The sequence below is a fragment of the Cydia pomonella genome, chromosome 12 (genome assembly GCF_033807575.1).
Source record: "Cydia pomonella isolate Wapato2018A chromosome 12, ilCydPomo1, whole genome shotgun sequence".
NCBI classification, from domain to species: Eukaryota; Metazoa; Arthropoda; class Insecta; order Lepidoptera; family Tortricidae; genus Cydia; species Cydia pomonella.
The window spans coordinates 18297217-18404603 of record NC_084714.1 but is presented as its reverse complement, the minus strand read 5'-3'; the positions used below and the strand labels follow the sequence as shown (position 1 = coordinate 18404603).

At 38.5% G+C, this 107387-nt stretch overlaps 3 protein-coding genes across 7 annotated transcripts; 2 read left to right on the top strand and 1 right to left on the bottom strand.

The window, feature by feature from the left end:
* The first annotated feature begins 5888 nt into the window (after positions 1–5888).
* Positions 5889–74015, top strand: LOC133523764 (facilitated trehalose transporter Tret1). 5 transcript variants are annotated; one of them, XM_061859490.1, is made up of 3 exons: positions 5889–6395; positions 69677–69776; positions 70844–74015. In XM_061859490.1, the coding sequence occupies exons 1-3, from the start codon at positions 6333–6335 to the stop codon at positions 72196–72198; spliced, it is 1518 nt and encodes a 505-aa protein (XP_061715474.1). In that variant the 5' UTR covers positions 5889–6332; the 3' UTR covers positions 72199–74015. The 5 variants fall into 5 exon arrangements, with proteins under 5 accessions (XP_061715474.1, XP_061715471.1, XP_061715473.1 ...); XM_061859487.1 differs by lacking the exon at positions 5889–6395 and adding an exon at positions 16564–16967; XM_061859489.1 differs by lacking the exon at positions 5889–6395 and adding an exon at positions 37269–37597.
* A 5619-nt stretch (positions 74016–79634) lies between these two features.
* On the bottom strand, positions 79635–83157 carry LOC133523763 (mucolipin-3-like). Its single transcript, XM_061859486.1, has one exon. It carries the CDS (start codon positions 82927–82929, stop codon positions 81130–81132), a length of 1800 nt encoding a protein of 599 aa, XP_061715470.1. The 5' UTR covers positions 82930–83157; the 3' UTR covers positions 79635–81129.
* Positions 83158–83379: 222 nt separating this feature from the next.
* On the top strand, positions 83380–105289 carry LOC133523765 (lipid droplet-regulating VLDL assembly factor AUP1-like). The gene is made up of 9 exons (XM_061859492.1): positions 83380–83554; positions 83694–83860; positions 87320–87432; positions 87903–87976; positions 89134–89267; positions 91193–91365; positions 91665–91821; positions 98625–98797; positions 100215–105289. Exons 1-9 carry the CDS (start codon positions 83517–83519, stop codon positions 100338–100340), a joined length of 1155 nt encoding a protein of 384 aa, XP_061715476.1. The 5' UTR covers positions 83380–83516; the 3' UTR covers positions 100341–105289.
* The last annotated feature ends 2098 nt before the right edge of the window (positions 105290–107387 follow it).

Here is a 107387-nt window from a genome sequence, read left to right as displayed (position 1 = left end):
CCAAACTATTATCTAATATATGTATGTTTTGTGGTAATTCATTTGTCAAATGTAAATTTTCCCAAACGGCGCCATCTATGTATGTTAGCTGTCAAATTCGAAGCACTAATTTGTCTGGCGTTATTCATAAACGCCTGTCAAATCTAATAAGCCCTTGATCATCATCATTCATCATCATTCTTATCTGCCATTTTGACATTTGTGTTTGTTAGAATGACAAAATTATACAGAAGTTTGTAAGAGCTTGCTAAGTTTTATGAATATTGGAGTAATCACTACACCTTATACAGTAGAATCCGGATATAACGACCTTCAAGGGACCGGCGATATTATGTCGTACTAACCGGATGACGTATAAAACGGATACTATTTACATATATTATGTATGTAATTATGTGTTAAACCGAACTTGAGTAAATAATATCGACGCTAAAAACGGTTAGTCGTTATAAGCGACGTCGTTATAAATGAATTCTACTGTAAAAACAAAGTCCCCCGCCGCGTCTGTCTGTTTTTATGAATGTTCGCGATAAACTCAAAAACTACTGGACGAATTTTCATGCGGTTTTCGCCTATCACTAGAGTGATTCTTGAAGAAAGTGTGTGTAATTTGGTAAGGTTTTATGTAACACGTGCGAAGACAGGACGGGTCGCTAGTAGTAGTACTTTACACATGTAAATAATCAACACTAATCAATTTATGGGCAGGGGCATCCCAGTACCAGCTTCTTCCTCTGGACCGCTTGACTCCTTGGCTTGCGTAGAGATGTGGCCTCGCTCTGCATTGTCTATCGTATGTATAACGGGGAGTGCTCCGAGGATTCTCTGCCGTTTTTTTCGCCATCGCCCTACGCCACAACATTTCCATCCTCACCACTTAGATGGTTGGCAGTTCTCAACTGTGCATTTCTCCAGAAACTTCCTGCCTCGCACAGCTAAACTGTGGAATGAACTGTCACCTGCGGTATTTCCGGACCGATACGACCTTTAAGAAAAGAGCGTACTCCCATCTCAAAGGCCGGCGCACATATAACCCCTCTGGTGTTGGGAGGCGGTAATCGCTTATCATCAGGTGATCTCACTGCTCGGCAAACGAGCATAATCCTTTATGATAATTATAATAAAAAAAACAATGAATCTTTGTCATTAGTCAGGTACCTACTTTTTAGGGTTCCGTAGCCAAATGGCAAAAAACGGAACCCTTATAGATTCGTCATGTCCGTCTGTCTGTCCGATTATGACACAGCCACTTTTTTCCGAAACTATAAGAGCTATACTGTTCATACTTGGTAAGTAGATGTATTCTATGAACCGCATTAAGATTTTTACACAAAAATAGAAAAAAAAAACAAGAATATACTTAGAACTGAAACTCAACATTTCTTTTTCATCAAACCCGTACGTGTACCCTATCTATGGATAGGTCTTCAAAAATGATATTGAGGTTTTTAATATCATTTTTTTCTAAACTGAATAGTTTGCGCGAGAGACACTTCCAAAGTGGTAAAATGTGTGTCCCCCCTCCCGTAACTTCTAAAATAACAGAATGAAAAATCTAAAAAAAATATATGATATACATTGCCATGCAAACTTCCACCGAAAATTGGTTTGAACGAGATCTAGTAAGTAGTTTTTTTTAATACGTCATAAAAAAAAAAAATTTTTTTTCTTCAAACCCATACGTGTGGGGTATCTATGGATAGGTCTTCAAAAATGATATTTAGGTTTCTAATATCATTTTTTTCTAAACTGAATAGTTAGCGCGAGAGACACTTCCAAAGTAAAAAAATGTCCACCCCCCCCCCCCCCCCCTGTAACTTCTAAAATAACAGAATGAAAAATCTAAAAAAAATATATGATATACATTGCCATGCAAACTTCCACCGAAAATTGGTTTGAACGAGATCTAGTAAGTAGTTTTTTTAATACGTCATAAATGGTACGGAACCCTTCATGGGCGAGTCCGACTCGCACTTGGCCGCTTTTTTGAATTCTCTCCATCCCCCACATCACATAGCAACAGATTGTAAAAATTCCATGTTAAATCGTGGGTTATCTCTTGTTACCATTAACCAAAGTGTGCTAAAGTTAATTAATTGTTTAATTTAAGAGAGATATGATCTCTTCGAGAATGTTGGGACAGTGTTAAATGAATTATATAACGATGGGTACAAAGTTCGAATAATATTAAAAAATACTATAAATAATACTTTTTTGTCACTTGTTGCCAAGGTTATCTATGTGTCCTGGGTCACCTTTTAACCCCTCGAACCTTATCGTCCACGGACATAGATGGTAGGATCCTATAGATGTGCTATAAACATACGCAATACGACAAAATTAAAAACACGTTTTAATATTCCTGAAAACATACCGAAAACCACCTACGTAATTTGGTTGGGTTATTTGTTGCTCACTATAAACCATACAAAATTTACGGTAGGGAATAAAAGAATGCGAGACTGTGATAAGGACAAACAATAATAGTGCTGTCTCTGCTACTCCTACTGAAAGATACGAAAATCAAAGTTCGTCAATTACGGGCATTTTTCTCCGTTAAAAGAGAAAGATATTGATGATATGATAATTATTAATACTGTAAATAGCTTGGTAAATGCCACATATTATGTGATCTTTTTCTAGAAGTTAAGAATGGGTATAGTAAGTTGTCTTTAAAAAATAGACATTCAACATCGCGGACTTTTTTGTAGACCAATGAAAGAGAGACAACACCACCATACATTGTGTTGTTATAGCTCAAACGTATAAGGCATCGTATTCGATAAAAGCTCCTAGCTAGCGTGACTTTTTCCGACAACATCGTCATATTTCAACCAATTTACACAAAACCTTAACAAGTTATATAGGTAAGTACTTAAATCTTCCTCAAGTATCATTCTATTGATAGATGAAAGTCGTATGAAAATCCGTTCAGTAGTTTTTAGATTTGGAGTAGTTTTATATATAAGATGTAGTGAATTTACGTTTTACCCCACATTGCGGATGCTACGTTGCGTTGCGTGACAGTCGTGCAACATAGCGAATAGAACATAGAACTTATTATCCGTTTTAGTATGTTCATATCAATTTACACGTTGTATTATAAGCGGCGTTAATATCGACTTTATATTACTTCTGTTAAGGTAGAAAATCTTATACATAGATTAGTATTTCATTTAAACTTACCTCTAGGGTAACGGCACCAGTCATGGAACATTTAAGAGCAAATTTGTAACATTTGTGACATTTCCCTGATACATGTAAAAATTCTACTGCTTAGCGTGTTAAAAATTTAATGTCCTATCTGTCTTTTATGTTTCAGGCGTATTGTACAAAAGATACTGCAATTCCTTTCCACATAATCAACAAATTAAAACTATGTTTTTTTATCTCCAGTCATGGACCACAAAGCTCCAGTGATGGAACCCCGGTAATGGAAAGGAACCAGTGATAGGTCCCCTATAATGGGACATGAGTACATGACCCTAGCGATCTGAAATATTAGAATGAGAACAGGGACAACGATTTTAATTTAAAATAAATATATTTAATTCCACAATTCAATATATTAGGGCTAATTTAGACTAAGAGAGAATTCGCATACAAGATTCATTACATTGCGGTATTTTATCGGTCGGCAGAATTCAATGTGCTATATCCTCAATAGTCCGTAATGTAACTAAAATCCCATGCGGGTTTGCGCGCCGTCTAAACAAGACCTTAAGGTACCGTTCGTATTCAGACGGTACCAGCCAGCGCGACATGACTACCGACTGCATTGCTACCTCAGAAATGCGACCAGCAGTAATGTCGTGTTGCAATACTGCTGCTGACTATCATACCACACTGCCACAAACGTGAAATTTTAAAATAGTTGACACTTTTGTTAAATACATTTTACTTATGTATTCTTAAAACATGAAATTACGGCATAGCAAGCATCATTGTATAAGATTGTCCCATCATTGGAGGTATGAAGTTTTACAGCTCCTATAATGGGATTGGGCAAAATATCATTTTTTTTACATCTCTGGAGTAACAACATAATGTGTTGCATACCTAATCTCATGGTAAATGCAATTAACTAAACTCATTCTAATTTACACGAAGTAAATATATTATTATAATTTAAAATACGTACTCACCTCTCTAAGTGGAGATGTTAAGAATTCTTACTGATTATTTTTTCAGTTCCACGACAACTTTTACCTTGGCGCCAATTTCTTAAGAAAAAAGCAAATTTAATGAAACAACAAACTTAAGAAGCTCTATGACTCTTGTTTATGGTAAAATGTTGCCAGTGCTTATAAACTAGTGTTAGTTACTTATTTTACAAAATCTGTGGTTTTATGTCCCATTACCGGTTCCTGTTCCATTATAGGGGTATCTACTATACTTTTCGCTCTACAACTACATATTATGTCTAGGAGGGTAGGAGAGTGGTAAATTTCTGAGCACACTTAAAATAGTACATTACGATACAAGTGCGAAAAATAGGAAATTCGAAACGAGTGGCGATAAATTAAAACACGACCGAAGGGAGTGTTTTAAATCGACACGAGTTGCGAATTACCTATTCGCACATGTATCGTACAACGTTTTACAGTACATATGGCTCTTTAAAGTTTCGACATAGTTACATAATGTGCTACTTTACGCACTAGTGCGGAAAAGTAGCACCATATGTACTGTAAATTACTTTTACAGTACATATGGGGCTACTTTATAGCACTAGTGCGAGAAGTAGCATATTACGTTACTGTGTCGAACATTTAAAGGGCCATATGTACTGTAAAACGTTGTACGATACATGTGCGAATAGGTAATTCGCAACTCGTGTCGATTTAAAACACTCCCTTCGGTCGTGTTTTAATTTATCGCCACTCGTTTCGAATTTCCTATTTTTCGCACTTGTATCGTAATGTACTATATTATTGATCAGCTCTAATCACTATAATGTCATAGGTACATCCATATGAGCAAGGTGCACTACATTTGTACCATAATATAATATTCACCGAATCTGTCTCAATGTCATTGATGACGCAACGTCTAGAGGGATGCGTTTGTAGTGACGTCAGGACGGCTTCCCATTTCTTATCAAGAGGGCAGAAGAGTCGCGTAGTTCGCCCAATGTAAGAAAAACTGTACATATTTAACTATATGCAAGATGCGTAATCGAAAAACGAACATGGAAATTCAAAGTTCGTATAATATATATCCGGCCCCTATCGGTCTTGACGACCTTGACGTGATACATTGGAGTAACGAGGATGAAAGAAAATCGAATATCGTGATGGTGATGACGTCATGAAATCGATGTCGTGAAGCGATGACGTCGAGCAAGCTTAAGGAATACAAGAGAGCCTACTCTCTGGTCATCGCATATCATTAATTATCTGCGAGGTTCTTCAACTTATCAAAGTTAATTGTTGACACTTCTATGCGTGGGGTGTGTCCGGGTCAAATTTGAATTAAAACGTAGTGATAGGTAGAATCGATTACCGATACGTACAAATGAATGATGTAATGTCACTGTAATAAATGTATAACTTGTAGATTTTCACCATAGTTTGAAAGTTGAACGCATTTTGATTTCAACCAACCGTAACTAAACGAACTCATAAACGTCATAACCATTTACGTACAATAAATACATAATAGGCATACATTATTTACTTGAGCTTCTTATACCTATATTAATCTTTTGTTTTCGCCAGTAGAAGTTGTTAAACTGTTGTTTCTACATTTAAAGTTAGGTTATACTTTTCATAACATAACAAGTTACAGTTTTGCGTTAGTTTTGATGTCAATATTTATCGTAACTTAGCAACTATGTTAACTGGACATCAACTTAGCACCAAGTAGATGTCTCGATAATTAAATTACACTCAGCCCGTCTGTGGTGCAACTTCACATCTTATTGTTAGTATTGGTTCCCGAAAACACGAAAGTGACGCAACTATTTCACCAATTTCATCCTTACAAATCCTGTGCAACAAACACCTATCCTGTGGCAACATTATTGACCATGTTGCGCAACACCCACTACCAATGTCTAAACAGTGGCATAAACATAGTTATCAAATCAAAGCTGACATACCGACACTAGTGCAAAGGTTATCGAGGTACGATTGATAATAAGACGCAAGTGGACTCCGCCATTACTGTTCGAACTAGGGGTCCGGGACGCGCGCATGCGTACAATAACCGCAAGGCGAATATATACCGACCCGAACTCGGCGCGCCGGCTGTTGGAAATAGTCCTTCGAGCAATTTTTAACTAACCATAAATTAAAATCTGTTTATTCTTAAAAAGTTTCGAGTGAAAAATGCCCGGGAAAGCTAATGGACCTGCGGAGCCAGGCGAGACCATAGAGCTATTGGACAAAAAGGTAAGTTTTTGATTAAGTGATGTAATGTCATGGAAAGGTCATGTGATTTTGAGATGATGAACCTTATGTTAAGTGGGTAAGGGTGGTTTTCGCTGGTTCTGATTTCGACTTTTTTTGTGTATACACTGTATACGGTTGAAGGTCATTATTTTTTAAACAAAATTATTTATATTATGCACGCTGGAGTGTATTGTAATGGATATGTATATGTATATTTTTCTGTAATATTACCATCAGCCCTTTACTTCATTGGCGTCTCCAGGCCACGTGTTAACAAGCATATTTACGACGGGCATTTTTTTTTGGACATTTTAGGCCTATACAAACAAAAGGTTGAACTTTACAGCTACTGACAATTATGAAAGTATAAGTAATCATAATTACCTACATGCCTATTTGTTTATCTACCGTGCTGTCATCAAAAAAACGTTGAAAGTTTTAATTGGCATTTTGCCTTCAGTAACATAAAACATGCAATACCTACTTTGTTCCTAACTATAATTTAATTTTTATAATTGTGGTCAATCAATAATCAATTAGGTATAGAAAATAAAATAAGTAATGACATTATTTCTGTAGCGCTCAAGTGCACATAGATACAGCAATAGTTTAATATATGTATATCATGAGAAGTAAAATACGTGTGCATTTAACGATTACATGATTAAGTATATTTACTTCAGTAGTATTTCTTGAGGTTACTTTCAATTAACAGTAGGTATAGGTAGAAATATCGTTATGTATGGAATGAAGAGTTAATTATCAGAATGGAAATTGTACAACACATCCATATAAAAGAAAAAATTAATTGCTTACCGTAAAAACAGGAAAAAACGTACTTAGGAAGTAGAGTGCTCTAGAGCAGAAACGTATAATTTGCTGCATATTTTTTAGAACAATATCGACCCACTTTCAGAGCAAGAGAAATGAAAACATCTTTACAAGCCTACGCTCTAAAAATATATGTAGAGTCAGACCAAGCTAAGTTGGCAACGATTTTGATAACGTCATAATTTCATAGAAATTTGAAGTTTTTATATTAAATTGTCTGACTCCACACCTATAAATATAAATAATAATAATAAATAAATAAATATTATAGGACATTATTGCACAAATTGACTAAGTCCCACAGTAAGCTCAATAAGGCTTGTGTTGAGGGGACTTAGACAACGATATATATAATATGTTAATATTTATAAATACTTAAATACATAGAAAACACCCATGACTCAGTAACAAATATCCATGCTCATCACATGAATAAATGCCCTTACCAGGATTTGAACCCGGGACCATCAGATTCATAGGCAGGGTCACTACCCACTAGGCCAGGCCGGTCGTCAAAATAAACCGATAGAACACTGACAATAAAGTCGAGTAAATATATTTTTAAACTTTACCCCTTCAAATGTGTAGGCGGAATGCTTCGGCGACTCAAACGCAGGCCTACATTGCCAAGGTCGCGCTAATTGCATCTGAAACCTATATAACCTATTAATGGCTTGTAATTTGAATTGTTTATAGGCGGTGTTTATAAATAAATTGTTACATAGATGTCAGTAAGTTAAGTAAACAGACTTTTATCAATTTGTGGTGCAAATACTTTGAAATAGACTAGCTTTCTATTTTTTTTTTACGTACACCAACACGATTTTTCTAATAGAAAGCCGAAAGAAACCGACCGATATAACACTCACTGAGAGATAATATAATTATAATAAACATACTAAACTGGATACTTAAAAGATATTTTTGTTATGCTGGCTCAAAAAGGCTACGGCGTAGCGCTACGAACATATTTTTTAGGGTTCCGTACCTATAGGGTAAAACGGGACCCAATTACTCCGCTGTCCGTCCGTCCGTCCGTCCGTCCGTCTGTCACCAGGCTGTATCTCATGAACCGTGATGTATTTCTTTTGCCGCTATAACAACAAATACTAAAAAGTACGGAACCCTCGGTGGGCGAGTCCGACTCGCACTTGCCCTTTTTTTTTAGCACTATTATCCTTCATGTTTTAGAATGGTGCCGAAATATCCTTTATAATTTTGTACCCCATAAAAAAGTAACACTGCACAAGCAAACATTAAATGATGGTTAGGCAACATGCGCTCATATTGCTAGTAACCCAGATCTTACTCGTATTACCAATCATTAAAACACCACAGCGTGTGTAGCCAACATGCCAATGCGTGTAGATAGAAAGAGATGACTACGCAACGCTACGGATACGGAGCGTTAACGATTGCCATGTTGGCTAAGCGCCCTGTCCTTTTTTAGGGAGCCAAAGGGTCAAACGGGACCCTATTACTAAGACTTCGCTGTCCGTCCGTCCGTCTGTCACCAGGCTGTATCTCATGAACCGTGATAGCTAGACAGTTGAAATTTTCACAGATGATGTATTTCTGTTGCAGCTATAACAACAAATACTAAAAACAGAATAAAATAAATATTTAAGGGGGGCTCCCATCAAACAATTTTTTTTGCCGTTTTTATAAATAATGGTACGGAACCCTTCGTGCGCGAGTCCGACTCGCACTTGCCCGGTTTTTTAAGGTAATATAAGTAGTACATGGATTAATTAAAAACTATCAGTAACATAGTTAATTATAGTTATAGGGCAAAGATAACGTTTAGTTAAAAGAGTTGGGTTAATTATTAGTGACGTCTTCCAGTGAGTAGATATATTTAGTACGTATGTTCTTAGATGATTGACGTTATCTTTAATTTAAAGATATAAAACGTTAATACAAATTGAATTACTCGGGGCCTTTTTTGTCTGATCCTTTAAAAATTCGGAGGACGCTCCGGTCATAGGTGTAGTTGAAGGTATCGTATATATAGATATATACCTTAAGGTTGTCTGGAAGAGATCGCTTTTTAGCGATAAGACCGCTTGTTGTTTACCTCTTCTTTATGTGTATTTGTACTGTTTCTGTATTGAGGTGTGCAATAAAGTGTATTTGTATTGTATTGTATATTACTGTAGGTAAAGGCAGCATCAAAAATATCAACCAATATCCTAATAATTTAACAGAATTATTAAAATAGTATAACTGAGTGCGGCTGATATTTTTTTTTTCTTTGCGGCAGTTTTTAATTCTTTGATATTTTTTCTGTAAAAAATCGTGTTATGGAAATTTGAAAATTGTAGACGCGGGTCAAATACAATTTTTGACGATTTAATAGTGACGAAATGGTTTGCCAGATATTGTCATGCAAAGTTTTCTGCAATCGGCCTTGTTTTAAAGTAAACTCGAAAATGTTATCTGTATATTAAAAAAAATAAGTAAAGATTTTTTGTAATGATATTTTTTCATCAAGGTGTATAAATAAATAACGTGTCGTGTGCAGGCGAATTTGGCCAAACTCATAAAACTTTTTTGCTCCTTCTGACCTAAGGAATGCGTGGCTTAAATCGTTCGGGTTATTAACGCCCACGGTGTATATAGTAAACACCCCTATAATGGAACAGGCACCAGTAATGGGATGGTATAGAGTGTATAGACAAATCCTGTAAAACAAGTATTTACCATCAGTTTTTAATCGCTGGCAACATTTTACCATAAACAAGAGCCAAACAGCTGCTTAAGTTTAATTTTTCATTGATATTTGTTAGTTTGAAAATGAATGGCGCCATACATCCCATGACTGGAGCGAAAAATCACAGTTTTAATTTGTTAAAAATATTGAAACCAACTGCAGTAGCTTTCATTAAATAAATAGAAAATATAAAGGACGAATTCAACGTGCAACTTCTAAAGCGTAAAGCGGTAGAAATTTTACAGTTGGCGGTGAAATACTCGTATCAAAGATACTCCAAATTTTCTCTTAAATGTCCCATGATTGGTGCCGTTAACATAGTTATCTATTTGTAAAACTACTAGGAGGTGGCAGCAATGCCGGATTAAGAGGTCTGGAGGCCTCGGGCAATAAAGGAGTGGAGGCCCCCTGGTCCCAAATAATTTTCCAATTAAAATGGTAAATTTTCCGAAGTCTCTATTGTGGGGGCCCCTATTTTGTGAAGGCCCCAGGGCTGTAGCCCCGGTTGCCCTCCCCTAAATCTGGCCCTGGGTGGCAGATACTTTCAGGTCTATCCGCTACTATGGACACAGACTGTATCAACCTATTTATTTATTTAAACTTTATTGCACACATAAAGAGAAATGTACTGTTGAGGATTGTAGAAGGACCAGGCAGAATAAAAAAATGTTAAAAATAGAAATGTACTGTATTCTGCCACACGAGTACATATAAAAAATAGGAAAGATCAGTTGCTTGTTTCAAGTTCAAAATTGCAGTGTCATAGCGTTAACTAAAAGTGAATATCATAGACAGAGGTCGCCCCCGTCTCCCGCAGTCCCCGCTGAAGCCTTGCGTTTCGTTCCAACATGTACAAATGGCGAACTTAATGCCAAAAGGCATTCTCTACCAGTCAACCATTGGGTCAAACAGAGACATTTGTGTATGTTGGTGCAGGAAAAAATAATAACAAATTATAAGGAAAAAATTAAACGTGAAGTGAAATAATATTAAAAATATATAAATAGTTAAATACTACTACTTATATAATGTATAAAAGATAGACTAATACATATAATTATGTACATATACATGACGGTGAACCTTATTTAAGTTACTACAACCAACCTACTAGTAATGAACAAAGAAATAAAGACACAAAGGGTCCCCCACAACTTAAAGGACCTTATAAGTTATAAGACGATCGATCCCTGTCTTCTTATCTATATGTAGTCAAGTACATAATGGATGTTGTAACCGGCGGGATGAGAGACATCCGGCGGCGGCCGCAGACACGTGGGTGTGACCAATGACACAAAATGAATAGTTAACTGTTCGTAAAATTACTTACCTACCGAATTTGAGCACTGCGAGAGAGGCGAGTTATGTAGACGTAAATAAATAGTGTACCAAATCCACAGAAAATAATAGTACTATCGTACAGAAATGACACTTCGTACAAAACCGAAGTTTGACAGCGATTCAGGGACGAATTATGCTGTCCCTTGCGGCCATTTAGGGTTGTCAAAATTCAAGTCATCTTATCTGTACAGGGACGTCAAGTTGTGCGAACCTCTGATCAGTGCCAACCCTAATAATTACTCGGAGCAATGCTGAGCCGAACGGAGCCGGAAAAAGCCGAAAGGAGGTGTGTCGCTGTCGCCCCACTGCCAAAACATAATATGTACCTATTAAGAGTCCGCAGCCGCAGCAAGCTCGGCTGAATTTCATCTTCCCATACAAACTGAGTTTCATCTAATTTTTAAAATTACGTGTTGAATTGCAATAAAACTTTGCACATAGAATGACATGAGTGCCTTGTCAAACAAACGAAATAGAGCAAAAATATGTTTTGTATGAAAAAAATAAAATTCGCTGTATTTTTTTAATTATTGTATCTGAAGCTACACAAACTAATTACAAGAATAGATATACCGTATCCTATTGTAAGTACAAAGTTTCAGAGCAATTTAGTTAGTCGTTACAAATGAGAGAGTAATGTTTGTATCGAGAAGCGCTAGTGGCCTAGTGGTAAGAGCGTGCGACTTGCAATCCTCAGGTCGCGGGTTCAAACCCCGGCTCGTACCAATAAATTTTTCGGAACTTATGTACGAAATATCATTTATTCGAAATATATTTACCAGTCGCTTTTCGTTGAAGGAAAACATCGTGAGGAAACCGGACTAATCCCAACAAGGCCTAGTTTACCCTCTGGGTTGGAAGGTCAGATGGCAGACGCTCTCGTAAAAACTAGTGCCTACGCCAAATCTTGGGATTAGTTGTCAAGCGGACCCCAGCCTCCCATGAGCCGTGGCAAAAATGCCGGGACAACGCGAGGAAGAAGAGAGAAGAACGTTGTATCGGAAACAGAGTTTGCTTGGGGCTCAGAAGTGCCTACCCAACACGAACCTAGACGTCGCCATACTAACGAAGTTACGATCTCATTTTAAGAGGGAAAAGGACTACCACTTCTCCATACAAACGTAGACCCCATTTTCCTCTCTGGATATTGACATGGATATGGAAAATATTTTTACACAATTTGATATACAGCGTGTATTTTTGATACGACCGCATAATCAAAGGGTAGTTTTTATTTAGGCTGTAATTAACACACTTTTATAGGTTTAATAAAAAATGGACGACTTTTATTTTTCCATATAAAATAATTCAGCAAGCAATGTATCACTACTTTGGTTTAATTCAAAACGTCTCATTAATGACGCGACGTCACAACTGTCACAAGTGATCATGATGTACGAAATACAATACATTGCCGCTCGAAAAAAAAACAAAAATGAATTATGCTCTGGTAGTGAAGACAATCAAAAATCTTTTAGTGTTGTTCTATAGCACAAAAACCTACGTCTAGTTTAAGTTTGAGGTTATATCAAAAACACACACTGTATATTAACCACAGATTTCATAAAAAAATGCTCCTAACTCTTTTAAACCTTTTCCAGGCTTAGTACGATTCATCGACCACATACACGCCATTAGGATTTCAACTTTAGCATTCCGATTTAAGGTTCAAATTAGATTACAATTTCAGGAAATGTTACTTGTCTTCAAATGAATCATCAAAGCTGGAGTAATTGGAATATATTTGGATTTTTTGGGAAAACCTTATAGATTGGTGCGGCCTCGAAAAGGGATAATAAATAGAAATACGAAAAAATCCAACGTAAGGGCATAGCTGTTTGATAACAAATGGTGTCAAAATATTTTCAATAATGTGAACATCCAGAGAGGAAAATGAGGACTACTTTGTATGAAAGGGCGATTTTACGCGGGTCCTCCACTATCGTCTTAAAGCGACATTATAAAAAAACATGAATATTCAAGTAAGATTAATGTGTCTGGTGCAGTCACGTCTGAAAATATCGATACGACAAAAGTGCCAAAAATATCTATACACTACCTTAATGTATTGGCAATAAGGTCGTGAATACATATGTTTGGCACTTTTTTTCATTTATTAAGCGTTACTTACATGAACCCCCACCTAAAAGCCGCTCCCATACAATTAAAGTTACAAACTTAAATCATAATTATGAAAATTGGCATGACGACGACGACGACGACGAATGTCTACTTCCACGATTTTTTGGACCTATGATTCAGAAGTTAGAGGGAGGGACCCATTTTTTTTTCTTTCGGAGCGATTATCTCCGAATATATTCACTTTATCAAAAAATGTTTGTTGAAGACCCCTATTAGTTTTGAAAGACCTTTCCAACGATATCCCACACTGTAGGGTTGAAGCAAAAATAAAAAAAAAACACCCCCACTTTACGTGTAGGGGAGGTACCCTCAAAAAAATTAAATTTTTAGATGTTTATTGTACGACTTTGTCGGCTTTATTGATTTATTTATCCATGCCGAATTTCAGCTTTCTAGCACTAACGACCACGGAGCAAAGCCTCGGACAGATAGACAGACAGACAGATGGACATGGCGAAACTATAAGGGTTCCTAGTTGACTACGGAACCCTAAAAAGACATAAACGCGTGTAAAAGTATTAGGAAAATAAATGCCCACATTTTATCATACAAGCCAAAACTACATCACACCCGATGTTATGCTGACAGATATAAATATGACAAACTGTAATTAAGCTATCCAGCCTATTCTTAACTTTCAGGATCCGATAAAACAATAACCCCCTTATTCATAAACGTCTACTAAAGTTACGAAGCCGCTAATAATCATTTGTCCCTTTCCGACTTATTGGTATGATAGAAAGGGACAAACGATTATTAGCGGCTTCGTAACTTTAGTAGACGTTTATGAATAAGGGGGTAAGTGTTTTTCTGTTGTCTCAGCCCCGTAAAATCAACACAACGTCAGCTGCGGTATCGGGGCGATTCAACTATGCAAGATACTGCGGTGTGGGGTCGAAAGACGCCATGCTAAGTATGCGTGATTAGTTACACTAGTTGCCGCGGTGAAGGTGTTATTTACGATTGCCGTCAATGTTATGGAACATTATACATAGTTGTCAGCAATAAGGAAATAAATGTAAGACAACGCAAATATAACATAATATTGAATGTTCGTGCGCGTAATCAATTACCATCGGATTTCCGACACGCGACGTTGACCCTATCTCATTAGCAGAAAAATATTTTGAAATCGTAGAACATCAGTACAATTCTGAGAATTAATAGGAAGTATATTTTCGCAATATGATTGACGATGGAATATTTTAATTGCAGTACGTCGATATATACGAGTTGCTTAACGTTTATATACTTAAGAAGAACCATTCCACTGGTTGTCCCGTACAAAGATTTTAGGGTCATTCTCCAGGTTTGTGTCTTGCATCTAAACTCCGTCAAACTCTTTTGAATCATATTAAATGTATGAAAAGTTTGACGGACTTGAGCCTAACCGCAGTCATGAGTTGAGAATGACCCTTTAATTAGTGTACATATTAGAGTTTAATTTTAGGTAGTTTTTTGATCACTTTTTGATCATTAGTCACAAAAATAGAAACTCCTACCTTACTTTCTCGTTATCTACCTCTCTATCGCTCGAATATGCAATGGTAGAGAGGCAGATATTTTCGCGGTAGACTTCCCTTAGTGAGTAGCAAAAAGCCGGAACAAAGAAATTTGATAACAAATGACCACTTTTACGGCATAGTCATACCTAAATATCGTAGTTTACTAACTCAATTAATCCTTCAAGCAATTAACTAAAGGAAATTTTATAAAAAATGATATAATTCCTTCCATCCTTGTCACAACGCCGCTGCTGTTATCTTAAAACATATTATTACTTGATCCATATAGTTTTTCTCATTAATCGATATTTAATAATAAGATGGCCTATTGGCACAGTGGTTCCGTGGATGGGGCCACTGGTTCATAGTTAGGTCGTGGTAAGTCTGCGTTCCACTTCTGAAAGTTGATTAATTATTTAAACGTAACGATATGTAATTGCCGGGTGACGATTTATGACGCTGGGTCGTGACGTGACCTACGATTACAATATTATGTACTAGCTTTTTCCCGCGACTTAGTCTGCGTGGAGCTAGTAATTTGGGTAGCATATTTTTTTAACTAAATCGGTTTAGCGGTATACCAAATTTCAACTAAATCTGTTCAGTGGTTTAAACGTGAAGAGGCAACAGATAGACAGACACACTTTTATAATATTAGTATGGACTAATCAACAAGCGTCAGTCATCCTGGGGTTAATATTATAAGTATTGCGGTAAAGCTAAACTGCTAAATATGTCCTCCCAAGTTTTGAATGCTTAGCATATTAATATTGAAAACCGGTCAAGTGCGAGTCCGTTTAACTCGCGAACCGAGGGTTCCGTAAAAACTTTCAATTATTTCATCTATAGTAAACACCCCTATAATGGAACAGGCACCAGTAATGGAATTGTATAGACAAATCCTGTAAAACAAGTATTTACCATCAGTTTTTAATCGCTGGCAATTTTTAATGAATGGTGCCATACATTCCATGACTGGAGCAAAAAAACACAATTTTGATTGGTTAATAATATTGAAACCAATTGCAGTAGCTTTCATTAAATACATAGGAAACATAATAATCAGCGCTGGTGGCCTAGCGGTAAGAGCGTGCGACTTGCTATCCGGAGGTCGCGGGTTCAAACCCCGGCTCGTACCAATGAGTTTTTCCGAACTTACCTATGTACGAAATATCATTTGTTATTTACCAGTCGCTTTTCGGTGAAGAAAAACATCGTGAGGAAACCGGACTAATCCCAACAAGGCCTAGTTTACCCTCTGGGTTGGAAGGTCAGATGGCAGTCGCTTTCGTAAAAACTAGTGCGTACGCCAAATCTTGGGATTAGTTGTCAAGCGGACCCCAGGCTCCTATGAGCCGTGGCAAAATGCCGGGACAACGCGAGGAAGAAGGAAGAAGGACATAGGAAACATAATAAATCAAAAAATGAACGAACAAATTTCGTTTTATGTGTAAATAAGTACTAACGTTTTCCAAGTTTTCCAACTGAAAAACCAACCAACTGAAATAACTGCAACAAATATTGAATTCACAACGAATTTCAACATGCGAATCGAACATGCGTGACCGTAGCAATGTAAACAATTGCACAATATCCAAGTCACTACACTGCCTACTACACCTAGCCGGTCAGTGAGCTGCAGCTAGCAGTGAGAAAACCAATGATTAAATGCATTGAGCGCGTTAAACCAATCTCTCCGCTTTAATGGAAGTTTTACTGTTTATTTGGGTTAACCTTTTCTAAGACCGCGCGCCAGTCTTCGCGCGGGCTACACGGCGAACGGGTTTCCCGCTCTTGATTTTGACACTTCGTTTGGCGGGAAAACTACCATAGACAACACGGCGCCCAGTGAAATTTAGTTTTAATTTCCGGTCTAAGCACAGGGAAGTGTAGCTACAGCCGTTTTTTTTCTTTCGGTGATTTTTTTAAAACATGATCAGTGATAAGATTGGATTTATTGTTGAGAGAAAGGAGAAAGAAAAGTGCGGCTACGATAATGCAGGGTTCGTGTATACGGAGAAGGAAAAAGTGCCCAATAAGGTGAGTTATTTTACCACAAATTTCGTTCTGTATTCAGTGGCGAGTACTATTTCTTCAATAATTGACGCAAGGATCGTAAAATGCTAAATTAGTGTTGACCTCGCCGCTTACCGCGCCCCCTGGTGCATGACGATTTAATCAGATCACTTACCTACTTAGTAGATTTAACAAAACATTATTCTATAAGAATAAAACTTATTAATAAAACTTTACATTCTGACTGCAGCTGCTTATATTCTACATTTCTGCCTTGGGAATATACACAGCAAAAAAGAATAAAATATAGAGCAATAAACCGATTAAACTATGTAGTATATAATATACTTGTAAACACAATAAACTTATGGCACTCGGTAAAAATACGACCTGTAACTTGTATATACATATACAACAGAGCCTAAGTCTGGGACTGTTTTTCGTCAAATTCACAATTTTATTAAACAACCAATTGACTAGCGTTTTAATCTCTCAAACAAAAACATTCAAAACAGCAAAGAAGACATACACCTTTTAGATGATATTGATTTAACATCGTTCTAGGGTCAAAACTCATAGAGGATGTGGTCTTCTTGACTAAGTTTGGATAAAAAATAACTGCTAATATTTATTCTATTGTTGCGTGCCAGCATACTTAGTTCATTAAAAATATTTACATCTATTAAATACATTAATTAAGGCAATATAATATTGGAATTAAAATATAATGTACGCAATAGCAAATTTAGCTAGACCTACTTAAGTGCACATTATTTTAATGAATAACTTATGACTTATGAGAAATCATAACGAATGGTTCCCTCGTTCTTTCGTTTCGAGGTTGGTTTATGAAACTAGACCGCCGGTTAGAGAATAAACTAATAACTCTTAATAGCGCTTTCGGTGATTATTCTTTTATGTTAAGATATTTTAACAATAACATAGACACTCAAATTGTCTTCCCATTTAAAACAACATTTAATAACAAGAGTTACGGCCTCTCCATATTGCAAAGCGTACCAATAATATGGCAGCAAATGATCAATCAATTAATTTCGTTGATCATTACTTAACCAGCAATTATCTAAAATCGTATGCCATTTGTTGCAAGGTCTGTAGAAGCCTTTAAATGTAGTAAAATAAGCGTTTTTTTTTTAAACTAGAACGCGAATCCGTAGTTTGCGGAATCCTGCTTTAATAGCCGTGATGAAGCAACACGTGCACACAAACACGTGCCGCAGTGCTAATTGCACTGTTTGTGTTTACGAATGCAATCTGGTCAAAAACATTACCTCATTACAAACTAATGACTGCGGAGGATCTTCCTACATAACCCGGTAATTTTAAATACACACCCGTACAATTTAGATTACTCTGGCGACCAGAGGGCTGGCAGCTACTTCGGCCAAAGACTAAGTCTAGCCATCCAAAGGGTACAAAGGGATAACGCTGCCAGTCTTCTGGGCACCATACTCGTAACACATAGTGACGACCTGTGGGGCTAAGATGGTCGGCTCTTTATCATTTGTCACCACGCCTGTCACGTTCTATCAAGTATGTAAGTGCGAAAGTGACGCATGACATGACAGGTGATAAAAATGCGACCATGATACCGCTGGGAGCATTTTTTACTTATAAGTTTATTTTAAGTTATATATAATAAAATAGGTTAGTTTATTTATTTGTTATTTAAGTTTACTGTATTTTATAATTTTGTGCTGTCCCAATAAAGTACATTTTAAATTTAGATTACTTAATTAAGAATGAGATACTCAAAGTAAACTGTAATCAGTTTTTTTGCAACTTTACGACTACGATTGAATGAGAAGAGAGCACGCAAGCCCTTAAAAAAAGTAACTTTAGTTAAAAATACTAATATTTAATTTTATACCATTATTTTATACCATGCCCGCAAACGTCATTATACTTTCTGGATTCTAGATAAAAAATCGTGGCTATAAAAAGTGTCTGAAAATTCGAACTCTGGCGGGTCACAGATTAATTAAAACTCCTTTCCATGTGTTCTTATAGTAAAGAATTAGGGGGTAACATTTCTCAATAAAAAATAAAAACTTCAAAAATATTCTACAAGGTGTAATTAAAAGAGTGGGGATCCTTTTAAGGGCATAATCGGTCGTATGATATGTTCTGATTAGAAAAAAATTCAAGAAACTTTTTATTATATAACACCAATCTTGGACTTAGACGACCTGCCCCATAGATTTTTATTTTGCGTCAAACAATTTTTTTTCTCCTTTTTTCTAATTACATCACGATACCGAATATGTTTAAACGGATCCCCGCTATATTTGTTAGGTATACCTTCTATTTTATACTACGTCGGTTGCAAAGAAGCGTACGACCCGCCTGATGGTAAGCAGTCTCCGTAGCCGTTGTACGCCTGCAACTCCAGAGAAGTTACATGCGCGTTGCCGACCCTAACACTCCGCACCCTCGTTGAGCTCTGGCAACCTTACTCAACGGCGGGAACACAATCTTGTGTGTATGCTCTTTAAAATAGACATTGGGATTTTTAGTTGCTTCTCGAAGACCGGAAAGTTTCCGTAACATCTGACGTAGGCCTAGTGCTAATGGGTCGTAATGAACAAACGAGCTGTTATGTCAACAGCGATTACCCACTTTTGACTATCGGGCATTATTTTGCAATTTATTCTGTATCGGTTTCGATTCTAATTGTTTAGACACTTTAGAGCGTGAAGTAACCTTGTAATGTTTAAAATTAATTCGTTACTATTAGGTCATTGAGTTTACTCGTTTGCTCAAGTTTTAGTAGGTTGGATTATGTAGGCAAGTACTTATCCTATCTGCATAGTTTGAACAACGAACTAGAATAACTAGAAGTCTGACTAGAGCTCAAAAATGAACCCACGGGAATTGTGCCGCGAGCGACCACAACTGTACCATCGCCCACACTGTTAACTGTCCATCGGTGGACCTTATTTCAAAAGGCATAACCACCGATGGACAGTTAAAGTGTTTTTGTATTTGTAGCTACTGCGCGCATACCGACAACGTTAAATATTTAATTTATTTTAGCCAATCAAAACTTATTGACCAATCTTAAACTTTTTTCATAGTGGGAAATGGTGTATATGTACCTGTGTATTCAAAGCTACGGGCGGGGTATACATATTTATGGAGAAGGGATAACTTTCAGTGTTGTGTATATTCCGTGTATTTCATCGCTGATTTGAAGCGTGTGGGGTAGTCAACGCACTGCGCAATTGCGCATAGCTTTTTTAATACACGGCTTTTTTTCGTGACGAACTGGGAATTAACAAAACAGCTCACAAATAAAATGAGAGTATTATGGCGAATAACCATCTTTTATTTTTTGCACAAGCTTGAAGCTGATTAATGGCCTCATTAAAGCTCGTATTAAGGAGTCATATAATAAGGCAAAAAACTGCAAAACTCAAAAGTTATTATTTGGGTACTTAAGCAGGTACCGATTATGTCTTTTGGTCAACACATTGTAATGACTAGTAGTTTTTTACACTCTTATTCAAAATAAAAAGAATGAAATCAGTGCGAATGCGGCCCCAAATATGCGGGCCTTATTGAAAATAAAATTATTTTCATTTTAATACATATTCATTCATTTTAATCATCATAATACTTCAGGCGCACGAAACGACAGGCTGTGAGTGCCAAGGCAAGAGCGGTATTCAGATTTTCCAATTTGTCTAAGTTTGGATATTGTTATACGACCTGGGTGCCTAGCCAAGATGCCAATCGTTTGCGCTACGACACCGAATACGTTAACGTATTGAACTTGTCGTCATTTTATTATAAACAGAAAAAAAACAACACAGTTTATCGCCATAGCGATCTGTCGCGCAAACGTTCATCGTACGTTTGTGATTCGAAGTTCAAAGTCGCACAGCATTGTAGCGATTAATGATCATACTCGTACATCGTTATCACGGGAGCAACAGGGATTTGAAAGTACTGAAAGATTATGACAAATATCCAATAATAGAAGTGACACTCCTATCGAGAAACGTTTATATGTATCTGTGAGTTCAAAATATAGCAGTAGAAAATTTAGAAAATCTTTTGGTCATCTATTACGAAAATCAAAACAAAATACTTTAAGAAGTAAATACTGATATAAAAATGATGGGCGGACAGTAGCTGTTTTATGTAGTCGCTGTCGCCGGGAGAGAATGATGACTTTGATGATGACGTGTGGTAGTAGGGAAGAATTAACAGCAACAGCAATACTTTTTATGCGATCTGTCATCGCGTGATTCGCGTCCTATTTCTCTCATTTCATAACGAGCAAAAAGTCGCGTGTCCCACTTGTATGTGCTATCAATATAAAAATACCGCGCTCAATCATTTCTTGACGGATATTGTGCCTCGATTTAATGATGCGTCGATTGTCGGTGACAGGTTTTGCACGTCTTTGTGTATTTGTGTGAACATGTTTGCGTGAACGTCAAGTTCTCAAGAGGATAAGTATAATAAAATAACAACGAAATTTGAAGGTTGCTTAAATCCATCTCTATCGATCTTTCAATAGGTAAATATGAATGCTATAAAAGGCAGATAGATGATCGTCGGTAGCCTCACGACACACGGTAAGCGATCGGAATCACAAGAAAAGAACCCCCTCATCAGAAAATTAAAACGAGAGTTTTAATTTAAAACGAGAGTTTTAATTTTCTGATGGTTCAAAACCGAGGTAATCTACGAATTTACTACGAATTCCAGAGCTTGCCTGCGCCCCTTGTCATCTCGCTCGCCCCATGTTGGGGGCGATAGTGCAAAGGGAAAAATATATCTTTACAAAGCTGACAATATACAATAGTTTTATTCATTTTGACAACAAAGTCGAAAAATATAACTAAACCTAAAACGAAAAAGGAGACAACCATAAAGAAATAATATTTTTCTATGATATAAGTAAGTTAAAAAATGCTCCATGAGGTACTGTACCAAAGATGCTGGCATTGCTGGCAGCATTTCCTCGCTGGAATGTTAAGCTGAAACGTTGAACTAGGAAGCTGCGAGCTCTTTGGTCTCCTGTACAGTATTTACACCTTAGACAGCTCTTTGACAGCTGGTTGAGCCAAAAGTGATTGACTGAATCAAATAGAACCGCCAAAGTTCAAATAAATTGCGTGCATCTACAATTCGTGATTATTGATTAATTATCGGTTCACGACTATATAGATTATAGAGACCGACATGGAATCAAATGTGTGTTGTGAATAAAAGGCGGTCAATAAAGTAGGTTTACAGTTAAATCGGGAGTAGGTTAGATTTGAATCTGAACCCAGTTAGCGTTTAAACTTATAGCACGACACCTTCCAAGTATCATGGACGTTATTGAATTCTTACTTATAATCAAAATATTACCTAGTGGCTTAATGAACTGTGTCGTGTATCGCGCACAACCGTTAGCTAATTAAAAATTCTCTAAAACCCAAATGGACAACATAATTCCATATAATTGATATCCATAGCCTTTTATTACAATCAGAATACGCCTCTAGTGCAAGAGCACTAAGCTATAAGAATAGCTTAACGAATCGCTTTTGCACAAACACGTTTTTTGCTACACATTTAAGCAAGCCATCGATACAATTTTTAATTAGATTTAGAAACTCGTTTAATGTTTAACCTACGCAACTAATGTACCAGATTTTAACACTAAATATCTGTTTGAGGCTGTTTGCACTTCAGACCACGTCACAGTAGAAAACACCTATAAATTAATTGTGTTCATTGGTTTGTTTGTCCTCGCCAGTTACTAGAAGTGTAATTTTATATCGTAAAGTTAACTTAGATAAACCGAATTGAATTGTAGATTGACTATTTATTGATTATAACTCAGTAGGTACTCTTTATTAATTCAATTTGGTATCAATGGCAGAGTGTTTTTATGCTATAGGATGTTTTAAGTACGGCCTGTGGTACGGCGTAAAATTTTGACAGTGCATGCATTTGAATACATTATGTGGCTTAATGTTGTTCACAGAACAGGTTAGCATTAAAAATTAATTAAAATGTACCTGGTATTTTCTTCTGAATAGGTTAGGTTTAGGTTATTTTGTGGACATGGTACAAATCGTAAAACAAAAGTGATCAAAATTGTTGTTGAACGAATCTCGCAAAAATGTGATTTGATGACTTTAAATTGCCGAATTTGATATGTGACTTATGAATATTAAGATCAAAAATATTCGAAACTTAGTAAAAAACGATAACAGTTTAGGCACCAGTGAGACTTTTGATCTCGCGGCAATTGAAATCCTTTACATAACATTAGAACCCGATTCCCGAACTCCAGGCGCGGGATCATTTCATTTTGAATGGAGCTACGCAGGACTTCAAACTAATCTCTATATATAGTCTGTATAAAATAGTAAATAAAATAAACGACAGGTGCAGGGTATCGCAAGGCTCTCTATTCGCCGACACACTAATTAAACTACCGGAGGCTTACAAACCAGTTTTCCACGTTTCACGCCGGATTCAATGACGTTCGATTTAATTACCGAGCGTATCATTGTTAGATAATGAAAGTGAATTTACGCGGAATTATTGCTTCAGGATTTCCGTGAATTTCTAAGAAACTTACGTTAAGTATGTACATTAAAAATAGTTTTTAAGAAAAATAAACGATGTTACAGTTAGGTTAGGTACCTAGTATTAAACTAATATTACGATTGTTCATTGTATGTAAAGTAATTGAATTTCGAAACAATGGAATTCGAGGCAGGAATCCTTTATAAGGGATATTTATATACTACTGATTACTCTAATTGAAGGTTGTATATAATTAAATGAACATCCGGTACGTCTATACCTACAAGCACTATCACGTTATCAGGTACCTAGTTCACAAGCAACTTGTCTGAACTCTCATCTCCATTCTATAACTTGACATTGATTTTCATACAACATTAATTAATATTGGAGATCACACTTTGGTAGATTCGGCCGGTAATCATTGGTATATTACTTATTCCGTGGCATTAGTAAGCTTATTAGGCACGTGTCAAGCCGTGTTTAGTACCAATTGATAGATATTTTCCACTTAAAGTTTGCTCTGCACATTAGTTGGGGTGTGTCTAACAAGATCCTTGTTATGTGTCACGGTGCTAATTCCATTAGTATATGCGAATATGTGAATAAGATTTGTAAACTTGGTGACTCTGATGGATGATGAAGAAGCTAAGAATATGTGTCGGTCTTTGTCGTGCCACGCAATTTAAAGCAAGGTGATTGAGGCCGGATACCTTTGTTTGACATAATTATTGAAAGTCATAATGTAATGATAGTCATATTATTCCCTTTATTTATTTTTGGTCTTAGGCTAGGTCATTAATAATATGAATATAAAAGTAAAATATAAAAACACTTACAAAACAATACAAAATATATATAAACACATTATAAAAAACCTAACCTAGGGTGCCGCCAGCAGCGGGGCAGGGCCCAAGCTGCCGGTGGTCAGGGCCGCAGAGAGAGGAACCGGCGGACTATCCGCGCCGTGTCCAAGATCACCGCCTTCTGCATCTGACCCTTGATCCAACCACCTAGCGAGAGTCTCTCAAGGTGTTGGTCGAGACTCTTCGCTATGAGACCATTCGTTGAAACGACTATCGGGACAATGATCGTCCAATCAACATCCCACAAGGCGGTTATCTCGTGAGCCAAGTCTAGGTACTTACTGGATATAGTCATATTATCATTAGTCATATCATAACTCTGAAACCGTTAACTTTTCAGGAATTTCCTTAGGTTATCCTATAGATAGGTTAGGTTAGGTTTGTTTTATGGCAATCCTGAAAAGTTACGCGTTTCTGAGAAAAACCAAATTGTGGCTAACGAAAATGCGGACAAACAATACACTATGACTTAAAACTTTATGGGAAACAATAGAGACCCGATTAAGGCTTTAAATCTATTTATAAATTCTTAAATCTTGACTCTGACTGCGTTAGGAAAAAACATAACTTTATATTCTTTTAAGAAATTGTAAATATTCAAGATTTTATTATGAACATTTAAATTTCCAAATTAAAAATCAAAGCAATTACAAAAATATATCCGATCGAAATTCGGTAACAGTTCTGAATAGCACACTTTATAAGTACTTTGCCCTCGTGTTGTAAATCTGTCGTAGATATTTTCATCATAATTATTGTCTTTCGATCGCCATACCCAAGGACGATTCGAAGTGTCCCAATTGTAAGAGAAAACGAGAACGTGGAAGGTTCCCTTGACCTGTTGCTATCAATCGAATGTTTGTTTGCCCATGGTTGTGGTTGGCTAGGATGGAAATTAAAACATGTTAATAGGGGAGATCTTATATGCTTGAGATTCTGTGAGGCGATGGATGCTAGGTGCTCAACTGTTCCAATTTAATTTGTTAATGTGCCATTATTGTTTTATATTGTTTTATAATTGTTAATACTTATAATTATTATTGCTGTTAGTCTAAGTTTCGTGACGCATTGGTTCAACTGTAATGTCATTTTTATCAATAAAATAAAATAAAAATATACCACGCACTCGTCCATACAAAAAGAGAAAATCTTTTTCCACTTCTAAATATTTTCCATTCTCTATGATTTTTGGTATGTTATTGATACAATGAGTACAACGAAATAAAGAGAAAAAAAAAATGAGAAACTACTTAGGTTTATAGGTTTCAAAACTTGCAATACAAAAAAAAAACAGATATGCTGAGTGTGTGTCCTATAATTATATATGTATTGTCCTATATATTATATATGTACTTACTACCTGAACATATATGCGAGAACTACTTTTATATGAGTATAAGAGTTTTAAAAACTATTTTTAGGGCATGTTGTCCCAATACTTCTCGAAATTACCCGGGTAGTGTCCAATAACTAATATTTATGAACGTACGTATTTGTACGTATAACAAATATTTAAAAGTTTAGTTAAGAACAATATCAAAATAAAAATCTCGGCCTATCTTAATGAAAAAATATGCTTTTCTACTGCCAATTTGATTTCCATAGAAATGAAAATTAAATAATATTCTTCAAATGTCATCACATTAATATACAAATATTATGTAAATATGCTATTCATAGAATGGTTTATGCTATAATTTACATAAGTGACGTACATCTTGCTATGTGCCGACCTTGACATTGACACTGCACTGCAACTGGTTCGCGACGGCCGGCGGAACGGACATGACAGACGCGCCCTGCATAATGTTTAGTATCCAAAGAAACCAATGCAAACTTATATTTATTTACTTATTTAGACATAAAAATGATATCTAAATTATATATTTTTGTTCGCTAATACATGCCCGGACAAGTTCGAGCGAAATGCACGCGTGAATGATAACAAAATAACATCATTGTGATATAAATTGTACGTCCGAATTAGCCTCTTTATGGAGTTAACCTAAAAAAGTTTAGGTTTTATAGTTTTATTCTGTCCATATTTCAGGGCGCCTGTTCGCGGGTGTTATTTTTACGATTGAGGTTAATTTGATTTTTGTATTGTTATATTTTAGGATTGTTTTTCTTATTATAGAAATATTTCTTCGCATCATAAACTGCTGCTACACTCTGGCTGCACTATATTCATAAAATGCTTTAGCATAATTCAATCTACTAGTTGTATGACGTCACAGCCTGCCTGCTGTGTGTCATCAACGTCGTTATGCGTTGGCCTCGACATTGACACTGCAACGTTCGCGGCCACCGGTGGAACGGACAGACGCAAGCTACCACTGTCTCGCGGACCTATTCTAGATACCTAGAACATAAAAGAAGCAAAAACTGCCGATACCGAAATTATACAATTTAAAATAATAGAATAATAAGACCGCTGGGTATTGGGACCCAAAAAAAATCTGGTTAAGACTTGTTAAACTCAATAATGATTAAATCTTTTCGCCAGACGAACCAAAAAAAATTAATCTTTTCGTCTACCAAATGTCCAGCGTAGGTAAACAAAAATAACATTGAAAGCGTCTCGGGACTCAATGAAAAAAGCCCTCCCTTTACTTTTTCTCGTGGTATCGAAACAAAAATTGTATTGGTTTCCTTTACTTGTCTCCCTTGCCATCTTGCGTCCGATGACATCTCGCTATGGCCAATGTTTTGCCTCACCCGTTGGGTACGTACTCCTGACGTATTAAACTATCTAAATTGAAGGCATGTTTACAAAAACAGCATAACTACACTAGACATGATTTTATAGGAAACGAAAAAACTAAATTTCTTCTTTTATATTAGTTAGTAAGTGGCTAATCTGATCTTTAACGCTCAGATCGGAGCTCCTAACAAATATGAACGAGTTACTGGTAATTATGGCTACGGCAAAAGAAGTACACGAGGCGAGAGGCTTATTCAATACGCCCACGAATATGACCTGAAATTTATAAATACAATGTTCAAGCTAAAACCTAAGGACAGATGGACATGGATTTCCCCGGATAAAAACACAAGGAACGAGATTGACTACGTAATGTCTACAAAGCCACATCTTTTCAATAAATACGAAGTAATATCATCTCTACCTTTTGGATCTGATCACAGACTGGTACGAACCACATTATACTTGAATGCAACGAAAAAGAGCAGACGCAACTTTTCTAACAACTCAATGTCACTGAAAACACTGAATGAACAGGAGTTATATCGCGAAAACTTAAATAGGTATATACCAGCGCTTTTGTTTAGTCAAGAAACCTATAATAACGATGATTACTGTATGAAAATCACGCACTCCATATTGGAAAGCTTAAAAAGCTCTCAAAAAAATAAAAGGCATACAATCTTATCTGAGAAAGCACTAAAACTTATGAAAGAAAGAAGCCAGTTACAAAGAAAATCAAAACTCACTGAAACTGAAAAGATAGAGCTAAAGGAACTCTACAAATCAGCAAACAAAGAAATAAAAAGATGCTATGACTTACACAGAACTACAACCATTCAAAGACACTTGGACAAATCCAGATCTATGAAAAAAGCCTATAAAGAATTAAATAAATCTAAGAAATGGATTCCATCACTCCAGCTGGGCTCTACGAGCACTAGTTCCAGAACAAGTATTATAAACACAGCAACAGACTTTTATGCAAAGCTCTATAGCCAACCGGAGTCATCATCGCCTCATACTGTTAATATTCAATGCGAGGATTCCTCCGCAACTCAGGAGTTCTCTGAAGCTGAAATCCTGAAGCAAATAAATAAACTAAAGTCAGAAAAAAGCTCAGGGCCCGATGGTATCAATAATGAATGTATTAAATTTGCAAAAACACTACTATTAACACCTATCACGATCCTTTTTAATAAAATACTAGCTGAAGAAACGGTGCCACACTTATGGACAAAATCAGAAATTATTTTACTGTACAAAAAAGGTGATCCAGCAGACATAGGGAATTACCGACCGATAAGCCTCATGCCATGCCTTTACAAGTTATTCGCATCCTGCCTACTTGCACGAATATGCCCAGACATTGACGCACACCAACCCATCGAACAAGCCGGCTTCAGAAGCGGATACAACACAGCAGATCATATCCAAGTAGTTAACCTGATAATAGAGAAGTACCAAGAGTTCCGAAGACCGCTATATTTAGCCTTAATAGACTATAAAAAAGCTTTTGACTCTATATCTCACAACAGTATCTGGGAAGCATTAAGGACGCAAAATATAAACAAAAAGTACATAAATATTCTAAAAAACATATATACCAACAGCACAAGTAGAGTCAAGCTTGACAGAACAGGCGAAACAATTAACATAAATAGAGGCGTCAGACAAGGGGACCCAATTTCACCGAAACTATTTATCGCAGTCCTTCAATATATTATGAAAGACCTACCATGGTCTAACCTGGGTATCAACATGAAAGGCCAGTATCTAAATCATCTCAGGTTTGCCGATGATTTAATCCTTTTCTCAGAGAGTTCGTGTCAGTTACAACTTATGATGAATGACTTATACCAAGCTAGTACAAAAATAGGGCTAGAAATTAACCTCGATAAGACAAAAATCATGACTAACCATTATAAAAACCCTATCTTGATATACAACACGTCTGTCGAATATGTAGAAAGCTATGTCTACCTAGGCAAACAAATATCCTTTAAAAAAGAGATGAATATAGAAGAAGTAGACAGAAGAATAGCCATAACGTGGAAGAAATATTGGTCCCATAAAGAAGTACTCAAATCGAATAGTATCCCGCTATCATCGAAAAAAATTGTTATGGACTCGGACATTTTGCCATGCCTTACCTATGGCTGCCAAACTTGGACCTACGATCGCAAGACTCAAAATAAAATCCAGACCACCCAGAGACGAATGGAAAGAAGCTACCTTAATATAAAGTTAAAGGACAGAGTCAAGAACACAGACATACGTAACAAAACCAAACTTCATGACGCCTTAACATTTTGCCTGCAAAGAAAATGGAAGTGGGCTGGCCACGTAGCTAGATACAGCGACGATAGGTGGACAAAAAGAGCAGTAGAGTGGACCGGTCCTAGAGGCACCAGAGCAAAAGCCCGACCACGCGCTAGGTGGGCCGACGAAATAGAGAAGGTAGCTGGAAAAGGGTGGATACAAGTAGCGAGAAATAGAACAACCTGGATTTCTTTGGAGGAGGCTTTTACCCGAAGGGGGTCCACACAGATTTAAAATAATATAAATAAATAAAAATAATAATGTAATACACAATAATAATAATAGGATTCTTAAAATATTAATTTTATTCACAAATAATTAAATTATTGCATGTTATTGATATTTTTCCTTTAAATTTTGTTTAAATGTATTATTAATTATTGTACTTAGCATGAAGGAATCAATTATCAATGGTAATATTTATGTGTAATTTAATTTAAGTCAATCTGTATGGAATTAATAAAGCTCTATTCATTCATTCATTCATTCAAGTGGCTAATAGTTCAGAAATATACGATTACACATTTTAAAGACCAGTATTTTTGGATAAAAATTGAAAAATAGGTTCACTTATGCTGTTTATGTTAAATTTTGTTAGTTATGTTCTTTTTGCAAGAAAATAAAACAACTTTCTATAGAAATTATCTTCTTATTCTATGAGAGAGGTACAGGCTTATTTTACTTAACTACGAGTATGTGGATTTATTTTAATCCTCACGTCCGCTGATGTTGTCATCGCTATCTAACTCCAGAGACGATGATTCTTGTTTCTTGACACGTTGGATACAAAATGGTTTGGTAGAATTGATGGCTCGACGGTTTGACCAAAAACTGCATCAATTTCCTCAAGTCGCGTACTTTGTGAGGATATCTGGATCTATCGAGAATGAAGGTAGGGGAAGTGAATACTTATAAGCACGTTTTAAATTCAAGTATATTATATTTAAAATTAAGTTTTTTTAACGTGAAGAGTGCATGCTTTTTCTTATGACTCAAGTGAGTCAGTAGCAATATTGGTTCACCTGAGTCTAAAGAAAACACTGTATTTTTCCGTGTTTCCCATAGTTTTTAAGTGAGTGACTAGTGTAATGTTGTTAATACCTAAACTGGTACAGATGTAGAAACCATTTGAATTTAAATATGTACATAATAACAGGATGTAGGTGTTTCAGACGCTCTTTGTCTAGTTGTTAAATAACACCCTTGTTAAATAAAAAAATGTACTGACAATCGTGAGATTCACAGTTTTTTTGCCTACCAGGGGTCATTCACATATTACGTCACAACTCACATCAACAGGGGGGGGGGGGGGCGTCATACCAAATGTGACAGTACATGTTAAAGACGGAAAAGCGTGACAAGGGGTTAGAAGGGGGGGTCCAAAAACTCTACATTTTGTGTGACGTAATTATTGGATGACGCCTCAGAAAGAATTGAATCGGTAAACTAGATTCGCATGTAGACATAATTTTGCAATCAGCCGTAAAAATAGATTTTATTTATAATAACGCGCAAATGTAAACCTGTTGTATTTGATTTCTTTTCTTTTTTTAATTACACTATCTGAATATAAAGTACTCTAATTAAGTACGGATTTGATCGAACTGAAATAAAGATCACCTAAGACAAAATATAAACTTTATTGCATGATATAAAATTGTACAAATGGCGGAATTGATGCCTTAAGGCATTTTCTACCGTCAACCATTTGGTCAAACAAAAACTTGTAGTTAGTGCGAGATTGTAGATGACGAGAAGAAATATGAAACACAAATCAAGTTATTCTAAACAATATAACAATATTCTACTTATAGACTTACACATATACCACGGCAGACCAAAAAAGCGATGGCTCGATGTCGTAAAAGCGGATATGAGCGTAAACGGGAGTCCGTGAGCACACGAGAGGACGCCCAGGATCGTGCAAAGAGGAGGATGGCAAGTAGGAAAGCGGACCCTGGCATAGGCCGGGATAACGCTAGGGAGAAGAAGAAGATAGACTTACATATATGTATAAACATAACAGCAATATATACCTACATATATATATAAAGAAAGAAAAAAGCAGTGGTCCAGACGGCATACCGAACAAAGTCATTTTTACCTACAATATTTTACAGGGGTTCAATAAAATTTTAGACGACAGGAAAACCTCTACTGAATGGGCTAAAATCTAAAACAAATATTGTGCTGTTGTCAAAAAAAGCGAACCCTATTGACATAAGCAACTATCGATCAATCAGCTTACAATCGAATCTCTACAAGTTATTTGCTTCTTGCGTCGATAAACGCCTTGCAAATTACATCGAAGAGCACCAGCCAGTAGAGCAAGCGGGATTTAGAAGCACATACTCAACTATAAACCACCTCTACTCGTTAGAGCTGATCATGGAAAAATACCATGAAATGAAACGCCCGATCTACTTGGCGTTCATCGACTACGCCAAGCCATTTGACTCCATATCCCATATCAGCATGTGGAGAGCCTTAAAGGATTGTTATATTCCATTTCCGACATAACCTATAGAGACATACAAGACATTTATAAGAAAGAGAGGCGTTTCTTAAGGTGACACCCTCTCTCCCAGAATTTAAATACTATACTACATAACATCATGAAATATTAAAATGGACAAGCAAAGGTATAAAACATCAGAGGTCGATTCCTAAGTAATCCAAGAATCGCCGATGACATATTCTTTTCAGAAAATTCAACGCAATTAGAGTCAATGATAAAAGAAAATTAATTATATCAGCAATGCAATTAGCCAAGAACTAAGTACAACAAAACTAAAATTATGGCAAACAGAAGAAAGTCACCAGCACACATTAACAGTGTCTTATTAGAATATGTCCAAGAGTCATTTAAAAGATCAAGACACCACGATGAGTCAGTGAGACGTGTAAACTTGGCTGGGAATAAATTATGGAGCTTTAAAGAAATTCTAAAGTCACCTACCTACTTCAGGTAAATTAAAGAAAATGATATTAGTTTCCTGCCTCGTACCTTCGCTTATCTATCCATTCCCATGCATGCCAAACCTCGATTTTTACCAACAAACCAGAAACAAAATATTAACAACCCAAAAAGCCATGGAACGGAGCATTCTGAATCTAAAATTGAGACATAGAAAGGAGGCACAGACATAAGAAAAACAACAAAGCTGATTGATGCTCTAGAGCACAGCAAAACCACTAGTGGGTCACTAGTTGCCAAATAAAGATATAAATAAATATATATATATATATATATTTTAAATAAATACTCAAAAATGATAAATGTATTTGGTAAATATACTAAAAACTAAACTACAAAATTTAAAACCTAGATCTAAGTAAGTTTTTTAAGTCTAGTTTTATTTATTTTTAGATCTAGGTTTTAAGTTTTGTAGTTTAGTTTTTAGTATATTTACCAAATAAATAAATAAATAAAACATTAATGGAAGTGAGCCTGGGAATGTTGTTCCATGTTTACTTCATTTCCTCTGCCCTTTTTCCTTCGACTTTACTTTCTATTATCATTTTAACAATACTATTACACAAGCAAATTGTTTATTTATTATTTTATAAGATGAGTCTAAATTAGGTTTAGAAAGTAAATCTAAATTCATATATGTCCTTGAGACTTGAGGACCCCCATCGAGTTGGCAAACCGAACAAGGCCATATACCTAATTCTGTTTCTTATTTTATAGATTTTGCCATTTTTATTTACCTACAGAACAATGAAAAAGCTGTAGAATGAAACGAATTCGAACTGGGTACAAACTATTACACGCTTTGAATTGGATGACGCCATGTTACTTTAAAGACCAAATACAACTCTAAAGAACACTAATTTAAATCTAAGAAGCCTAAATAAATCTAAAATTAAATAAACACACAATACAAATTAGTGGAAACGCCCCGCACAATCCCCGGTACAAATATGCCCATCACGCTCGCTGCATTGCCGGGTTGAATCGCAATAGACAGCCTTTGCACCAGAAATGACACATTAATTACACAATCACTGCTTGTACTTGCAATCCTTTTTAATTAGGTAAACATTGCCAAAGAGATCATCACAAATGACATGTAATTAAAATACGATACCCATTATTATAACAGGTAATGAAGGGGTAACAATCAATTGAGCAAAGTGCTGGTTGTACAATGGTTCATTTTTTTTCTTATTCTATAAACAGTGTGATCATCGTGCCTTAAATAGTAATTAAGCTATCAGTGACACTTAACTGACCATTGACCTCTCTGTATTTCTAATAACCTATATATGTATTTGTATCTGTAGCTAATTGTCTGTTAATAATGTGGATAGTAGTTTAGTTACTTACGAATTACGATACGCCAGAGCTTATGCGCATTAATGTGAATGACATAATCAGTACCCCTAGTGTAAATAAATTCGATTTTGAAACGTGACGTACTCGTTTGCGTTTAGTCTCATTTTATATTGGATTTAGAAAGAGCGCGCCAAGCGGGACGTTTTGGAAACTCAAAATCCTATACAAAATGAGACTTTCGCAAACGCGTTCGTCACGTTATGATGTCGATAAAATTTACACTAGGGGTACAGATATCACAACATACTTAACTATGTCCGAAGCAAGCTCGGCCGAATTTCACTTTTCCATGCAAACGGAGTTTTGTACTCATTTTAAAACTACGTGCTGGATTGTAATGAAACTTTTCACATAAAACGACATGAGATATCTATGCCTATAATTAGTTTATACGGCTCCAGCTTACGAAACAAACGAAATAAAGCAAAAAAAGTTATGTATGATAAAATTTTACCTATGCTATGTGAAGCTACATAAACTAATTACAGGCATAGATATACCTTATCCTATTGTAAGTACAAAGTTTCAGAGCAATCTAGCTAGTCGTTTTAAAATGAGAGCGTAACTACATACGTTTATATGGAGAACCGTGCCCCTAGTGTAAATTTAGTCGATAGCGAAACGTGACGTACGCGTTTGCGTTAAGTCTCATTTTGTATAGGTTTTTGAACAGCGCGCCAAGCGGGTCGTTTTGGAAAGTCAAAAATCTCATACAAAATGACACTTAACGCAAACGCGTATGTAACGTTTCGCTGTCGAAAATATTTACACTAGGGCTACAGAGCTTGCTGCGGACTTTTAACTTTTAAAAAGGACAGCACAGACATATAGGTGTCATGAATCTCGATTAAATATGTTTTGGGTGACGGTGGACTTTAAAAATATCTTGATCCTGGAAGCCTGCTCTTGCAGAACTGCAAGCAAGACATGCCTTTGCCTACTAGGAGTAACCGACATCGGTTTCGTAAAACAAAACAAAACAAAACTATAGGACAACGAATTCCAAAGGTGAATTGTGGTATTTTCAGCGCATTAAAAGCCGTGAACATAAGAGTCTGACGAAAAACCATTTATGATCTACTAGGAAAATCATTTTAAATTACAGGCGTATTTTTTTCTTTCTGAATCTGATTGAACTTTTCTTATAGATTGACATAATGTTATGCAAATTTGCACGGATACATTATAAGTAAAATTCATTCATGTACTTTTGCAGCTGGACGTGACTGACGCCCGGCAGGCGTATTCTGATCTTAATAACATGTTATTAACATAACTAATCCAGATCTAATCCATAACCTGTTATAAGAATACGCCTGCGGGAGTCGCGGTTGGCTTGCGGTACGCAAAGAAATCAGGGGTCCTACCGCGTAAACCGAAATTTGCAAATTGCGGTGAACTTTCTCTTTTACTCCCACTGAGACGTAATTAGAGTGAAAGAGAAAAATGTCTGCTATTGACGAACTTCGATTTTCGTGGTAAGCCCCCAGGATCAAGACATCTTTTACGTACAGTTTACAAAGACGCATTAAAAATATTATATTTGACAATAATTATTGATCTTGAATTTTCATGAATAATTCCTACATTATTATTAAGGCAGAGAATGAAGACATAATGCAGGTGGAATTTATATTTTAACTGAAAATGACAGCGTGGAGAGAAATTCTTAAAATAAATATTCATTCAATATTTTATAGGGACCGGACGGTGTATGTCGTAGAGCTTAATTCACTAGTAACAAGAGATGAAAATAATCCTAAATATTTGGAAAGTACTTAAAATATAACAATAACGCAAATATAGTCAACCGAGGGTGTGTACGTGACTGAAATCCAGTCATAGCACGCCCAGTCTGCGGTTTGTATGACGTCGGGCTCCGGAGGCTCGTTGCGTTTCGCCCGCGGTACATACAGGAAATCAGAAACAAGAGGAAAACGACCCGGGCCATAGGTCATGTATTTACCTAACAGTCTTAATACAGTTACATCGTGATTGTTCGTGATTTACTTAATCACATTTGTTCGCGCATCTACTAGCGACATCTAGCGGCGTTGCGACATCACCTCCTATATCGCCCCTCTCCGCGTTTATCTTATTACGTTTCACTCGACTCGATATACGGCACGAAAAACACCTTGTTACATATAACATTTAAGCTTATGTAAAGCCATTTTCGGATTAAAACTATTTTTCCACAACTATCTCGTCTTCACCACGTCTTGTACAAATTTTCTTCATTGAATGAACCCTAGAAAACCACCGCATCCTGCACAACATTTCATACAATTTTCTGCATAAGAAATCATTTTATACTGGTCCCTGCAATTTGTTTCTTTCCCGCCTTGGGCGCATTTTTAGTGTGGTCTCTTCAGAATTTTCTAAGGCAGATTTTACTGTAATATGCAATAAACAGGAGATATAGTGCCTAGATTATTAAAACAGATCGTGTGTTAAGGGATATCGGCTATATTTATGTAATGATTATAATAATTATTTTATGGAAATATTATTAAGGTGGAGGCGTTGATTTGTGTATATGTAATATTTCTATTTTCATTATGTAGGTAGTTATGAGACTGTGCAAACTGCGAATAAGGAAAATGTCCGGGTTATACCGAATAATTATCGAATGTATAAATATAAAAAGAAGTGTGAAAAGTAAATTGGAAATACCGAACTTGCTCGCAGTCTTGTGATTTATTTCTGGACATGTTCACTAACTTTAATAATATTAAAATATATATATTAAAAGTAATATATAAATATATGATAAGAAATCCAGAGCTTTCAAGACAATATTTTTTTAAGATACATATGCCCATTGCTCCGTGGCGTCAACTTGTCAAGATACATAGCATGCGTAAAATTAACGAAACGACGAGACGGAAGTAGGTAGTTCGGACGAAAATCCAGACACAGACAAACAAGCATTTTATTTTGTCTTGGTGTCTTGGGCTAGGTAAAATAGGTTCTAAAAGAAGCGTTTCTGACCCTTTTATAAATATATAAATAATAATTCAGCCTATATACGTCCCACTGCTGGCCACAGACCTCCTCTCATGCGCGAGAGGGCTCGGGCTATAGTCCCCACGCTGGCTCAATGTGGATTGGGAACTTCACATACACTTTTGAATTTCTTCGCAGATGTATGCAAGTTTCGTCACGATGTTTTCCTTCACCGAAAAGCTAGTGGTAAATATCAAATGATATTTCGTACATAAGTTCCGAAAAACTCATTGGTACGAGCCAGGATTTGAACCCCGCGACCTCCGGATTGAAAGTCGGACGTCATATCCACTCGGCCACCACCGCTCCCTATCCCTATTCCGCTTTTATAAATAGCACCTAAATAATAGTATGCTATTACTAATCTTTAGCAGAAAAGTAGCTAACATATTAAGTTTGTGTAGATATGTGGGTATGACAAACATATTGTCTAAATTTAAATTCGCTAGTCCGCAAATAACATAACTGGACATATGTCATTCATGGATTTGATATTTCCAATTCTATTTTTGCCTCGAATACTCGTCTGTAGGCAGCTTTAATAACAATTTGTTGAAGTGTTAAAGGAATGTGTAAATATTTAGACAGGTAAGGTGATCACAACCGGTGACTGTATTCCGTCGCGCGCACTCGCGGTTGAAGACTCAGGGGGATTTTCGAAAAGTGCCACAAGATCCATAACGTGTTTATAAGGAAAACGAACAACATATAAGCTTATGCGCAGCCCGCTCGGGCCCATTTGATTCTGTTCCCTATTCTAGTGTATTTGAGTGATTTGTGAATCATGGAGTTTGACAATTACGGGTTGAATTTGAAGACGTACAAGATATATGAAGATCCCGAAAAGGAGGTAGGTTTTTAAAAGTTTCCTTTAGGATACTCGCGGTATTAATAGAACCTATATAAAATAAAAGTTTAAAATTTGAAAACTAAACATGCGACAGTAAATAAAAAATAGACTGGCTCATACATTTCTGTACTAATTTAACAAAACGAATATCTATTAGATTTTAACGATACAGGAAAGCTGTCATTAACTTTTTTTCGATTTACATAATCTTGTAACTGTAATTAGTATTTAATTACTTTCCTCAGGCAATTTTTATTTTACTCATTTTCCTTCCTTTCAGTTTGTACGTAACAAATTAGTTTTTGTTTAAGTTACTAATTAAGTTTAGTAATTATTAATATCAAATAATTGAATCGGCCGATTTTTGTTTTGTCATTTTAGGTACCCAGGAAGTTCCGAGATCGAGTAAGTCAGGATTAAAAAAACACGATACAAACTGTGTAAGAATGTGTATGTGTCCCAGAGCACGAATACTAATATAGATCGTGTCATTCACAACGACGCGTGCCTTAGCTCGTATTATCAATATTATCATGTTATTAACGGTTACATTTGACTAATCTGCGCGTCATCGTGGATGACACGAACTATCCTAACAGTGTAGCCTCGAGTTAGTCGTAGATCGTCTTCCATAGAAGTTGTGTTCTAGGAGTTGGTATTTTGATATAGTTTTAATGTTAGTTTTTTTAACTTTCTTTCATTTCGGAATATGCAGTGTCTATGGCTCGTTTAAAATGTGTAGGAACGATTTTGTAGGATTTTTTATGAATCGAATCTCGAAATGCTTGCTAATTTCGTGAACGAAATTTTTGTGTAAGAGCGTACTCCCATCTTAACACGCAATTACAACCCCTCTGGTGTTGCGGGTGTCCATGGGCGGCGGTAATCGCTTATTATCAGGCGGTTCTCCTGCTTGTTTACCTCCTAATCATATTTAAAAAAAACACAAAATTGAAACAGGTAGAATTCTCTACCGACTTTCATTTAATTTCATGTCACTTATGTTTTTAAAGGGAATACATAATAATTATTTTTCCCACGACAGACATTATTCTGATCATTTCTGATCATTTCTGATCACTGTAGTTAAAAAGGATCATTGTCCGATCATCAACGAAACACGTGCTGCGCAAGCTGGCCACTCAATTCAATTGCTCAATTAATTTAAATTTTCACGAGTCAATCGAACAATCACACGGATTTGAAGCTTGTCTAAACTAGGATGACGTGTTATACCGAGAACACATCGTAGGCTGATTAATTACCTACCAACAGTAGGTACCTATTCTTTGAAAAAAAACGAGATTTTTTGCAAGTATCTGATGATTGGATGATGGATCCTATAAAAGTGGAAGGAACTCTTCATATGCTAAAAGAACACCAAGCACATGTTATATCTTTCAGTATTTTTTTAAAGTAACGAGTGTACTTATTTGCTGTGGGGAAGCACAGGGCCGGATTTAGGGGAGGGCAACCGGGGCTACTGCCCCGGGCCTCCACAAAAGAGGGGCCCCCCCACAATAGAGAATTCGGTATATTTACCATTTTATTTGGAAAAAAATTGGGGCCAGGGGGCCTTCACTCCTTTATTGCCCGAGGCCTCCAGACCTCTAAATCCGGCATTGGGGAAGCATTTCATGAAGTAGAACTGCTGAAAAAAGTTATCCAATTTTAATTTGGACCTTTTTGTAAAGTAAATTGGGGTCAATTTGGGTCAATTTTGATTGTTTGAGAAAGCAATGAAACAACAGAAAAGCTAACTTTTGGGTTATATGAAAGGTACTAATGTGTAGATTGGAAATCACATTGGGCTTTACGAGTTACAGGAATAATGATTTTTTTTTTGTCAAAGATTATTTTTAGTAAACGGTGAACGAATTAGAATTAAGTAGGTATTGAATTAAGATGTACAAATCACAGTATACAGTATACATCCACTCTCTGGGAATCCCATGGCACAAAATATCTATCAGCATCTGATTAAGATGCGCAGAGCGCAGCAAAATTGTGGTAAGTAGATATGTTAAACACCCGGAAAACACAACTTTGCAAACACATGCTCCGTGTATACAACTTTAAACACATGCTCTATTGATCAATTCTATGTTACCTTCTATTAGGTACCTATAATAGGTACATATGTACTTCAAATAAATTTAGGCATGGGGCGAGGCTTGTATGATCTATCCTGAATATTTCCGGTGCATTTCACTAAACTTTAAAAAAATCTGTAGTACCCCTTTGCCTAAATCAACCTTCACTTTTTAAACAATATTAGTATTATTTAGAAAACTCGAAAAACGAAGAGCACAGTGATATCCAGAATTAGAATATGTGCAATATATCAATTGACAGTCGTTTGAAATAACATTTAGAAAATATTTCGGCATTGTTTCATAAAAAGAAGATAAATTAATATTACCTAATTCATAATACTTCCACAATGTTTACCATAACGCTGTCATCTCCTAAAAAGGCAACTTTAAACGAATGTTTTATTTTATACCTATTTATTTATTCATGATAAAGTAAAGTACATTTTATAAATTTCATAAAACTCGCCAAACTGACGTTTGATGGCGAGGTGCGGTCATTTTTTTTATTTATTATGTATTTAAGGTGACATTGGATTAAGTATCAGTCAATTTTTATATATTATTTTGTTCTTTCAACTCTGCTTGTTGATTTTGCGTTATGCTCATTTTTCATCGTGTTGACGTTCTAGCGTCATTTGTGTATTGTGTGTGGACTCGCCCTACCACTTTACCTGCGTTAGGCCGGTGTAGACAATGTAGTGACCTCATCACTCATTGTGCATACGGATCATTACCGAGCACGTGGCCACGTGGCCACCGGCTGCTGTGGCAAAGTCAGGGTCAGTACAGTCAACGAACGAGATCTTACGATATGTCCAAGAAAGATAAACATATCGTAAAGGCTGAATTTCTTAATTATGTATGGTTCTCTATTTGGAATTTCCATAGGAGGAACTAGAAATATTGGAAAAATAAAATGTGTGTTTTTTCAACTTTCCGATTCTAAATGACAGAATAACCGTAAATTCCATATCTATCATATCTTGATCGACATCATCTTCTCCACATTCTTCTAAGATGCTACTAATTGGGACAGTTTTGCATCTCAGCGCCACTTACACCGTCCCACGAACCCGAGATTAACCAGTGTCAAATAAAACTGGTGGTAGATGTAACCGGTTAACCCCGGGTTAGTGGGATGGTGCAAGTGACCCTATGTGTATTATTGTACCAAAATTAAACCTACTTAAAAATGTTACCAACAAGTCACGAAATGCAGAAACGTTTCTTGTTGCAAAAAAGGTTAAGAATTTTCTTTACTTTATTCTTAAACGTAAGGTATTCAGCTTAGGCTATATACACGATGAAATTTAATCGGTGATCAGGAACCAATTTTTAATAGGTATTCAGTCATCGACGGCGTTCACCTTTAACTATGGGACCGACCCTGAAAACGCGAAAAAAAATTGTCTCTCTCATAGAAAATATCAACATCGGACCAGCCGAAATGTATAAAACAGTATTTTTTTGTGATTTCGGAGTTGCTCCCATAACACTCATAGTTAAAGGTAATCGCCATTGATGACTGAACTAGAAAAATTGGTTCCCGGTCACCGATTAAATTTCATCGTGTAGATTCAATTGTTGAGTTATGTATGGGTCTTAAATTATTAATGTAACACAATTTACTAAGGTTTATGATTACATAATAAGGATTAAACAATGGAAAAATCTGTAGGTATAATATTGTGGCAGACATACTCGTAGACCATCTACCGGTTTTATATTAAAGGAAAATCAACTAAGGAAATGCTCCATTTACGTACGTTTACGACATAATATAATATATATGTAGTATGTCTACATTAATATCATGTTCATTCTAGTTTTTAAAGTAGGATCGTGATTTGATAGTACGAGAACTGAAACACGGACACGGAAACTAATGTCAACTCAGTATCAATAATAATAAATAATAATTCAGCCTATATACGTCCCACTGCTGGGCACAGGCCTAACAGACCAATATCTGGTATCATCAAATCATATTCTTAAAATTCGAATGTGTCTCATAAGGCCTATTTTTTTGTACTACGTCGGTGGCAAACAAGCATACGGCCCGCCTGATGGTAAGCAGTCATAACCTAACCATCATCATCATCATGTGCTTTATAACCTGAAGGCTATAATTATTTTGCCCTAATTGCTTCCTACTATCCCCTTAAAGGCATTAAAATTAGGAAGATTTCTAGACTAAGATATTCAGACTATAGTACAAGATTAGTGAAACATTAAGTAGAACAGTACCCCTAGTGTAAATAAATTCGATTTCGAAACGTGACGTACGCGTTTGCGTTTAGTCTCATTTTGTATTGGATTTAGAAAGAGCGCGCCAAGCGGGACGTTTTGGAAACTCAAAATCCTATACAAAATGAGACTTAACGCAAACGCGTTCGTCACGTTATGATGTCGATCAAATTTACACTAGGGGTACTGATAACATTTATCTTCACTGCTAGCTTGTAAGGCGATTGCGTGGTTCGACAAACAAGTAATAAAGATTACTTCGACACGTCTGGGGAATACTAACTGTTGCATTATAGTAATAGGCAATGTACTAAGTTTTACATTTGTTGTTGTTATTTTCCGCACGGTAACGCTCATTATACAGCCTTGCAAACCTTTTTTGATACCACATCGGACTTTATGACTGCTAATCCGAGCGACAATTATATAATTGTAGGAGATTTTAATATTAGTCATGCCGTCTGGACTCAAACTAACGGGAATTTAAAACTTGACGCTAATAACAATACAACCTCAACTTTACTTTCCGATTTCCTAAATTTCTCTGACTTAAAACAGTTAAATGGATGCTTTAATGTTAACAACCGAATTTTGGACCTTGTGTTGAGTGACTTGTGTGGTACAGTCACTCACTGTAAGTCACCTCTTACTACCGAGGACTCCCATCATAGGTCACTGGACATATGTTTTAATTTTCCTTTTCCTTCGGTCGTACACGATCGCCCCAGAGAGAAATTACTCTTTTATGCTGCTAATTACGAAAAAATCAGAAACGATCTATGTTCAACAGACTGGACCCAAATGAATGGCATGAATACTGAACAAGCAGTGTCTTATTTTTATTCAATCTTAAACTCGCTAATTAAACAGTATGTCCCTCTTAGCCGAACACAGTCATCTGGAAATCGTCCTCCGTGGTTCACTCGGGCGTTAATTAAAGTAAGTCGCGAAAAACGTAACATGCATACTAGATGGAAAACTTATAAAAATCCTTTGGACTACCTTTCTTTTAAGCTACTGAGAACAAGAGAGCGTAAGATGGAAATAGATTGCTATAACTCATACATATCTTTTGCCGAGAGAAATATACGACAATGTCCGAAATATTTTTGGTCTTTCATTAAGTCTAAATTTGCTGCAAATAAAACTCCAGACTGTATGACTTACGGGAATAAAACATCGGCTGACTCTGAAACGGTAGCAAATTACTTCAACGATTACTTTCATTCTGTTTTTGTAAAAAACAACATGTACTCATTTTCCCCTAATATCCGTACGATTAACACCCCGATTGACATCTCCTCCATTAATTTAAGTAATGCCCTAGTCCAAAAATATCTACAAAACACTAATGTTAACAAAGGTGCTGGGGCTGACAAGATTCATCCTATCTTAATATCCCGTTGTAGTAAAGAACTGTCTATACCTCTTACTATTATCTTTCATAAATCGCTGACCGAGGGTTGTTTTCCATCTGTTTGGAAAACTGCTCTAATAACACCAATACACAAAAGTGGGGATAAACACGACGTGACACAGTACAGACCTATATCCAAATTATGCATTTTTGGCAAAATATTTGAAAAAATTGTGACCTCGGAACTAACTAATTGTGTTGTTCGCATTATTTCTCCAAATCAACACGGATTTCTTCGTGGTCGAGGTGTCGACACCAACCTTATTACTTTTACAGATTTTATTTTGAATGCTCTAGACAATGGTTATCAGGTTGACGCCGTGTATACCGATTTCTCAAAAGCATTTGATAAAATTAATCATGCCCACCTACTTCAAAAATTATATGATCTTGGTATACACGGTGATCTTCATAGATGGCTTGAATCTTACATACAAAATCGTAGCCAAGCAGTATCTCTAAGAGGCTTTACTTCAAGATACTTGACCATTGATTCAGGTGTACCCCAAGGTTCGCATTTAGGACCACTTTTATTTATCCTATATATTAACGACATAGGTTTATCACTTAATAGTTCAAGGCATCTTGTTTACGCTGATGATACAAAAATATTTAAAATTATAAAAACAAACAACGACTGCCTTGAACTACAACGTGATCTTGACAGTTTTGCTACCTACTGCAACTCCAACCAACTACTACTCAACCCTGATAAATGCAAGTGTATCACTTTCACCCATAAGCGTGTACCCCTTTTATTTAACTATAACTTTTTAGGCAAGCAACTAAATAGAGTTTCCTTAGTTCGAGACCTAGGTATCACTTTAGACTCAAAGCTCAATTTTATTTCACATATAGATCTTATTACTGCAAAAGCTTATAAGCAGTTGGGTTTGATACTTCGGCTCTCTAAACCCTTTAAAGACCCTAATACTCTAAAGATATTATATTCCTCTTACGTCCGTAGTGTTTTAGAATTCGATTGCATCGTTTGGACTCCCCAATATACAGTTCATAAAACGCGAATTGAAAGAATTCAAAATAAATTATTAAAGTCACTTAACTTCCGCCATGGTTTGAATCTGTCTGAAAGTACCAGCATACGGCACGGTCTCACGCCATTAGTCGGACGCCGCGTATATATAGACCAAATGTTTTTATATAAGCTTTTAAATAACTATATTGACTCTCCTGATCTTCTTGAAAAAAATATTTTTAAATTGCCTCGTCGTATTCCCACTCGCCACACCCAAACATTCCATATTAGCTTTTGTGGTTCTAATTTTGCCAAGCATACTTTTTTTAGACGAACCTGTCGTGATTACAATGATAAATTTTCAAATTTAGATATTTTTTCATTATCATTTTGTAAATACAGTAGCATTCTGCGAAGTTCAATCTTTTCTTTATAAATATTGTACGTTTTCTTTTAAGTACCTAGTAACTATATATTATTTGCACGCATAACAACTATAGCGATACATGTATTTTTAATTATTTTGTATACCACTTTAAACTCTGTACTATGTCATGCATTTATTAATTACCTACCGATGTTTTGAAGTCCCTGTACGCGTGACAGACAAGAAGATGCCTAACACCTTCCCTGTTTCGATCTGTAATTTACTATGTATACTTTTATTTTCAATGGAACTAAAGGTCTGTTTGTTATCACTTAAGCTTATATATATTAATATGTGACTGTTTGTTTCCTAAATAAATTAAAAAAAAAAAAAAAATTATAAGTATTAACTAACTATTAAATGTAATGACTGTGACAGATACACTAACTATTTGTTTGTGAGTACAAAGGTATAACTGGTATAAGTACAGTAAGCGATTATTATATGCGCTCATACAGGGACTTATAAAATGGTCCGTGAACCCTTCCTTCGAGTCCGCAGTAAGGACTAGGGAGAGCAAAAAGCATTAATAGAGTTTTTTTTCACGGCTCCCGGGCTGTTTGTTGTTGGGCTTCACTGCCAATTCTGACTCGATTGCTATTTATGCACGACCGAATTCATAAACATAAGTAAAACCACCGCACTACAATGCAAAAGCCGCCAACTATGATCCAAAACTAACTCGAATATTTTCGTCCGGGCCCATTTCTCGAACGGTAGGAATTAGTGTAAGGCCTAAGATACACTTGTAAGTTTTACTTACGTAAGTAAGAACAAAGCTATATGTTAGAATGAGATAATGATATTCATCTTTCCTTCTGTAGTATAGCTGATGTGTCCCTACTTATTTATTACGTAAGTAAAACTTACAAATCTGTGGCCCTATTGAAAAAGGGTACAAGTCTCTGGCAGTTTAGGTGTATAAAGGCATAAGTGTTACGTGGAACTTACACCCCTTTACACCTGCGCTGCCAGAGACTTGTACCCTTTTTCACTAGGGCCACAGAAATGTATCTTAGGCCTAATATTATTAGTCCACAAACTGTCAAGTCGTATGGGTTACCATGGCAATACATTAATAATATTAGACTAATGCTGTCCGAGAAATGGGCCCATATAGTAACAACAACAACACAATGAAGGCTTGACTTTGCCAGTACGATATAACGGAAAATAACGTTTGTTTATTTTATTTTTCCAAAAGGACATGGAAATCTTATTTATCGTCCGTGTGCTCTTAAGATGTAATCTTAACCTAAGTATGTTTTTTGTGGTCATGTATGCCCTTTATTTGCCAAGTATGAAGTGTACGCAATAGTCATTGACTTAATAAACTATTATCTTGTAAGCTTTAATAATTTTTCCTGTTATGAATCTTCAATCAATGCAGTAAATATACGCGTCTTAATAAGTAATTTAATTATGATTCGGATGTAATTTTCGGATTGATTTACCTTGCATTAAATCAGCATTACAGCGTTTTCCCCTAGTGTAAATAAATTCGATTTCGAAACGTGACGTACGCGTTTGCGTTTAGTCTCATTTTGTATTGGATTTAGAAAGAGCGCGCCAAGCGGGACGTTTTGGAAACTCAAAATCCTATACAAAATGAGACTTAACGCAAACGCGTTCGTCACGTTATGATGCCCATTAAATTTACACTAGGGGTACAGATATCGGATGTCGGATACGATTACAAAGGAGCAAAAAGTAAAAACCGGGCAAGTGCGAGGACTCGCCCACCGAGGGTTCCGCACTTTTTAGTATTTGCTATAGCGGCAACAGAAATACATCACTGTGAAAATTTTAACTGTCTAGCTATCACGGTTCGTGAGATACAGCCTGGTGACGGACGGACGGACAGACAGCGGAGTCTTAGTAATAGGGCCCTGTTTTACCTTTTAGGTACGGAACTCAAAAATGTGTGTGTGTGAATGTGTTTTTAAGAACCAATAGAATGCAAATAAGTTTCTCGAAAAAAAATCATTTTTGGTACAAGCTTTTATCGCTGACTGTACTTTTCTTTCCACAGGCAACTAATACTCATCGAGCCAATTCTAAAAACCCCAAACACAATTAGGTTGCGTTGTTTTATCACAGAGATCCTATGTCCACCTCTTGTCTCCATCATCATATCAGCTCGATGGTACCATAATATTGCATTGTCACCCGACATATGTATTGATTTTCAGCTCAATCGGAAACCGGGAAGTGGATCAAATTTAACTTGCAAGATTTGATTACAGACAGGAAACGGGACAGGTGAAACTAAATAAAAGCTTGCAAATAATAAATAAAATAAAAGGATGATGCCATAGGGCATTTTCTAGCTGCTGTTTTTCTCCAAAGGTCATCATCATGGCGAAACTATACGGAATCGAAATTCAAACTATGTGAAAATGCTCTTACTTGTGTTGCATTTTCATCAATATTTTTATCATAAAAACGTCATATTGCATTAAAAACATTTTTATGGTGATGAGATGGCGTGACCACTTGAGAATGTTGTTAGTTTCGAACAAGGCCAGCTCATAAGAATGTGGCTAGTTGCGAAAATGCACCATATACAAACAACACTAGTTTTGTTAGCAAAACTGATTGGACAAATAAATAATTAGTCATATGTACCAACCTACATACAAAAATAATGTTTTTTGTTTAACAAGGGGATAAAGTAATTGTATAACGTCTTGTCCTAATAATGATACCCGAGCAAGCGAAAAATTTCAATATTTAATCACGAGCGTAGCGAATGATTCGAAAAATGAGATCTTGAGCGTTGTGAGGGTTTCAAGGCACGAGGGTTAAATAAACTTTGTTCCCAAGTGAAACAACTTTTTTCACCACACCAACGCGAGTAAATTACTAACTGTATAACTTTACAAACCAAATTCAAATGAACGTTATTAAATATTTATCATTCAAAATCACCACTTACTTTAAAGTAAATTCTACCTTTAGTCTAAAGAGAGCCTTTACGATAAAGTATATAATTTTCCACTGGTTCAGTAAATAATATATATCAATTTCAATGTTTTTGGAAAATTACCAACATTGTTGATAAGAGTGCATAGCATGAGCATAGTTTATCTTCGCGTAGATCGATAAAGCGCGTTTTCGGAATAGTCGACACGTGCGTAGCGGCGCACACGCAGACTCGCTTCCACACGCGCCAAAACCACATATTAAAAACCGGCCAAGAGCATGTCGGGCCATGCTCAGAGTAGGGTTCCGTAGTAACTCCTTCGTCACAATAAGCTAAACTGGAACTTAAAGTATAGTAGATTGAACAACCAAGGGATGAACTGTGGATGTACGTCTTTTTACTATGAAGGGGAAACTTTTTGCGATAACTCAAAAACAGCTAAACTGATCATATCCGCTATAGTTTTCGTTTAATGTCTTTTTTAAGCTCTACTTCCAAGATTTTTTTCATATTTTTTGGACCTATGGTTCAAAAGTTAGAGGGGGGGGGGGCACATTTTTTTTTCTTTCGGAGTGTTTATCTCCGAATATATTCACTTTATCAAAAAATGTTTGTGGATGACCCCTATTAGTTTTGAGAGACCTTTCCAACGATATCCCACACAGTAGGGTTGAAGAAAAAAAAATTTACCCTAAAAAAAATTTTTTTTAGATTTTATTGTACGACTTTCTCGGCTTTATTGATTTATATATCCATGCCAAATTTCAGCTTTCTAGCACTAACGACCACTGAGCAAAGCCTCGGACAGACAGACCAGACGGACATGGCGAAACTATAATGGTTCCTAGTTGACTACGGAAAACTAAAAAAAAGCATTAAAGGCAAGTACATTTAGGTGTTGAAGTCCCGGTCTTCTGTACCCCTAGTGTAAATAAATTCGATTTCCAAACGTGACGTACGCGTTTGCGTTTAGTCTCATTTTGTATTGGATTTCGAAAGAGCGCGCCAAGCGGGACGTTTTGGAACCTCAAAATCCTATACAAAATGAGACTTAACGCAAACGCGTTCGTCACGTTATGATGTCGATCAAAGTTACACTAGGGGTACTGAGCTAGGTAAAAACCTGTGTTACAGAAGTTAGTGTATAATATAATAGAAACGATTATGACTTAACTATATTTACCATTTACATATTAACAGCGTAGATCAACTGCCTTAGTCATAATTTTGTTAAATAGTTATAAAACGAAAAAATAACACGGCAAATTAAAAATAAACATTTTCTAAATATGATAAAAACATAAAACACCTTATAAAGCTAAGAAATTGTAAGATCTGTTTTACAATCAGAAGTAATATTTTAAGAATACCTTTTCACTATTTCCATTTTAATGAAAAATAAACAGCATCTAGGTATAAACACCGCGAAAATATCTTGAAATTATTTTGCATATTAATATAATAACAGTTTTCAGAAACTAAATTTTTCTCGCTACCATATTTGTCAGTCTTGCATTTTCTCCGCTTTAGACACACCTCTCCATTTCTGACAAATTCTCACAATTGACGGCTTGCGCACGACAGACGTCCATTGTGATACAATTTGGAAACCATTGGAGTTGTGTTACATACATGAATCATAACAACATTAATATTTAAAAATATGAGGGCGTAAAAGTTAACTTACCTACTGATATTTATTGAGGAAGCCTTTGGTTTAAAATGCTAGAATCATTAGGATCAACTCTGCTCTACAAACTCTTACTGGAAACGAATCGTAATGAGGCAAGTAGCCGAGGGCCTACCGCGAATACCGAACTTCCGAAGACTCTTGAAGACTTCTTGAACGGTAACCGAAGTTCGTAAATTGTGGACATCTTTCTCTTTTACTCCAATTAAGGCATAATTCGAAAGAGTGATAGAGAAAGATGCGAATTTCAGTGTTCACGGTAGGCCCTCTGGTCCCTGTAACTGGCATGCACAAGTACAGTGAGCTGCAAAATTGCATGGTTATTGAATGAATTTTATTAATAAAGACGCCACTTTTGCAGCTACAGAAATAACTGACCCTCCTGCATAGAAATTAGTTTGCAGGGGGGGTCAGCTTCTCTGTAGCTTACTGTACATTAAGTACTCTTGAGCTGAGATGCCAGTAAGACTGGTGCCAGCCACTGGCATCGTTTAAACTACCTTTCAGTATGCGCACTTGCGCAGGCCCACCCTTATGTGTTCAAGCGCTATTTGCATGTTTGCGTCCGCGAGCATAACAAGGCGGGTAGCAGGATTCTGAGCCCAAGCCTTAGTATATCAGGGACATGCCAGTTTACATAAACTTCAGTAGGTAGCTGGACTAGCTGGATGAGTCATACAGCTATTTTTCCCACAAAAAAACTTAAACAAGAGTCAAAAGTCATTTTTGAAGTTATGAATTTGGAACCGTCTTATTCCATTACAGTTCAAAATTCGCTTTGATTTTGTCCTCCTAACAGGAAGTCGGGAGTTAGGATGATATATACTGGAGCTTAATTTCAGGTTGTGACTTATCACTGAAAAATATAGTTGGGTCAAAATTGTTTTCGTTGACTTGTTTGTGACCACTCTGTCACACGTGTATTTTTGTCTTCTATTAAATAAAAAAAAAGTAAAGTGCTATTGCATAGGTATATGTCTTTTTCGCTGTAGATCATATTTTACATGAGAAAAATTAAAAACTAAATTTCATCCGATACAAAAAGCTCAACTCCACAAGTCACATTTTTGGGCACAAAAACAAGACAACGAAAAGAATTTTGTTTTTACTCAGTTTTGTTATATATTGTACCTATGTATCAGAATAGTGGACATTTGTTTCACTAATTTTCTTTACCATCAAGTTGGGTTCGAACCTAAATTTGTGTAGTCAAACCTACGAAACTTCTCTGCTACACGTCGAAGCTACCACCACCCATACTCAATAAGTGCTATAAAAACACTCAATAGTGTTATTATAGCAGGTGTGGTAGTACCAACGAGTAGTATAATATTAACAGGCATGCTGAATGATTACTAACCTAGGTACCGAAAGACTAAAGTTTTAGTCATAGTGGTACCTATTAGCATAGTGGGTTGTTCTACATTTTAGTCAAGTTGAAATGGGTAATTAATTTTTATTTAAATGCAATAATCTTGTCATCGATATTTTTACATGTCCTCGACCTTTCTTGCTACGATCGATACTGCATAACATTCAGCATGTTGTCCTTGACTCTGAACTATTGCTTTAAGCCGCTGCGGAATCAATACTAGCCATATTTTTAAATTATAACCAATTATCGCGATCGTTTCAATAAATCGATTTAGAAAGAAACGCTCGATACCGATATACTTAATGCATTTCCAATAATAAAATTAAAACCTATGAAAAAATTCCGGTTAAATAACGTAATTTATTGAAGATAACTATTTCTACACTGACGCCTTGTTTATCAATATCCATATCTACTCGACTGCTCATCGTGAACTGAGAACTGTTAACATGCATTCTTGTACGGTCGATGCCAGAAATATGTATACAATATTTGCCTTATTATAATGGAATAAGGTTCAAAAATGTAACATATCTTTGACATCAGGTGTACGTGTGTGCACTGAAGTATATCGTATCTGCAAATATTTTTCTAATCGGTACGATGTTTGATTTCACATTTATACAATATGTATGAAAATATATAAGAGTAGGTAATTATTTCCACAGTATATATAAAAAAAAAACGGCTGGATCTTATCAGGTCAAAACAAATATCTTTAGCCGCATACAACGCTGCTGGCATATTTGGAACGTTTGGGCCAGGTAGGGAACAGTTCGGGACATAAAAGTTGATTTTTGTCGCGACTAGTTCGTGGGGTATTTTTATTTTATTTCTGCATGAATATACACCGTGGTTTTTTTTTCCGTTAATTTCAAGGGTGCATCCCTAAGCTTAAATTAAGTAACTTTCTCAAAGAAACCGGTATTCTAATTAACTCTATTTCGTAGATAATCAATAAATAATTTTTATCTTATAAGGCCCTTACGAGCGTGTACACTTGCCTTAGGGCCTGTTTACAAATTGATTTGTGTTTAGTACGAGTTCATACATTTGCTACTAAACGTAAGTACTATCTCGGATGATCGATGTTCGAAATGATATTGATATGTCACAGTTTTCAATTATTTAGTTGAGTTAAATGTAATGTCCGTGTTATAACAACGCTATATGCAACATTTAATTACTTTTTGTAAAAATAAAAACAATTAAACTAACAAAAAAAATTGTTTTTCGGAAATTTAACTATGCCATTTAGTTACTTTAAGTCGATAGTTACTTTTTTATATATAAAATCCTATACTTATTAGTGATATGTATAAACCTCTTCAGGAAAAGAGTTCTAAGCCTAGGAAATGAATTATAAGAGAATAATTAATTGATTAATCAACCAGTATTGACCAGTAGTACTATAATATCTCCCGAGTAAATAGGTAAGCCCTCACATAAACCACACGATATGTCATGAGATAAATACTCCATATATGACATGACTGCACTGTATAGCTTCAATTGAGGCATGCCCCGTACAACGGTCAGTGTTGTCGCGATCTTCAGGAAAATAGGCCGCCGACTGGCAGCCTTTGCCTGAGAAAAAAATCGAAAGTTTACTTTTTAAATAGTTCGAGTGTATTCGTTTTTTTAATTGTAAACTGCGGTTTTTTTATTTGGCCAGATATTTATTTGTACCGGTATTTTTTGACTGTGATTATTGAATCGGTGAGTACGTTTACACATTTTTGTTAGTTATTGGTCTTTTATTTTTAATTTAGTATTTTATCATACATAGTATTCATATTTAGTTATTTAAAAATAACAGATTTTAGTTGCAGTATTTCGTATAGCATTTGTAATAAATTAGACCTTGATGCGCTGCTATAATTTGTCGGTAGTTTTATTATAAATTTTGAATTTGGTAGGTAGTAATATATGCCTATAAATTAAATAAATATGTACCATCAGCCGTAAAAAAGCATGGCAACTTTATCAATTAATTTATTCTTAATTTCTCCATGTAATTTCGCAGCATACTGCACTATATTTCACTAACACACAAAAAATATTAATTTAATTAAAGTACAGCACCTGCCATGGCTGATAGTACTAGCATGCGCAAACATATTTAAAAAAAACTGTACCACTAGGTGTATTAGATATTATTGCTCTTTAAGTCGTGCATGTAACATATCTAGGTTTTATTGACTGAAGAGTAATAAAAGAAAAAAGTATTACCTGTAAGGAAATATTGACTGCAATTGTGATGGAAATGAAAGGATTAAAAACGTAATCCATTTTAATACCTGTATTCCTTAATCTTAATAACTCATTAGCAAAAAAACAAGATAAAACTGAATACCTTTAAGAAACAAAACATGATCATGTTTAGTAGGTAGGTAACGGTTAAGATAAAATATTTCAACCTACCTACATGCCTGGCATAAAATAGTGCAATTAACGTAATAAATACTTTCACGCAGGCCGCAGGCCTGACTTAAATCTTCTATATTATATAAATGCGTTTTTGTCCTCACTGACTGATTCATGAACGCAGATCCGAAATTACTGGAGCTAGAAAGTTGAAATTTGCACATTAGGTTGCATTTATAAGCTTCACAAGATATAACAATCGATTTTGAAAAATTCAATCTCTAAGGAGTCTAAGGGTATTAAAATGGGGTTCAACGTTTGTATGGCGTTCAAGTTATATTTCAAGTTAAGTTTCAAGACAATTCGTAAATAAGACATTTTCATAATATACGTAAAAGTAATTTCAGCGTTTTTAAAAATTCATCCCCTATTACGGTACAAAAGGGGTTGAAAATGTGTCTCGGAAATAAATCCACGCGGACAAAGTGGCCCTACTTAAACCGATCTTTTATTGATATTCTGATTTTTTTGTGTCCGTAGATCGTAAAAGAATATATAATAACATTCAACAACTATGTATGTATATGTATTCAAATGTACCTCCAAACAAGTTGGATTAAATAACAGCCGTGTAGCAAAGCAAAGTCAAGGAAGGTGAAATAAAATCATTTCACAAGTACTTGGTATTTGTTATTAGTAAATAGAAGTAAGGATTAAAGTACCATCTATACCAATAACCAATGGCCATAAAATATACGACTTGCAAATGACTTCACTGAGCCAATCAACAAGCAGTTAAGTGATGTTAGGATATACGTTATATTACGAGATAAATTGTGGATGCCTGTCATAACGGGCATATGCTAAACAAGTGTCTGTTTTGATTTCGCGTGCACAACAAGAAATAATGAATAAAGTTCACTCCACACTCACGTCATCATTATTTTTCTCACGTTGTCCCGGCATTTTGCCACGGTTCATAGGAGCCTGGGGTCCGCTTGGCAACTAATCCCTAGAATAGGTATAGGCACTAGATTTTACGAAAGCGACTACCATCTGACCTTCCGACCCAGAGGGTAAACTAGGCCTTGTTGGGATTAGTCCGATGTTTTCCTTCACCAAAAAGCGACAGGTAAATATCAAATGATATTTCGTACATAAGTTCCGAAAAACTCATTGGTACGAGCCGGGGTTTGAACCCGCGACCCCGGAGTTTGACGATTGCACGTTGCACGCTCTTACCGCTAGGCCACCAGCGCTTCGACTCCACACTAAAAATCACTGTTCTATTATTCAATTCAAATCATTTATTGAATAGACAACATAATGATCCAATCCAAACATTATAATTTTTACTAATCCCCCTAAGTATGTAAAGCTTAGATTTATTTAGTTTTAGTTTAGCGTAAATTTATTTTTATATTTTATAATCTAGCATGCCATCGTTATTTTGAATGTTCTATAACTTTATAACTTCGGCAAATATATGCAACAGTATTTTTAACCCACTTCAAGATTTCAAAAAGAGGAGGTTCTCAATTGTTTTTTTGTTTCTTTGTTTAATGTTCGTTACTCCGGAACTCCGTCGTTTCTTGACCGATTTTGATAATTATTTATTTTTGATTGAAAGTATATACATACAGATTGGTCAAATTTTTGTCAATACCAAGTTCTGATTAAGGGATCCATGAGGAATCGAGGAAACTCCTCAAATCTTATTTTTATATCGTGATTTTTGTATTTTCGTCAACAAATCAAGCATTTACATTATAAAAAAGAACAGAACGGAATTATTCAACGACGCAGTTCACGTTTGTTGATTTATCCTCTTCGTTATGTTTGTTAAGCAAGTTAGGTTTTCAAGTCTCATTTTTGTCAAGCTCGAGTTCTGATGATGGGATCCATGAGGAATCGAGGGAACCTATTACCAATAAAGAATGAGTATGAGTATGAACTTCTCAAATTGTAGCGATATTTTAGTTTTTATCTAAAAATTAAGCATTTGCATTTAAATAGTGCTTTTTGTGAAATGAAACTGCTCATGAAGACTAGAGGAACTTCTCTACCACAAAAGATTTTTAAAACTATTGAGGCTATAATTATTCGTAAAAATCTATTCGCATAAAAAAGCTGGTCTTTAAAAATGCTAAATTAATTAAATACATTCGAGTATGTGCACCCAGCACACACGTCGGCGGTGTCATTGATCTGTGTATTGCGATCGCAACTGTACATGTATATGTATGATCGGAAAACTGCATGCGGCATTATTAAACAACCGAGTGAAGGAAAGGAATTTCGGCGCGACCGGACACGAGTAACAAGTGCAGTGGATTCCGACCCTTGCATGTTAGGGCTGTCCAAGATATAAATATTTTTTTCTTTATTGGGGAAAAAACAGATACAGGCTGATAACACTTACAGGCATGATTTCAAAATGGTAGATATAGCTTACATCCTAAAGCTCCCACAATTCCCACTAGGTCTGACAGTTGTTTTAGGACAGCGTTGTAATCGGAACTAACTAAACAGACTTATCCTATACTTACACTAATAGGTACTTAATAATAATAATAATAATCGACATTTATCATTTCCAAATTGGTTTGTCCTAAATATATAAATACTTAATACTTACTACTATTTTTGTTGAAAAAGATGGGCAATCAATAACAAATGCATAATGGAGATGTAAAAAAAAATGAATTGCATTTCTATCAGCGTGCACTAATTTTATATATACTTACCTATCTAAGTAGTTTTTTTATGTAAATATTGATAGAAAAAAAATGACTTTTTTGTTTAATATACCTAAGCATTTTTCAAACAAAATTAGGAGTTTCCGCCAGCTACCTCAAAATAACATTTAAGTAAAATGAAACATAGATTAGTGTACAGTCGCCATCAGATATATTGGATAGCGGCCAAGGTGCTCACAAATATCAGAACACGCACTCTAACCCGTGACAATTGAGGCGTGTTCAGATATTTGTGAGCACCTCGGCCGGTCCGATGTTCATAAATAGTCGGCTGATGGATAAAATATAATAGTTGTAAAGTGTTTATTATTTTATGATAAAGGATTAATGGTATTTTGCCAAGTTTGTACCTACATGAAGGGGGTAACTTTAATGATGTGTGAATGATATGCAATTATTTTATTGGGTATTGATTATCGCCTCTTATCGGTAATAACGATATAATCCGATTAAAACATATTAGCATAAATAGCTGTTAAAAAATGGCATCAATAGATATCTTTAAAATATCGCCCAAGTATTTTTTTTTCACATTATTTAAAATTCATTTTTATGGAGCTTTTGACATCCCTGAATCCTTGACTATGTACTTGTTCTTTTAAGGAAAGTAAACTATAAGTTTAAAAAGATAATAATTCGCTCTCGATTTTAGCTCTTATTGAGTTGTCATAAAGTCGGTTACTGTTTGATACTTTCCGGTTTACGAAAGGTCATAGACCTTTTGATTTAAAGGTTACTTTTAAGTATTTACCTAATAATGTCTTATCAGTCCGGATATCAAATTTATTACAAAATAATAATATATGTGAAAAAAGAAGGAACTTTAATGGTTATTGTTGATGAATGCTGTAAAAATAAGCACGTAGATTTGCTCTTTATGCTTCGAATTGCTTTTAAATATAGGAAATGCAAGGGCCGTAAAACTTTATTGTTATATTCTTATTGTTGTATTGCCGATGACAAACCTTTGTGAAGCCTCGCCTGTATTCGTTTACAATTGAAATATCTACCATTTTATAAATAAACACCTACTTTACTTGAATCACTTCTTCTTCTTCTTATGGTGCCATATTATCCTATCGGATGTCGGCGATCATCATGCGAAAGTTTTCTCTAATCTTTGCCGTTCTAGAAAGAGTGGCGGCGTTCTTGGTACCGGTCCAATCCCTAATATTTTTACTCCATGTTGTTCTAGGTCTTCCTTTACCTCTTTTACCTTCTATAATTTTTCTCAATATGTCATATTTATTATTTCGGTAGATATGGCCGAAGTAAGATCTTTTTGTTCTTTTTATTGTTAGCACGACTTCCATTTTCTTTTTCATTTTGATTAATATATTTTTATAGGTTAATTTATCTACCCAAGATATATACAGCTAAAGCAAGGAAATATATTGTGAAAAACCAGCATGCTTTATATTCACAGATATATATATTTATATTGCTGTATTACTTATATTGTCTTTCTGTTGGGGTTATTTTCACGGTTATTACTTGTAGGTACAGTACAGGTTGAAAACCGACATCGAACTTATAAGGCAAAAAAATATATAATTTATGTAAAATACCAGATGGTAAGTCGTTGAATTTCCTCAACCCTAAATTGGGTTTAAAACCCAACCTGACCATAAAATTTACAAAAATATGTAAATTGGAACGTCGACACTTGTCCGAAACCCAGCATAAACCGGCTCTGATGACATGGATGCAAGTGAAATGACATGAGTAATTATTGTTATTACTTCTGGAAAAAAATGCAGAGGAAGAGCAATTTGTGAGGCCAATACGAACAAATATATTGACATCTAAAATAATATTATTTCATCCTCTTCAAGTTCTTAATAGGCGTCGTGTCTGGTATCCATCCATTACGAATCCCTTTAACAATTACTGACTTAATTTTTGACAATAGCGAACAATTCTAAGGTTCATCTGGTTTAATTTCCTTTTAAAGTTTTTTTAATACTATGCCGGTGGCAAACAAGCATACGGCCCACCTGATGGTAAGCAGTCTTCGTAGCCTATGTACGCCTGCAACTCCAGAGGAGTTACATGCGCGTTGCTGACCCTAACCCCCCCCCCCCCCTCGTTGAGCTCTGGCAACCTTACTCACCGGCAGGAACACAACACTATGAGTAGTGCTATTTGGCTGCGGTTTTCTGTAAGGTGGAGGTGCTTTCCCAGTTGGGCTCTGCTCTAGATCTGGAATGATATCCGCAGTGCTGTGCCCTACCACACAATGCCCATACCTCTCTTTTGGATGTAGTTTAAGGACGGACTCGGGTCCGGATTTAATTTAAAATACCTAAGGCTTGATTTGACTGTTGTGTTTACCGCTGTCAACTTGTATTAGAAATCTCTCGTCTCTCATACAGTCCTATATACTCATACAATAACTTAAAAGTTGTAAAGCCCTTTTTCTTATAAAGGCCTTTTCAAACAAACCTATTCCCTCAAGCTGTTCAGCAAAATCCCTCCATTGAGCGTTATCCACTGAGTCCCATATCTGAGCTAGAGTAAATATTGACATAGCTCACTGCGATAAATTAAATACCACAATTTCGTTAAGTACCTAACAGCCATGCCATATTTTTTTAAACCGTCTGATAAACATGCAATTTAATGGGTCCCACATTTCAGGGTACAGTCAGCATCAAAAGTAGCGGATCAAACAAGGTTTCAAAAGTATCTACCATTCTGTAACAGCTTAACAAAAGTTGACGGTTCTATATCAGAACAATTAAGACTGTAAAAGATGTACTTTTGAAGGTGACTTTTAGAGATTTATCTATATTTGGAAAAGTTATCCGGGATATCAGATACTTTTGGCGCGTTGTTTCATCCGCTACTATGTATGTGTGTGTGTGTGTGTGTGTGTGTGTGTGTGTGTGTGTGTGTGTGTGTGTGTGTGTGTGTAATGAACACAAATATTGTCCGATAGGTAGTCCTTATACAAATAACGTAATTTAGAATATCAAAATATTTTCTATAAAAAAAATTAAAACAATAGTCCTTGTCATCCACGATGACGCGCAGATTTCTCAAATCTAACCTTTATTAACATGACAATAAGAGTGAAGGCACGGGTCTTCGTGAATGACACGATCTATAAATTATCTCAAATTAGCTAAGCATAAAAATAGTCTACCTACCTATATATATGTATCTATGTTTACATTACAAAAACAAACAAAAAAAACTTCAAAAGTATATCACAAAAACATATAACCGCATTAATGACCATCTTCTTTTAAAAAAAAACCACAAATAAATACGCGGTGATGTGGAATCGTCGGTGCGCGAGTCCGACTTGCACTCGGCCAATATTTATAAGCAGGTAGGGAGACAATGCCTTTTGTAGAGTAAGGTCTTTTTTTGTGCAATGAAGGTTAAATAAATAAATAAGCAACAGTTATAATAACTGTACCCCTAGTGTAAATAAATTCGATTTCCAAACGTGACGTACGCGTTTGCGTTTAGTCTCATTTTGTATTGAATTTCGAAAGAGCGCGCCAAGCGGGACGTTTTGGAAACTCAAAATCCTATACAAAATGACACTTAACGCAAACGCGTTCGTCACGTTATGATGTCGATCACAGTTACACTAGGGGTACTGATTTCGCCTGTAACAAGTGATTTTCAAGACGCTTTACTATCCGTAATTTTCTTTTATTGCTCTACTGTTAGGGACGACTTGTTGTTTTAATAGAAACAGCGGAAGCCCAATTATAAAGTATACAGGATAAAAGTGCAAGGCGGATGCGGATGCTACTGAGGTCGTCCTTACTCGGTCTACATGTCACCACACCACATCACGCGGCAAATGGCAAGCGCCTTACGCGACAATTAGCGACATTAACATAATGTTGCTACGCTAGTAGTGCACAAGTGTCTTAACAAGCATTAATTAAAAACAGGGTGCTTGTGCGCTAGGGGCTTTGTGGCTGGAAGCATTCCTTGCTTAGCGACCGAGGATCAGGCCGCGTAGCCAACAAATGTGATGAAACGCAATTGTCACTGTCGCACTAATATGGAAGAGAGATAGAGAGAGAGACAAAGCGTTTCGTTGTCGTAGCGATAGCGATTGTCACCTTGGCTAGGCCGGCTGGGGGCTTAACCAAGATGACGATCGTATTTACATCGACAAATGCCGATCGGAAAGAAAAAATGTATCGCAGTGACAGATGCAACGAAAAGTCACGTGATCAATACACCACACAACACACATTACTCCACTTTCGATTGGCGTTTTCTATGAACGATTGCCACTTGGATAGGCCCCCCGGAAACCAATGGGTGGTTTGATGAACTGACTAATGTTAAATGTTACGGTTGCGGCCATCCCATTAAAAACTGTCAAACTTTCCATAAAAATATAATAGGTTCACATAAAAGATAAAGATAGTTTATTATTCAAGTACCTAGGCATATTACAATGCGCTTATGAACGTCAAATAAAGCTACACCGGCTCTTACCTTACACCTCTGACCCTTTGTGTCTGTCTGTGTGTTTCTATCACTACTGTTCGTTTATAGAGTTACAGGAATCGACATTTGTGAAAATGTAAGAGTTTAGAACTTTAGGTACTATTAAGTATATATTTCCCAATGTATATTGCCTATTTATAGAAAATAGGTTGATTCAAACAGCTGGCGTGGATTTGTACTGGACTATCAAAAATCTCACTTAAAAATTCGCGCCACCTTTCGTGAATCAACTATAAAACTACCTATAAAACTATTGCGCAATTGAAATTTGCTCTGCAAGTTCGAGAAACCTGTGCGAGAAGACGGCAGTTGGAGACGAATTTCGAGTGTTATTTTTAACCTTACCCTAATTCTATAATGTACAGCTATACTTTTATATTTCACTGCAGATCAACTGATAATAGGTACTTAACACATTATAATAGGCAGATTTCAAAACGCGTATAATCTTTACCTAGTAAAGATACGATTTAATCTCAACTTGGTGATAACGGAGAGCGGTTTCGATCACGACTGACAGTTTTATAGATAACTTTTTTTCTTATTTAAAATGTAGGTATAAATTATTTTTCTTCCTTGCGTTGTCCCGGTTGCATTTTTCCATGGCTCATAGGAGCCTAGGGTCCATTTGGAAACTAATCCTGAGATTGACGTAGGCACTATATACTAACCACCCCTGTAATGGGACTGGCACCAGTAATGGGATGATATAGACAAATTCGGTAAAAAAAGTATTTATATTAACATATTACCGTATACAAGAGCCATTGAGATGCTTCAGGTTATTTTTCATTGATTTTTGTTAGTTTTAAAATTAATGGCGCCATACATCCCATAACTGGAGCAAAAATACATAGTATTAGTTTGTTAATAATATTGAAACCAATTGCAGTATTTAGTTTGTTAATAATATTGAAACCAATTGCAGTATCTATAATTAAATACATCAAAAACATAAAGTACGAATAGGACATTTAACTTTTAACGCATAGAGGTAGACATTTTGCAGGCGTCGGTGAAATATCAAAAATACTCCAAATTATCTCTTAAATGTCCCATGATTGGTGCCGTTGACCTAGGTCCTTTGAAATGTATAACTTTAAATAAACAATAAAAAATCTATTCGCCAAAATATATTATTTTGGTACAAATATTCAAACACCCTAAATACTGTGAATCGAATCATAATAATCTTGGAAATTCTTGAACGAGTTAATTTAATAAAATGAGAAATTCATGATAGCGACAACGCGATTGATGAATTTTTAACTTAATTTACAGTTGCAGCATTGTTTTTATTTACTATCCCTATTTTCCACCGTTTCAGTATGCTTATATAAATCTTATATAAGTTTTGGAACGCATGTCCAGCCCAAGTTGCGGTAAAATCTATTTTAGTCATTTAACTTTCAAAATGGAATGTCCGATCGCAGATCAGGGATCGGAACCGGTTTTTTGGAAAAACTTTGAAATAAACATATATTTCGGTTTATTTTATACTCTAAATATAGGACTCGGTTGTGTTTTTAGATAACGACTTCGTATTATTAGATTGCCCAATTAGAAAGGAAATAATTAACAAAGAACGAAAAAATACCGTTTTCGTTCCCATACAAAAAATACCGGTTTCCGATCCCTGTCGCAGATAATAGAAATCTTAATACCGCGTCTTTAGTTGGATGTATGGATCTAAGGATCCCTAAAAGTGCTCACACAAAACATCATAACATTGCAATCCACATCTCATACTCGTATCGCGGTGTCAAAACTTCTACATTTCTATTGTAATCGCGTCTGAAACCGATATCATCTTGAAAATAATGTCAAGAGTTCTTGAGAAATATAAAAGTATTTTTTATATATTGTATTGAAGTGTTTACAATGTTTGGTCAGTTCGGGTCGGATGTGGGGATTTTGGGGACCGCGGCTGTGTTTGGGGCCCCCGCTCTGGCCGGGGCAATCGTAGTTAGGGGGACTGTAGGAGTGTTTAGCGGAACTATGGGAGGGGGCATGTGTGCTGGATCCAGTTCATCGGTAAATATACTTAATTGTATCCCGTTATCGTCGGTCGTTGATACTTAGACCAAATTATAAACAAGAAAAATGTATGAATATTGCACCAAAAAATATTATTTCTAAGTAGAAAATAGATAGGAACCTGTGGAAGATTAAATACTCTGTATCCAGGTCATAAAGAGGTTAAAAATATAAGGGGGCCTACCGCAAAAACCGGTATTCGCAAATTGCGGGGATCTTTCTCTTTTAATCTCACTAAGATGTAATTAGAGTAACAGAGAAAATTGCCCGCAATTGACGAACTTCGATTTTCGCGGTAAGTGCTTCTTAGAATTACGACGTCGAACAATTTCAAGAGCAAACCTAAACAGCTAACTACCTATTTTCAAAATTATATCCGTTTTTTTTTTTTTCAATTTTATAAAAGTATTTATTTACAATAACAATATATATAATGGATATATACAGATGATTACTATAACTAGCTTATCCGTTCCGTTCCGTTATCCGTTTAATCATAACGTTCAAGTGCGCATACTAGGCAGTAACATAAATAAGTAAAAGTCCTTTCTTTTGAGAACGCGTCACGTTTTGAAAACGTCTCCAAAGCTTTCGCTGTCGTTTCACTTCTGTGGAAATACCTCACAGAAAACCGTAACAAAAGAAACGTTCAACAATCGTCAAAGGATATAAATACAACTATTGATTTCTGCATGTTGTTTTGAACAGTTATCATGAGGTTTTAAAACTGTAGACGAGTGAGTGATTGCGAAATTCTCTCGTTATCAAACGAGGTCGTAACCCTCGAGTTTCTACTTGAAGTTAACGGCTGTCATTATGGGTTTTAGAAGAAAAGCTAAAACCTTGTAGAAGCAAAATTACAATAGGTGGTACAATACAATGGAATACAATACCTACCTACTTACAATAATAATTTTAACACTTCTCAATAAATAACCATTATATTAAAAAATTTAAAAACCCCTACGCTATATGCCAACAAAATCCATTTTATGCCGAAAATGCTTTACATCATTTTGGAAAAGAGCTGATGCTCCTCAAACTGCTGGATCGATTTCTATGAAACATAGTCACGTTTAAAAAAAACCGCATCGAAATCGGCCCGTCCGTTGGAGAGCTACGATGGCATAGACAGACAGTCAGACATTGGCGTCAAACATATACGAGTAACATCCTTCTTTTTGTCTCGGGGGTTAAAAAAATGCATGTCAACATCGTGTGTGTACTTATACCCTAATATGAATTATAACGTCCATAAACTTATTACTATTCACGTAATAATTTTATTATTTATATATGTATTGGAATGATAGGCATCAATAATACAATATATTCATAAAAAACGATAACAACAGATAAAGAGGAGAATTTTTATGTCTAAGTTACGTAAAGGGGATTAGGCGAAAGTTAGACAACAGTTAGAAGATAAACGATTATATTACCACCAATACACAAATACCACGAAGCATGATAATCACTTTTATCGTTTCTAGCGACTATTTTTTTTATATATCTTACAGCTATCTTTACAGTCTCCCAATGCGATAGTGATCGGTTGTACCTAAGCGCGAAAGTGGCATGGTTTTTCTACCTTTACCTCTGATTCCCTGGAACGGTACAATTATAATCAATTTCAACACATTTTTATTCGAATTTTCAACCTACCTAAAAATAAAATATTTCGGACTAGACGCGGTACCAGCAACATCATTATCCACCCAAAATAGATAGTAGTTAAAGGCAATTCTTTTTGCATCGTACCAAGGAAGTGCCCAATTTGCGAGTCTGGCTTTAACTGATCATATGATACCTAAGTCACATAATGCGTATTCCACGTATGTTGTTCATGTTGGTACACAATGGGATTTAATAACCCGGAAGACTTCAATCATATATTCCTATGCTAGTTGAAGATATATTAAATTCATAAAATCGTTAGATAATTTCGTCCTCAGTCGCCACTTGCTATCTTGTCAACTGTTATTACCCCCACTTATGGCACTTATACGAGTAGGTATACAGTATACATATTATGAAATTATGATACCTAACTTATGTGACTCATTCATGAACTTAATATGTTAGTTAGTTAGTGCTTCCGGGCATTTTCCTCAAATCGACAACCATTGTGCCTATTTTTCGTGAAATCGAGGTAGCGCTACTCTAACCACCCCAGCTCCTCCACGAAGCCTAGCAAGGCTTTCAGGTTGCTGACTGCCACCTTTAGTGTGCACGGAGTCCCTAGGTATTTGTTCCTGTATATTTCTACCTGTTTATTTAATCTGTTAACGACACGCCATCTTCAGGAAGCCTGTTTGGACAGCAGTGTACTCGTAGGTATAGGTAGGTGCCTACTAGGGGCCTGTGACGTCTTAACTCCGTTGTATGATAAGGTGGTAAATAAAATACAAATTGTGATCGTGTGCTTGCCTAGCCACCTGCCCGCCATGACACACCCCAACGGAGTGTCGACTTGTAGGTACCTCGCAAAACCACATTTATTGTATAAACGTCACAGTCCCTATAATGCGTTGTATAGAATTGAAAATGTACGTGCTATGCTGTGTCTAATGTCTAATAATGGTCACGAGTCGAGAAGCGTGCCTGTTGCTCAACTACCCGCGTTAGTCGTAATAATGGAAAAAAATAAAAATCTATGTTATACGATGCCTATACGCTAGATTACCTACATAGTACTCATAATATTTCAATAAATACTGCGAATGGTATTCAATTGACTACATTAACATACATAACTTAATTCTTGCACTAAAGGATGAATAGTTGGGTTGTGCAACGACCTGTAATTAAAGTTCATATTGCATATCTAATACATTATACGCTAATATTTCTATTTACAATGTAAAGCGTGATGGAACATAACGGGTCTCTTGTTTCCCATAAAGTATTAAGTCATAATGTATTGTTTGTGCGCATTTTCGTTAGTCATAATTTGATTTTTCTCAGAAACTCGTAACTTTTCAGGATTGCCTAAAAAAAAACCTGTTTTACGTTTTTAGAATTGTTCTTGTACCAAAAAAGATTTTTTTGCCAAAAACTTATTTTTCGTTGTGCAGTAATTCGCGCGACCAGTATACGCGCTATTTAAAATGTTGTAAATGTAAAAACACTGTATTTCATAAGTAACCTGAAATGAAAACGACGTAATATACCTAAAAGTGTAAAAATGAATATGTTATACGAGATGTTTATAAGTTTATAATTAGGTAACATTTTAACAAAGTTTCTGAATGAGTCGCCACGAAAATCGCAAACAAAATCTAGGTAAGTACGTACTTAACGAGAGTCTATACTAGCTCCCGCGTAGATACTTCGAAAATATTAAAAGGAACACCTAGATGATGTAGCCTAGGTTGTTACTATTAATTTACATAGCAAAGTGAACTGGCTCTAATGACCGAGTCAAGGGCGACGCGGCGCAGTAGCAATGCCAATGTCAAGTGCGTGCGCCCACCCGGCAGCCAAAACATCGTTCATCGTTCAGATAATCGTACATCGACAAACGATACGACAGATGATACGAAAAGTCACATGAATATATCCATACATTATTTAAGTATCGATTGGAGTTTTCTATCGACGATTGGAATCTTGGCTAGGCCCCTTGGGCATCAGCAGTCAGACATTATGTAAACTAGGGTACTTCTGACCTAGGGTAAGGTGTTCAGCTACCGTATTTATGCTGCATATGTCTCCCCTGACAATAATTCTTTGCTCTAATATATAATAAGTAGCTATGTGTATGCGTAGAAATGCAGTATGCAGGCAGTGGTTTTCGTGGCGACTCATCCAAAAACTGCAGCCAAATAACACTAGACCCTACTCATAGTGTTGTTCCTGCCGGTGAGTAAGGTTGCCAAAGTTCAACGAGGGTGCGGAGTCTTAGGGTCGGCAACGCGCATGTAACTCCTCTGGAGTTGCCTCTGTTTGCCACCGACGTAGTATATAAAAAAAAGAGAGACATTAATATATATATATATATATATATATATATATATATATATATATATATATATATATATATATATATATATACGCATCAGTCGGCGGCCGAACGATTGGTATCTTGACTAGGCACCCTGCTCTATAATCCGGTAGTTTGCACAGCTGAACGTTCTCCCTCGGCACCGACAGCAGTATACATGTATACTTAAAGTACTTACCTATATACAAATTCTATAAGGCAGTTCCAACAATCCATATAAGGTGGAATCAGGTGCCTCATAACTGAGCCATAAGCTGAACCTACTGTATGATTGACCTGGGTTGCCTTACATACAAACGTAGTCCCCATTTTCCTCTCTGGATACTAACGTTATTGAAAATATTTTAACACAGTTCTTTGTATATCTACCACAGCTATGCCCCTACGTTTGATTTTTTCAAATTTTAATATATATGAGTTAGGAGCATTCAATAGTTCGTATGAAAACTGTTTTTTGCTTCTAATTTTTACAATAATCAAAAAATTGGGGCATACTTAGCTATTGTTAATATACATCAAATTATGTAAAAATATTTTCCATAATGTCAATATCCAGGGAGGAAAATGGGGACTACGTTTGTATGGAGAAGCGGCCGTCCCCTGTCCTCTTAAGCATCGCGTCCCGTATTTTTTCCCGCTCTGTTTTTGTCCCGTATTTTAATGCCGCTGCAGAATACCTATATAAATGGTCACAATCATATCTGTTTGACAACTTCTCTCCTCATCTATGCGAGTTGAAGCTATGTGAACACATATTTGCCCCCGTAACGCCGTTACTTCCCCATTGTCCCGTATCAGTTCCGAATAATGGCAACCCTATGTATGATGCAAACCATTTTCGCCAAAATACGTTTCTTACAAGTCTTACAACCTATTTTCAAACCAGTTCTCTAGAAGCAACACTAGCTATAATATTAATCTAGCTACATCACTCGTACCTACAGACTTAATTTTACGTCCCGTGTTGAAATTGTGAATTATACGATCACGAGAATGTAACTCTGTTTAAGCTATTGACGCCGTTGACAAAGTACTTAAACATTAAGTCTAAACACTACTTTATACCCATGTGTTTAAATGTATTTACATAAAACACTAAAAATATGGCTGGACATGCTGCTGCAATCGTTAACGGTACTAATGAAAATGGCCGCTGTATTTAAAATTACACGGGACGGTAGTAGGTAGGTATTTGCACTTGTACGTACGTACGTACTTGCACTTATACGTATGTACGTACTTGCACTTGTGAATTCGTATGTAAGTGTGATAGGGAGGCAACACGTCGAACGTGGTTCGTGGTAGGCCCTCCGTTTCTTTTGCGGCTTAAAGACAAAGTTGACGACCGCCCCGAAACCGCTTTTTCAAGTTTCCATACATAAGTAGTCCCCATTGAAGCCATTGATGACACAATTTGATGTATATGCACAGCCATGCCCAAGACCCTTCGTTAGATTTTTTGATTATTATAAGAGTAAGGAGTGAAAAACACATTCTATACAAATTTTAAACTTCTAACTCTTATAATAATTAAAAAATCGAAAAAATCTAACGAAGGGCTGTGGTTGATATACATCAAAAATGGTGTAAAAATATTTTTCATGACGTTAATATCCAGATCCAGAGAAGCAAATGGAGACTACGTTTGTATGGACAAGCGGTCGTCCCCTTTCCTGTTTCGGTAGCTACCTCATCTTCACGGAGTAATTCACACACCTAGTTAGTTACTCCACGAAGATTGCAGGCCAATAAATGTGAAAAATAAAAACAAATATCCATGATGCTAAATGCCGAGTTTTAATGTAATAGATCGAAATCGTACATTTCCTGCGCCAGAAATTACTGGCTTTACAAACTGTTCAAACGTTTATTGCTATTACAATTTTGTAGGCGTATTACGGTGTCCGTGGTGATTTTGGTTTGCGTCACTTTTTTGCCGGAAACACATTATTATGCTATATTTTGAAAAATAAATCCCGATAGCAACGCATCCAAATAGGTTCACCCGTTTTACAGCTACGGTGCCCTAGACAGACAAACTTATAACATCCCGCATTTGCATTATTGCGCATTTTCACTGCCAACATACAAATAATAAAAATACCGGTTTTCTAGTTAGTCACTCCCTAGTACACGGCCAACTGTGGCTTCAGAGGCGTTTTTCTGCCAGTAATGTTCTGCTCTGTGAAATTTTATCTTTACATGCAATCAACGTCATTGACAAGGTCACTTTGACAGCTCGTCATTGGTTGCTAAAATCAACATTAACAGATAATGAAAGTAAAGTCATCTGTGTTCTTAAACACAACACAAACACAGTCAGCTTTGTTATTGTGAATTTTATTTTCGTGCAATCGCAAAGAAACAGTTTGCATCAAGCAAATACACGTTATGGACGTTTGTTTCACAGTGCTTATACAATTATCCATTTAAAATGAGATCGTCTCTATTTAGACGTAATCATGTTGTTGATTCTGAGACGCAGCCACTTTTGTCTGAAATTCCCGCAGTGTCTGGACCCAGCATCATCCAAAATGAGGTATTAGCGCCACTAGACCGTGGAAGATTCCATAACTTATATTATAACCTTTTTTTTTATCTTTTCCATTACCACGGTTTTATTGTGAATTCATTAAGCACGAACAATTTTTCTAGGTCATTCCAATAGCATTGTTTTCATGAAGTGCTTTATTGGGTTTCAATGAACATAAGTAGCACAAACAGAATAGATTATGTTTCTGACTAATACCTGTTTTCAACAACTGGAAGTTATATTACTAGCCAATTTGTGTTTTGATGTTACATTTCCAATTTATCTTCTTATCTCTTAGATAAAATTGTTTGTGAATATTTTACATACTAAATACCAGAGTAAAAAAATTAAGACGATTTATTGAGACACTGAATATGTATTCTCAAAATGAAATTATTTATGCAATGATAGATATAATATAAATTATAAGCTAAAATCTACTCAGAGATGATACAACAAAGTAGCTTAGAAAACTGCATTTATGCATCTGATATTAGTCAATCTACTTTTAAGCTTTGCCAGTAGTTGTAAAATTTGTTCATACTGGCAAACATATGCCGATATGGAAATTCCCATTTGTCGAGACTTCAACCATACTATTAACTAGATTAAAAATGGGTTCCAAATTCAAACCAAACAAAGGTACCAAAGAGAATGATTTTTTTTTCATTATAATCAGAATATGCTTCAGGACACATGATCATGATATTAATTTTTATTTTTCATTAATTCCAGCGCTCAGACGGGATGGCAAACATTGGCGTGTCCCATGATGTGCTGGTGGAGTCCCGTGACACCGGTCGCAAGCTGCCGCAGTACATCGCTGCGCTAGCAGGTATTTACTCATACTACTACAACAGCACTATCATTGCTAACGTAGTTACTAATTTATATCATGGCATAACAATTACTACCAGAACAAAAAGAAATTACACTCACATCCAAAACACATACATCACAGATATTGTAAATATTGGAAAAAGTAATTTTGATTTAATAATGTTGTAAACTGTAGATTATTTCATATAAATTACCAAACACTGACCTCTTTTTGCAAACCACACACCCTGTCTGTGGAACTTTTTTTGCATATCACAGACTACACAGACGGCATTATGAAGCATTTGCAAAGAGTGCACTTTTACTTGTGAAATTGAAATGCTACGATTCAGCCTCACAACTGTATTGTATTCTATACCATTATATACTATGACAGCCTAGATACACTTCTGTCTAGTAGGTAGTTGAGGTGGTCTGTGGGCAAAGTGCATATCTATTGCTCATTGATCATAATAAGTGACTGTTTATTGTTGGTTACATTACATTAACTAGATATCTCATCAATTGCTTTGAAAGGGTAATGTGATATATAAGTGGGATGGTGCCAGATGTCACGGATGTTACTGTTTTTTCTCTTGATTGAACTTGGGGATTTGTAATTTTTTTGTAATGTCCATTTGTAATCGTAGAATTAATAGTAAAAATTTTGTGCAGTAAAAGTGCATTCACAATTTCTGTTTATTTGTAAGTCCCTGTTAATCTACAAATAGTAAATAAAACAGACTGAATCGGACAAAGAAAACGGCAAAATATCACATTCTTAGAGAAAATTAGTCGTCATAATAACGTTTTCCAGACTTCATAATAAAATGGCTACTTAGGTACCTACTACATGGAAAAACACATGGCTATGATGCTATGAATATAAATTTTATCACCATATTTTGCCATTGAGTGTTTCAATATATAATGCGGGTGATATACATAATTACGAGCTGCGTATAGCCTTCGTTTTATTTTATAAATATTCTTTTTGTACCTTTTTTAATGTAACTTTAAGTACAAGTTTCAAGTAGCTGTACAAAGAGGATTTGTATTTCAAATTAAATTTGTCATTTCCAGCGACCCTGGGCGCGCTCGCGGCCGGTACCATGCTGGGTTGGTCGTCGCCCGTCATCTTCAAGATCAAACAGGAGAACAGCACCGACTACGACTTCTCAGTCTCCGAGTCGCAGGGCGACTGGGTCTCCTCCATGGTCAACCTCGGCGCTGCGGCGGTTTGCTTCCCCATAGGCCTCATAATGGACTCTATAGGCCGGAAGAAAACCATGCTGGGCCTAGTAATACCCTTCACCATCGGCTGGCTGCTAATCATCTTCGCTTCGAACATAGGTATGCTGATGGCGGGTAGATTCATCATCGGCATAGCCGGAGGAGCCTTCTGTGTCACCGCACCGGCGTACACTAGCGAAATCGCACAGGATTCCATCAGAGGAACGCTCGGAAGCTTCTTCCAACTGATGGTAACTGTCGGTATCCTATTCGCCTACGCAGTGGGAAGCTACGTCTCCGTATTAGTGTTCAACGTTCTCTGCGCCTTCATCCCTATCATATTCGGCGTGGTATTTTTCTTCATGCCAGAGAGCCCCAACTTCTTGGTCGTGAAGAATCGCCCAGACGAAGCGCGCGACGCCTTAATCCGACTCCGCGGCAGGAACTACGACGTCGACACGGAGCTGAATAACATGCGAGCGAAGGCCGAAGAGTCGAGAAACAACCCAGTGTCTTTTACCAACGCTATAACTAAGAGGACTGCGTTGAAGGCACTACTGATCTGCTACTCGCTAATGTTACTCCAACAACTGTCCGGAATCAACGCCGTGATCTTCAACACGTCGGACATCTTCGCGGCGGCTGGCGCGGCCATCCCGGCGGCCATCGCCACCATCATCATCGGCATCATCCAGGTGGTCGCTACCCTCACGTCCAGTCTCGTGGTTGACAAGCTCGGCCGACGAATTCTTCTGCTCCTGTCCGCACTGGTCATGTGCGTGTGCTCGACCGCTCTGGGCGTATTCTTCTTCTTGCAAGCGATTCATGGAGCGGACGCGCCGTTAGTGCAGCAGATCTCGTGGCTGCCTCTGCTGGCGCTATCCCTTTTCATTATAGCGTTCTCGCTCGGATTCGGACCTATTCCTTGGATGATGGCTGGTGAGCTGTGCACTATCGATATCAAGGCGTTCGTCGGCTCGACCGCGGGTACCCTCAACTGGCTGCTCGCTTTCACCGTGACCAGCACCTTTAATTCCCTGAACGCTTCCATCGGCCGAGGGCAGGTGTTCTGGCTGTTCGCTGGCATCATGCTGCTAGGTTTCGTGTTCATCTTCTTCGTGGTGCCGGAGACGAAGGGCCGCAGCGAGGACGAGATCCAGGTGCTGCTCGGCGCGGAGCCGCGGCAATGCGAGGAGAAGAAATAAATAGACTGAGTTTACTGTTTTGTACTGCCTTGAGGCGTTTTGCCGTTAAAGACCACTCTTAGTTTGAACTAATCTCGAAAAATGCTTAGGGACATATTGAATTATTCTTATTAAAAAATAATCCCAGGTGATCATATTATGGCAAAAATGTTATTTCTAAATGTAATTACTGAGAAATAATATATATCAATGCATTTAAGGTTACGATTTTATCAGATGTGAGTGGATCTAAGCTTCTTTGGCCAAGAATGCTTTAAGTGACGTTTATTTATTGTGTGCGAGTACCAAAGACTTGTCCCCTTGGCCCCTGCGCCGCGGCCGCTTAATTAAGTCCGATGTTGAATTTATTTAGTTTTAAAGTATTTATTATTGAAATATATATTGTATGTTGTTTGAATGTTTGGCAGCTTGCTGGTTGTGTCAGTTGTATGGTGTGTAATATGAAATTCGGTTGTTTGTAAAGTTCATTTTTCTCTGGTCTTATTTGGTTGTTTCTAGCCTCAAAAAGCAATAATTTTGTTAATACAACTAGTTCTTTGTGTGTTACTTATGAATTGTATAATAGATGAGAAAATAGCTGTTTTACCCAAATATTAGCCAAGATACGTCCATTTTGAGATGAGTTGTTTCTAAACAAGTCAAGTAAAAGAAAATGGCTTTAAGAACATTGACAGAGATCAGACACCTGTAGGCGTTATTTTACTATACGTGACGCAAAGTTTTATAACGAATTCTTCTACCCTTTATAATTATTATGAATACAAACAACTATTAGGTACTGAACGGATTTAGTAATAGTTTTTGCGTTAAGCTAAGCTTTAAAAGACCAACGGCAGGCCGTAGGAACCGCGTAGCAATCATTCCAAACCACCTCGTTGCTGTGCATCACGGCGATACATCCATATCATCAAATATCAATACACAAATATAATCAGTTTACTCACTAGATTGTTATAAATTGTAAAAATGACGTGCAAATTATAAAATCCTAAAAAAACGTGAAATGTTCGTGAAAATTTTCATTGTAGTTTTTATATAAATATAGAGGAAAGGTATTGTTATAATAATATATTTTGAGATAAAGTTATATTTCAATTACGCTAGTAGGAAAATATTTAAACCTTATACGATAATGAATTGTTGATCAGAAGTGAATGATATTATAGTTATGTAATTTATATTCATAAATATTATAAAAAAAATTGTCAGTGTCTAAATAAACTGTGTAGCCGCTCTTTGTATCTAAAAGTGAAGAAAAGTCATATTTAAAAATACATAGATGGCGCTATGGGCTCACACCTAACTACCACCCTAGCCAAGCGAAAATTGTGCTCAAAGAGAACTTTTAATTCTGTATGTTTCACACTATTGTGCATTTAAGAATTTTAACATGTTTTCAATGTAAAACATAGCCAACGAGTCAAAATCAACTTTGACGTTTTAATCGACTTCAATATTAGTATTTATTTACTTATTATCTTGACTCATTGGCCTAATTTTAAAAATATTTGATGGTATGTTTAAGAATTACTATTTAAATCGATGTTCGTTTTAGTTGTACAATTGCCAATACAATTTGCCATAGCAACAAACACTTGCAATTTGAATATGTATACTATTTTCAAAGTTATGAAAACGATTTAATACTTTTGTACTATGGTTTTAGTTATTTGCCTAAATTTTGAGATTTATTTGCGAGTTACTTTAGCGTTAATGTGACTATACCTGCGTTAGTAGCTGCATGCTGTGAGTTAATTTAATTAGATGTAAGTTAACTACAATTTATTTACAGAATTAAAATGATGAATATGAAATGATTCTGTTGTATTATTTAAACTGAAAATAAACCGTGTGAGTCTGCCTCACCTGCCTTAAGTAAGTATACAGTTATTGAGGTAATTCATCTTACGAAAACTACCTTCCTACTTCAGAGGTAGATACGACTGATCGTCGGCAACGCTCACGTGACACCTCATTTGTATGTGCTATGTTTTCCGTTTGCCATATGTAAGCTTGTTTTGTTCCCCAATTCATTTAAGTATCAGCCTGTATTTATACTGAATTTGGTGACCAAACTTCGATGGAAAATGCATAATAATATTATATAGATCGTGTCATTCATGACGACGCGTGCATGACTCGTATTGTCATGTTATTAAAGGTTAGCTTTGACAAATCTGTGCGTCATCGTAGATGACACGAACGATAAGTACCTACGAGCTACGTATATTTATTTACGTATGTTTAAGTAAGTTGCCTCGTGGTGTAGGTGAGACATTCATCATTAAAAATTACTTGAAGCTGATTCGTATAGATACAGACCTATTGATTCACTTAAGTAACCCGGTCGCTGCTTGAATAAATCAACTTATTCATTCGTTTATAATTGCATAAAACTATCTTTATTGCAATTACCCCGCGGGACCTAAGCCGGCACGCTACAATAAGTTTGTTAAGCAGTCGACTAATTAGTGTCTTTTGGGCTGTAAACCTTGCGAACCCCCATTTTGGAAAATCTCCGAAAGTTGAATCGACAAATATCCATATAATCGCACCTGCTCACAAAAGTTTATGATAATCGGTTGAGAAATGAGAATAGAACAGAAACCAATTAAAAAATCAATCAATGTTCTATAGAGGAGAACAGGTTTTCCCTCCGTCAATCTCAGTTGATAATTCAAGAAAATTCATATCATCAAGTACATATTACTGGCGTATTGGGTGGCTATAGATAGATTACCAAGACTGTAACGACAATCTCTTTCGCAATCATATCATAATAAAGATACCTACCTAGAGTACCAAGGCTCTGATCTGGAGCAAAGGTTCGAATTTCAAATGCAACGAGTCGTTCAACTCTGCATGTATCGGGCACAGTAATTTGTGAGGGTACCTCGTTCAATTAAGCTGTTACAAATTAGACCTTGTCTCAAAGCATTAAGATTTAATTTAAAATAACTGATAATGACTAGGTGAAGTAGAACTAGCACAATTCAGCTCTGATTACCGCCCCGGCGTTTTTCAGAAATCTGCAACATAAATTGCAACCTTATTGTAAAAACGGTAATGTCTAAATTTAAATTCATTTATGGAATCGAATTTTGCGACATATTATCGGTTGTAACTGTTATATATCGGAACGGAACGAGTGAAACAAATGCTGCTCAGATACGCACTGACGTTTATTCGCAATGACACCTTATTATAAGTACATGCATACAGTAGCATACGTAACATTTCTCCCCGTTTTTAATGGAGAGTAAGCTTCTTAATCTAATTTACAGTTTCGCATAATTCATACAATAAAAAGGTTTGTAATCTGTTCGGGGAAGTGGACGCAACAACATGCCTGACAAACCGCCCCTTAAACTCTGGTCAGCGGGGGTAGCTACCTGCTGCGGCTGAACGTTGTCGTCAGAGACCTCAAGGAATCCCTCAGCTTCTCCGCCTGAAGTAGCAACCTGGGTGGACCCGTCCGAGGTACCATTTTCCTCTCCCCTTTCAGCTGGCGAAGACGAGACAGGCTCATGACTACCGCTGGCCACCGGTGAAGAAGACTCAATCTCGTTGGTAGCACCACTGTTGTTGACAGAGGGTTCTTCTGTTTCATCTAAACTTTGATAACTGGGGTAACGGAATCTGTTGACGTCCACTCCTTTAATCGGTACCAGTTGATTTACATGTTTTTTTACTTGCACTAACGTAACATGGTCCTTAACTAAGTATATTGTTCTGCCTATCTGTTTTATTATTTTACCCTTGTTCCAAATAAATTTTTTATTGCCATAATTTTTTTTATACATTACATAATCACCAGGTTTAAAAAATGGCCGTTTTTTTCCCCCAAAGGATTTACTCTGTGAACACTGTTTACGCTCCACTGTTTTAACATGAGTGTGGGACGAGGACGGCGATAGTGGCGGGGAATATAATAAGTCCCAGCGCGAACGAAGTTTGCGGCCGAATAGGATCTGGGCAGGTGAAGTCCCCGTAGTAACGTGTACAGAATTCCTATAATCGAATAGGTATTTGCATAGGTTTTCATCTACTTTCCTTTGATTAGTACTAAACATTAAACAAGAGCGTATGCCTTTTTTTGCTACCTTAACGTAAGACTCCGCCTGCCCATTGCTGGCCGCGTGGTAGGCGGGAGAAGTTATGTGCGATATTCCATTCGCAGCGCAAAACGCACGGAATTCGTCAGACAAAAAACATGTGGCATTGTCACTAACTAGCGTGTGAATTAATCCGAATCGTGACATAAATTCATATAGTTTTGATATAACGACAGCCGTTGAGGTCGAACTAACACTATACACCTCAACCCATTTCGAGTACGCGTCCACTAATACTAAATATGACCTATTATTTATCGGGCCCAGGAAATCTATATGCACCCTATGAAATGCCTGCTTAGGGTATGGCCACACTGCAAGTGGAACGCGCGGCGGAGATGGTCTCAACTGGTTACAAATATCACAACTGCCTATCATAGTTTCAATGGCATTATCAATACCGGGAAACCATATCCTACTCCTAGCTTCTGCTTTGCACTTAACAATACCCAAGTGCGACTTATGTAACTCCGACAAAATTTTAGATTTTAACGTTTCTGGTATTACTATTTTATGTCCCCGCATAACTACTCCATCCTCCCATGCTAATTCGTTTTTACAGAGTAGATATGGTTGAATACCCTGAACTGTTAATTTTTTTGGCCATCCGTTTAAAATGAATTTTATGACTTGGTTTAATAAAGGATCTTTCTCAGTTTCTTCACGCAACACCTTAGAAGTAACAGGTAAGCTGTTGTCAGCAACAAAATTTATGTACGATGCCCTATCGTCGATACACACTGGTGCCCCGCCCTTAGTGTGGCCAGCGCCGGCAGGTGAGTCATCATTGTTTACGCTCGCCCGCGACAGATAATCAGCACTGTTATCAGCGCTGCGAATGTACTCAATAGTGTAGTTATAAGCACTTAAAAACATCGCATAGCGCTGGAGCCTATTCGCTGATACCTCCGGAATACCACGGTGAGGCCCGAAAATGGTGGTTAACGGCTTATGGTCCGTGCGAAGAACGAACGGCACAGTCCTACCATAGAGGTATTGGTGGAAACGACGTACGGCAAATATAATCGCTGTTGCTTCTTTTTGTAATTGAGAGTAATTCTTTTCCGCCGCATTTAACGTGCGCGAAGCGTAAGAAACCGGGCGTTCTAAACCGTCATCCCCAATTAGACTCAAAATAGCCCCAAGGCCAGTAGGGGACGCATCTGAAGTGACCACGATTTTTGCATTTGGGTTAAAATGCGCTAGCACTTGATCTGAAGCCAAGTGTTGTTTGATTAGCTTAAAAGCATTATCGTGTTCCGCATTCCACTGCCACTTACTACCTTTTTGCAACAGGTTGTACAGCGGACTAAGTACCGTAGATGCCCCCGGAACGAAATTCCTATAGTAATTAACGAGACCAAGGAAGGATTGTAGTTTATTTACATTATTTGGTACTGGTGCATTTAGAATGGCACTTACTTTAGCGGGTGACTTTTTTAATCCCTCTTTGCTAATTACATAGCCCAAATATTCCACCTCATCCTTAAAAAACTCGCATTTAGTTTTTTGAAGTGTTAATCCGGCGTCCTGCAAACGTTTTAAAACTGCATTCAATCTGGCTAAATGTTCAGTCTTATCACTACCGGTAATTAAAACATCGTCCAACATACATAGGACGCCCTCCATACCGGCCAAAACCCCTTCCATAACCCTTTGAAATATCGCTGGGGCGCTAGCCAAGCCAAACACAAGACGTGTATATAAAAACAGCCCTCTATGTGTATTAATACACGTAACCTTTTGTGATTCGTCATCTAATACACACTGCGCATACGCCTGAGAAAGGTCTAACTTAGAGAACTGTTGACCTCCGTGCAACCTAGCGAACAACTCATGGGCGGTGGGCAACGGGTATTGTTCCACTATTAGCTGTTTGTTGATAGACACTGAGTAGTCCGCACACAGGCGCAGCGACCCGTCTCGCTTCAAGACGGGCACGATGGGGGATGCATATGACGAATGTTCAACCGGTTTTAATATACCTACGCTAACCAGCCGGTCCAACTCCTTATCAATTTTATCGCGTAAAGCAAAAGCCACTGGTCGTGCTTTAAAAAACATCGGTTGAGCATCCTTCACTAAATTGAGTTTTACTTTATATTTATTAAACGTTCCCAGCTTGTCTGAGAAAACAGAAGGAAATTTTGAATGCAACTGATCAATAAAGTTAATTGATTGTTCGCAGAAGTTAACCTGTACCAATTCCAAATTATTTAGCGATATAAAATCCCTACCTAATAAGGGCCCTGCGCCGCCGCGAATCACGTGCACATTTAATACGTTGGTTTTGCCTGCATACGTAAATGGTAACCGCACGATTCCTAAACAATGCATTTTATTACCCGAATAAGATACCAAGCGATTATGGGTTTTAGACAATGCCACATCTTTAAAACAATTTAAATACGTTTGCTCTGATATTGCGGTCACCGCTGAGCCAGTGTCGACCTCAAACTTCATTGGTACGCCATGGACATGAACCTGTGTTGTCATAGGCTCGCCTGATGTTGAGCGAATATTATAGCAATGGCACTCACCGTCATCGCCGTCATCGCGAACATTTGATTAGCGCTCGACGGCTCCTGCCCGTTGACCGAGGTTGCCCCTGCGCGCGCGCATCGTCTGCTTTCTGCCAGCTCCACCGCCTTAGAAAGAGTCAAATCAGCTGGGTTCTGAGCGAATAATTTTTCTCGCTCCGATCCTGGAAGCATTCCCATTACAAATCGGTCTCTCAATGCCTCCTCCACGTTTAGAAACCCGCATTCTGCCGTTAGGCCGCGAAGTCTTGCCGCATATTGGGGGTAGGTCTCCCCTTCATTTTGCATCGCCGAATAAAATTTAAATCTCTCGTGAAATCCACAAATTGTTGGCGTAAAATGACGGTCTAAAAGCGAACATATGTCGACAAATGGAACAACTTGGAGATCTTTCGGCAATGCCAAATCTGATGCCAACTTGTAAGTGGCATCGCTGAGTGCGCTCAACAACACCGCCCGTCGCTTAGTTCCTGTCGCGTCACTTTGCTCATCGATGCCATTAGCTATGAACCACTGTTGTATACGCGCTTTATACACTTTCCACGTTTGTGTATTGTGGTCAAAATTCGTCAAAATCCCGATTTGAGACGAATTCATGTCCACCACTATTCACTTTTTTTAAACACGCGGGTAGATCGTCGCCACTGTTATATATCGGAACGGAACGAGTGAAACAAATGCTGCTCAGATACGCACTGACGTTTATTCGCAATGACACCTTATTATAAGTACATGCATACAGTAGCATACGTAACATTAACCATAGTCAAACACAGATTGGTAGGTAGAAAAATAGGTATATTTCTAGATGTATAGAATTATACATAAATATGACTTTCTCATTGTTCTGTTCGGTACGTTTATATTACATTACATGCTCTAGTTTGAAGAATTAGCGAGTTATACATTTATAATAATGTGTTTATTAATTGATATTCTTTCTCTATTTCTAAAATAAAATATGTGATAATTTTGGGGAAGACCCTGTTAAAATAAAGTTAAACTACTGGTAGGTAGAAAAGCTATCTTGAATTTTATTTTAACAAAAATAAAACTAAAATTGCTTGTACCATCCAAACACATATTTATACTAAAATGATGACTTACAATTAAAAAGTAAGTTATTTTCACCAAGTCTCGCTAACAATCTTTAGAACTATTGTTAGCGACATTAAACAAAATACATATATAGAGTCAGACCAAGTTAAGTTTGCAGCGATTTTGACAGCCCAGATAGTGCAAGTGTTAAGCATCAAACTTCTATTAAAATGAAGATGTTTACTTAACACTTGCACAGGCTGGGCTATCAAACCAACTTAGCTCGATCCGACTCTATGTATATGCAAAAAGGTGGTGAATCGTGCAAAAACATTCTTTATTTTATTGAAAAGGAAATAAATGTTAATATGTATTATTCAATAAAAAAACATGCACAATACAAAAATGGAAGATAGGAATTAACCTAATATGGATAAAATTAAATGAGGAAATATAAAAAGTTAAGTTTCTACCATAATTCATGATAATGATGGAACTATGTGTATTATTGAATATAAAATAAATATATTCATTTGTTATGTCTAATATAATGTAATATAACGTTCAATAATATGTTAAAAATATGATACCAGTAGGTATCTGAACTACATTTTTACATTCTTAAAAACTATATTTTTGTTCATAGATATAGGTATTTCATCTATGCACTATTTTAATTTGACTAAGATAGGCAAGAAATAATCTTCCTTTGGTAACTAAATTTAAGTACAGTCAGCAGAAAATACCTGTATCTACACAAATTAGTGTTACGAGTACATGCAGATAGTTTGAGCTCTTTTGACAGTTTAGATAAATCTGCAATTGACTGTAAATGTAAACCCTCTAAAGGTTAACTTTGGGATTTCAACATATCAGCCTCGAAGCTACCTCATAACTGCCCTAATTTCTAATGATTGCGACATATACAGATAATATCTAATATCATACAAACACTTATAGATAATCAGAGACTAGGCAATTATAAACAGTGCCAATGTTAAACGCTAATTCATGCCTCTGAAACAGCAAATACTATCTTGTAGTGATTAGAGAAGTCAAATTAAATTAAATTTAAAACCATTGCCACTGTTTCAAGTTTTCTTATGGGTTCTCTTAGAGATTGTTTATAGACGAACAGTATGATTTTTTATTATTATATTGACACTCTTTATAAATACTATTCACAGATAATATACTATGTACATTCATTAATAACAACACGGTTTAATTAACTTTATCTACAACAGGTTTAAACCGGATCCGCCCCCTTCTATCTTAGAGTATGCACTTCTGTAGAAGTTACAGCAAAACAATGAATTCATAGTAGCATTGAGGGATGACGAACTCTGAGTGCGGTAAAGGCCCGATGACACGTCGTCACACCGCGGAGCACCCATGAACGTATGCAAATCGCTCTTAGGGAAACCCTCCTTATAGTACTGTTTAATAGTGTCATATGCATCCATAATGACTGAAATGAACAAGCTCAGAACAACATATATGTACAAACTGATGAATGAGTACAGGTATATGCGGCTGAACCACCAAAGTAAGTGGGATTTCTTGGACATGACTGAGAACGTAGCAAACATATCATCTCCGTTTATTAAAGAGAAAAGACATTCAGAGGTGGTAGCAAGTGAACGGAATTTCATGTGATAAGGTCCTAGTATTAACCAACCACAGAAAGTAAAACCTGCATAAAGGAGGAGTGCACATATTGAGAATCTGAATATCTTAGGAGCAGCTTTCTTTAATGTTAGGATGACGACATTATAGGTCTTGAAAAAGCCTAAGTATCTTAGTACTCCGAACCAAACCAACAGGTTTCCAGTGCCTAAAAATAATGAGCAGACATTCCATTGGTCATTGGTGAACTGGTTGCGCTCTATTTGCTCCTTGATGGATGAGCCCATGATAATTAGGATGTCATTGACAATGATCATGATGTACCAAACATTTAGGAATTCTAGTCTTCCATCCAGACTTAGTTCCTTATTGTAGGCCTGTCGGAAGAATTGGACTGTAAGCTCTTTTAAAAGTTGAGCTCGGTAAATTGCCCGACTGCACAGCATGAGTGACATAGAGCAAATCAAAATAACTAGGATGTTGAGGATGCTTCGTAATATCTGATCTATTTTGTTGTCTGTCACATATTCTTTGTCTCCTTTACAAGTTAGTTTATATGGTTCGGCTTCCAAACTCAAAGACATTTGACCATCGTGGTCTTCATTGTCAAAAACTATAGCAACATCAAATCGGAAGCAGTCCGGTGGAGTTATGGGGCCTGCAGCTCTGAAGTTTATAGTTTTAATAGAAAACATTAGTTCAGCTCTAACTAAAGATGCAAAATCAACTTCTAAGTTTGAATCTTTGATGAAGTTTTGGGAGCTGAAGAGCCCTTCAGTTTTAGTGAAATTAACACATGAGGACACTATTTCTGCATTAAATTCATAACTTTCATTGAAGCCGTTTATAATACCTCTTTTGTAGTTGAACTGGCAGAATACTGGAGGGGGTGGATTATTATTTTCATCATTGTAAGAGTATGGTCCAATGGCATTGGATAGATTATAGTAGCCAGCGTAAGCATAGTCCAGGGCATTATAGAATTCGTCCAATTTGTAGACGGCCAATGGGCCTGCGCCGGGCGGGTACGCGTTGATTTCGCGCGTAGAGTCCCAGCCAAGGAGAAATAAGTGTGAGAAGCTCACCCTGTTATCTTCAGTATAGTTGACGTGATTGTATCTGTTGTGAGCAAACAAACATAGCTGAAACGTCACCAGTACTATCTTGATGAGTTGTATGATGAACTTGTATGGAAACTTCCGCTTGGCCTGCCACTTCTCGATCGGGTTCATAAAGAAAAACTGCAGCTTACGACGCATTTTTTCTTCTAACTGTGAAATGTTCGCGGAAGAGGTCGCCCGAGGAAAACCTTGATCATTGTGATTTCCTGGTGATTCTCTGGTTATTTTTCTAGCTTCCTCTCCTTCAGAAGCTGTGTGCTCTTCTGGCGATGAGCTTATATCTTCCATTGCAATAGCTTCTATTATAATTACGCAAGTAAACAAATATCAGATGAATCTTTATTGTCTTTGTTTAGACATAAAGCTCGATCCATAAGTAGATCAATACGGCTCTCACACTGACAAAATAATGTAGAATTATGGATATGATTTAATTGAAATGTGTCCTCTGTTGTTCAATTATAATCATTACATTTTCTGATTCCTTTGACACTTAACACTGCAATGTTCAATCACGCACAATCGAAATGAAGCAAGTAAATCACGTCCTGTCAAACTGTCACGGTGACACCCCACCAATGGTCACTCTCCCTCACCTCACCTCACCCATTTCCATCCCACAGATAAATACAAATAGCACTACCAAGCACCATGTTCGCCAACCTCAGAAAATAAACCGATAACACTTGTTTTTGGTACTGCACTAGAAATGTCAAATTCTTAAGAAAACACATCTATATCTTATGGTCCATATTGTACAATACATCACGTACACGATTTTTTTGAAGAGAAATTCGAAATTACTCACTTTTATTCATTTAACAAAGTAGTGTAAGCTTTAGTAATCGACAGTTTATGATCTCAGTTTTAAAACTATGGCTTTAACTGCGGAGAGGCTTAGAAACGACGAAAGGTACTGACAATTACGTTCGTTCTACTTACGTATCGAATGATATTGAGGGAAAGTTTGCAATAAAATTGGCTATTGATCTTACGTGCTATATTTACAGTGCCCAATTAAACGACAGAGTGATAAGAGTGTTTATTTTCAGGTTTTCTGGGGATAACGTTACGCAATTTCTCCTTTTTTTGCCATTTGGACTATGCCTGTTTGTGGTTCGGACAATTTTGGCTTTAATCTTATGGGTGGCTTCGATAATATTGCCGAACAAATCGACGGTCAGGCAGATGCTGTCGACCCTCGCCTGCTGGACATTCGGTGAGTAACACATACCCTTGCTATTCCACAAACAAGTTACTGTAAACACTAAACAAATTGTCCTCGCATTTTGCGAGTCACATATGTTTCCTATCACCTCGGGTTCAAATGAGGATTTCCTGTTTGTTAAAATACACAGTGATAGTGATAAAGGAGATACACAGGTAGCTATGTCCTGTAGGTTATATACAGGTCATATTTGTTCAGTAAAAAGGACATGTTATCATTTTAATCTAATCAATAGATAATCACTTTAATGAGAATACCAGTATGAATGTGGGACTCTAATAAACGTATATGTAAAGAAAAAGTAATGTTTAAAATTAGTTTTTTAATTAGCTTTTTACTAATGCAAACAGATTTTAATAAGGATTCCAATCCGGGACCATAAACTTATTTCAAAAACTAAGTTATTTGGTCCTTATAATAATAATAGTAGTATATTATGATGCCTTTCTTGTTTTTAGAGACTATTTTGATCCTAAAATTTTTATCAATATTGTAGCATCATAGAGAATATATTTATATAATTTGCTTTCTGAAGCTTATCTATAAGTAAGATGAAGTGCATAATTACTAATAATAGAATAGTTATCAGAATATAATACACTGTAATTTGTTTGTGTATATATTTATTAATATTGAGCTATTGATATTTCAGCATATATAATGCTGCATCTCTTGTTTCTTAGTTAAAGAAAGAGATGCAACACAAACAATACTAAACAAAATAAATAGGTGACAATCGAAAGTCACTAATTACTACCACAAATTCAGAGCCATAGAGAACCATACTAATACATACCAGTACCAAAACAAAACCAATATTTTTATTTATTTTTTCAATTACTGAACTAAATTTGGTTGTCATCTGACAATTCATAATTGTTAACCAAATAATTGAACAAACAAACCTGTGGCCCTAGTGAAAAAGGGTACAAGTCTCTGGCAGCGCAGGTGTAAAGGGGTGTAAGTTCCACGTAACACTTATGCCTTTATACACCTAAACTGCCAGAGACTTGTACCCTTTTTCACTAGGGCCACAGTATAATAGTTATGAAAAATTCAGCAGAATGTTTGAATTAAGATTTTGCAAAAGCTTTTGAACTTTTGATCAAAATGCATGCTCCTGTATTATGGCAAAGATTTATTAATTATGTTATTTGTGTAAGATGAAAAAAGTTCTATGTCAATTTCGTGCTTCAAATTTAATTGCTAAATGAGATGGCACCGTACAACTCCGTACATTATGAGATAACGTTGGTTGTCAAAATTTGACATTTGACAATTCAGTGACTAGAAAACATATTGTGCAATACAGCGCCACCTGTTTCGACTCTTAAACTAGTGCTAACTATTCCTTAGAATTTACCTCTATTACAATCAATAACCCTTATACTTGAATTATTTATTTACAATAACAATATACATAATAGATAAATATACAGAGGTATTACTATAACTAGCTTAAATCTAAAATGCTTTGGGGTAATGTACCAAGGATGCCGGTGGCATTTCTTTGTTGTATCACAATGCTGATATGATGTGCGAGATGCATCTCTAAGTAATAATAATACTTAATTTACTTTTATTTAAAAAAATATTCATGCAAACTTTAGTTTGCATTAATATTTTCAATGAATTGTATTTTATAATTGTTGATGTGCTTATTTTTGCTTGTATGTAAATTCTATGTTGATGTGTAAAAGTGCCCTTGTGGCCTATTTGCTGAATAAATGATGAAGTTGAAGAAGTTTAGGAAGCTGCCAGCTCTTTGGTCACCGGTTATGTCAAACAGGCACTTTGCGATTACTGCAAAAACACTTGTGCACACTCTTTAGTTATGGTAAGGTTAACATCTACCAACAGCACACTCCTTACTGCCCATAGATGGACCATATGTCTTTCCAATAAGCTTTATGAATTGTCAGTTAAAGTGTATGATGGTACTATGGCTATTTTAAAAAAAGATGTAATATATCCTGTAAGTATATTTGAGCCAACTCATTTGCATTGAATGAATTGCCACAAACATTGACCCTGTGCATGTCAAATTCATTGTTTTCATGTTTTTCTTGTCACATCTTTTGAAACAGGCTATTTTGAGATAACTTTGTGAATGTGGCAATTTAAGTATATTGCTCGTTCCCCATCATCATCACTTAAAGTGTGTAATACAAAAATATTAATAAAACTGTTTTTTTTTTAATATCATAATTGATAAAAAACCTAGATACTTGCCTTGACTTCTCTACATTTACGTCATTATTTCTTGTTTTACGTAAGGGGATTCCCATAAGGCCCTAAATTTGCATAAACAATTGACTATTTCAAAACATAACGAACTTGAATAAATTAATATGTAAATGGCTAAATATTCAAATACAAACATAACTAGAATTAGGAATGTGACATTGCATTCGTACACCAGGGTATATAAATAAGTTAATATTAATCTATTTATATACTTTGACTCAGTCTTCAAAGTAAGCTTATTGAGACCTTTGTTATGAATACTAAGAAATAATACATATTTTATATTTTATTTTATATAGCCATTTATTTCCGATCCTTGGCTACAATGTTGTTCAATTAGGTATATATACTTATATTTTTTGTAAACTAGAGAATGACCCGCAGTTCGGTGTGCCCTTTGGCATAGGCCTCTCCACTGAACTCTGTCCTCTGCAACTCTAGACCAGTAAGGTCCCAAGGTTAAGTGGATATCATCTACCCATCTCGTTTTTAGACATCTTTGTTTCTACTTCCGTCTCTTGGGTACAGTCAGCATCAAAAGTAGCGGATCTAATAACGTTTCATAAGTATCTACCGTTCTGTAACAGCTTAACAAAAAGTGATGTCTTTAATATAGAACAACTAAGACTGTAAAAGATATACTTTTGAGCGCGAATTTTAGAAATTTATCTATATTTCCAAAAGTTATCCGGAATGTCAGATTCTTTTGGCGCGTTGTTTCATCCGCTACTTTTGATGCTGACTGTACCATAGGGTAACTTGTTTGCTCCATTTGTTTAATTTGCATCTAAGCATGTGTCCTGACCACCCCTATTTTAAATGGTCTATCTGGCATAATAGCTGAGTTTTGAGATTTTATACATATACTGGGTGTTTATTTAGTCACCTGCAATAATTTACGGGCTGAATATATAGGTCATATTGAGCAACTTTTTCTATGGGACCAACCCCGAAAACGCGAAAAAAAAATTTACTCTCCCATAGAGAATGTCAAGGTCAGACAGCCAAAAGGTATGAAACAGCCAATTTTTTTATTCGCAATTTCGGCGTTGGCCTCATGGTAAAAGATGCTCAGTATGACCTATATATTCACCACGTAATTTATTGCTGGTGACTAAATAAACACCCAGTATGGATGCATTAGTTAAGGTTGCCAGTGGATGTGGGTGACAGGCTACATATAACCAAAGTGTTTGTTTGCAGGAGTGTACGTGAAGGTGAAAGGGCAGCGTGACCCTCGCTGCAGCATGCTTGTAGCCAACTACGCGTCCTGCCTGGACTCGCTGGCCGCGGCCCACGCACTGGGAACCATCAGTGTAAGTACAGTACGAACTATAGAAGTCCTCCTTTCCCTCCCTTCGGTCGTGTTTTAATTTATCGCCACTTGTATCGAATTTCCTATTTTTCGCACTTGAATCGTAATGTACTATTACAGTACATATGATGCTACTTTACCGCCCTAGTGCGGTAACTAGCACTATACGTGCGTATGTCGAAAATTTAAAGGGCCGTATGTACTGTAAAACGTTGCACAATGCACGTGCGACAAGATAATTCCTTCTTTTCGCACGTGTAACGTACTATTAAAGGTAAATGGTAAATTATGATTATTGTAATATGTGGCTTTGTTTTGCAACAACACGTACCTGTTAAAATGCGTTATAGTTGACGTCACAAATAATACAAGGCGGAAATAAACCAATCTAAACGCAACATTTAAATATTCATAAGGCCATTTACGTAAGTATTTAAATGTATGAAAAATAATTGAATATGGATGTTGCAGCTACGGAAGTGGAAGGTGCCGCCATTTTTTGCGTCCACACTGGGCATCAGGAACGCAGCTCAGTTTGTTAGAAAGTAAGTAATACAAACAGTTAACATGATTCCTTAGAGATATAAATGGAAAAACAATAAGCTTGAACATATTCCTGTTCTGATAGTAATGGTAAAGTCAATTAGAAGTATTTAATTATAAAATAATAATCATCAAAATGGATGCCGGCGGGCGACGTTGACTTAAACGGAGTTGGAGGAAAAAGAGCCACAGCATAGTTGTGAAGATTGAAGGGGAATATGCCTTCTTGGTTGACGACCGGTCTGGTCTAGTGGATAGTGAGTATGGTTATTCAGATATAGTACAATTTAGTGTAATAGGTATATACAAACGTTTAATCAGAGTATCATTAATCATTAAAACTTTACATTCAAATACTTCTAAAAACATTCGGAAACCAATTTATAGATGTATAGGGACATTTGCAAAGTCAGCTCATATTCAAGTGCGCGTGTACCCCCCCCCCCCCCCCCCCCCCCCCGCTATATGTAATTCAGTCTCGCCTTAACCATCAGTCATGTTAGTAAATTCAGTGTTTCAGTTAACCTCGCTACCCACCTTCAGGAACTACCTAATATAACCCTAAAGATGAGTCAAACCAAAACATGCCTTCCTAACGTTTTAGAGAGTATAATTCGTAGGCGATACTGATGTCATGCATCAATACCATGTTACATTAAGGGTCTGAAAGGCGTCGTGGTAGAATTGGGTTGTCTTCAATTTATGACATCAAGTTGTCCCAGAGAAACCCAGCCCACACATGTCTAAAAGGCGGTCTTCACAGGATGCAGATCCTCAAGTCGCTCCGGTATGCAAGCGGGACATCGCTATATACGTGTATAGCGCTGTCTCGCTAAAACGCCGGAGCTCGACTCGACGACTCCATGCACACACACACATAGACAATTTTTTTTGTGCATACTTTCATAATTAGACGTACTTCTCTCTTAATAATGTTACCTAATTCTTAATTAACCTTATCTTTGATTGTATGTTACCAAAGTAACTAGTTATTTTATGTAACTGTTTTTTTTTTTCAAACCGAATCTGGCTGTCACGTGACAGGCATAGCCTAGTGTAGGGCCGCAGGATATATTTAAATGTTAATAAGGTTTTTTTCTTTGAAATGAATAATTGTTATTCGTGCCGGTCCGCATCAGTTTGATAATCTTGTTCGCAGAGAGCACTTCGGCGAGTGCACGAGCGCGCCGCTGCTGCTGCAGCCGGAGGGCGGGCCGGCCAACGGGCGCGGGCTGCTGCGGTTCGCCGACTGGCCCTTCCCCGTCGCGCAGCGCGTGCAGCCCGTTGCCATCGGTGAGTCATCTAAATACGGCCCTGGCAAACACATCGTCTTATGAATGACTCAGCTAGACCGGGCCGGGCCCGAGGCGTCTGACACGTCATTTTCTATGACGGCTGATCGGTGATCACGTGGTGCTTTCCATAGAAAACGAAGCGCTGGAAGCTCCGGCCCGGCTCGGTCCGGTCCAGCGTGAGTCGTGCTTTATCGTGGGCTTAGTAACCGGCCGGTCGCCTGGTGCCAATGCGAATAACATTAATATTTTATTTTACTCCTACTTGACATACAATGTGGGGTGGCCAAAAAATATGTGCATTACCGTTGCCAGGGCGGTTATGGGATTATACTGAGCCACTTTTACTATGCGACCAACCCCGAAATCGTGATTTTTTTTTTACCCTCCCATAGAAAATGGACTACCTGAAATGTATGAAACAGCCAGAAATTTTTTTCGCGACTTCGGGGTTGGTCCGTATAAGCCCAAAACCTCCCTGGCAACGGGAATGCACATATTTTTTGGCCACCTGGTATGTATATGTTTTAGTGTTAATAAAAAAATATATATATAATCCAAAAAAGGAAAAGAATATGTTAATGTGATTTTGTTAGTAAATAATATTAATATAAAGACCGACCAGAAATATATGATTATTGTCAAGAGGGTGCTGTTATTCTCATGTATAGGGTGACAGTTCATTTTAGTATGAAAAATTTTGTTCCAATGAAAATTCGCAATATGGCGCGTGATCATATAATCCTGGTCAGACTTTACTAAACTATCTCTCATTCAATACTTACAAGTTATAGAAACTTTATTCTAATCTATAGCTTTTTCTGCTACAACTAGTAATGTAGACGCTCACGAATTATAATATTTTTTATTTGTTTTGTATTTTAAATTACCTACTCATTAAGTGAAATGTAAAATTTATTTTGAGTAACTACGCAGCCAATTTTTATTAACGTTTAATATGTAGAGATATAATAGGTAAAGGTAGCAAAGGTGCGTCAAAATGGTCCAAAAACCAACAGAGTTGAGAATTAGGTTATTAGATAGGTGTTTCTATGTACTTCATTTAGTTCTATGGGCATCAAGCGGATTTCCATTGCACTGAGATATTTGTATTTTAGTCAAAATGTCATGACTCTTATTACCTAGGCAATAGATTCCACCGCTGGGCGGCGAATGGTTTGTCGCGCTTGCAGCGGTGCGCGAACATCTACCCTGTAGCAATTAATTTACTTACTTGGAATCTATTGCCTAGGTAATAAAGGTGAAGTTGATGACTATTTGATTAAAATATAAATATCTCAGTTCTGTGATGGGATTCCGCATGGTGCCCATAGAACGAAATGAAGTAGATAGAAATATCTACCTAATAACCTAATCCTCATTTCTGTAGATTAATGGCCCAGGTTTCATACAAAGTTGGCCATGGTCTTTTGAAAGAGAAAGAATCTTATACAAATGTTGATACCATTTAACGAAATGCAATCAATAAGGCCTTTTTGTATATTAAAAATGGGATGGGATGTCGTATAACAACTTTTGCCATAACACTGTGCTTGAAATTGTAAGTAATAAATTTTTTAAGTCAGAATTATTCCTGAGCATAACTGGGTTTTTGTCATAAATGAGTTGTTATAAGTCATAATTTTTATAGTCATTAAATTAATTCGCATAAAATTGTAGGTTAGGTTCGTTAGGTATGCACAGAAAAATATATGGTAACTGCTATGTATGTCATCAAACATGACTAACAATGTATGACACAATATATGACTTTTCATTTGTATGCGCAATGAAGATTATGTTTACGACATACGTTATGCGTATCAAAGATACGACTTAAACTTTTATGCAACCCAATATGGACCCAGTAAAATGACTTGCAAAGCCTATCTGTTTTTTCAAATTGACTTATGGAACTTGTTCCAGAGGTGGAACGAGCGTTCACCCTTGTGACAGTCCACACGGGGCACGGCGCCGGGCTGCCGTGGCGCGACGCGCTGTGGTTCCTGCTGGCGCCCGTCACCGTGTACACGCTCACGCTGCTGCCCGCCGTGCAGGACGTCGCCGACGTGGCCACGGTCATTGCTGAACACTTGCAGGTGGGATATTTAAAATATATAAAAAATTGTGACAAATATGAATGAATAGATCGGAAGATGAACATTGAAGCAATGTAGCTTGTTTCGGAAAGAGGTTTAAATAATTAACTTATGTTAATATTAATGTGTATTAATTAGTTTATGGATTTAATTAAATTGATAATTTTGATTTAATTTAATTTATAATTTTAATTTAATTTATATATTTTTTATTGATTTTTTGCATTTTGTATATGGATATCTTGTCCGAAATAAAAGATTTTTTATTTTTTTATTAAAAGGTTAAATAATTTTGACAGATAGAAGTAACAGACATCGAGTACTCTGCACTGTGTCGCGCGCCCCTGCCGACGCGGGCCGGCGGCTCCGGCGGCGCCGGGGAGCTGGCGCGGCGCGCGCAGCAGGTCAAGGAGGTGCTGCCGCGCGTGCCGCTCCGGGACATCATGCGGGACCTCGGTAACTAGCACATGCCCGCCGGCGGCACCGGCCGCTGCTGTGGCAGGTCAAGGAGGTGCTGCCGCGCGTGCCGCTCCGGGACATCATGCGGGACCTCGGTAACTAGCACATGCCCGCCGGCGGCACCGGCCGCTGCTGTGGCAGGTCAAGGAGGTGCTGCCGCGCGTGCCGCTCCGGGACATCATGCGGGACCTCGGTAACTAGCACATGCCCGCCGGCGGCACCGGCCGCTGCTGTGGCAGGTCAAGGAGGTGCTGCCGCGCGTGCCGCTCCGGGACATCATGCGGGACCTCGGTAACTAGCACATGCCCGCCGGCGGCACCGGCCGCTGCTGTGGCAGGTCAAGGAGGTGCTGCCGCGCGTGCCGCTCCGGGACATCATGCGGGACCTCGGTAACTAGCACATGCCCGCCGGCGGCACCGGCCGCTGCTGTGGCAGGTCAAGGAGGTGCTGCCGCGCGTGCCGCTCCGGGACATCATGCGGGACCTCGGTAACTAGCACATGCCCGCCGGCGGCACCGGCCGCTGCTGTGGCAGGTCAAGGAGGTGCTGCCGCGCGTGCCGCTCCGGTACATCATGCGGGACCTCGGTAACTAGCACATGCCCGCCGGCGGCACCGGCCGCTGCTGTGGCAGGTCAAGGAGGTGCTGCCGCGCGTGCCGCTCCGGGACATCATGCGGGACCTCGGTAACTAGCACATGCCCGCCGGCGGCACCGGCCGCTGCTGTGGCAGGTCAAGGAGGTGCTGCCGCGCGTGCCGCTCCGGGACATCATGCGGGACCTCGGTAACTAGCACATGCCCGCCGGCGGCACCGGCCGCTGCTGTGGCAGGTCAAGGAGGTGATGCCGCGCGTGCCGCTCCGGGACATCATGCGGGACCTCGGTAACTAGCACATGCCCGCCGGCGGCACCGGCCGCTGCTGTGGCAGGTCAAGGAGGTGCTGCCGCGCGTGCCGCTCCGGGACATCATGCGGGACCTCGGTAACTAGCACATGCCCGCCGGCGGCACCGGCCGCTGCTGTGGCAGGTCAAGGAGGTGCTGCCGCGCGTGCCGTTCCGGGACATCATGCGGGACCTCGGTAACTAGCACATGCCCGCCGGCGGCACCGGCCGCTGCTGTGGCAGGTCAAGGAGGTGCTGCCGCGCGTGCCGCTCCGGGACATCATGCGGGACCTCGGTAACTAGCACATGCCCGCCGGCGGCACCGGCCGCTGCTGTGGCAGGTCAAGGAGGTGCTGCCGCGCGTGCCGCTCCGGGACATCATGCGGGACCTCGGTAACTAGCACATGCCCGCCGGCGGCACCGGCCGCTGCTGTGGCAGGTCAAGGAGGTGCTGCCGCGCGTGCCGCTCCGGGACATCATGCGGGACCTCGGTAACTAGCACATGCCCGCCGGCGGCACCGGCCGCTGCTGTGGCAGGTCAAGGAGGTGCTGCCGCGCGTGCCGCTCCGGGACATCATGCGGGACCTCGGTAACTAGCACATGCCCGCCGGCGGCACCGGCCGCTGCTGTGGCAGGTCAAGGAGGTGCTGCCGCGCGTGCCGCTCCGGGACATCATGCGGGACCTCGGTAACTAGCACATGCCCGCCGGCGGCACGGGCTCTGCTGTGGCAGGTCAAGGAGGTGCTGCCGCGCGTGCCGCTCCGGGACATCATGCGGGACCTCGGTAACTAGCACATGCCCGCCGGCGGCACCGGCCGCTGCTGTGGCAGGTCAAGGAGGTGCTGCCGCGCGTGCCGCTCCGGGACATCATGCGGGACCTCGGTAACTAGCACATGCCCGCCGGCGGCACCGGCCGCTGCTGTGGCAGGTCAAGGAGGTGCTGCCGCGCGTGCCGCTCCGGGACATCATGCGGGACCTCGGTAACTAGCACATGCCCGCCGGCGGCACCGGCCGCTGCTGTGGCAGGTCAAGGAGGTGCTGCCGCGCGTGCCGCTCCGGGACATCATGCGGGACCTCGGTAACTAGCACATGCCCGCCGGCGGCACCGGCCGCTGCTGTGGCAGGTCAAGGAGGTGCTGCCGCGCGTGCCGCTCCGGGACATCATGCGGGACCTCGGTAACTAGCACATGCCCGCCGGCGGCACCGGCCGCTGCTGTGGCAGGTCAAGGAGGTGATGCCGCGCGTGCCGCTCCGGGACATCATGCGGGACCTCGGTAACTAGCACATGCCCGCCGGCGGCACCGGCCGCTGCTGTGGCAGGTCAAGGAGGTGCTGCCGCGCGTGCCGCTCCGGGACATCATGCGGGACCTCGGTAACTAGCACATGCCCGCCGGCGGCACCGGCCGCTGCTGTGGCAGGTCAAGGAGGTGCTGCCGCGCGTGCCGCTCCGGGACATCATGCGGGACCTCGGTAACTAGCACATGCCCGCCGGCGGCACCGGCCGCTGCTGTGGCAGGTCAAGGAGGTGCTGCCGCGCGTGCCGCTCCGGGACATCATGCGGGACCTCGGTAACTAGCACATGCCCGCCGGCGGCACCGGCCGCTGCTGTGGCAGGTCAAGGAGGTGCTGCCGCGCGTGCCGCTCCGGGACATCATGCGGGACCTCGGTAACTAGCACATGCCCGCCGGCGGCACCGGCCGCTGCTGTGGCAGGTCAAGGAGGTGCTGCCGCGCGTGCCGCTCCGGGACATCATGCGGGACCTCGGTAACTAGCACATGCCCGCCGGCGGCACCGGCCGCTGCTGTGGCAGGTCAAGGAGGTGCTGCCGCGCGTGCCGCTCCGGGACATCATGCGGGACCTCGGTAACTAGCACATGCCCGCCGGCGGCACCGGCCGCTGCTGTGGCAGGTCAAGGAGGTGATGCCGCGCGTGCCGCTCCGGGACATCATGCGGGACCTCGGTAACTAGCACATGCCCGCCGGCGGCACCGGCCGCTGCTGTGGCAGGTCAAGGAGGTGCTGCCGCGCGTGCCGCTCCGGGACATCATGCGGGACCTCGGTAACTAGCACATGCCCGCCGGCGGCACCGGCCGCTGCTGTGGCAGGTCAAGGAGGTGCTGCCGCGCGTGCCGCTCCGGGACATCATGCGGGACCTCGGTAACTAGCACATGCCCGCCGGCGGCACCGGCCGCTGCTGTGGCAGGTCAAGGAGGTGCTGCCGCGCGTGCCGCTCCGGGACATCATGCGGGACCTCGGTAACTAGCACATGCCCGCCGGCGGCACCGGCCGCTGCTGTGGCAGGTCAAGGAGGTGCTGCCGCGCGTGCCGCTCCGGGACATCATGCGGGACCTCGGTAACTAGCACATGCCCGCCGGCGGCACCGGCCGCTGCTGTGGCAGGTCAAGGAGGTGCTGCCGCGCGTGCCGCTCCGGGACATCATGCGGGACCTCGGTAACTAGCACATGCCCGCCGGCGGCACCGGCCGCTGCTGTGGCAGGTCAAGGAGGTGCTGCCGCGCGTGCCGCTCCGGGACATCATGCGGGACCTCGGTAACTAGCACATGCCCGCCGGCGGCACCGGCCGCTGCTGTGGCAGGTCAAGGAGGTGCTGCCGCGCGTGCCGCTCCGGGACATCATGCGGGACCTCGGTAACTAGCACATGCCCGCCGGCGGCACCGGCCGCTGCTGTGGCAGGTCAAGGAGGTGCTGCCGCGCGTGCCGCTCCGGGACATCATGCGGGACCTCGGTAACTAGCACATGCCCGCCGGCGGCACCGGCCGCTGCTGTGGCAGGTCAAGGAGGTGCTGCCGCGCGTGCCGCTCCGGGACATCATGCGGGACCTCGGTAACTAGCACATGCCCGCCGGCGGCACCGGCCGCTGCTGTGGCAGGTCAAGGAGGTGCTGCCGCGCGTGCCGCTCCGGGACATCATGCGGGACCTCGGTAACTAGCACATGCCCGCCGGCGGCACCGGCCGCTGCTGTGGCAGGTCAAGGAGGTGCTGCCGCGCGTGCCGCTCCGGGACATCATGCGGGACCTCGGTAACTAGCACATGCCCGCCGGCGGCACCGGCCGCTGCTGTGGCAGGTCAAGGAGGTGCTGCCGCGCGTGCCGCTCCGGGACATCATGCGGGACCTCGGTAACTAGCACATGCCCGCCGGCGGCACCGGCCGCTGCTGTGGCAGGTCAAGGAGGTGCTGCCGCGCGTGCCGCTCCGGGACATCATGCGGGACCTCGGTAACTAGCACATGCCCGCCGGCGGCACCGGCCGCTGCTGTGGCAGGTCAAGGAGGTGCTGCCGCGCGTGCCGCTCCGGGACATCATGCGGGACCTCGGTAACTAGCACATGCCCGCCGGCGGCACCGGCCGCTGCTGTGGCAGGTCAAGGAGGTGCTGCCGCGCGTGCCGCTCCGGGACATCATGCGGGACCTCGGTAACTAGCACATGCCCGCCGGCGGCACCGGCCGCTGCTGTGGCAGGTCAAGGAGGTGCTGCCGCGCGTGCCGCTCCGGGACATCATGCGGGACCTCGGTAACTAGCACATGCCCGCCGGCGGCACCGGCCGCTGCTGTGGCAGGTCAAGGAGGTGATGCCGCGCGTGCCGCTCCGGGACATCATGCGGGACCTCGGTAACTAGCACATGCCCGCCGGCGGCACCGGCCGCTGCTGTGGCAGGTCAAGGAGGTGCTGCCGCGCGTGCCGCTCCGGGACATCATGCGGGACCTCGGTAACTAGCACATGCCCGCCGGCGGCACCGGCCGCTGCTGTGGCAGGTCAAGGAGGTGCTGCCGCGCGTGCCGCTCCGGGACATCATGCGGGACCTCGGTAACTAGCACATGCCCGCCGGCGGCACCGGCCGCTGCTGTGGCAGGTCAAGGAGGTGCTGCCGCGCGTGCCGCTCCGGGACATCATGCGGGACCTCGGTAACTAGCACATGCCCGCCGGCGGCACCGGCCGCTGCTGTGGCAGGTCAAGGAGGTGATGCCGCGCGTGCCGCTCCGGGACATCATGCGGGACCTCGGTAACTAGCACATGCCCGCCGGCGGCACCGGCCGCTGCTGTGGCAGGTCAAGGAGGTGCTGCCGCGCGTGCCGCTCCGGGACATCATGCGGGACCTCGGTAACTAGCACATGCCCGCCGGCGGCACCGGCCGCTGCTGTGGCAGGTCAAGGAGGTGCTGCCGCGCGTGCCGCTCCGGGACATCATGCGGGACCTCGGTAACTAGCACATGCCCGCCGGCGGCACCGGCCGCTGCTGTGGCAGGTCAAGGAGGTGCTGCCGCGCGTGCCGCTCCGGGACATCATGCGGGACCTCGGTAACTAGCACATGCCCGCCGGCGGCACCGGCCGCTGCTGTGGCAGGTCAAGGAGGTGCTGCCGCGCGTGCCGCTCCGGGACATCATGCGGGACCTCGGTAACTAACACATGCCCGCCGGCGGCACCGGCCGCTGCTGTGGCAGGTCAAGGAGGTGCTGCCGCGCGTGCCGCTCCGGGACATCATGCGGGACCTCGGTAACTAGCACATGCCCGCCGGCGGCACCGGCCGCTGCTGTGGCAGGTCAAGGAGGTGCTGCCGCGCGTGCCGCTCCGGGACATCATGCGGGACCTCGGTAACTAGCACATGCCCGCCGGCGGCACCGGCCGCTGCTGTGGCAGGTCAAGGAGGTGCTGCCGCGCGTGCCGCTCCGGGACATCATGCGGGACCTCGGTAACTAGCACATGCCCGCCGGCGGCACCGGCCGCTGCTGTGGCAGGTCAAGGAGGTGCTGCCGCGCGTGCCGCTCCGGGACATCATGCGGGACCTCGGTAACTAGCACATGCCCGCCGGCGGCACCGGCCGCTGCTGTGGCAGGTCAAGGAGGTGCTGCCGCGCGTGCCGCTCCGGGACATCATGCGGGACCTCGGTAACTAGCACATGCCCGCCGGCGGCACCGGCCGCTGCTGTGGCAGGTCAAGGAGGTGCTGCCGCGCGTGCCGCTCCGGGACATCATGCGGGACCTCGGTAACTAGCACATGCCCGCCGGCGGCACCGGCCGCTGCTGTGGCAGGTCAAGGAGGTGCTGCCGCGCGTGCCGCTCCGGGACATCATGCGGGACCTCGGTAACTAGCACATGCCCGCCGGCGGCACCGGCCGCTGCTGTGGCAGGTCAAGGAGGTGCTGCCGCGCGTGCCGCTCCGGGACATCATGCGGGACCTCGGTAACTAGCACATGCCCGCCGGCGGCACCGGCCGCTGCTGTGGCAGGTCAAGGAGGTGCTGCCGCGCGTGCCGCTCCGGGACATCATGCGGGACCTCGGTAACTAGCACATGCCCGCCGGCGGCACCGGCCGCTGCTGTGGCAGGTCAAGGAGGTGATGCCGCGCGTGCCGCTCCGGGACATCATGCGGGACCTCGGTAACTAGCACATGCCCGCCGGCGGCACCGGCCGCTGCTGTGGCAGGTCAAGGAGGTGCTGCCGCGCGTGCCGCTCCGGGACATCATGCGGGACCTCGGTAACTAGCACATGCCCGCCGGCAGCACGTAATATGTCTAATAATAGCGCGTTTATGTCTTTTGTACTACATTTTTGTTAGTTGAGATACTTACCAATTAATATTTAGGATTTATATTAAAAAAAGTATTATTTCAGATGACTCGTAGAATAAGTATACTTATAAAATTAAGTTTTTCAATCTCGTACCTTACTTAGGCAACTCGGCAAGCTTCGTTGCCTACACACGATACACAACTGAAAAGCTCTATTATTTATATCACAGTTGTATAAAATAAAGTAGGCAGCACCACTATGCACGTGAAAATTACAAGAAACTTTTTTTTTACTAACTATACAACCTAAAGTTATATTATGTCGCATTTCTTGTACACAACAGGAGAGGTGATGTTCCAAACAATAAACAAACAAGCTACAGCAAAAATTTCTTTCCAGCCATCACGCGCAGCGTAGACGTGACAGTGACGAACTTCCTGGAGGGCGTGACGCCCTACACGCCGGAGCCGGCGCCGGCCCCGCTGGCCCCGCAGGCCCCGCAGGCCCCCGCCGGCCCCGCCGGCCCGCAGCCCGGCCCCTCGGCCCCGAGATACGTCACTCCGCCCGCTCAGGTAACAATCAGGACACAATTGACAACATTTCATTTTTTTTTTTATTGTCTACATCGAAAGAACGCACTAATTTAAGGTACCCGTATTTTTTTATTTTGCGTAAGTCCTATATTTTGGTCATAAAATCTATTTATATTGTTACTTGAAACAAAAGGCCGTATGTAACAAACGTCATTTGTGAGAATCGTGACGTCACGGATCTGTTTCATACACTGGAAAAAACGTTGAATTAATTTACGTTTGAGCATAGACAACAGTGCGAGTGACATAACCTCAAACGTTAAAAATAAAATCACAAATTAACAAGTGTCACAAACGTCAAAACTCAAGTCAAACGATGGTTTCATCCCGTTTTCAATGACAATGTCAACCCAATCGGAAGTCATTTTTTTGCTTGTAGTGGCAGAACTGAAGGACCTGGGTGACGTCAATTTCCGTTTTAACTATTTTTAGAGATTTTGAATACAAAAATTCGTAAAAAATATATAAAATTTATTTTTTTGTAATCTACAGGAGCCCCTCTCGAAATGGTTTTCGATTTAGGGATATTGAAAATTTTGAAATGTTGTCAATTCTGGGACCATATTGAAAAATGCTACCAAAACTCACGTGACTATTTCGATACATTATTTGTTACGATTAGCATTTTCTTGTAGCGAGCGTTATCTTAATTAATATGAATTTATTATATCATTTTAAAGTCTAATTAACTGTAATTTTTCATATGCTTCATAAAAACTACGGCATTACGTATTTATAAGATTTCTTGTGTACGAAATTAGTTTAGACGAGTTTCTTGCGCCGGTATCTTCACGAGACGTGAATTAAAACCGATGATAGTTTCTGGCATTCATAAGCGCATTATAATATGCCTAAATTGAAAAAAAATTTTTTTTTTTATCACACTTGCTCGAAAAAGATATTATTTCATGTAGGTGTGCTGAAGGACAAAGGCCTATTTTGTTCCCGCGGTGGTTATGGATTATAAAAAAAAGGCGATAATTCCCTAGGGAGTAAATTTTTTTTCTATAATTATGTCACTTATTCATTAGCATAAATGAGTTTTACTTTTAAAATACTGACATTTATAATTTAATACTTTTGTTTATGGTTAAAATTATTTAATTTGATTAATTTAACAGCCGATTAAAATATTTTTACATAATTTTCAATCGTGGCTGAATGCCGAATAGGTCTGTGCCTTCGATGCTTCACCTGCCAAGAAATTACAAAATGGCGGAAGAATGTTTGATATGTCACCGTATTTAAGAATTATTTCGCTAAAAATTTAGTTTTTTCTTCGTAAGTGTGATGAAAAACATTGTGTGTAACTCTGGGGGTAAGAATTTTGCATACCACCCTCGTATCCAAAGTTTCACTTACCCCCCTCGTTGCACAATGTACTATTTCCTTTCAGGCCCCGTTCCCTAAGAGCGCGAAGGAGCGCCAACTCAGCTTCCAAGAGCGGAAAGCGCAGATGATCGCCGACGCTCGCCACAGGTATATAGAGAAACACGGGCTCAATCTCACTATGACCGGCTAACGATACACATTATTTTGATATTATTTCATACATAATTTTAGTTCGAGAGCATTCTATCAGTGTGAGACCCTTTTTGGGGAATGCTAGGAAGCTGAATTTTGGTTTGAAATTGTAATTATTAAAAATGAACCATGGAGTATTCTCGGATCAGAAATCGGCTTCATGACTTTTCCAGAGTAGGGTACACAAGCGATACGGTGGAATGCTCCTAGGTCGATTGACTTTTTGCTATATTTCACTCTGGTAATATTTTAGGAGAATAATACAATGCTTGGGAAGCAATCCATAGAGTATGGAAGGTAGAGGTAAGGAATGCAATCTCCATAGGCAGAACTATTGCAAAAGTGTCCAGCTTTCCAAATCTCTCCAGAGTAGCGCTAGCTAAGTATGTAAGCGTTATTGACGGAGTGAAGTGCGCTGTCTATGATTTGTATTTTTTTTTTCAAATATTCTCGGTATTGTAGCGCCACCTATTTAAGGTTTTTTGACGGACACTTTTTGGTACATGGAGATTGCATTCCTTATCTCTACCTTCCATACCATAGAGATTCCGATACTTCGGAAGCGAGGTGCAAAAAAGTTGATTGACCCCATTCACATTTCGACCGCGGTTACACGTACGTGACTGAGAATATTGTTAAGAAATCACTATATTCCTTAGATGCAAATATTTTTTGTGGAACAGCGCAGTTGACTGATAACAATTTAAACTTTTCTTTGCTTAGTTCTTATGTCAACGTTGTGATAATTTTTGGCGTTTATTCTTATCGGCAAAACACCAATATTCGTAAGATTTAAATTCCCGAGTAGTATGGCATAGCGTTCATAGGGTTAATACGTAAATGCGAATAAGAATTTTGACGGATCGGCGTCTTTTTGATAAACTTTTTGGTTTAACCTTTTAACCAACCACCATTGACCGCAAAAAAAATGTTATTTGGAATATTTGTTTAACTCGTGCCGGTTAAAAGGTTAAATAAAAACTTGAATATCTTTTTTTTTAAGTTTATTGCTGTCATCTCTTCCAGTATAGTGAGCATTTTCTGCGATCATTTTCCACTCCACAGTAAAGTAAATTTTACTTTAATTTATGACTAAGTTCCTTATACTTTATTGTATTCTTCATTTCCTTGAAATATCGTTTCGATTTGCCTCGCATGAGAATTGAAATAAAAATAGATCTAGCTGTTATATTCCTACAGTTAAGACCATTAGCATGTATCAATTAGAGATGGGCCGAATGTGGAGTTTGTCGAATACGAATATTCAGCCGAATGTTCGGTTTAAATCTTACCGAACCGAACCGTTCGGTTCATCTGTAACATCTTAATAAACCATTGGAAAACGCTTCAATTACCTACATTAGCAGCTAAAGATTAACCGCTTCTTAGGCCCTAAAAATGAACGGGTCAAAAGGCTGGGACTCGAAAACAAATGCTCAACCCCCGCCAAACAATGAAAACGTGGATTTTCATGTGAAAACGTAACCTGGAAGAGAGTAACTTGAAAAGTTCCAGAAGAGCTTACATTTCAGTGTTGTGCAACCAAACATAAAAAAAAATACCGGGCACTTTAACCAAATTATTCGGCCGAATACGTCCATTGAAAAAGTTAGCCGAATATCGAATAATGACCGAAATTCGGCCCATCCCTAGTATCAACCTTAAAGTTTTCATGTTATTGGGCTTGAATGTAGGCAAATATATGACTTCCGTCTTTGAATGAAAGGCATTAAATATTGTTCAGATTTATATTAGAAATATCTTAATCACTCTCTATTCAAGAGATTAAATTGAAATTAAACTAGGTGACGAACGATAACGAGTCTGCATTTTGCGTACAGTATGCAAATAGAGACTATACTTGCTTGAAATAAGGTGCATGTTTAAGTTTGTCAAAATGGAGACTTGTTATCAACGTGATTATACTGTACCTTGATTTATATGAGTTATATAAATAAATAGGATGTTTCCTACTGTTTGTCTCAATCGATATCCCTAATTATTTCCACTGTCAGACTTTAAACATTGTGTGGTGTTTGCACATGGTGCATGGCTGGCGTAAGTAAAACGCAGGCTACTTGCGCAAGTTGTGCAAGCAACATGCACAAGTTAATACTTGTTCTAGCTCGCACTCACATCTTGCTTTAGTCGTGCAGACCGCACGGGTAGATCGCGCTTGTAAATTCTCATGTCACAACACCCATCCATACACCTCTTTTAACTGTTTATTACACTATGCTTAGAACCTCTGAGAGTGTCTCAACATGCGCTAGCTCCATGCTCTATGTGCAAGCACATAACAAAAACGTTTTATGAATAAGAAAGTTTTTTTCCCTTTTGACAACCACTGTCCTCTATCATTAGAGTTTTTTAGACGTGAGTGGTGGTTAGAAGGGTTGTAAATTTCGACTGTAAAGTATTTTCGGCTCATTAATTAATATTTAAATAAGATATGTCAAATACATAATTCAGCGCTACCTTTTTTCGGCACGCAGACACATACTCGTCTTTAATAACTACTCCAAGTAACTAAAATAACTATTTTTATGAGAGATAAATGTTAGGTTTAGTATAACATGTGCCTAAAATGCTAAAGTTCACTGGCGTAATATCGTCTAGTGAGGAGGCTGTATAAATAAGTAGACGTAAGTTAGGTACTTATATGTATTCAAAATTCTTGACGGTGACGTCAATGATAAACTTCCATTTTGTAAATAAATTACGTACTGCAGACTTAAGCCTGTTTAACAAAATTGATTTAAGTTCAACGAAATTGATTCAAATTTAACAAAATTGATTCAAATATGTTGAAGATCATAATCGCGTGTTTATATCGCAATGTTTCCTGGTTTTCACTATTTTCAATTGATATGTAACATCTTCAGAAGTTAATTACTAAATATATCGATAGCTTGAAACGAACCGTCTTGGGGTTCAATGTCCTAATACTAGTACAAATGACCTTCAATGTAATTTTAATCTTAATCAAATAAAAATAGTTGCTTATTCGTTCGTTGGTTCGATTTTAAAATAAAACAAATTCAACTTTATTTTCTAATACCAAATTCGATTGCCAATTTTCCATGTATAATACTTAGAGGATAACCTTTTCCAGGCTGCACCAATCTACAAGATATTCCCAAGAAAATCAAATATGTTCCAATTACACGTCACATTTCCTGAAAGTGCTATTAAATTTGAACCTTAAATCGGAACGCTAAAGTTAAAATTCTATTGGCGCGTATGTGGTCGATAAATCGTACTATGCCTGGAAAGGGGTTAAACATTACCATCGATAAAATGATGATGCGTTCTAGACTTGATGATGATGATTAAATAATTGACTAAGAGTTCGTGAGTGTAACACAGACCACCTCAACTACTAGACGAAGCACATATTAAGACAATTGAGGTCACCACACATAAAAGCTCCCTTACAAATTATATGGGAGCGCAACTAAGTATTTCAGTTGCGCCCACAATTAAGCACCAGTACTCATGAGACCAGTACTCATGTAAATTAAAAATATGTGCTAAATTTAAGCTTTAGGGGTGTACCTGATGATGATGAGGGCCGATTTTTGAATTTCGATCGCTCGTTTTAAATTGCATTTCGCCGTTTTCCACAGATTATCGCCTCCCTGGGCTGTTTATGAAATAGTGTAGAATACAACGCAGTTTTACTGGTGGAATCGAAAAATGCATCTGTGTGGTGACCTCGTGCTTTTTGTAAATAGGTCTTAATGCGGTGTCTGTAGGGTGTGGTGTAGAACTTAAGATTGTATGTATATGGTTCTTTAAAAAAAATTTATGTATGACTCCCACTACACGGCCGGAGTCGGAAAATTCACATTTATACGGCCGCAAGCCGATCGGCTCCGGACGGGTTGACTCCAGCCGGTCGATGGGAATCGTACATAATACGTTTGACGCGCATACTCGAACGTGTAGAAATCATAATTATTGTTATTCAAGTATGGATTTAGAGATTGTAATAAAATAATTTTGTGATAGGTATTATATTTTTCTAACCAAAAGACAATTAACCTCTTGTCTGTTTGTCTTGTTGTTTGTACATATAAAGACTGACCGAATTTTTGGTCATCTTTTCGCATTTCTTCGAGAAAGATTTCTGCTCTATACAAGACAACCGAGGTTTGAACACATGATTTTTGATCACTAACATACATATGAAAGGTTAAACGTCAATAGTTATTTGTGCAACAAGAGAGGAAAGTTGGTTTTTCTTGCGAGTGTTGTGTGTTGTCACGAGATGTAAAATAACTTTGCTGTCGTGTGACACATACAACTATTCACCTCAGTAGTGAGAACATGGGTTAAAAAAATTCAACATTAAGTAAAGTTAACCACATTTATTTACATTCATGAATAAAAGGCATCATCATTATGACGAAAGCTTGTCTCACTCCCTGGAGTGAGGAAAGTCGCACTTTCGTCACTCCCCGGAGTGACGAAAGTAGGCTTGTTCGAGCTGCTGAGGTGAAAAATTATTTTCGTGGTCTTGTTTTTAGTCCCCAAAAAATCTGATGGGGTGTAGCTTTTTGTATGAGATGATTTTTTTTTTCTCATGGTAAATCTAATATACAACTGCAGCTACAGCTTTTTTATATTTTTTTGATAAAATACGAATACAAATGTGACAGAGTGGTCCAAAACAAGACAACGAAAATAATTTCAACCTAAATATTGATAAAAAGTGAAAAGAAAACGCAATGAAGCTACAAAATAAAATGAGAGTTAAACTTTCTAATAAAGACTTCTGTATAGATATTTAAAAACAATACGCAAAAATCACTTGCGAAAAAACCGTTATTTTAAAGACAGTTACAAGACGTGCTCATAACGTACTTTAGCATCTCGTAGTGTAGCTAATATAGTGTTCAAGTTTATAACATGATGGGAAATAAAATAGTTTTGTTCAGGAAATCATGTTTTATTTCGATCACTTAAATACTTAATAATAAAATACATTGTAACTGGTTGACCATATTGAGCAACTGGGCGGCCATGCAATGGTTTTCATAAACTTAAACGTTAAAACATGCAAGGTGCCCCCAACCATTTATTACAATCGATCCTTAAATAAAATAGAGCTGTCTAGCTTCAACAGTTATATAAATGTAATTGATTGGTATAAAATTTCTCTTCTAAAAACTATTGATGATAAATTGGCATTATTTAACGATTACATCTTAGACATTTTTGACTTTTTTGCTCCAATTCAAAAGAAAATAGTGAAAGCTGCACCAAAACCCTGGCTCACTGAGAATATACGCTATATGATAAGTATTCGTAACAAAGCGCAAAAGAAATTTAAACAAAGTAAGGACGAATCCGACAAACAGAGCCTGTACTTTGAGCAAAAAGCTTATTATGAGCAACATATAAATGTTAATTTAAATAAACCTAAAACCCTATGGAAAAATTTGAAACGTCACGTAATTCCAGATTTTAAGAATAGCTTTGAATTACCACAAGATCTCAATGATCCTTCAAATATAAACAAAACCTTTTTAAATGTTCCGGGTAACGTTTCTGTGGATGATGCCACACAGGCTTACTTTGATAATCACCGGCATAACTCCTCCACATTCAGTTTCAGTACCATTGACGAGACAACTGTGGCAAAACTATTACTTAATACAAAATCCAATGCTATGGGCCACGATGGAATAACATTTGACATGATTTTAATGACTCTTCCACAAACTTTGCCTATAATAACAGATTTGATAAATACTTCCATTTTAACTTCCGAGGTACCCTCAGTTTGGAAAACTGCTATCGTTAGGCCGACTCCAAAAATAAATGACCCGAAGGATCTTAAAGACTTGCGTCCAATCAGTATTTTGCCTTATTTATCTAAAATACTGGAAAAGTAGTTTATGATCAGGTTTCAAAGTATCTTGATTTCAATAATATACTACCCGAAAAGCAGTCAGGGTTTAGGAAAAAACGAGGCACTACTACAGCGCTCCTTGATGTCATAGATGAGGTCCTGGCTGCACAGGACATTGGACATGGAACAATATTGGTTTTGTTGGATTTTTCCAGGGCATTCGACTGTATAAATGTTCCACTTTTGCTTTCAAAATTAAGATACTATGGATTTGACGAGAAAGCCATACGGTGGTTCCAAAGTTATTTTAACGGTCGCAAGCAAATAGTTAAATTGCCAAAAAACGATGGTTCTTGCTTGGTGTCTGATCCAATTCTAATGGAAAGGGGAGTTCCTCAAGGATCAATATTGGGGCCACTTTTATTCATTTTGTACAGCAGCGACATCATCAATTGCATCAAATTCTGTAAATACCATCGTTACGCTGATGATCTGCAGGTTTTTATATCGTTTCATCCTCGAGATTTCGCTACCGCTGTTGTGAAGTTAAATGATGATCTGAAACGACTCTCAGAGTGGTCCTCTGCAAATTGCCTGGTCCTTAATCCTATTAAGTCTAAATATATGGTGCTTGGAACTTTAAATCAAACTAATGCCATCATTTCAAAACAACCAAACATTAGCATTAAGGATGTGAAAGTAGATCGCGTCGACGAAGCAAAAAATCTTGGACTCTTGCTAGATACAAATCTGCGTTTCGAGAGGCATGTAATAGACATTGTTAGAAATTGTTTATACCGTTTAAAAGTTCTATATAATATAATATTCAAAATTTTCTTAGTGTCACCCTACGAATGCGACTTTGTGAAGCTCTTGTTTTATCAAAACTTAATTATTGCCTTGCAGCTTATGGTTCCTGCCTTCTAGCACGATCGTGGCGCCTTATCCAAAGAGTGCAGAATTCATGTGCCAGATTTTGTTTTAAAATCCCTCCTCGTACTCATGTCACGCCTTTTTTAAACAATGCGGGTATGTTAAAAATGGCCGCTCGCCAAGAACTCATGTTCGCTTGCCTGCTCTTTGATACTATTCAATCCAAGCAGCCGTCTTATCACTATAAGAAACTCCTATGGTTTGGAAAAAGTAGCATTCATCACCAAATGAGAGCCTCGCGAGCGATAGTGT

Excerpts from the sequence above, each read along its gene's own strand:
- LOC133523764 (XM_061859487.1), top strand. The coding sequence starts at position 16,860 with ATGATCAGTGATAAGATTGGATTTATTGTTGAGAGAAAGGAGAAAGAA. Across the intron at positions 16,968-69,676 it reads AGGAAAAAGTGCCCAATAAG|CGCTCAGACGGGATGGCAAA; the intron begins GTGAGTTATTTT and ends CATTAATTCCAG. Across the intron at positions 69,777-70,843 it reads GTACATCGCTGCGCTAGCAG|CGACCCTGGGCGCGCTCGCG; the intron begins GTATTTACTCAT and ends TGTCATTTCCAG.
- LOC133523763 (XM_061859486.1), bottom strand. The coding sequence starts at position 82,929 with ATGGAAGATATAAGCTCATCGCCAGAAGAGCACACAGCTTCTGAAGGA.
- LOC133523765 (XM_061859492.1), top strand. The coding sequence starts at position 83,517 with ATGGCTTTAACTGCGGAGAGGCTTAGAAACGACGAAAG. Across the intron at positions 87,433-87,902 it reads ACGCACTGGGAACCATCAGT|CTACGGAAGTGGAAGGTGCC; the intron begins GTAAGTACAGTA and ends TGGATGTTGCAG. Across the intron at positions 91,822-98,624 it reads GGACATCATGCGGGACCTCG|CCATCACGCGCAGCGTAGAC; the intron begins GTAACTAGCACA and ends ATTTCTTTCCAG.